This window comes from Erpetoichthys calabaricus, chromosome 10 (genome assembly GCF_900747795.2).
Source record: "Erpetoichthys calabaricus chromosome 10, fErpCal1.3, whole genome shotgun sequence".
In the NCBI taxonomy this organism is placed as follows: Eukaryota; Metazoa; Chordata; class Cladistia; order Polypteriformes; family Polypteridae; genus Erpetoichthys; species Erpetoichthys calabaricus.
In genome coordinates, this window is record NC_041403.2 from 476,185 (window position 1) to 620,363 (window position 144,179).

The 144,179-nt window shown below is 47.6% G+C and overlaps 2 protein-coding genes across 2 annotated transcripts; both read left to right on the forward strand.

The window, feature by feature from the left end:
- Nucleotides 1–9,784: 9,784 nt before the first annotated feature.
- On the forward strand, nt 9,785–49,960 carry suco (SUN domain containing ossification factor). The gene is made up of 23 exons (XM_051932937.1): nt 9,785–9,879; nt 14,913–15,261; nt 15,335–15,492; nt 17,001–17,102; nt 17,184–17,289; nt 24,797–24,902; nt 24,986–25,110; nt 25,199–25,266; nt 25,381–25,488; nt 25,921–26,026; nt 26,175–26,195; nt 26,351–26,406; nt 34,130–34,212; nt 34,297–34,362; nt 34,512–34,592; nt 34,674–34,749; nt 34,845–35,867; nt 35,958–36,045; nt 36,120–36,224; nt 48,620–48,774; nt 48,855–48,943; nt 49,032–49,090; nt 49,182–49,960. Exons 1-23 carry the CDS (start codon nt 9,785–9,787, stop codon nt 49,611–49,613), a joined length of 3,657 nt encoding a protein of 1,218 aa, XP_051788897.1. The 3' UTR covers nt 49,614–49,960.
- A 3,859-nt stretch (nt 49,961–53,819) lies between these two features.
- On the forward strand, nt 53,820–55,709 carry faslg (Fas ligand (TNF superfamily, member 6)). The gene is made up of 4 exons (XM_028810566.2): nt 53,820–54,329; nt 54,474–54,531; nt 54,894–54,950; nt 55,037–55,709. The coding sequence occupies exons 1-4, from the start codon at nt 54,051–54,053 to the stop codon at nt 55,435–55,437; spliced, it is 795 nt and encodes a 264-aa protein (XP_028666399.2). The 5' UTR covers nt 53,820–54,050; the 3' UTR covers nt 55,438–55,709.
- Nucleotides 55,710–144,179: the final 88,470 nt, after the last annotated feature.

Genomic DNA, 144,179 nt, shown 5'->3' on the forward strand with positions numbered 1-144,179 from the left:
TTAAATAAAAAAAAAAAAAAAGGAAAAATGGATTAAAGATTAGCAGCACATAACAATCAGGGACCTCTGTGTACCCGGAGAGCAACGGCAGTGGGCCTGAGGGTGACTGGGAGTGCCAAGGCAGAGTTTTTATCTTTGTTATCCATCTGTCTATTATATAGCGCCTTTCACATGCATCTGTCTATTATATAGTGCCTTTCACATCTATCTATCTATCTATCTATCTATCTATCTATCATATAGTGCCTTTCATATCTATCTATCTATCTATCTATTATATAGCACCTTTCACATCCGTCTATTATATAATGCCTTTCACATACATCTATCTATCTATCTATCTATCTATCTATCTATCTATCTATCTATCTATCTATCTATCTATTATACAGCGACTTTCACTCTACAGGTATGTGTGCATTGACTGTATGTGTGATTCTTCACAGCATGGGTGGTGTGGCTATTGGGGGGGTCGTCAATCTCGTTTCTTTTAGAATCACATAATCACCCGGATTTGGTGACGTTGTTTGTTGTGTGCACACTCGAGAATTGAACTGTTTATATTTGTCACCTTTCACATTAGGAGGGTGGGAGGTTGAGATCAATCGGGCTCAGTTCATCACACTGGGAAATGCCCAAGACAATCCGACGGACCAACAAATGGCAGCATTAAAAATGGTGTTGGGAAACACTGAGGTGTGTCCTCATATTAACTGTAAGCACGCAGAGGACAGGAGAACTCCAAGTGTTCAAGACCATGTAAGATTGACGCTGTATGGCGCCTGACCCGACACAGATTGGATACGGGAGGCACGTGTAAAATAAAACAAATACTTTTATTTTCTTCGTCTGTGGGCTACACCTTCCTTGTACCCACAGACACAACACAGTGCCAAGCACAAGCACACCACTAACACATCACACTTTCTCTTCCTCCTTGGCACCACCACTCCTGATTGTGAATGTGAATTTCCCCTTGGGGATTAATAAAGTATCTATCTATCTATCTATCTATCTATCTATCTATCTATCTATCTATCTATCTATCTATCTATCTATCTATCTATCTATCATAAAGTGCCTTTCACATCCATCTATCTATCTGTGATATAGCGCCAGTCACATCTGTCTGTTTGTCTATGAAGGTGAACACAATGGCTTCCTTGCCGTTGCAGGACATGCCCTTTGACCTCAGTGATGCTCCTCCCTCTTCCCTCCACTGCAGCGCTGGTGTCTGTGATGTGGTGACTCCTGCTGCTGTTGGTCACCTGAGCGCCATGCCCTGCTCTACAGTGACGAAGGTGACATTAGACTTTTTGAAACACCGACTCCAGGCAGACCTGTGGACCCTTCCTTTCCAGAATGTTCTTCTTGGACCTTAGCCCATTGCTTCTCCCCCTTGTCATTTGCGTGTGCTTATTTTTTACTGCGTATTCTGTCAATATTTGATGTGTGGAGGTTGTAAGGACAGCAGAAGGACAACGAGCCCCAGTGCTGAAGGAGGAGACAATGGAAGTGCCAAGAAAAAGGCAAATAAACAGCAGGACCAAAGCCAGGCAGGGCTGAAATAGCCAGGGAAGCAAAAGAGAAAATGATGATCAGAGCTCCATGGAAATTCCAAAAGTCAAACGTGACACGTCTCAACTCCCCAAACGGATTCTACAGTCGCTAACACACGAGGGCGTTGAGAAAATATCCTGGCACTTGGACTCTGCTGTTGCTGTGCCACCATCTTAAATAGTGATGGCGTTATGACATCACCGCTCTCTATGTTAACCTTGTAGAGAAATAAGCAGGTCAGATCAAACAACAAAGGGCGGGGGTGCCAGCCGGCAGCTCCATTTAATGCGATGGATGAATAAAGAGAAAAGTAAAAAGCCCCGACAGGGTGAAACATGGCGTGCTGCTGTTCTAGACTGGAGACGCTCCTGTAGGAAAGCCCCCTTCTCCTCCACTCCAGCTTCTGAATGACAAGCGACTTCCGGTGGTCCCCAGATCTTTATAGTGCTGCACCAGAAGGGGCTTCAGGTGGATGTGGACGCCGAGTTACTTGTCCTCTGGTGAGTGAAAACGGAGATAAGGCTGAAGACTGCGTCTCCTGTCTGCTGCAGGTGGCATTGCCAGCCTTTTCAGAGCCTTAAGGGCGTATAAGCCTACTGTATCAGGTATGATGTGACCGGTGGCAGGGACAGCGACCATAAACGACATGGAAGCAGCCGTGCGAGGGCTCATCTTAAATGGAACTGAGCACACAAGAAGCCAAATCCTTCTGCCCCCCCAGGGCTTCATTTCTGTTTTTTTTTTTATAATGGGGCTTATATTTTTATATCTTTATTCTGGCAAGAATTAGAATGTCAGAAATATCACCAGAGCCTAGCCATTCTGAAAACCTGTGACCGACTCCAGATGGCACCTCTCAGCATGGCACAGCTCAGCTGGCGTGTTTTTAGTCGCCAGCCTGCCCGACTGGCACTGGACCAACAGAAACAGAAAGGCTTTGGCTTTGCCTCTCCTACTCACACGGCGTCCCCTCCGCTGGTGTGCTGTCCCTTGTTGGAGTCTCTGCCATGACGGTGACAGCAAATGGAGAGCCACAGAAGGCCAAAGCACAATTGTGAAGTTAGAGACCACCGGTGCCCTGCACCCCCAGGACCCAGCGCCATGTGCTTTGGCTTGGTGGGACTGAAGCCTAACGGAACACCTGCTAGTGCCCCCATTGGAGAGTTGGTGAAACACACACAGCGCAGTTGAGTCCCGGCCTCATTTTAGTATTTGTATGAAGACCACCGTCTATGACAGGCAGCAGGAGGGCAGTCGGCGGCCCTGTGACGCTCTTTGGGTCTCTCTTTGTGACGGTCCTGCAGCTCATTGATGTTAGTCCTCCTCCTCCTCCTCCTCGTGTTCATTACAGACAGCAGTCCTGTGCACTTTCACAAAGCCCCCCATCACGTGGGGCCTGCACAGCTAGATGGAGAAGCCCATTGTTTTTACGCATCCACCATTTTGCTCTGCTGTGTTTGTTTAGCTGGCATTTGATTGTTTCAGGGTGGCTGATTGTGTCCGCATTTCCACAAGCAGAGCCCTGGCATGTGAAGCAGTTCGGGATGGTGCAGATCACAAACTGAACCCCTTCAACAGGGGCACCACATGCAAAGGTCAAAGACCCCCATAGCTTCATGCCGGTGTCACACAGTCCATGTCCTTGCCCACTGGGGGCACACAATGCCACCTCAAAAGGCCCTCAGTCCACCCAGTCTCACTAATACAAACAATAAGAAGAAGACGAATTCTTTACATTTCTATACTGGGGAGCCACTTCAGCCACCACTACTGTGCAACGCCCACCTGATGATGTGACAGCAGCCATTATTGTGCCAGTCCTCTCACCACACATGCACTGTTAGGTGGTGACAGAGACAGCCATTTAGAGGCAGGGGGGTGATTAGGGGGAGCAGAGTGACCAGGCTGTGGTGGGTAATTTGGCCAGGACATTGGGGTACACCCGGCTCTTTACGAAAGCAGAGAGAGTCAGGACCTCAGTTTTACGTGTCATCTGAAGGATGTCACCATTTTTACAGCACGGTGTCCCCGTCGCCGCGCTGGGCCATAGGGATCCACGCACGGACCACAGGGTAAGTGCCCCCTTCCAGCGGCGACCCCAGCCTTTCCTAGGTGGTCTCCCATCCAAGTGCTGAGCTTCAGAGCACAATGGCCGAGGACTGACATGTCTGTCATGGCTTGATTTGATTGGTCAACAAGCCCCGAGGGACGTCATTTGTTTGGACTGTCAACTAAAGTGCCTTCAAAATGGCGACCAGCAGGTTTCACCTCTGAGCAGACAGTCAGGCGCTTTCAGTGTTTGAGATGTTTGTCTGCTGCATGTCTGCAGCCGGGCCACAGCCGAGGTGTGCTGAGACCTGTCAGGTGCCCAGGTGAGGCCATTGGACTTGTTAGTCAGATCAGCAGGTCAACGTCACCCTGGAGCCTCTCTAGGGGACAAGAATGACCCTAAAAAACATTCTCGAGCACCTTTCACATGTGTCTGTTACCAGTCATGGCACCATGATAGAGAGAGGAGTCAGAACTGGGAGATTATATAGCGCCTTTGGCATCTGTCACTGGAGAGGGCGACGTGCTGAATGTTGATTGGCACATGCAAGTAAGAATTTCATCATATTCTGGACACACAGCAGTAATAACTCTATGAATCTGCTATATAGTGCCTTTCACATCTTGCTATCAATCTATTGTTATGCACATGTGTCTTAGGGGACAATGAAACGAAAAGAAATCAAATGTCACTCACAGTACAATACGTAGTGAAAGGCTTAGTCACTGAACTCCAACACTGTGCATTAAAAAAGAAGAAAAGAAAAAGGCAATAAATAACAATAAACAGAATAATAACGATAACAACACACTACATTTCATTAAAATATTATTGTTAAGTGTCAGCAATCCTATCCATTACATTAGCATAATAAAATAAACGAGAGAGAAATCATCGACCACAGGATAGCACAGGAAGCTCTGAAGCCGTGTGTCCAGTCCTTCGGTGCAATCTGATTGGTCCGTCTGGCCATGCGAGGAGGAGGAGGAGGCACGCTGAGAGTCGTCTTTAAAGGCCGTGAAGGAGGCGAGCGGCGGTCTCTACGGGGGGTGCTCGGTGGACAGGCTGAGGTGCACGCAGGGTTAGAGATGTCAAATGTCTTCGGTTGGCTCTCTGTGACAGGTGACGGGGCTAACAGATAATTAAAGTTAATCTACAGGACGGTTTGCACCCCTGGCCTCTGAGGCTTAGAGTTGAGTACATTCAGAGAGTCATGGATAGCGAGGGTTAAATCACAAAAAGGCCTGCGCCTGTTTATTTTTTATTTTTCTTATCAAGCTGGAAACCACCAAGGTCAGGTATGTAAAGAGGGGGGCTGACAGGCAGAGCCCCCCCTCGTCTCCAGGTGGCGCTCGTGAGCTGAGGACCGGAGATAAGGGTGGCAGGGACTGGACGGGTTCAAGGAGGGGCAATGACGGATAAGACGAGTGGGTGGAGCTAATGAGAGTCAGGACAATGGGACGCTGGGAGTCAGAGAGGTGTGAACTCTAAATATCAGTAAGATGGCGCCATCGCTGGGCACGCACTGCATTTGAATTGTACGTCACACAGTAACGCTTCATTCTGCCCGCACACACCCTGGGGTCTCCTAGTGCCTTCTTTGAGCAGCGTGTTTCTGCCACATCAAAGGCTGATCTTGGTGCCAAGCGACACACGCAACACGACCCATGAACTGGGCAGTCAGGGCACAGCAGGACAGAAATTCAGCCTCACGTTCCCCTAACGCCTGGCACAGATGTGGCAGTGAACCTGACAGGCTATGTATGGCCGCACACCCAGCTGACATGAGTTAAATACAATGAGGATGTCACCACGACTCCAAGGTGCGGGCCATGATGGCTACATACACAGTAAAGGGCCCGCGCCCACCGTGCGCCTTGCCACATAGCTCATGTGACAAATACAGCCAAGTGATCACACCGCTGGGCTGGCACCAATGTGAGCCACGACCTCAGTGGCCACGAGTGAAGGCTTTGACATGGCAGGAAAGACCAGTCCACAATGGCCCAACGATCACGGCTGGCACTAAAACAGCCTTGGCGGAGTGACCGGGTGTGCTGTGTGCCACAAGAGGTGCCAGTCCCCCAGTGCACATTCACACCACAGACAGACTCGGATGAGTGGTGACGGTGACTTGCGTTACACTGACAGGCCGCTGACATTTCTACACCCTGACCGAGTCCTCACCGCCATTCGGCTCACGGACAGGGTGACGGCGGCCTGGGCTCCCCCTGAAACGCACTGCACAGGTTCACCATCTTGTGCCATCGTGGGCTCAGGTCAGCCATATTGCACTTACTTCTCTCCTCTTCTTTTCATTTGCCTGAACCCAACTGTGGCTCAGGCAGTGGTGGCAATCAGTGACGTTACATCGGACTTCATCTACGCAGTGACATTCGGCCCCCCGTCACGCACTCGCCCCAGCGTGCACTGCGCACACCACACGTGGCGGTGACAGAAGTGACAGTACAGGACAGCGATGTCCACCTGCATTCACTTCCCAATACGAATCGACAAGCAGCGTCAATTGAAATGCAGACGATTAAAAAAGCAGTGGCGACTAAGCCAAGATGGGGGGACGTTGTCTTCTGAAGCTCACGGAGATGCTGTTGTTCAGATTCAGAATGTGACAGAAGGACGCCAGCAGAGGACGACATTCCTTCAGGCCCCCTGTATGACAAGACAGCGCTGACTTTAGGCTTTGGGTGAATCAGCCTTACGTGGTCTTTATAGCAGAAGAGGGGGGCGCCGTTGGTGACGTCGGGTACCATGGAGCTGTGCAGCAGCCTCCTCCGCACCACAGGCCCCCCCGGACCTCCACTGTAGGTGCTTTCCTTTACAAACTCCAAACGTGGACAGACGCCATGCGGCTTCCTCACCTCCGCTACACAGGACCAGCGACGCTCTGACGCGCACAGCTTTTCATCACACTCCTCCTCTTGATGCTCCTTTCTGTTTCTCTTTTAATCGACGACCTGACAAAGACACACGTGCTATCAGCAGCTCCTGGACTTTGGGCTCCATTGGGCTCCATTGGAGCTTCTCTGCTCACCATTCGTATTCTCATCATGTTGGTGAACTTCAAATGTCTTTCATTTGGGGGCCAGAGGTCTGCGTGTTTATCTCGTAACGACTACAATATAAAAGAATTAACAACGCGGCCTCATGCCGCTCGGGACCCTGTCCTCAATTACGATAAAACCCACCTCTGTATGGCGTCTTCATGGACTGTGGGCGTGAGGACTTTCTGTGCTGTCACCCAATTTAAATGACTACAGCGGTGTGTGCAGGACAACGGCGGCTTTGCCAGTCGAGTACTAAGTTTGCTACGTGTGTGGACCACCGGGCGCGTACGGCCGCCCTAACCCGACACTGACAGGCAGACTCAAGTTCCAGCCCAGCACACGCATTTTATTTAAAGCTGAGGTGCGTTTTGTCTGCTGCCCACAACACAGTCCTTCCTTCAGCTGCCAAGTCCCAGTCCTTCCACCGCCACTCCACTCCACTGCACCCTCATAAGCTTCATCTTTCCTCCACCCACCCGACACTGGCACCCCGAATGGAGTGAGGTGGCTCCTTTTATGATGGAGTGTCCCAGGTGGCTCCTTCATCGGACCTGGCATCACTTCCAGGTGGGGTGAGAGCTCAATGAAAGGCTCTGCAGCTCCCCCTGGTGGCCCCATTAGAACCCTACACGACTGTGCCAAAACTCCAACTCCCAGCATACCCTGCGGGAATCCATGGTGCCACAGCCAGCCGGAGAGCTGCCCTCTAGCGTCCCGGGGCAGGTATTGCCCTTGCCGATGCTCTCTCCCCAGGTCCTTCCATACGGTTGGCAATCCCAATCGGGTATTGGCTGTGACCGCCCGTCACATGTGTAACGATGAAATCAGGGGTCTTCTTCTGTCAGTTTTCTCATTATAGAAGTTCCTAACTTATAGGATGCAGATGGACTGTGGACAGAAGCTCCTTCTCAGTCTCTCTGGTCATCAGGCCGTGCTGGCTGTGTCCCTGGCCGAGGCCACTGTTGGGATGGCCGGTTAGCTCGGCTCATTTTCTGTGCCCTGGTCCAGCACCGTTTGGTGTCACGGAAGTCTGAGAGGGCACATCTTACAAAGCGTTCAGTTCTTCCAAAGTAAGCAAGAGGTGGCGCCGCTGCTAACTAAGTCTCCCTTTCTGCCTGCAGTTTCTGAGGGGCAAAGTCCTGACCTCACTGGAAGTGGTCATTCATTGTGGAGCTCCTGCCCACCAGCAATCCACAAAGCCATCTGAATCATGGCTGAGGCCATTATATTTCGTTACTGACCTTTCCTTTGTTGACCTTTCAGGTGGCCCTTATCTATTATATAGTGCCTTTCATGCCTATCTCAAGCTATAGTGCTGGACAGCAGCAGCGACGTGTGCATGTTGATTAGAACATCAGAGTAAGAATGTCACTGCAGTCTGCACAAGTGACAGTAATGACCCCATAAACTTGCTATGTTGTGCTTTGCAAATCCATTTCCCTTAAACTACTTTAAATCCCTCTTCTTACACAGGTTGATAGGCCCGATGCTTGCTAGGTTTGGCTCCAGCTTCCCCACAACTCTGCTTGGGATAAGCAGGCCTGAAAACGGACGGACGGACGGACGGATGGATTCTCTTTGTCACATGTACAAAGCTAAGCCAAATTCTCACTTGCATGTGCCAATCAACATGACGTCAGTCTCCATTGCAGTGATTAGTAGGTGATAGACATGAAAGGCACTATATAACACAGAGGCAGACAGATGTGAAAGAGCTGTCTAACAGATTTGATGTCTTCAAGCTCCTCAGGTGCCCCTGGACGTCACCCCAAACCTTTTCATATTGATTGACAGATCTTAAATTTTAAAACAGATGACATTTAGGTCATCAACAAAATGCGGAGTAAAGTCCACTGAAGAATACGGTGGGTCAAAACTGACCTGAAGGACATGGCCATGTCTGAACAGAAATGCGACGTCGGGAAACTTTGTTTTGCATTTTGCAAAGTTAAGGCTGCTAAAAGTTTACTAAAAGCCTTCATAATTCTGAGCTGAAAAGATGACATTTGGGATTTTTCATTACGAGTTGTGAGTAATTCCCCCAATGCAGTGGAAAATCCATTAAAGTTAATGGTGTGTCAAAACTGACCAGAAGGACGTGGCGACGTATTTTTTTAAGAAGAAGTACGAATTATGGGATTTTTTAACTGTTCGTTAATTGGAAGCGATGTGGGAAAATCATGAAGTTTCATCCTAAACTGAGTGAATTTAAGGGGTTTTTGGTGATTTCTAACACATGACGTTGTACGAGTTAAAGCAAAAAGACTCAACGCAGCCTGTTAAATGGCCCGTTTGAATCCACCGTGAACTTTATGCCAATCGTCCCGTTCCTGCGGTCTTCGGTGATGCCAACGTGTTGATGCCTCCGAGAACTTAAAGAACATCTCTGCAGCTGTTCGCTAAACTAAGACATCCTTGCAAAAAGAAACTTTTAAGTCCTGTCACAATATTTGAATATTCACGGCGGACAAAAACTGACGCGCACCTCCAGCAGGAGCCTTGAAGTTGGCAAAACAACATGCAAGTACCGGCTGCAGTGCGTGGAAGGGGCGGGGCCATTTGGCCTCCGATTTGTGATTGGGGGAACAACGCCAAAGGGGCGGGGCGTCTAACGTCAGAAGTTCCAACTCAGCGCGAGAGTGTGGTGTTGTGACGTCAGTCGTTGCGTCAGGATGTCGAGCGGGGCAGCAGCAGCAGCAGGCGCTCCATAGAGCAGTGGCACCCCGCGGAGAAGAACCGAACCCGGAGCAGAAGACAGGAGGCGTGCGGTGCGCGACACGTATAAGTTGAGCTTGGGACCTGAAACCACTCGTTCGATAAGTGGTTCGAGAGGAGTGTAGCTCACAGCCCGCGAGGATGTTGACTTCCGTGAAGAGATGATGAAGGAGCAGCGCCTTCTGCTGCGCTCCCTCGTTCTCGTCGCCTGTGCTGGTGAGAACTGGCGCCCGCGCCCCCAGGGAGGGAGTGCTAGGCAGAGGGGCCGAGACCGAGAGAGTGTGCTTTACGGGCTACCCGGAGTCCTTCTGACACACGCGGGTCGACAGGCCCCGTGTGAGTGAGTGTGGCCGCCGTGTCGACGGCGGGCTGAACCGCCACATGTGTTGCGGAGATGCGGGGCGCTTGTGCGCACTACTTGGCCGCGCTTACCTGCTTATGTGTCGGGCGCGTCTATCGTGCGTCATCCCCTCACCCAGCTATTGCTAGGTGAGTCTGTGTGGGGTAGCCTGGTGTCGGGTCTCCCTGCAGGTGTGACTTCCACGGAGCTGTCACGTAGCGCCCAGGGCGGACTTCTCTTCAGCCGAAGGCCGGTCCATTCGCCGCAAGAGGACTCGGACTCGCCTGCCGCCTGTTTGGGGTGCGCAGTTGTAGGTAAAGAGGATGCGCCAGTGAGAGGCCAGTAAGAAGATAATAAGCACAGCTGGTAGAGCTGGGAGGATGGCAGAGTACTAGCCATTGCCTAAATGGTGGCCGACCCTGAGCATATGGCTCCCTCTTGTCTGTTTCCATAGAGTAGAAAGTGCTTTCTGGAACTGATTAGATCGATAAATGGAGATCTCGGCTCGGAAATGCACTACTGTACTTTAACTGGTTTTGTGTGTGCGTCTGTCTGTATATAATGTGTGTACAGTAGTGTTAAAGTGCTGTAGTTATTTGAAACAAGCAAATAGGCCAAGTCTTTCCCTCTAGGAATGTACTGTTTTTAAAATCATGGTTAGCATTATCGCGTTTGGAAATGAACTCCCATTAACCATTATAATGATGTGTCTTGCATGACAACCATTTTCTAAACCTGCTTTATTCTGAGTAGGGTCGTGGGGAAGCTGGAGCCATGGCCCAGCAAGCATAGAGCACAAGGCAGGCGGGCGATCCCAGGACAGGGCACACTCACACACAGGTGTGCACACCCACGCTGTTATTTAAATGTCACAGGTATGTCACCAGCGTCTTAGTTCTTAGACTTTCAGAGGTGGCAGTGGCTCAGACGTAGAAGTGGGACGAGTAATTGTGTTGGCACGTAGAAGTGGGACGAGTAATTGTGTTGGCACGGCTTGGTTGTGCCAGCCCAGTGCACCTGGCCTGGCTCTTGTGGGGGTGTCTGTGTGCACAGCTTCCGTTTGACTCATTTGGCATATTGTACTGTGAGAGATCGCAGCACAGCGCCCTGCCTTAAGCGGTTGATGGCCTTCTCTACTCCGATTCCCATCTAAAGGTTGCTGTAGATGTCATCCAGAAATTAGGGTTAAAAAAGGTGACCCGTTGGCTGCTGTGCTGAGGGTGTCATTCATTTTTACAGAAGTGCATCTTGTGCTGCTGCTGAGAATTCCAAGTGTGATCTCCATGTTTTACTGGAAAAATTCTTTTCCTATTTCTTGTTGAATGTCGTTGATGTAAACACCTGTTTGGTTCCAGACGTGTTGTGTTTTATTAAATGTAACTCCTTCAAGCAAGTTAAAGCTGTCTTGATCGTCTTATTAAATTGGAAAAGTAATATTTTTGACCTTCCTGTTCAGTTTGGCTAAGTTTCCTTCCCCTTTTTCTTAAATTAACCTTTTGAGTTTTTTTTTTCGTATTAAAAATTCACACAAGAATGTGGGCCAACATGCCCCGAGCACCAATAATGCAGCCTAAGGAGTGGTGGGGCCAAGAGCTTCACGTAACGGGCACTGAACACTCTGAATATGAGGTGTGGGCCATCATATGGGCATTGGTAGATTGGGGGGGGTACGAGTTCTGTTGTTTGGTTTGTAGAAGATCTTCAGCGTTGAACTTTAATATCAAACAATCTAATGAGCTTGGAGAGTCAGTTTCTCTCTATGGTGGGTTTCTATTTATCAGTTACATATTTTTGTAAAGAGACGTGTATGGTTTGAGATTCATTGGGCATTATGGGCAGGAATTGGCAGACCTGAAGCTCTGAACCAACAAGAGCACCCTCAGTTGTTTTAGGAGGCTGCTTTGTACTGTTTGGACCTGCTGAAGCTTCCCGGTTGAGTTTTCGTAAGATGACTTTAGGCTGCACACTGATAGATAGATAGATAGATAGATACTTTATTAATGCCATTTTCACACAGCAGTGATTGGAAAATTCTGGTTGTCGGTTTTTATTGTCCTTTCTTTTTTTAAAGGAAAACGTTTATTTCTGTTGCACATTTTCATACAAATGATGGAGCTCAGAGTGCTTTACATGATGAAGAAAGACAAAATAAATAAGAAAATAGAATTAGGGAAGACTAATTAACAGAGTAAAAAGTAAGGTCCGGTGGCCAGGGAGGACAGAAAAAACAAACTCCAGACGGCTGGCGAAAAAAAATAAAATCTGCAGGGGGTCCGAGGCCACAAGACCACCCGCCCAGCCCCCTCTCTAGGCATTCATAAATAAATGACCTCAATCAGTCCTCATGGCATTCAGGGTTCACATGAAAGAACTTGATGACTTGACTGTCATGTGGACGTCTGGCCTTTAATCCATCAATGGAGGTACGTTGAGCTGGCAGCAGCCTGTTAAGTAGCTGATGTTATCCTGATAAATAATTAAAGTCCAAATCGTCACACTGTAAGAATTCCAACCAACCACATGCTGCATCCACCGTAGCAGTTCGCAAGACAAAACAGTTTGTATCTGGATATGTGCCTTGATAAATTGCACCGTCACCCAACGTACGTCCACAGCTGGAGTGACACTCGGTTGCCTTTGCTTCATCGTACACATCGTGGAACAAGGTGTTGTTCGTGTGCCGGCGACCGTGCAGAGCGAGTACGTTCTGACTGTGTCTCCAAGATGAAATGGGACCCGTTTTGAGGTTTGCGTCCCAAGACGTGACGACACCTTGGTGATTCTTGTTGACTTTGAGGGGATCAGACTAGAAATGGTGGCGGATGATTTCCTCTCACGACTTTTCATTTTTCAATATTGTTGGCTTTTTAATGTGAACTTGTGCGGGGCGACTGAACGTTCAGGTCTGGAATTGACTGGACAGCAGGAAGTGTGAAGTATGCGTAAAAAAGACATATGAATTAGTCTGAAACATTGATAATAACTGCAAGTATTATGACATCTGTAACTGCTAGGCTACTTGTTTAAATAGAGGAAAATGAAAAGGTAGCACTCTCTGTAGTTTATGTAGCGTTGATTGTAGTTACGTTTTACTTACAAATTCAGCTTTTTAAAATTGTATTTTTTATAAAATGTAATCCGCTGATATTTTGTTATACGTCGGTCTGCATGTATGCCCAGACGTAGTTCACTCTTAGGTGATCTTTGGGTCAAATTAGCAGCCCCGTTAATGGAGTCCTCTCAGGATGAGACTTCATGAACCCAATTAACAAATAGTTAAAAAAAGAAAGAGACAAACGCAAACACACATCCCGATATTTGCTTATCTTCTTAAAAAGTTTGACGTCTTCTGGGTCAGTTTTGAGCCCCCATTTGGTTTCAGTGGATCTTCCCCTGCATTGTTGGTTTAAAACCTAAATGTCGTCTTTTCAGCCCATCAATATGAGTGAAGGTCTTTATTAAAGTGTCACCTGAAGTTCGCATGTCACCTTTTTGTGCAGCTGCCACACATTTTGATCACCGCCGTGTCCTTCAGGTCAGTTTTGACCCCCATTCTACTTGAGTGGCTGTTACCTTCCATTTCAGGTACTTTTTTATTTTTATAACCCATCCAAATCTTCCGAAAACCTCGGCTCATCAGCACCACAGGTTAGGGTGGTCTGTCAATACAGATTAGCTTTGGGTGACAAATCTGACATCCAGGGCACATAAAGGAGACTTGAGGGTCTTTCTGATTAGTTCTAAGGGCTGAAGTGCTTTGTCATTTCTAGGCTCATCATTGTCACCTGAGCAGACCCAATAAGTTGTTGTTCAGCTGCTGACGCCCTCACTGCTCGGCTCCCTCCATTCTCGGTTTCGTCAGACTGGTTTCGTTTGTTTCTGTGCAGGTGGCACAGCTCTCTTTGCCCACCCTGAATGAAGCCGAGTGCTGCACTGCGCAGGGCACTATAAAGTCGAGAGGCTGAGTGACAGCGGTGTCCGTTTGCAGTGCGTGGTTTTTTTTGGAGATGTGGCCATGTGCTCTTTGTCCCGCTCACGGGCGTCTTATTTTTAGCGCCTGTAGATTGTTTACTCGTGGACAGGTCGACTTGTTTTCCTCGTGATGCCAAGGACACATTCTGTCGGACTAATTGTGGGTCTGACTTTCCATTCTGTGTCCCTTTGAACTCCCAGGCTGACATTGTATGTGAGGCCCTGCCAGTGAAACTCTCTACCCAGCCTGTGTGGCATACATTATGCCTTGCCTGCCAGTCAGTGTGTTTCAGCCCTGTGCCCCCTGTCTCTTACCTAGTCTTTCAAGGAGTGGGAGTGCATGCAAACAGCCGGAGCATGTTCCAGTGTAATCCCCCTCGGCGGTCTCATTTGTCAAACCTGTTTTGCACCCTGCGTGTTGTGCGCTGCCTGGGCAGATGTGCACCTGGCGTGACGTGTTCACTGCCTTTGGACGGGCTGTGAGATCAGAGCGCTCGCTAGCATGAGTCACCAGTGTTGCTGCCTGGCTAATGCTGTGTTGGGGGTCAAAAGTCAACTCCAAGTGTAAACGCATTGGTAAGTGGCGTGAGCCGCTGGGTGTGCTGCCAGATTGGAGACTGGCAGCGGCCTTTCTAGGAACTTGTGATTTGAAGAATTCCAGATGACTTTGGCGTGTGCAGGGAAGTGGCAGTTCTGTGGTCAACGCAGCAGTAGAGTGTCACAACCCTGTGCAAGGCAGATGGACTTGCTAACTACACGGGGTTTGTTCGGCTAGATGTCTCATCAGCTTCTATGGCTTAATGGTGCCCGTTCCTTACAGGACATGCTGCTTCATCTGTAATGCCAGCATGGTGCGCTCTGTTGGCTGTACGTTCGACTTGTGTCTCTGTCAAGTAGATGCTGTCAGTTGACCCTCTCCAGAAGTAGCCATTTTCTTGGCCCTACTGAATATCTGTGAGCAGAGGGCCCGAGTGTGGAGGCTCCCATTTGGTTGAGGGGGTCACCTCAGTAGCTACCCCAGATTCTTCTTGGGCCATGAATGGTTTTCATTGTGTATGGGCAGATTGGGAACTGTTATGATACAGAAGGGCACGTGATGCAAAGCCACCTCCGCTACTGGAAGCAGTGGCCATTAGAATGGGCAGGGGCGAAAGTGTGATCAACTGTAGTACAAGGTCCACTGGAGACACTCCGAGGTACTGCTGAGTAGAAATTGGCACTGCCCATCCAGAGCCTATGCCAGTGGTTTGACGGCGCCTTCTTTTCTCAGGTATCCCTATCTGCATGTGTTCTGTACAGAGGATGGCACCACAGCTTCCGTGCATTTCACAAACGAGGCGGGTCCCCAGGCAAGGAAGGAGACAAGAAGAAGGTCAAGTACTGTCTTGGAGGGCAGAGTAGGGGTCCGTACTATTGAGACCTTCACTTTGGCTCATATTTCAGTTTTATTGTCTGCTTTGCCAGGAGGAAGAAGACCTGCATTCGTCGTATGCCGGTTGGCCCTGAAGACTGAGCGATCCCGTCAGGAGGAGAGCCTGCAGGACAAGAAACACAAACCGGTACGCCGTGCGCTTGTGTGACCCTGTCCATATGTGCCTTTGGGCTAATTCTGCATGTCTATCTGTCCTGCAGCTCCACAGCAAGGAGCCGCCTGCAGCCGAAGAGGTTGACGTGAGTCCGAGCTACGGACCTGAGCCAGAGACCATCGAAGGCCCAGAGCCTGATCCTGATCCTGCTGCTGCTGCTCCTGCCATTGAAAACTCCTCCAGCGTTTCTCCATTCACTACTAGGTGAGCATGAGGGGCATTCAGTGCCCTCCATAACGTCTGGGACAAGGACACCTTTACCTCTTTGCTGCACAGTTTAAAATTACAAATCAAACAATTGAGATGTGATTGAAGTGCACTTTACAGACTTTGATTTAAAGGGGTTTGTGTGCATTGTGGTCACTCCATATAAAATGACAACAGTCTTTCTACGCGGTCCTCCCATTTCAAGGGACACCGCAGTGGCAGGTCTATTAAAGCCATTGTCACATGTAGGACTTTGTCACATATCCCTCACATGAAGTGACTGCTTGAGGTTTGCAATTCGCAGACATTCTTCTCTAGTGATGCTCTGTCAAGCCCCTAATGCGGCCATCTTCAACTCCTGCATACTTCGGGGGGGCTTGTCCCCTTCAGTTTTCTCTTCAGCACATGGAAGGCCTGTGCCATTGAATGTTAATCAGGTGACTGGCTTTGCCATTCAAGAACTTTCCATTTTGTAGCTTTGATGAACTGGGTGGTCTTGGCAGTCTGTTTGGCTCATTGTCTTGTTGTGAGTTTGGAGGCATTGACTTGAACTCGAGCAGATCAGATGTTTCTACACACCTACAATTCATTGTGTCCCTGCCATCGACAGTCCCATCATCAGTGAAGAGAGATGTGCCAGGACCCGTGGCAGCAAGACATGGCCAAGCCATAACAGCCAGCAGCAAGTTCAACAGATGAGGTGGTCTGCTTCATCTCCACACTGTGCTCTTGCCATCACTCTGATCAGGTTCTTCTTTGTCTCGCCTGTCCTCGAGACATTTTCCCAGAATTCTTCAGGCTCTTTGAAGTCCTTTTTTCTGCCCAACCTGTTTTTGTGATTTGCGTTTTGCAGTGTGCCCTCCTCTGTATTTCTGTTCATCAAGCCTGACACACACACCCCTGCCCCCCTGAAGACTCTTTCTGGTCTGTCGGACAGGCGTTTTGGGTCTTTGTCTTTACCATGGTGAGGATTCTACTTCTGTCATCAGCAGTGCAGGTCATCCTTGGCCTACCAGTCTCTTTGGAATTGCTGAGCTCACCAGTGTGTTCTTTCAGACAGCTGAGTTCAGTCACCCTGAGGCTTCACTGATGTCTCATGGCTTTATTCTTGTCGTTTAGCCTCATAATGGCTTCTTTGACTTTCATGGCCACAGCTCTTGTTCACATTTTAAACAATGTCATCTCCTGACTCCAAAAGGTTGAAGCAAGCCGAGGTATCTTATGAAGCCATGAAACACCCCTGAGGACACCAGTTGTCCCAAACATTAGGGTGCTGTGAAATGGGGGACCATGTAGAGAAAGTGCCGTCGTTTCTACGTGGTGTGACCACAATGTGTGCAAATCCCCTTAAATGAAAGTCTGCTATGTGCACTTTAATCACTTTGGAATTGTGTGATTTGGGGAAATCAAGGAAAATGTCTGTCCCAGACATTATGGTGGGCCCTGTAGGAATTGTGGCTAGCAAAGTGGATGGGTACTGATATGAAAGCGTGTGTCGTCTTCAGCCCTACTGCTGCCGCACCTCCTGAACAACCTACGGCAGACTGTGAGACTGGCAGAACCCTTGCCCAGAGTGAGCCTCCCGCCTTCAGCACCCCATTGGACAGGTGAGTAGAGACATCTGCAGGTGACATCTCCGTCTCTGCCACCCCATGGCACTCTAGTCACTCTCCACTTTGTTCTCACAGCTTTTCAGGAGATCTTGTCGAAAACACCTCAAGTAGCCAAGGACTGGAGCCACAGCCTACACTTGAAGCTGATGACAAAGATCCTGGGATCAACATCACTGATCGGGTAATTGATAGTTTGATGTCTGCTTATCTTACTGTTTCTATGTTCAGCAGAGCATCAAGTGGAAGGGGCTATGTGAGGGTTAACTGCTGTGCAGCCGGATGGCCAGGGCACTGCAGAGGGCTGGTTTCACCTTGGTCATTGTGACCTTGGAGTTGGCCAGATGAGCAGGAGTTATGTAGGTCATTGTGACCTCATGATTGGTAGCCAGATAAGGGAGCTGAGTGCTCCCTGGGAAGAGGAGCTTTTGTGAAATCAGTGAAGGCTGGTGCTGCAGGCCTGACAGCTGGGGGTTTACTGTGAAGTTGGATGTTCAGGCCGCTCTGTGTAATGTAGTGAGAAGGTCTGCTCCCAAGGGCAGCTCCCCGTTGTTTTCTGTGCTAACAAAAGGCTTCATTCAGCCTGTGCCCTCTTGAGGAGTGTTTGCCACCATCAGCCAGGCAGATGTAAGCAGGAACATTCTGTTCAGTGACGTCTGCAAGGCCAGATGCTTCCTAAATCTGCCTCACTGCTGTCATCGTCTTCTTATCCTTCCATAGCACTCTTAATGGAGAGCATTCTCAGAGCACTCAGGTTCACAAGGGTAGGATAGCAGCAGTGAGGTGGACAACTTTGGGACATTTACAGGACACCACCATATTTCAAAGTTGTTTCTGTACGTTACAGTACAATATAGTTTATTTCTGTATAGCCCAAAATCACACAGGAAGTGCCGCAATGGGCTTTAACAGGCCCTGACTCTTGACAGCCCCCCAGCCTTGACTGTCTAAGAAGACAAGGAAAATCTCCCAAAAAAACCTTGTAGGGAAAAAATGGAAGAAACCTCAGGAAAGGCACTTCAGTGAGAGACCCCTTACCAGGAAGGTTGGGTGTGCAGAGGGTGTCAAAAAGAAGGGGGGTCAATATAATACAGTACATTACACAGAACAGAACAAATCCTCAATACAGTATAAAAATTTTAGAAGTACGGAGCAGAATGTAACAGTAGATGATATCCCATAATATGATTTGGATATGTTTTAGAGTCCTGGAGACCTCATCCATCAAGCTGCCCCCCCCCATTTGGCCATTCCACAGCTGAAACAGCGCTGGGCCAGCCAATCCAATGAAAGGACCCCTCTTTCCCACGATTCCTGCAATCCTCCATCAGGGATGGCTTTACCTGAGGCAGACAAACCAACTTGGCAGGTGGCCATAGCACCAAGTTCCACATTTGAGTACCTAGAAGATAAACAGAATAGGTGAGGGTTAGTATCCAGTTCTAACTATCATGTGACTTATGTTTTAGTGCTAATGACTAACAACAGAGATGCAGTCTGTACAGTTAATCAGCAGCTCTAGGCAGGGTGTGCTAAACTGAAGTCGTGAGACTTCAGCCGGTATTTGAAACCTGAGACCGAAGGGGCATCTCTTATAGTAGCAGGCAGACTGTTCCACAGTTTAGGGGACCTGTAACTAAAAGCTCAACCTCCCATTATTATTTTATTAATAACGTTGTAATAAACCAACAAATCTGTCAAAATCCACAATAGTTTTTTTACACAATTTTATTCAACTTGCCCTCTCTCTTTGTCTGGCTCAAATTTTGTAATCAATTTTTTACCCACTTTTTCTGAACCAATTTCCTCCAAACATTGCGTTCATGCTGATCTACGGTGATGATGCAATATTTCATCAGTTTTGACCCGGGATCCAATTCTTTCACTACCTCCAATTTAAAAACTTTGCTAAACAAAATCTGCCCAATCTTCCTCACCTCCCACCTACTTCTATTCTGGAAGAAATATTGAATCACTCTCGGACTCGGGCAGCATTTCTGTAACGTATAAAACCATTTTACAGTCCTCCCTTTCAAAGATCAGAGCACAGTGGGAAAAGGATGAACATCTCAGTTAAAGGAGTGGAAGGCAGCAACGCACAGAATTCACTCGAGCTCCATATGTGCAAAGCATACAATTATTCAACTTAAAATCATTTATTGAGCGCATCTCTCTCGTTTAACATTGTCTAGAATGTTTCCAGGCCATGATCCAATCTATGAACACTGCAATCGAGCTCCAGCCTCATTGGGCCACATGCACCAAATTAACATCATTCTGGACACAAATCTTTAAATGCCTTTCAGACAACCTTGGTGTCCCAGTCACACCTAATCCACTAACCGCTGTGCTTAGGGGGCTCACAGAGGGGCTTAAAGTAGAGAAGGACAAACAAACTGGAATGGCCTTTACTACACTATTGGCACGTAGGCTTATCTCGCTGAACTGGAAGAATCTTAACTCACCTCTTTAAAGACAGTGGGTAACTGATGCTGTTATATATGATTGGAAAAAATCAAATTCTCACTTAGACGGTCACTGCAGAACTTTATAAAAATGGGCAGGGTCTCATCAATAACATTTTAGAATAAACATTTAAATTGACTTAAAGGATTTTCTCCCCCTTTTTTTGGTCTACTTGTAAAGTTTTACTGTCTGTTGGCTCGCTCTCTTCCTCATGAACGGGGGGAGATGTGAACTTAGTTTTGTCAAGTTTGAGTCGCTTGTATGGAATGTTCAATAAAATATTAAAAACGAAAAAAAAAACGTTTTGACCCGGGATCGGTACGTTAAGTCAGATGTTAAATTTCTCATTTCTTTATATTGTACTTTTAACGATTACAAATGTGTTTTTAGCCAACACTCGCACAGTCATATGAAAAAGTTTGGAAACCCCTCTTAATTCTTTGGATTTTTGTTTGTCATTGGCTGGGCTTTCAAAGTAGCAACTTCCTTTTAATATCTGACATGCCTTATGGACACAGTAGGATTTCAGCAGTGACATTAAGTTTATTGGATTAACAGAAAATATGCATTATAACAAAATTAGACAGGTGCATAAATGTGGGCACCCCAACAGAAATATGACATCAATACTTAGTTGAGCCTCCTTTTGTCCTCTAGACGCTGTCCTCCTATAGCCTCTGATGAGTGTCTGATTCTGGATGGAGGTATTGTTCACCATTCTTCATACCAAATCTCTCCAGTTCAGTTCAATTTGGTGGACAGCCTGCTTCAAATCATCCCATAGATTTTTGATGATATTCAAGTCAGGGGACTGTGACGGCCATTCCAGAACATTGTACTTCTCCCTCTGCATGAATGCCTTTGTAGGATTTTGAACTGTGTTATGGGTCATTGTCTTGTTGGAATATCCAACTCCTGCGTAACTTCAACTTTGTGACTGATGCTTGGAACATTATCCTGAAGAATTGATTGATATTGGGTTGAATTCATCTGATCCTCGACTTTAACAAGGGCCCCAGTCCCTGAACTAGCCACACAGCCCCACAGCATGATGGACCCTCCAACAAATTTGACAGTAGGTAACAGGTGTTCTTCTTGGAATGCGGTGTTCTTCTTTCCGCCATGTAAAGTGCTTTTTGTTATGACCCAATAACTTAATTTGTGTCTCATCAGTCCAAAGCACTTTGTTCCAAAATGAATCTGCCTTGTCTAAATGAGCATTGGCATACAACAAGTGGCTCTGTTTGTGGCGTGAGTGCAGAAAGAGCTTCTTGTTCATCACCCCTGCCATACAGATGTTTGTTGTACAAATTGCGCTGAATTGTAGAACAATGTACAGATACTCAATCTGCAGCAAGATGTTTCTTGCAGATCTTTGGAGGTGATCTGTGGGGTTGTCTGTAACCATTCTCACAATCCTGTGCATAGTTAGGTCCATAAATATTTGGACAGAGGCAACTTTTTTTCTCATTTTGGTTCTGTACTTTACCACAAAGAATTTTAAATGAAACAACTCCGATGCAGTTGAAGTGCAGACTTTCAGCTTTTAATTCAGTGAGGTGAACAAAACGATTACATAAAAATGTGAGGCAACTAAAGCATTTTGTGAACACAATCCTTTCATTTCAGGGGCTCAAAAGTAATTGGACAATTGACTCAAAGGCTATTTCATGGGCAGGTGTGGGCAAGTCCGTCGTTATGTCCTTATCAATTAAGCAGATAAAAGGCCTGGAGTTGATTTGAGGTGTGGTGCTTGCATGTGGAAGATTTTGCTGTGAACAGACAACATGCGGTCAAAGGAGCTGTCTATGCAGGTGACAGAAGCCATCCTTAAGCTGTGAGAACAGAAAAAACCCATCGGAGAAATTACTACAATATTACGAGTGGCAAAATCTACAGTTTGGTACATCCTGAGAAAGAAAGCAAGCACTGGTGAACTCAGCAACACTAAAAGACCTGGATGTCCACGGAAGATAACAGTGGTTGATGATCACAGAATCATTTCCATGGTGAAGAGAAACCCCTTCACAACAGCCAACCAAGTGAACAACACTCTCCAGGGGGTAGGCGGGCGTATCGATATCCAAGTCTACCATAAAGAGAAGACTGCATGAAAGTAAATCCAGAGGGTGCACTGCAAGGTGCAAGTCACTCATAAGCCTCAAGAATAGAAAGGCTAGATTGGACTTTGCTAAAGAACATCTAAAAAAGCCAGCACAGTTCTGGAAAAACATTCTTTGGACAGATGAAACCAAGATCAACCTCTACCAGAATGATGGCAAGGAAAAAAGTATGGAGAAGGTGTGGAACAGCTCATTATCCAAAGCATAGCACATCATCTGTAAAACATGGTGGAGGGAGGCAGTGTGATGGCTGCCAGTGGCACTGGGACACTAGTGTTTATTGATGATGTGACACAGGACAGAAGCAGCCGAATGAATTCTGAGGTGTTCAGAGACATACTGTCTGCTCAAATCCAGCTAAATACAGCAGTCACATTGATTCATGATACAGATGGACAATGACCCAAAACATACAGCCAAAGCAACCCAGGAGTTTATTAAAGGAAAGAAGTGGAAAATTCTAGAATGACCAAGTCAGTCACCTGATCTTAACCCAACTGAGTAGGCATTTCACTTGTTGAAGACTAAACTTCAGACAGAAAGGCCCACAAACAAACAGCAACTGAAAGTAAAGGCCTGGCAGAGCATTAAAAAGGAGGAAACCCAACATCTGGTGATGTCCAGGAGTTCAAGACTTCAGGCTGTCATTGCCAGCAAAGGGTTTTCAACCAAGTATTAGAAATGAACATTTGATTTCCAGTTATTTAATTTGTCCAATTACTTTTGAGCCCCTGAAATGAAGACGGGATTGTGTTCACAAAATGCTTTAGTTGCCTCACATTTTTATGTAATCGTTTTGTTCACCCCACTGAATTAAAGCTGAAAGTCTGCACTTCAACTGCATCGGAGTTGTTTCATTTACAATTCATTGTGGTAATGTACAGAACCAAAATGAGAAAAAAGTGGTCTCTGTCCAAATATTTATGGACCTAACTGTATGCCGCTCCTCTATTTGTATTGGCCTGCTGGGTTTAACAGTAACTGTGCCTGTGGCCTTCCATCTCCCGATTCCATTCCTTACAGTTACAGAAACTGACAGTTTAAACCACTGAGATAGCTTTTTGTGGCCTTCCCCTAAACCAGGAGACAACAATCTTTGTTTTCAGATCTTTGGAGAGTTGCTTGAGGATAGTCAAAGGGAAGGAAGCCCAACTTGTAATTGACCACCTTATATCCCTTTATATCTCATGATGGGACACACCTGTCTATGAAGTTCAAGGCGCAACGAGCTCATCCAACCAATCAGCATTGAGCAGTGACAGGCATTCAAATCAGCACAATGACAAGGGGACCCACATTTGTGCACAGCCAGTTTTTCACATTTGATTTAATTTCATACAACTAAATACTGCGTCACTAAAAATCTTCACTCAGAAAACACCGCAGTACTCCTAGGAAATGAAAGACAGACCACTGTTATCTTTATTGTTGAAAGGAGAGTCAATTATTATGCAGGCTGAGAGGGGGTCCCAAACTTTTTCATATGACTGTATATGAAAAGTTAGCGGTGCTGGTCAAGTAGTTAGTGTTTTGGACTTTTGATCAAAGGTTCAAGACCAAGGTAGACAAATTAATTTTAAAAATCCCTTTGATTCATTGATACTGAAGTCAAATTACTTCAATATAAGAATTAAGCAGCATTGGTCAAGTGGTTAGCATGTTGGACATTCAATCAAATGGCCGAAGGTTCGAGACCAGTGTTTTTAGTTTCACCAGTTTTATATCATTTAAATGTCGTCTTCTTCCTAGTGTTCTTCCCACGTGATTGCAGGGTCCACTTGTCTGCAACATCTCCACCATTTGGCGTGATCCAGGACGTCCTCCGGGGCAACACCAGCGATTTTTTTTCATGTCCTCCTTGATCCGGTCCATCCATTTTTTTTCCGTCTCCCTTGCCTTGGCGGCATTTATATATAAATTTGGCAAAATACTCTTTTCAGTGATTTGGCAATAACTGGCTCAGTGGATGAAGTGTTGGGCTTTTCTAAGAAAGGCTGGAGGTTCGAGTCTTCAACAGTACTTGACACGTGTGAGGTTTCGCCGTGGTTAGGAGTTTCTGAAATGGCTGTGAACGAATGTTGAGTTTCACTTTTAAGATCATTGGTTCGATTCCACTCTGTCACTAATGTCATTTCTGTCTAATCAACTTCCCACCAAAGCCAATGTTTCTGTAAAGTGCCAAGGACTGTGTGGCGTTGGGGTGACTAAAATTATATAAAAGAAAAGATTAAGTGACATAATTTCATTCAGAAATGCACAAACAAGTAAAAACTACATTTTCTTCTACTTAGATTTTGTTGGTCATATGTGATTAAAAATAAAATCATGGGGTGCCCATGAAAGAATTAATTCACCTAAAAATGCATAGATTCCTTAAATGATTTCCAAAAATAGTAACGGTTAGAATTTAAACATTCCTCCAATTCTAAGCATTACCCTTTCATCAGGTTATACGTCAGGTGTCATTTTCTTTCCATAGTTGAGCTGGTTAGCGAATCTGCCAAATATGGCAGTTGTGTGGCACCTGAAGAGTCTGCGAGCGCTGCTGTTGACCACCAAACTCGTGTTTTTATTTAAATTGGCAGCATTTTGATGGTGTAGGCTGCTGGCCAACTGAGAACCTGTGGGGTGCCCCTTACAGTAGAAGTCAGGGCATCCCACAGTTTGGGGACCCTGGTGCTAAAGACCTGACCACTGGCGGGAGTTTTATGTGTCCTTGGAAGTTTTAGAAGACCACCATCATTCTATTGTCACTTAGGCTCTGGGGGGTACACATTAGTTACACAATGCAGAACTCAATTCATGCTTTATAGATTTTGCGTGGAGGCCCAGTGGTCTGTGCTGCTGTGCCAGCCTGTCATTGTCTGCTCAGGAGTCTCTGTCTGTCCGTCTGTCCGTTCCTCCCTCGTTATTTCTCTTTGTATGTGCTCAGAGCTGCGTGTCAGGTTAATTGATGACCCTCATGGACCTGTACGAGTCGGTGTGAGCTTGGATGTGTGCATAAGCTTGTGGCATTGAAGTTACAGAGAATGTAACTGAAACTTCTGGTCTAGTCCTGGTCCTCGCCCCCACATTATGCCGCCTTCACTTCTGTTTTTGCAGGACGGATACCCTGGGAACAGGAAGGACATCAGTCCCACACCCCCAGGAGACATTCCTACCTTTGACGAATGGAAAAAGCAGGTCATGGAAGATGAGAAGGAGAAAAGTAAGAAATGTGTATATGGGTGAGGAGGGCCGTCTTCAAAATGAAATCATTGGGTACTTAGGGTTGCACCTCTCATCTTCTAGGCCAGTCCTTGCACCCCTCTTCTAACGGAGGGACCCACCCTGTCAAGAAGGTCCAGAAAAACTTTAGTAACTATGCCTCTGTGGAGTGTGGAGCCAAAATCTTAGCAGCCAACATAGAGGCCAAGGTAAGGGCATAACCTCCCCTTGTATGCACCCCTGCTTCTTCACCTGGAATGGGGCCCCCCCTCATTGTCCCTCTCTTTGCTCTGCCAGAGCACTTCTGCCATCCTCATGGAAAATATGGACCTGTACATGCTGAACCCCTGCAGCGCTAAGATCTGGTGAGCATCAGTAACCCTGTCAAGGTGTTGTGCCACTCGTGTGGTTTCCTTTGAAGTGGCCTTGATGGTTTTTGGGAGTGCCCACTCTAACTGTGCTGTCTGCTCTTCCCACAGGTTTGTCATTGAGCTGTGTGAACCCATTCAGGTGAAGCAACTTGACGTTGCTAACTTTGAACTTTTCTCTTCCACTCCAAAGGACTTTGTGGTTGCCATCAGTGACAGGTTAGCTTTGTAATGTGTGCCTCCTCGTTGAGTAATTTCTTGCTTTTCCCTCATTGGACAATTAGCATTTATATGCTTTTTCATACTTCTTTGGTGGCCATTGAGCTCCAGACTGGGTAAACCTGTTTCTCGCCATTTCCAAATAAACGCCATGGAGAATGTGACGGGTTATCGCCAGTGACTAGAGCTCTCACTCCCATGTTTGCTGCCGCTCATTCTTGGCGCAGGCAGTGCTGGCTAGCTAGTGTTTACAGTGGCCATGTGCCAACATGGAGTGGGATGGTTGACAGCTTGAGTATTTGTTGACTTCTGTAGCTCTCCAGATGATACTGCGTTATCCATAATGTGGCCTCGTTTGCCACCTTGTAGATCAGTGTGTCTTTTTGTTTGCATTGTATGACCTGACCGCCTTTCTCCTTTCTCCATGGGCAGATACCCTACAAGCAAGTGGATTAAACTGGGAACTTTCCATGCCCGTGAGGAGAGGACAGTGCAGAGCTTTCCCCTGGACGAGCAGCTCTATGCCAAATACGTCAAAGTAATGACTGCGCCTTCTGCTCCTCCTTTTGTTTGAGTCTGCCCCTGCCCCTCTTAACAGTTGCTTGTAGAAGTAGCACTAGCTTGGCATGGAGCTGCCCTTTACTCACTTTCTCTCGTTTTTTCTCTCCTCTCCTGCCTAACGTCAGATGTTCATCAAGTACATAAAGGTCAGCACTCTCTCTGTCCCCTCTGTTTCTGTCGTGGGTGTTTGCCTCTCTTGAGTGACTGCCATTTGTGCTGCCAAGTGACTGGCTGTCTGGCCTGTGGCTCTCCACTTGGCCACAGCTTTTCCCCTTGTAGGTAACACTCTTCTCTTCTGCAGGTAGAGCTGGTCTCCCATTTCGGATCTGAGCACTTCTGCCCTCTGAGTCTCATCAGGTGAGTGGGGACTTGTTCACGTGTGCTGCCCTTGGGATCCATTGGGCACGGTATTATTTAGAATGCATTGGAGCGATGTCCTCAATTCTAAAATAGTCTTTTATGAACTGAGGCTGGGAGAATGCCCAAGATGGGCACTAGCAGAGGTATTTGCTGTAGTGTCGTGGCAAATTATTCAGATGTAGCTGTCATTGGCCTGTTCTGGTGGCCCAGATGTTTTCTACAGAAATGTCCACACGTGAAAGCAGCTAGATAGGCGTGGTTGGAGGTGAAACACAAAAGAGGTGTAAGTGGAGTTTCTATGTTGACATGTCACCATAAAGATGAGAGCAGAGTAAATGAGCCGTCATATTGGCAGGGAAATGTAACAAAACCAGCAGCACCACTGGAGGCTCCTCTTAGCTAGCTTTGAGATTTGAGGTTAAGTGTGATTACCATTTGTGATCTCTTACCTCCAAATGCTGTGCGATGATGCCTGTGTTTTAAAAGTACCCCGTTTACGGTGAACTGCCCACACTGTCGACACCTTTCTACGTTTTGAGGTCTCCTTACTCTCTGTGGTGACCCTTAGTGTGTTGGCCATGAAGCTGTGTAGGATGCTGATCAGGAGACTGGGGGCTGAGAAACACTCGCTTTTTGTAGGGTGCATGTATAAGGAGCCAACTCTTACACAACAGCCTGAATTTATAAAACATGAACTTGGAAACTTGGCTTAACGTTGTGAATGGTTGAAATTTGCAGTAAGTCCCAGACAGACTGTTTTGGTGTTGGCATTTTACCAACTGCAGGTGCCAGGTCGATGAAGTAAACTGAGATTTGTTGTTTCATTGAGGATTTCAGCGGTGTGTCGGTCACAATCCCATGTCCTTGAAGTAGTTGACATGTTCTCTCAGTACAGCTCTCGTCAATGTTGAACGCATTCTCGTAATGTTATTTGCTTTTAGTGTTGTGGCCCATTCTACTTTGTCTATAAAAAGGTTGTGCCGTGTGTTGTACGACATAATCGGCAATGGCAGTGCTTGCTGTTTTGGAGAATATCGTCAATGGCAGGTTACGCAAGGAGAGAAGTTTCAGGGCTCGTGATGATGACTGGCTGTCAGGCTAATTTAAACATCCCTGTCCTCTTGGAGTTGTGTGCTGAATTGGAGGCCTGCATTGTGGAGACCATCATGCAGAAATCATGTGATCCCCGTCCCGTTAAGACTTCTGTTAATAACAATGGGATATTTCACTGCAGGCGCATTTCAGTGTGAAGTAGCAGACTGGTCAGGAATCTCCGAGTCACCCTGAGCCACGCCACGCCATATGTGTGGGATAGTATAATTAAGTTGATGTCCTGATACCTCCAGTTTCCTTATGGTCGGGGTGAGCAAGCCAAGACAAAAAGGTGATTTGCTGCCATTGCTGATTTTCTTAATGTGATGTTGTGCTAAATGCACCATTGCAGAATAAATTGGTGTTTGTAAACAGAAGGCACTTTTATTTGGTGAATGTACAATTAATCTGGGATGCTCAGATGTGCCTGGCTAATGTTGTGATTATTTTATTAAGTAGTAGCGTGGGAAGCAAGGTAGGAGTTTGGCATTTAGGCTTGGGGGGGGCAGACAAACCATAGTTGCATATTTTAGAGTCTCAAGTGTACTTGTACATATTTACATCACACCCCTGTGTAAAACATGGTACATATTTAATGCTGTAAAATTAGAACATGAAGGAAGTCTCATTTAAAAATTTGAAATTACATGGAAGTACATAAATAGCATCAGGAAATGTTGCTTTTTTAAGTGTTTCTACATATTTTAATTGTGGTAACATATGCACATTCTTGTTTTAGCTAGTTAGAAAATGTTGGCATAGTGTAACATTTCAGTGGGACCTTTTTAAAAATTTGTCTCGTTTTCTGATGGGGATTTGCTCAGACTGCCGCAGAGTGGTTTGGACAGGCTGGCGTTTGTCACTCGGGATTATTACTGCCGATCTGTTTGCCATTGGAAGTGGCTATCGGGGAAAGTACTGAAAATAAAATATACAAATTGATGTCATCTTTCTCAAGCTAAATCTGAAACACTACACTGATCTGTGATTGAAGTCATGGAGTGTCCATCGGTCTTGAGGATAGGCGACGTGTGAGAGCGAGTGGCTCTACGTAATATGGATTGCAGTATTTGTTCATCTGTCCCTCTTGTAAACCCAACTGTCCAAGGCAGGGGGCTACTGAAGTCAACAGGCACATGCTGGAGCAGCCCCTGAACACACACACACACACACACACACGGCTTACCATCACCCAAATCGCCTAACCTCTTTGAACTGTAGGAGGAAACAGGTGCGCACCCACACAGACCCACATGCAAACTCTGTGCAGGGCAAGCCCCCTGGACTCCAGCGCTACCACTACATCAACATGCGCCTTGGGAATTTTTAACATATTTACATTGACTGGTTTTAAAAAATATTGAGGAAAAAATACCCTTTATGTGAGATTTGTTTTAGGAACATCATGCAGCTGTTGAGGGTACCAGGCCCCTTGCTCACCTCTGCTAATGTTGGTAACACCTCAAGGTCACGTTCACGAAGATTTTGTTTTCTGTGGTTTGTAGTAAAGACGTCCCTCAGGAATATGGCCATATTTACTGTATATGGTGATTGGATCATGAATATTCAAAACAGGCATTTTTGTTTAGTCATACGTGGTTACTGGCAAGAGTTGATGAGGATTGGCTAAAAGTGTGCACAATATGCGTAGTTTTAAGTTGATCAGAGATTTTTAAAAGGAGCCCACCCTGACGAGAAGAAACAGGCTGACAAATGCTAACAATGACCTGCATTACACAGACTGGCTTACCACTCCTGTGAGTCTTAATGTTTCTAAACTCAAAGAAAGTTCTTACCGCCTTCCACTCACAAACAAGATGGCACCCTGCACCGTGTCACCTGTGTTCCTGAGATCTCCTGACAGCCACATTCACAAATAGCTTCCTGTCAAATGCTCACGGACAGGTACGTCTTTTTGTAGCCATATTGCACTTGCAAAACACACTTTACTCTTCATCTTCATGTGCACCATTTTTGCACAAGTGTTAAGAGTTCAGAAGTAGCTTAGGCTGTGTTAACAGTCACTATTTATTAGGATATTCCACATCATCATCTAAGCAATGACAATCGGCCGTCCATCATGCACTCGGTCAAATGTACACTTTGCTTTACCATTTCCACTATATGTGACAATAAATCTGCAGTTCACAGCCTTCTGTTTTTGAAAGTGCACAGGCCATTGCCCACCTCCATGTCACCATTAACTTGGTGATACAAATCAGTTGGGGCAGATGTCCTGTATAACAAGTCAGTGCCTTTGATGCCAAGATTTTTCTCCAATTTTTTTGCTTTGAATGAAGCAACTTTAAATCACTAATAGTGGTATTCAGTAATGTACAAAAAGTGATGTCCTGGACTGTGGAGTTACAGTATGTGTCAGTCTCTTCCACACCGGAGATTACTTAGACTTCCAGGCTTGGACAGATGAAACGTAATGTATGCTGTCCAGGGGCCTCATGTACAAATAGTGTGTACACCGTTTCCATGCTCACATCATGGTGTAGAAAAACCAAACTGGGTGTAATCCACGCACATTCTCATGCCAGCACCCCCCAGTTTTCGGCTCTGTTTTGCAAACTGGTGTTACCCAGCATCAAATCAGGTACTGCTGTTCCTGTGTGATTTCCCTTTATTTTTTAGATTCACATCCATACATACACTGAAATTAACCGCATATCGATATTAGTTTAAGGCATCTGATTATAATCAACCTGTAACAATATACTGGACGCCGGAATGGCCAAACTATTCCAAATACCATCGCCGCTTTAGTGTTGTTACTCCAAGTGGTGCAGTGAGAGTATTTTATCACATTGTATCCGAGTGTGGAATCACAGCTCTACAGCAGCTGATCGAAAAGAGGATTATCAGGATACAGCATCAAGCACACGCTGCCTATTTGAACTGCTTCCATACAGTATGGCAAACGCTTCTGAGCCTTTCCTGTATGGACCTTGCCGTTCACAAACATTTTACAATCATCTTACAATGCTGTGATTGCAGCCATTCCTCAACCCTCCATGAATGGTTCACACGTTTACTAATCAGTGGACAATTTGCATATCACTGATCAACTGGCCCTTTGTCAATGGTGCTAGTCTCTGTGATTAAGCAAAGGTACTGTTTATAAGGTTGGGGAAGCCTGCAGTCAATTGAGACTGAGGAAGAGACTTGGATAAGTCTTGAAATATTTCTGCCACTTAAAAACTTTGTGCAGATGAACAGAATCAAATTTCTAGGATTTTGTTAGTACTGTTATCATTTTATAGGAAAACAAGTTTATGGAGGATTTGCATATTGAATCTCATTGTACCATACAATAACAAATAAAGGAATTCAGTTCAATAGAAGAGAGTGCCTCGTATTTACAGAGTCCAAGTTGATTTCAATTTCCAGGCGTTATCTTCTTGGAGTACTTGATATCATTTTTAAGATGAAATGCAGTAAAGTATATACAGTCATGGTCGAAATTATCGGCACCCCTGGAATTTTCCCAGAAAATGCACCATTTCTCCCAGAAAATTGTTGCAATTACAAATGTTTTTGTATATACACGTTTATTTCCTTTATGTGCATTGGAACAACACAAAAAAAGAGAAAAAAAAGCCAAATCTGACATCATGTCACACAGAACTTATTGGCACCTTTTCAAAATTGTGTGTAAATCGTTTTATTTCAAGCATATGATGCTCGTTTGAACTCACCTGTGCCAAGAAACCGGTGCTGGCAATATAGCAATCACACCTGAAGACAGTTAAAATGGAGAGAAGTTGACTCAACCTTTCTGTTGTGTGTCCGAGTGTGCCACACTAAACATGGAGAACAGAAAGAAGAGCAGAGAATTGTCTGAGGACTTGAGAACAAAAATTGTGGAAAAATATCAACAATCTCAAGGCTACAAGTCCATCTCCAGAGATCTTCATGTTCCTATGTCCACTGTGCACAACATAATCAAGAAGTTCACAACACATAGCACTGTAGCTAATCTCCCTGGACGTGGACGGAAGAGAAAAATTGATAAAAGACTGCAACAAAGGACAGTCCGAATGGTGGATAAACATCCCCAATCAACTTCAAAACATATTCAAGCTGTTCTTCAGACTCAGGGTGCAACAGTGTCGGCTCAAACTATCTGTCGACATTTTGATCAAAATGAAATGCTATGGCAGGAGAGCCAGGAGGACCCCAATGCTGACACAGAAACATAAAAAAGCCAGACTGGAGTGTGCCAAAATGTACTTGAGGAAGCCAGAATCCTTCTGGGCAAACGTCTTGTGGACAGATGAAACCAAGGTAGAGCTTTTTGGTAAAGCTTATCATTCTACTGTTTACAGAAAACGGAATGAGGCCTATGAAGAAAAGAACACAGTACCTCCAGTCAAACATGGTGGAGGTTCTAAGATGTTTTGGGGATTTTTAGCTGCCTGTGGCACTGGATGCCTTGACTGTGTGCAAGACAACATGAAATCTGAAGACTACCAGAAGATATTGGGGCACAATGTAGGGCCCAGTGTCAGAAAGCTGTGTCTGCGTCAGAGGTCATGGGTGTTCCAGCAGGACAATGACCCCAAACATACCTCTAAAAGCACCCAGAAATGGTTGAAGACAAAGTGCTGGAGAGTTCTGAAGTGGCCAGCAATGAGTCCAGATCTAAATCCGATTGAACACTTATGGAGAGATCTCAAAATTGCTGTTGGGAGAAGGCACCCTTCAAATCTGACAGACCTTGAGCAGTTTGCAACAGAAGAGTGGTCGGAAATTCCAGTTGAGAGGTGTAACAAGCTTGTAGATGGTTATAGGAAGCGCTTGATTTCAGTTATTTTTTCCAAAGGGCATACAACCAAATATTAAGTAGAGGGTGCCAATAATTTTGTCCAGCCCGGTTTTTGAGTTTTGTGTGAAATGATGTCAGATTTGGCTTTTTTTCTGTTTTTTTGTGTTGTTCCAATGCACATAAAGGAAATAAACGTGTGGATACCAAAACATTTGTAATTGCAACAATTTTATGGGAGAAATGGTGCGTTTACTGGGAAAATTCCAGGGGTGCCGAAAAATTCGGCCATAATTGTATATTACATTATACAGATGTTTAACTTCATTTAAACAATGTATACTTTTAATAATTAAATGTCTGGACACGGTGGCAACAGTGGTAACGATGAGCTGGCTGGTTCAGAGATTGTTCCTGCCTTGCGCTGTATGCTTGCTGGGACTGACGCGACCCTGGATGGTTAGATGGATAGAATAATTAAACATGTGCTACGAAGATATTTGTGTTCCTTAAAAGTTTTGAAGAATTGAAGCTTACAGATGGTTTTACATTTATTACTGAGCTGATTGTATGACAATTTGGTTACTTGGAGAAAGAAAAGGAAGGACATGAATTGGAGGTTAGTACGTTTGAGAGAGACGGTGCTGCTGCAGTAAATTATTTTATTGAGGGTCGCACACAGTGCAGCAAGCATCTTGCCGGTGGCAGGAACAATCACTGGATGATGAGCCAGCTCGTCACTATCACTACGCCACTGTGGCCCTATGTTTAATACATGCTTTAATTGATATATGAATACTGAAATGATATCAGGTATACATCTCAGTATTTAAATTATTCAGAGAGCTGTAATATCATAAATGTAATGGATTCTGTGTCCTGTTGGCATAAAAGGAAAGCCCATTTAAGAATCACGTAGTGATTCACACACAGAGAGCACGTAGAAGATCACATACAATACAAAGCATTTAACGTGCTACTTTAGTTACGATGGGATTTGAGAAACTAGTAAATTAGAACATCATAAACTTTGTTTAATTTAGTGACCAAATAAACTACGTGATTAAAGTTGACATTTCGAGCTTTTTCCCCACTGTGTCCCTATTTTTTTGTCTTAACTCTCTACCCTAATAAGCTTCCATATGGCGCTCAGACTGTGGTCTACGACTCTCCTTTTCACGGCGACTTTGATATCTGACCACTTTTTTTTTTTTTTTATTTCGGGCACTATGCGACTTTCTGAACTTGAACTTTCGAGTTTCTCCACCACTCTGTGTCTTATATCACTGTTTAAACCAACAAACTGTACGTTTTTTCGTACCTCCACTTGGTAGTCACTGAAATTCTTCTATTTTCCCCCCGTGCATTTGCCATGGCCTTTTTACAGAACGCTGAACTCAAGGGTCTATTTATATTGATTTGATTATTCAAAGAGGTGTAATTTTGGGAGGAGTCAGGGTGGGGTGGCAGGCGGATACACGTGTGTTACTTTTCACGCTGACCGGGATTTATGGAGGCAGCACTTTTAACATCACGTAGTTCTGGGTTGTGTTTCCTCTGATTGGGAGTGTCGCCACTTGTGTATAGGCAGAGGTCCGGATTCTTTAGAGTTTTCAGTTGAAATTCTGTCAAAGACTCCATTAACTGACAGTAGGGTGACATGGGGTGTGGCCGCTTGCATTGGGTGAGTAGTTTAAACACAAGATGAGGATAAGCAAAGGTCTTGTATGTGATGTAATTGGCACAGTGGATGAGACGGAGCAGACTCGCCACTTGTAGTGCCGCTAGGCCCCCTCGCCTTCACTCTAGTCCAGCTCTAGTAATGGAAGTTACTCTGTCCCTGCTTGTCACTCCTAGGGTGTTCGGCACAAGTATGGTAGAAGAATATGAAGAGTCTCAGTACTCGCTGGAGCGTCCGGAATATCTGGATGAGGATTATGGTAGGTTGGCGTCAGGAAAGCACAGGCCCAGCTAATGCACAGCACACGATTTGTTCTCATGCCTGTTCTTTATTTTTTTTGTAGACTTCCCCCCAGGATATGTGCCCCAAGAAGATAAGGACTCCAAGAATCTCCTGGGCTCTGCCACAAGTAAGTGAGCGGGCTGGCTGTGGGCAGAACTCAGGTACACAGGGCTCTTGTAGGCACACACAGATGGCTCTTTGTTGCCATCTCCCTGGAGAGCCCGTTCAGCGGGTTGTATGAAGGCTGCCATTCATCTGACTGTGTTGGTCTTGCAGATGCCATCATGAACATGATGAACATAGCAGTAAAAATGCTGGGGGCGAAGTCGGAGCTGGAAGAGGTCAACCAGACAGAAGGTAGCATTTGCTGCATATGGGCTGAAGAGCACTAAAATGCTACCTGTTTCCTCTCACTGTATTCCATTTGCTCCGTTTTAGCTAACCTGTCCAGTCAAGTTGCAGAGGTGCTGGAACCAGAGATGACTACACCACCTGTGTCTCTGTCAACCTTATGGTTAGTGGAGTGTCTGCATGTAGAGTCTGAAGCCATGGTGTTGATGCTGGCACCTCTTGTCCTGCAGTTATTTACTCAGCTTTCTCTCCCACTAGGCCTGATTTGCCCGAATCTTCTGTGCCGATTATTCCTGAGGAAGTGGAGGTGCCTACCCAGGAGACTCCAGCACCCATTGTTCTGCTGATTGAGGGGGGTGAAGACGAGGAGCCCAGTGAGTCCACGGTCATCCTAGTGAATGAAGGAGATGAGGAAGAGGAGATTCAAGACTGGCACACTCTGGAGAGCAAAACCTACTGCAGCGAAGCAGCCACCATCTCTTGCGTGGCTAGTTTTCCCGAGTTTGTGCAGAGCCAATGCTCCATCTCCAGAGCCATCAAGAGGAAAGAGCAGCCCCTCCTGAGCAAGGTGCCTGTCAGCCTTAGTGTGGCCGAGACTGTGGAGCAAGCCAGCAGCCAGTTCAGGCCAGAGGCCACCAGCGAGTGGAGACCAGCCACGCCGAGCATGGAACTGCTGCAGCCCCTTGAGTTGGGAAATGCAGAGGTGTCAAATGGGATGGCGGCTTGGCCCCCAGAGCTTGAGCCTAGCCAGTCTCCGTTGCCGCACACCAGTACCATGTCCTCTGTTGCCTCTGCACAGGTGACACCTTTGGACAAAATTCCGGATTTGTCTGTGGGTGAAGAGCATGACTTGGACACAAGTCCTGCCCCACCAACAGTAGAGGACCAGAGTACCCTGGCTGTGAGCAGCCCTGAGGACAGTCCCAAGGAGATCTTGGAAAATCTGCCCAGTGAGGAGGAGAAGCAGCCCAGTGCCAGCCTCGTTGAGCCTGCCTCCTCTGCAGGACCGGTGTCTGAGATGTCGGTGGAAGTCCCGATGGAGGTAGAGGATGCTGATGACTATATTCTCACGGGGTCCTCCAGCAATGGCCTGCTTCACAGAACTGCCACTGACTTCTATGCGGAGTTGCAGAACTCCACTGACCTGAGTGGCGCCAATGGGAATCAGATGCACGGCTCCAACCAGAAGGAGTCTGTCTTCATGAGGCTCAACAACCGCATCAAAGCCCTCGAGATGAACATGTCACTGAGCAGCCGCTACCTGGAGGAGCTTAGCCAGAGGTTTGATGGGGGGGGTACTGAACACGTGTGTAGGGGGGTGGCCGAGTCTGCGTGTGTCTGCAATGCCTTACTTCTGCTTTCATATCCCAGGTATCGCAAGCAAATGGAGGAAATGCAGAGAGCCTTCAATAAGACCATCATCAAGCTCCAGAACACCTCCATGCTCGCCGAGGAGCAGGTCAGTTGGCGGTCCAGCTTCTGTGGTCTTCATTTATAACAGGCTGGGCCTAACTTGTCTGTCTGTCTTGTCAGGACCAGCGACAGACTGAGTCCATTCAGACACTCCAGAGCCAGTTGCACAACCTGACCAACCTGATGCTCAACTTGTCTGCCACTGTGGCCCAGCTGCAGGGAGAGGTAGGTCCAGCTGTCCCTGATGAGGGTCAGGCTTCATCAGTAAGGGTAATCCAGTAGGTTGATGCTGGAGGACATCTGTGACTGTAGCGGTATAGGGCGCCTCCCAACACAGCACCAACGTGCAAGGAATCAGCCCTACATTTGTTGTATATAGCGCCTTTGTAGTCTTGTGCTGTAATATTACAGGAAGATTTGAAGCTGTCGTGGAAAGTTCAGTGCCTGAAGTTAGTGATCAGCCAGCCCTCCATCCTGTTTGTTCACTTCAGGACTTTTATAGCGCCTTTCTCAGATTGCACATTTGGCAGGCATGTACTGTTTTAAACATCTTTTAAAAGTGCAGAATTATTCTCAGTCCAGTTCAGGGTCATAGGAGTCCTGTGGCCGTCCCAGCAGTGTTGAGGTACAAGGCAGAGAGGCGTCGCACACACACACACACACACACACACATACTCTGACAGGGAGCCATTATGGAATTGCGGAGTGGTTAGCGCCATGACCTCATAGGTCCAGAATCCTGGTCTCAAATGCTGCTGCACCCAGTTGTGAGGGTGGAGTGTGCAACTTCTCCCCGTGTCTGCATGGCACTTTCTTCAGGTAATCCACAAAGGTGTGAAAATATTCGGATGCTGCTGATCAACCTGTGTGTTCATTGCAAATGACATACCTAGAAGTTGGGGGCCTGAGTGGACAGTCGGCCTTTGGGGACTTTCAGAACTAAACTGTGTCATTTTGGAGAAATTAGGAGAAAGGATTGGTGAGCTTGTTGGGCTGAATGGCATGTTCTTGTCAAAATTGTTGTTGTGATCTTAAAAGATTGAAAATGTCAGCTGATGTTAAACTGAATTGCAACTTGAAGTCTGCTCTTTGCTGAGCCACGGGTTCATATTTGGTTGAGTCCACTTTTGCCAAGTCTTTTGGGTACGGTTTGCCAAGCTCTGTGTTTTTATCACATTCCTATTGGGAGACTTAACCTCATTGAGTTATCTAGGATGGGGCGCAGTTTTAAAACTTGTGCCACAGAATCAGTGAACCCAATTGAAGTAATGGGTTCCCTTCAGTAAATCAAAAGTTCACAAACACCTGAATCAAACCTGGGGAAAAAGTAATAAGGCCCCCCCCCCCCCGATTTAAGTAGCAACAATGGCAGTCAAGCGCTTCCAGTAGCAGGAGGGTCGGTCTTTGGCATTTTGGCCCACTGTTTACTTACAGAATTGTTTTAATTCACAAATACCTTTGCATGGCACTTGTGCATATTCAGTTCAATTCAAATAATTTTATTTTTGTCTTGTGCTCCTCAGTAAGTGAAGGCTCAGAGCACCGTGACAACTTCATAGGTGAAAAAAGAAAAACAACTTTATATACACAGAGAAACAAAAATGTAAGGCGACAGACAGTGCAGTTCCAAGGTGATCAGCTAAATGAAATTAAATTACAGGGCAGACTGGTGGCTGTGAGGCTACGGATCTGCGCTGGCATCTGGAAGGGCGCTGGTCCAAATCCCATTACTGCCAGGCGGGATCACACTCCGTTGGGCAAGCTGAAAATTGCTCCATGGGCACCGTACAGTGGCTCACCTGCACTCTGACCCCCAAAAGTCATGCAAGAACATATATCAGAAATTTAAAAAAAAAAAGATAAACAGAATCAACAAAACCAGAATGTGCAGTGGGATCTGTGGCCACGTAGACCAGTGTCTGGCCTGGTCAGAGTCCTGGAGGCCTCGGCCAACTAGCCGCCCACCCCCTCCTGGACAGTCTACTTGTTAACACAGCTCAGTCCTTGGCCTCCATGCCTAACAGGAAGCTGGTCTTGCAGGTGACAACAAAATTTGAACCTTAACAAAGCGGCCTGATGAACCCAAATCAGAATATTTTAATATCGGTCAATTGAACAAAATGACTAGTTTAGTGCAATCAAAAAGTGAACAGATTAGATAAGCTTTATTAATCCCATGGGGAAGCTCAAATAATCATCCTCAGTTAAATTCCCATGATTCCTGTTTACTGTGTCCACACCAGTGCATCCAGAGATTGTAAAGTCACCGTCGGCTCGGCTCGGAGAGTTTGTCAGATAAGAAGCTGGCGAGAGCGAGAAGCAAATGTGATAGGTGACAACAGGCAGTTCATGGTGAACGGCAGAGGAGGAGGTTTGTGAAGCTGACTTTTAATGGGAGCCCGCTAGAGCTACTTATTTTGACTTTTAATTCCACAACAACTTGGGACACTTCGACATCACTGTTAATGGCCTGTTCTTATCGCGATCGCTCCAACAGTCTAACCGAGTCAATCGTTAGCAGTGCATTCAGTGCCGACAGCTCTGGTCATCTCGTGGCATTCATCACGTGATATTTGGCTGTGCCCGGGTCTTCTTCGATACTCCAGTTAAATCAGCGGTGTCCGACTCGGATCCTGGAGGGCTGCAGTGGTTGAGGGTTTTCTTTCAGCCCCCTATTTCTTCATCTTTAATCCATTAATGTTGCTAATGGAAGAACAGACATCATCTGCCATGATTTCAATTGACTTGCTTTTTTATTCCTTTATGGTGACTGTTGGCGTCTCTGCTGCTCCACTCTGGAATCTCCTTGTTGTGTTTGGCAGAACTCTTCATTGTTTTTGTTTTTTTCCCCTTAACCAGCAGCCAAAGAATAATTCAGTTTTTAATTTGGCTCAGTTTAGTTGTGTACTGCGCCCTTAGCTGAGTTCAGGCTTGGAGCAGAACACTGTGACAATTTCGCAGGTAAATGCAGTTACATATTTTGTGACACATCATGTCACTGAGTCCTGCCATAAACGGCAGGTGTGCTTGGATTTACTGCTTTAGATTTCATTGAAGGAGGGCATGGCAAGGTGGGCATTGCTCTGTGGAGAATGGCAGTTACTTGTGCGGTTATTGACAGCTGCTCCGTGTTTAGAGAGCCCCTGACTGCTGTACAGGGAGTGCCATCATTGCTGATTGAAGGAGGTCAGAAGAGAAGATGGTAGACGTAATGTAATGGTGGGCACACACACGATGGTGAAGAGAGGCAAGCAGGCAGGAGTGAGTCGGGGTGCTCGTAAGGATGGAAGTTCAGAAAGTGAGGGAGCTCCTTGAAGTTTGAGTGCCGTCCCAAAGGGGCTGTCACACTTGTGGTGGTCTTTCAACTCAAGGAGCAGGGAGAGTCTGGGGGGCCGTGTTCCATGTCGAGAGTTTAGCTGAAGGCAGCCAGGACCTGCAGATTTTTCATGAGCCAACTTGTTGTTTTTTTTTTTTTATTACCCCCTCAGGTTGTGCTTGTTGCTTTTTCCCAGGAACCCACTGGGTTTCATAGGTGGTCTTGTCTGATGGTCAGGACTTGATGAAGTATGTGAGCAGTTTTGTGGAGGGTGGTCTTCTGCCCCTGGGCAGCACTTGCTTTAACTGGCAGCTCATTGAGATATTTTTGGAGTCATGGTGAGCAGTTCAAGTGTTCCAATGAGCGATTTGTGTTGAACATGTATGAAATCTCAATCTCGAGGTCTTTGTATTCATTGCGTTTTCTGCATCTTCAGCTGTGACGTCGACACCTCAACACGGTCATTGCAGATGATTTGAACCTCGCCTCCTGCTTCTGTCGTGAAGAATGATGCCTGGTCAGCTGGCTTTAAGGTTCTGATCGGAGTTGACCAAGATGTTGTACTTAGCAGTGGTCTTCTCCATCTTCACCTTGTCAGACCAGTGATCAGGCACTGGGAGGCCTGGCTCATGGGGCATTGACCAATGTGCAGGCAGCCAGCTTTCTGGTTGCGTCTGTCTGACTGTATTCTTCTGGTGACATCTCTCAATTGTATTAAAGTTTTCCGTTGTGTCTGTGTTATTCAGCCTTGACCACTCCCCTCCACACCGCCTATCCAATCATAACTCGTACTGCGCACATGCTCTCTCTGTCCCAGCCCGTGACACTCTCAGTGCTGCTTTACTTGGCCTTCCACGCAGTCAGTTTTAATGGCAAGGCAGAAAAGCAAATGATCTATTCAAGAAGGTCGAAGTTTAGATTGTGACAGAGAAAGAGCTGATAATGAACGTCAAAAAAAAGAGAAAATGCACAAAAAAGAGGTGCGTATATTAAAATTCAAGAGCAGCAAGAAAATATCCTGAACAAGATGCAGACAAACGCAAAAAAGCAACGTTTCTAGAATGTAAGTTAGAGGATAAAGTAATTCATAATATTGCATTCATTTAATTTCATTTTTTATTTACGCTTTATTTCATTTGACTACTTTTTATTATTCATTGGTATTTAAAACAGACAGCTGTAGTGACACACACAAGTTATTATCTATAATAATGAAGGACCAAAGCCCACCTGTATGCCAACTCTTTAAATACAATCATTTTTATCTAACAGAGCGACACCCCGATGCCCTTTGAGCTGTGAGATAGCTGGCACCCAGTGCCCGTCTCCGGGGATTGACGAGCAGCCCGCTAATAGTTGTTGATATTATTGTGGCTGTTTTGTTAAGAAAAATGAAACTCCACAGATCTTTTATTTTGAAAAACCAGGACATTACATTAATCAAACTACACCATCAAATATTTTCAAATGATTCCATAAATATGATACAATGGTTACTAGCATGAGACGGTCAATCACAGGCTCGCCAGGCTTATTCTAAACTAACATTAATGAGCTCTTGTCATGTTTTCAACAAAGGTTTTGTACTCCTCCTGTAAGATAGAATTTGATTTTTCTAATTTGAGAAAGTGGCCTGGCATGTGTCCAGTTAAGCAGGATGAGTCTGTGTGTGCGAGAGTAGTGCGATGTGTGATTTTACAGTCGGCTTACCCCTCTGCACTTCAGCGCCGTTAATGGATTAGTGTTTGAGACACATGTCAAGATGTTTTTGTCCATAATGACGTTCATTTTGTCCTTTCCCAGAACATGCGGCCTTGTGAAGCAGAGCTCGCAGGTTGGCTCTTGCCCATACCGGGGTACGCTTTAAACGAGATAAATGTGATTGATGAAGGACCTTTCCTTGAATTATGCAATGCTTGGCACATGTAGAGCTGAAGTGTATCAATGTATGGCCGAGTTGCACTCCTTTTCTGAGATGCTGACCAAAGGTCTCTGTCCCACCATTTCCTAGAGTCTTCATCAAGGCTAACCAGTAGATACAGATGTGGAAAGCTGGGTAGGTCTCTTTTAACAACACTTTGTGTTAATCCAGAAGGACACTTTCGAAGTGACACTGTTCATAAGGTGCCAGTACATCATCTGTATAAAGATCTTCATCCTTAGTGTTGTCTAAGTTACTCTCAAAAGTCCAGCACGTCTGAGAAGTTTGAAACACATGATCTTGTGTATAGGAGCAGCAGATGAGAGCTTCTCTACCTTGACGTCTCCTGCGTTGGTTTCATATTTGGAGCAGGTGGTCGATTGGATTGATGAGAGCACAGAGCAGGGCATCCACTGAAGATTTAGAGAAGGCTTAGCACTCCATTGCAGGCCAGGCTGGTGTGAATTTGTGAGTTTCTGCTCATTTCTAACATTTTATTGTGCGTGTATTTGATGCATCTTAGTAAAAATGGAAGTTAGGCAGTGCCATGCCACCTTATGCTTTCCATTTTTGTAGAGTTACAGTTGGTGCGAATTACAGGTAAATGTAATTGAGTCCAGTTTCTTAAAAGAATGATCTGTTGATGCTTACTGGGATACCCTGGGATAAATACCGCAGCTTAGGGAGGGATACTGATTTTGACAGGGGAGATGAAGGATGGACCGTTAGTGAACATCTTGTTTTGATTTTATACAACGTACTTTTTCAATTATATTGAAATAATGATAATTCATTACATTCACTGTATATAAGGCACTCAAAGCGCTTCACACAGTGAGTGGGGATCCACTTCAGCCACCAGTAATGTGCAGCATCCACCTGGATGAAGCAACAGCAGCCATTTTGTGGCAGGACATTTCACCGCATGTTAGCTGCTTGGTGGTGAAGGGGTGAGAGAGAGCCAATCAGAGACAGGGGGTGATTAGGGGGCCGTGGTGGACAATTTAGCCAGGACATTGCAATACATTCTACTCTTTATGATGGATGCCCAAGGATCTCTAATGACCACAGAGAGTGAGGGCTGAAGGACGAGGCTGGGGCAGTGGGATCCACATTCGGACCACAGGGTAGGCGCCCCCTGCTGGCTTCACCAACAGCAATCCAAGCTTTTCCTGGTTGGTCTCCCATCAAAGTACCGGCTGGGCCTGAACAGGCTTAGCTTCAGGTGGACGACCTGCTCTCATGCATGTGGTGTGGCAGCATTGAACGAGATCTTTAGATTTACTTGTGATGTTTATCCGCACATATTTAAACTGTTTTGATATTGTGAACAAGCAGCTAACCCCCTGAATATGATGTGCCAGAGAGATCACTGGGAAGATTCATTTTGAAACTCGATCTTGCACGTCTACAGCTAATGATGGAGGTGATTGTGTGTCTGATATGCAGAGCACCGTATCGTCTGGATGTGCTGACATTTTTATCTGTGGTTTCTTCCGCTGATGAATAACCAGTGGTTCAGTGGCTAACACAAAAAGCATTGGTGACAGAGGGCACCCTAGTCGAGTATCTCGTTCTCATCTGAAGTGTTCATGTGGACTGAGGCTTCTGGACTGTGTGAAGTAGCTTACTCCACAAGTCCAGCTTTTGATATGTGTTAATCCTGGTGGTATTCCAAGAAGCATGAATATTCCCTAAAAAATGAAAACTTAAAAACACTTCCAGGTAACCGTGCAGTATTGTCCTTTATCACATTTTTCCAAACCTCCACCCTGTTGTAGCGAGTTCCTCTTAAGTTGGATGAGGAGCCCGGCACACACACACATCTCCTACGCTTAGGAAAAATAGTTCTATTAGGAACGGAACCAGACAGCACCCTAGCCCCAATTTGATCCCCTCAGCTGGAGCTGTCCTTTATGAATTTATAAGGGGAAATAACCACTGCAACCGTTATTTAAACAAACAAAATATATATAAATCAATCAAAACAATAAACACCCTTTAACCCTAATCCTTATCAAATCTGTAACAACTACACAAACCCTAATTAATATGCCCACCCCCTTAAACTCTTCTATAACATACTCCCCAGAAAAAGAAAAGAAAGAAAGAAGGCAAGGAAATGAAACGGACATATCCTCTATTTACAGACAGCACAAATATCTTCACAGTACATACCCCTATATATACACATACATCTATATACAAATATAAGTTAGACACCCCAACACGTTCCCCAGTCCCTTTTATATTAACTTTGTTTTAAGTTTATAGTCCACACGGCCTGGGAAATCTGCAATTAAATCCAGTGATCCAGTCAGATTTGATCCACTGACTCGTATCTGTATGTAAAAGAAGCGATCTCACCGGCCCGGCTTTGATTCTTTTGTTGAAAGTTGAATGTCCGTCTCACCCGGGTGTCTCGGCGTTAACGTCCATCCATGGCAGACGCCCGCATCACAAATGCAAAGTAAAGCCGTGCGCTCCAAAGATCCTTTCAGATTAGCCAGCACTCCTTTTCTGTGCGCCCAGCCGTTATTATTACGGAGCCTTTACCGATTGCTTCTTTTCTGATCACCTTCCCAGCTCCTTCTTTAAACAATCTTTCTTCTCCCCTTTTAAAATACGCGCCTCCCTGCCTTTTAAAGTCAGTTCTCCTTCCGTCACACCAAAGCGCGTCTTGTGCAAGGACCCACAGGTGCGGTTTGGCCCCCCGCTCCCCTTAAAGTGATGTCACTCAGTTGTTCCCTTGGACATAAACTCTAAAGGGAGCAAGCAGCAGAAACAGTTAAAAGGACACAAAATATGTGACAACCGTTACACTGTGCCACATCAAACGTCGGGCCCCTCAAACACATCCATCCGTTTGGATGCCTTACTTAAAAATGATTCTAATTTATCTTGTAGCCTGGGAATTTTTTTTTTTTTGGCCACCCCATTGTCTATGGTGAGTCTGCTGGGTGAGGACGCAATGCGGTTTACTCACCCAGCGCATGGCCTTCTCATTCACAGTCTTGCTTTCATGCCAGCTGCCCATGTTGTGTGGCGGTCTTGATCTTGGTGACCGATGGCCTCTGATGGTCATTGTTGGTGTGTCGTCTGGTCCACTCTGGAGTCCCCTTGTTGTGTCGTAACAGACCGGTGCCCATTTCTGGGCAGGCCAATTCATTGGGTGATTTGTAAGCCAGCAGTCCTGTAAAGGATATCTTTTATTTATTTATTTATTTTACTCGTTTCTCCTAATCCGTGCTTTATCACTTTACCTGTGTCATCTTTTTAAAGGTTGTTTAGTCACATTTGCCGTGTGACCCAGTTTTGCCCAGATGCGTCTTTTGTGGTTGTGGCTGCACACTTCAGTTTTTGTTCCTCCGACTCTCAGCTTGACTTTTCTACATGTTTTTTTTTTTTTTTTTTTTTTTATTTTATTTTATTTCTGAGATCTCAGTCAGCAGATCTGATCTGAGGAGCCTTGCAAGTAAGAATTTCCTTCTACCGCGACAGTCAAATTGTGACGAGAGCAGGCCATTCAGCCCTGTTCTTCACCTCATTTCCCTGAAATGACATCTCGTCGAGTCTGAGGGTCCCTGAAGTCCCCCTTTCCACCACACTGCTTGGTCACCCCCCCCAAGTCTCTGTGGTTCTCTGTGTGCGCAGATTGAAATTTGTATGAAATTAACCTTAAAATAATTAGTTTCCAGCTGTGTGCCCCGTGTCCTTCTCATTTTCAAGTCGCCGTCTTGATCCTCAGGGCTGATTCATTCCCTTCATCATTTTAACCTCCTTAGCTTTGCATGTTGTTCCAAAAAAACACACAAAAAAACATTGGCATGAAAAATGATATTTTTATTAGATCTCAAAAGTATAATAAAGATCCAAATAGTAATATGAAATGATACACCAATGATAGCTGTAAGCTGCTGGTAAGTAAGGCAGATCACCCGTAAGTCAGACACGGGCCATAAGAAATCTCTCAGACCAGAAAGGTTCGTTTTCAAAGGTTTAGTGAAAATTCAAGCCAACAGTCCACACAAGAATAGAGAAAAGTTAAAACACACGTAGAATAAAAGGCAAAAAAGAAAGGAAAAATGTTTCTAGTCGTGAAACTTCAGTTGTTTCTGTACTTAAGGGTGAATTACTTCACTGTGCTTGGAAACGTACGGCTCTGCACTTACAACTGGGCACGTCGAGGCGCGGCTTGAAACCGTGTGCCCTCCGTGCCTTACTGGCACTCACTGATGGAGCCTAACCTGTAATCAGAGGGACACGAAGTAGTTGGAATGTAGCGACTCGGTTCAGCTTGTGGGGGAGACCACCCAGGGTCTATCACTCATACACAGGCAAACGTTTAAGAGAACTTGAGAGAAATGGCTCTTACAGTAACAGATACAATAATACGAGTTGTTCTTCTTTGGGCTGCTCCCGTTAGGGGTTGCCACAGTGGATCATCTTTTTCCGTATCTCCCTGTCCTCTGCATCTTAACACCCAAACGAGTTGTTTGTGTGGTAACTCAAGTACGGTGAGACACAGTCCAGCGTCACAGCTGGCACAACAATCGCTGGTTTGTTTTCAGATTTTCTTTCCAGTGTTACCAGTTTTTGAACGGCCGAGTTCAACCGAGTCAGTAAACTGCGTAAGCAGCACACATCGAAGTAAGTCATTGAAAAGTCAACGGATTATTAGGACACTCACTGTCGTCATTTCATTAGCGTTGCTCGTTTTCTTTCATTTTAGTTCACAATGTGACTCTTTTAATGCCAGCGCCGTTTATTTCCAGGTGCCTCTTTGTCCTGACTGACAAGTGACAAACCCATCATGCAAAGACCATCTGCATTTACATTTATTTTGTCCAAAGTGACTTACAAATGAGGTAAACGCGATTGAGTAACGTGAGGTGAGGCCTGTTTGTGTAGCAGGACAAGTGAAACGAGGGTCTGACTAATAATTTACAATCGATAAAACAATTCATCTTGACAAATTAACCAACAATATAAAACATAACGGAGCAAGTTGTTGTTAGTCGTCCACACAGAAAATGGCCTTTAGGAGGCACACGTTAATACGGAATGTCCGAGGCCAGGAGTTCCAGGTGGCCTTTTGTGTGGATGTGGCGTTTGATGAGCACCGAGCTCAGTGCATTGATAAACGTCTGGCCACCAGTCTGCTATTCGGGCCGAAATGCTTAAGTGACAGAAAGTGACCTGTTAGAGGGGGACAGGGAGGAGCATTCAAGGCAACAGACGGGACGCTCAGGCAGAATCAGGGAGAGTGACGGTGACAGTGTGAAGGTGCCATCGGACACCGCGGCTGTTTAAGGTGGGTGGCAGTGAGGCGTCTTTAAACCAGGCGTCTCCAGGTGATTATTAGGCTGTTAGTGTGCACTTTGTTGTTTAATGACACAGGATAATGTAATTATATAAAAAATAATCAAATCTCGGGCCGCGCTCACTGCCTCGGCGTTTATGGAGGGGCTTTTGTTATGTCTTGTAAGTTTGAATGTGGTGGTGATAAAGATCTCGGGCAGCCCACCGTCAGATCGACAACAAATGATTATGAAATCGAGAGAAGAGGCCTTGTGATGTGAAGAGCCGCCACGGCCATTAGTGTGCTGTCCCCTTGTCAAGTCTGAAATGAAACCTGCAGTCACTTGGTGTCCGCCAGCTATGGTTTGGGCCAAAACCAAATGGTGACGTTGTCATTCAGAATATTTACGCGACTTTTGGTTTTATTCCCCTCCCTTTTTGTGTATTTTGTCACCTGCTATTGTGTACAGCTCTTTTGACCTTGTCCTGCTTGTCGGGGGTCCTCAGTCAGTCCAGTTGGTCTTCTCTGGACTCTCCCAGGTGGTTTGTTGTCTTTTTCCGTATCGTTTTTATTTGGGGGCGCTGTTTGTTTGTTTTTTCTTTGTTTTTTGTTTGTTTGTTTGGACTGTCCTTTTCCATCGGAGGCTTTGGCGTGACAATGACTATGTGCGGTACTCCAGGGGAGGCCCACCCATGACTTGTATAGTTTAATAAATCCTCGGTTAGAGCTCGAGACAGGAGGGTCCCCAGCGCCAGCTCCCTTCCTACCTTCAGACACCTCTTGATCTCTGATCACTTAAAGCTTTGACTCCTTCAGCTCGGACCCTTCACTCGTTCGATGGCTCATTGAAAAGCCCCCTCATTTCCTCGAGTTCACTGCACACACCCAGCTGTGGATCGCTCTTAAGACCCCGTCATATCAGAACAGTCTGGACGAGATCAGGCCGTTCAGCCCACCAAAGCCCACCAGTCCTGTCCACTTGGCTCCTCCAAAATGACATCGTTGAGTTTTGAAAGTCCCGGAAGTCCCTCTTGGTCACTTATTCCATGTCTGTTCTTCTGTGTCTCGGCCATTCTGGAGATTTCCAGTCATGACTGCATTTACATAATGGTAGTAGTCAGTGGCGCCGACTGGTGACGGCCAGCTGTGAAACGACTTTGATTTTGACTTGGAAGTCGGAGGGGCGTCTGTCTGTCTGTCTGTGTGAGCCGACAACCAATGAGCATTCAGTCAGGCAGCACGTGATTGGCTGTCAGATAAAGGGGCTTCCTCACAACACTTTGGACATGTGAAGCTGCTGGAAGGTTGTCCTTGTCACCCCCTGTGACAGAGTCGTGTAATCTGACATCCTCTGGTGACAAGCTCAGCAAGTCCAGCTGTCACGTATGACGTCCCCTCAGAGTAGAAGTTGTGTAACGTGCCGCCGTTGGCTTTTGTCAAATACTCCACTCCACGTGCCATTAAACTGATGTTCTGCGTTTAGGGACATTCACAGTTTAGGGGAAAGACGGCTTTGGCTTCAGTCTGGTCTGGTCTGGTCTGGTCTGGACTGGTCTTACCACGCCCACCATGGCCAGATGGAGACGAAGTGGTGCCTAAAAGATAAGATGGCCAACTGGGGGTCTGTGCCTCAGATGGGAAGGGCAGCAGCAGTGAAGGTGATGGGATGGGACGATCCGTCCAGTGACCCTGAGGGTGTGGGTGGTCTTTTGGCTTTGAACCCTCACAGGTTTGTCTCGCTGGCCGAGTTTATCCAGTGTGGCTGTCAGAGGTGAGGTGTGAGTAGTTGACAGTAAATTTCGTTCTCCTTCACCCTGATTGGCCTCCTCCATTTGTATTTGTTTGCCTTGCCTGTTCAGTTCTAGAATGTTCTGTTCCTGCTTTATCCATTTTCAGGTTTTCCTTCTTTGTCTCTCTCTATGTGTTTATCCTCTTTCTTTGGTGCTGCCATTCTTTCTCTTGAGCTCCCTCTTTGTATGCCAGTGGGCTGTGGTGCTGGAGGTGCTCAATGTGCCCTTTCTTTATATAGCGCCTTCAGTGTCTGGCACTGTGCCTGAGCCCCTGTTTGTGTCCCCTCACAGGTGTCGGACACCCGTGGCTATCTGGTGGCCACCCTGCTCCTCGCTCTGTGCCTCGGTCTGCTGCTTTGCCTCCAGTGCTGCCGGAATTGTCCCGTGGGTCACGAGAAGTCTGGGTCCATCATCCCCAAAAGTAATCACTACCCAAGCCCCAAGAGGTAGGTGCAAGTGCCAGCCATCCTGGACCCCGTAAAGTGCTGTGACGTGCCGCTTTGACCCGCTTGTGCCCTCTCTGCAGGTGTTTCTCTTCCTACGATGACATGAGCCTCCGCCGCAGGACGTCCTACCCCCTGGTCAAATCGAGAAGTGTAGAAATGGCGAGTGAAGGTAGTGTATGGTGTGTCAGGGTTGCCCCCCCCGCAGGCTGCTCGTGCCCCCCTTGTAACACCCCCTCCCTCTCTGTCTCTCCCTCTAGTGGGTCCTGACGACCTCTTCATCGTGGAGCCGTTGAGGTTTTCGCCAGAAACCAAGAAGGTACGGTGGTCTCCAGCAGGTGGCGGCATTGCTCCTCTGCTCGCTCATTTCGGCCTCTCACGTCTTTTTCTTTTTCTTCTTCTCTACTTAGAAGAAGCGTTGCAAAGGCAAAGGTGACAAAGTAGAAACACTCAAGCCATGCATTTCGGCCCTGCCAGCTGCCAACGGAGGGCACAAGTGCAACGGCCTGCTTGCCCACTCGCAGACGACGTTCTTGCCCTCAGGAGAGATGTGCACTTCTTCTTACAAGGGACCCCCGTCGGAGGGCAGCTCGGAGGGCTCCTCTCATTCGGACGAGTCCTACTTCTGTGGCATCGCCACTTGCACGCGCCTGTGCAACGGACAGCTGCCCGCTCGGGCCAAAGTGGACAAAAGGACCTCCTTCAAAGCGCGGCGCTCCAAAGCCCCCAGCCAGGGCAAGTTCATTGGTGACCTGGTGCAGGCCAAAGGAGAGTCCATCGTCAGTCTGCAGGAGATTGGCGTGGGCACGTTTGGCGTCACGGCACTGTCTGGGCACGTCTGAGGTGCCCGCTCGGATGAGTATTGGGGACCACATGGTGGCTTGTCTGAAGGAAGCCACGCCAGTGGTGGGCACAAGTCGTTTTTTTTTTTTTTTTTTTTTGTTCTTTTATGTCCTCATTGGGTTCAAGGACCAAGTGGGGGTATCACCGGGCCGAGGAGGTGCCCCCCCCCCCCCACGATAGCAGGCTTGTCGGCTGGGTGTAATTTATCTTGGGTATCTGTGTGTGCGCGTGCGTGTGTGCTGTGTGTGTGTGTGCGCGTGCGTGTGACTCGAGTGAGACGTTAGCGTTCAGGTGTGTAGCGCCGTTAGAAACTGTGAATTTCTCAATAAAACACTACGGGATTTGCCGTGCGGCCCCCTCGCCTGTCGTCTGTGTCCTCCACGTCGCAGACCCCCTGAGACAGCAGCGCTGCGGTTTGCTCATCTCGGCTGCCGCCTGCCAGGGCGCTGCGCCAGCTGCCCGCTTCACGAGAGGGTGACGAGCCGCCACAGCGTGTGATGTGGGCCCGGTGAGACCTCGGGCGTGCAGCCGGAAGCTGGGGGGGGGCTCCCTGCACAAGTTAAGTTTCCAGCTGAGCTTCGCACTCGGCTGACTCATCCGACCCCCCCGTTGTTTTTCCAGCCAAGCGCCCTGCTGCCGTTCCTCGATACCCACCGCGGGCGGAAAAGCTGATCGAGCGCGAGCTCCGCGCGGCGGCCTTCCAGGATTTGACGGGCGGCCTCGAGTGGACTGCTGGTGGGCAAACCTGGGCTCACAATCGCCCTGGTGCTGGGTTCAAGTGTGGTCGTAGTTCTGGGGCTCAGTCACGTGACCCTGCCTGGTCCCCAACGGGCATCTCTTTAGGAGTCGTGTCCACACACCCGGGTTCTCTGCAGCTCATTCAGTCTTTGGCACATCTGGTGGTCGTGACCTGTCCAGTCGAGTGGTCCTGCAGGATCAGCTGCACAGACTGAACCTATCAAGTGGTCTTTCTGCTGTCCAGGATGGTGGTGACCTTACTGACTCTCCCAGAAAGGCGCTATATGCCATGCCAGGGCCTGCTGTTGTCTGGCTCCTCAGGACTTCACACACCAGGACATCTGCCTGCTTTCTAATTGCTGTCCATCATCTGCCTCCTCACAATCTAAAATGCCTAACCCAGTGCCAACTGCCAATCTGTGCTTTGTCCCACTCGGCTGTGCCTGTTGGTCGGGTCCCTTCTAACTTCGGCCCCTCTCGGAAAGTGGGATTTGGGACCCACATAGTCCTGCAGGACCTTGGGCTTGATGTTTTGATGGTGAAGCAGGCCACCCAGTTGAGCTACACAGGACTTTAGTTCTTAAAACTGAAAGGCGCTATATAGCCCTGGACCGTCCTGTGGCCGCCTTGTTAAGCTGGACTTGTTTGAAAACTGTGCCAGCCTCAGCCTGGCACTCCTGCCCACTGTCAGAAATGGCTGTTGATGTTTGGTCACTTGGTCCACACCGTGGGAGCTGGTGAGTCATGAGTAGATGTTGGCACCACAGGGGGCACTATCTCTGTCATTCCTAGCCCAGCCCGGAAATCAAGATTTGGCCATTTTCATGAAGTGACCTGTCCACTTGAGTGATCCTACAGCGTCTCAGGTTCAATGCTGGCAGATGGGGACTCTGGCCACCCAGTTGATGTGACACACGAGGTGACCCAAACGGCCCTACGCACCATTAGCTTTGGATCTAAAACTATGAGCTTGTGGAAGGAGAAGCGGATACTTCTGGAAAGGCGCCATATTACAGGGCAGGCACTGCAGCTGAATTATGAAGCAGTGCCAGTCTTGGGGCAGAACTCAAATGGCTTTAAGTGCCCAAGTAGGAGCCAACCTCAGAACTCCCTTCCTACTTTTGGCTTGATGCCCATAAAGCGTCTTTGCGTTTGAGGTGTTCATCCCAAATCAACAGGCCTGCCTGCTGCCCATCACGAGGGAGACTAGCAGGGGCAGGGGGGCAGCCAGTACCACCTTCAGATTAATCCTCGTCCTGCAGGTACATGTGACCAGAAGGCCACTTGGCGCGGTCGCCCGCTTTGCTCCACAGGACCTCACCGCACGAGAGAAGTAAAGCGCCATTTGTGTGTGTGCAGTGGAAAGGGCAGATGGGCGAGATAACAGGATGAATCAGAGGTGCCACTGCCTGTGCCCATTGTGGGGGAGGGGTGGGCGACTGTGTGATAATGGCACTTTTGACAACGCCAGCACAAGATGGACAAGGAGATAAGGGGGCGCCTACCTCTGTGGGAAAGCAAAGGACACATCAGGGAGCTTTGGGAGCTGGCATTTTAGAAGTGGCAAGATGGCAACTCAAATGTTAAAAGAGAGAAAGGGGCCTGCTAGCAGCAAGGGGCATGTCAGCTCCCAGAGGCTGGCAGGCAGGGCACTCATATGGCACTCATATGGCACATCACTCTAGGGGAGTGTCGCCTCAGTCATGACAATGGCAGGGATGGAGGGCATTAAACACAAAAGTTATGGGCATGAGAAAAGAGTGCCAAGGGGAAGAGGGGCAAAGAGTCACACAAATGGTGATGTGGAGGTCCAAAGGCTGCATGTGGGGTGGCACCTAGAGAGTGTGAGGCCCTAATATGACAATTATATAGTATCTTTCATAATACCCACCCATGAAGAATGGCAGCATCAGATGGCATGACCTCTTAAGCCCCCTTAGGGACCTCCAAATCATTCCACCCCACTTGACTTGTACGCCTGTTGTCCACAGTCAAAGCTGTCATGGTCAGCCCACCATAACATGAGGTCAGAAAGCATCAGTTTACCCAGTTAAGTTCACTGTGGGCTTCGGGCTCCTAACTGCCCATGGGACAGTGGCATGTTACCCAGCGGGCACTCACCTGTTGTCTTCTGCCACACTAAGCTTGGCTCGCCCTGGCACTGTCAGAGTCCAAGGCCCCGAGTTCACAGCCAGTCTCCCCATGAGAAGATGTGACAGGGACAGGACCCCGAGAGTTCTTACTGGGGTCAACTGTGGCAGAGCTCCTCAGAGGGGTCCGATGCGGTTTGCCGCCCTTTCTCTGCAGATTGCATTTTGCCCCGGTGGCACAGTACCCAGGGCTGGTGCTTCAGCCATTTCTGGGACTTGAGTTCACCTCTGGCTCAGCCAGCACCTGCTGTTTGCCACATTCCATAGAAGTGCCCGTTAGCTTAATTGGTGCCACATTTATGCATGATTGTGGTGGCACAGCAGTTAGTGCTGTTACCTCACACCTCTGCCATCTGGATTCACGTTTATCGATGTATTTATCTATTTGGTTGATCTGGTGATCTGCCACTCATCCTTATTTTACAAGCTGGTACACAGGCAGGTGAAGTCACTTACTCAGGGTCACACACTGGTGCCAGGAGTGGGATTTGGCGCCCAAAGCCTTACCCGTGTGCCACACTGCCTACCAAGTGTTCATTATTAACAATAGAACCCAAATTCAGCCATAAGTGACGACCCCCATGTGGCATGTCACGTCCTTTTGGTGGCCTCTTCTGGACTCTCCTTGAGTGACTGAGCCTCCTCTTTCTGGATGTCCTGAAGACCCCCGTGATGTGTTCTGCAAAGGCACTTTTTTGTTTTTTTATTTGTCGTGTCCCCCCCTTCCATTTCGCTGGCGCTTCCTGACCCCGCGTGGCCCCCTAACCGAGGTCACGTGGAGGTCCCCACCGTGCGTCATATCCTCGACCCCCAGCAGCAGCCCCTCCAACACCTTGGCTTCCCGCGCGCGGCCTGAAACTGCGCGACTCTTTCTTGTAAGCCGCCAGCGATGACGAATTTCGAAGCCGGTCGGTTGTCTTCGGTCGGAGGAAATGCTGATGTCGCAGAGCCGCGGTCGTGGCGGAGTGGGGTGGAGGGTATTGTCACCACCCGAGGCTCAGCGGCTTTTCCCTCCCCGAAAGCGACCACTGCCGTTCACATTCGGTGCTCGTGCTGTTATATAGCGCCTTGTAAGAGACCAGCGGGCGGGCGCACAAAGCCGCCTCAGACGGCCTTAGTGAAACACACACCCCTTAAAGGAAAGGACAGAACGGGGGGGTCGTCTAGTCGCACCAAAGTGTGCCGCTGCGCGTGACTGTGAGCCCCCTGAGAGCTGCATGGGCCGTACCGGCGTGTGGGCGCGCAGCGCGTGGATTTGCGCTTGTGTGCGCGTGCCGGGCACTGGACCGATGTGCGTGTGTGTGAGTGCGCGCGCGCTCTCCGCTTTGAACCCTCGTGAGCGCGCGCTCTCTTATGGTTTTGCCCCGCACTGCTTACAAAGGGTGCTTGAGAAACTAGTTACAGCTGGTAAGGGCGAGCCGTCCAATCAGAAGGTGCGAGGTCAGGTGGGTGGAGCCTGTGACCTGCAAGATCAGCGATGCCTGCCGAGCTCGCAGTCAGTCAGTCACCTGAGGTCGCGAGAGGGGCAGCAACATCACAGAGCAGCAAATGGCAGACCCCCCGAGGAGACCCCCCAGGAGGACACAACCCATTCCAGCTTACAGCTACCCACAGGTGTTCCTCGTGGACCAAGGGCTCCCTGCACAATCGTCGCTGGACCGTGGCCCCATACCCACATGGTCAGTGCTGCCACCCCCCGTGAAGCACCACAAGAGAAGCGGCTGCTCGGGATGGTGGCCTCTGCTGGCCCTCATCCAGATCGTCACGCTGCTCGCATTGGGCGCCGGTGCCTACTACATCTACTGGCTGCGCCACGAGCTGCTTGAGGTGAGTACCGAGGAGCCGGACCCTGGGGTGGTCATGCGTGCCGTGCCACTGGCGCTGTGACGGCCCTCACCTGTCAGCACAGATGTGGTTTGAGACCATCGGAAACAGGATGTGTGCTCAGAACGCGCCCCTTTGTACTTGCAGATGAGAAGCACCGCCGCCGCCACCGCCGAGGAGACGCCTGTGCAGTACAAGCACATCGGTGAGTGACAGCGTCCTGTGGGCCACCCAGCCCTGTCGGCCACGCATCTGCTGACCCTCACCTGGTGGTCTGCTTCGGCCTGCTGACCCCAAGCTGAGGCTGCCCGTCTGCCGTCTCATCTCTTTCTGCCTGCTGACCCCGGGATTGTCCGGTGCTTCCTGTCCTTGCGGACCCCAAGCTTGACCCCTCTGCCTTTACCTTAGTGCTTCCTTTTAACACGCCTTCAAGCTCAGATTTTCTCTCTGGCGCCCTCCTGTCTTGCTGCCTACTGGTGCCCTCCTGCTGCCCGCTGGCCCCATGTCTAGCTCTTCTTTTGCTCTGGATTGACCGTCCACTGACCCTCACACCCCAACTTCCCACAGGACTTCCAGAGCCCACCACAGAGAAAACCGAGAAGAGCAAGACGGCCCATCTGACAGGTGAGTGTGGGTGACTGTGCGGGGTCTCCAGCTGTGGTGGTCATTCCTGGCACCGAGGTGTGTGACGCGCTCCCTCTCTCTTGCAGTGAAGAACATCACGGTGGGCTCACGAATGCTAGTCTGGGAGAGCGCGGCCCGAGGGGCCTTCACCGAGGGGGTCGAGTACCGGGACCACAGCCTGGTCATCAACGAGACGGCCCACTACTTCGTCTACTCCAGCGTCTTCTTCCGCAGCCAGGGCTGCCCCGTGCCCAATCTGGTGGTGCACTCGGTTTACCGGAAGACCCTGCGCTCCGTCGAGCCCCGGCTGCTCCTGCAGTCCCGCAAGCTGAGTCAGTGCGTCGGGGGCAGCAGGTGGTACGGCAACAGCTACCTGGGGGCCGCCGTCAAGCTGGACCGGATGGACAGGGTCTACGTGCACGTGTCGGACCCCGCGCTGGTCAGCCTGGAGCCCGCCACCACCTACTTTGGACTGTACAAGGTGTAGAAGACGAGGGCTCACTGGCACCGGGTCGGGTGCTGGCACAACGGGCATCAAGCTGGCTCTTGAGGCCGGGGTAGGGGTGGGGGGCTGCCGCAGTGACCCCTGCCCCACCAATATGTGTAGCGGGTTCAAGTGTGCAATAAGTGTTATTTATAGAGGTCTATTTAAATAAAGTCCTGCTGGTGATGGCATCGGGGCTCTTGGGCATGTTCTGTGACCGCCGGCGAGTGCACTCCGGTCTCACTCCGCGTGCGCGTCTTAGCGTCATGTCCTCACCCCCCACCCCCCCGCTGTCTCTCTTTTGGGGCGTGGGGGTCTCACACCATGTCATCTCACTCCACGGCGCCATAACCGGATGGCACTCTGCTGCCTCTCTTTGGTGGCACAACATGCCCTCTCCCGCCCTCTCTTTATGGTCCTAGTCTCTCGCTGGCTCCCTTGGGGTCACACTCTGCTGTCAGTGTCACTCCATTCGTGTCACATTCATTAGGCTGCCACACTTTGAGGCCTCACCATTCTTGCCCCGCTGCCTTTCTTCGGGGTCACATCCCACTCTTAATGACGCCAGACCCTCGCTGCCACCGAGTCACTTTACTGTCACACCCCGTTTTGCTGCCTCTCCGTCTCACTCGTCAGGTCACTTTGTGTCTTACTGAGTGTCTCCTTCTACCATCCCCTCACCGTACCCCCCCCACCTCACTTTGGGGTCTTAACCTGCGCTGTCCCCCCCTCACTCCATATCCTCACTTTTGTCTTTCTGCCTCACCCCACTAAATTTGCAAATGGCCACTCAGCCTGTCCTCCTGGAGGTGGTAAACGGCACCCCCTGCAGAGACCCTGGCCAGGCTGGCAGTGCCCGTTTTCTCCAGGTAATTGGACAACCTGCCTCGGCACTCTGTTGCTAGGCAAAGCATTGGCACCTGAGGGTGGCCATCTGAAATATTTAGAGAGCTTTGATCCACTGAGAACATCCAGTCAGGGGTTATGACTGCAGGTCACCAAATCAAATGACACATGACACAAACAGACTGCAGAAATCAACTGGCATCTAAAGCCAATGGGACGGAGTCTGAGCTCCAGGTCACGCCCCGTAGGCCTGAGGCCTCCCTTCAATGAATTCTCTTAGCCACACCCCTAGGGACAAGCACTGGCCAGGGGTCCCGAGGGGTGTGTCCCCTTCACAGTAGCCCCGCCCTTTGCTGTGATGCGCCAGCAGCCCCTCCAGTGCACACCATTGGTGGACCACCGGCTGAGTTGCTGGCTGGAATGAGAGCTTGACTTGACTCCGCCCCCTGAAGCCCCTCAGAATGAGGCCACGCCTCCGCCCTCCAAGCTCCTCCCTGTGTCACGCACAGACGGTGAGAGGCTGAGTGAGCGCTTGTGCCGTGGACTGCGTGGTCTCAGACCCCCAGGCAGACTGCTCACAGTTTCCGCCATCTCCCCCACACACACACAGATGTTATGCTGATATCTGCCAGGTGGGGGCGGCTGTGGCTTGGCGCACTCCCACTCTCTGCACAGCTGTGCTCAGCGGCGCGGGTGCCTTCTGACCTTCGCTCTTTGTGGTTGGCTGCCTGCCTGCGAGGGCTGACATTCTTCAATCTGCACTTTAGATGCTCTTATCTTACCCATACAGAGGGGTTAATGTGCCCACCATAGAGTCTGCCAGGACAGAAGGGCAACAGAGGTGTGCCTGGGCCTCAGAGCCCATGGGGGGCACACAGACACACATGAAGGCATCGGCCTACACACCTCCACGCATTCAGATTTGCCAAGGTGAGCCCACTTACATCTGGCATTTCACCATCAGGGGTCACCACAGTCCTTAAAGGAGCTACAAATGGGGTGAGAATGCCCATCATAATCCATCCATCCATCCATTGTCTCCCGCTTATCCGAGGTCGGGTCGCGGGGGCAGCAGCTTCAGCAGAGATGCCCAGACTTCCCTCTCCCCGGCCACTTCTTCTAGCTCTTCTGGGAGAATCCCGAGGTGTTCCCAGGCCAGCCGGGAGACATAGTCCCTCCAGCGTGTCCTGGGTCTTCCCCGGGGCCTCCTCCCGGTTGGACGTGCCCAGAACACCTCACCAGGGAGGCGTCCAGGAGGCATCCTGATCAGATGCCCGAGCCACCTCATCTGACTCCTCTCGATGCGGAGGAGCAGCGGCTCTACTCTGAGCTTCTCACCCTATCTTTAAGGGAGAGCCCAGACACCCTGCGGAGGAAACTCATTTCAGCCGCTTGTATTCGCGATCTCGTTCTTTTGGTCACAACCCATAGCTCATGACCATATGTGAGGGTAGGAACATAGATCGACTGGTAAATTGAGAGCTTCGCCTTGCAGCTCAGCTCCTTTTTCACCACGACAGACCGATGCAGAGCCCTCATCACTGTGGACGCCGCACCGATCCGCCTGTCGATCTCACGCTCCATTCTTCCCTCACTCGTGAACAAGACCCCAAGATACTTGAACTCCTCCACTTGGGGCAGGATCTCGCTACCAACCCTGAGAGGGCACTCCACCCTTTTCCGGCTGAGGACCATGGTCTCGGATTTGGAGGTGCTGATTCTCATCCCAGCCCCTTCACACTCAGCTGTGAACCGATCCAGAGAGAGCTGAAGATCACGGCCTGATGAAGCAAACAGGACAACATCATCTGCAAAAAGCAGTGACCCAATCCTGAGTCCACCAAACCGGACCCCCTCAACACCCTGGCTGCGCCTAGAAATTCTGTCCATAAAAGTTATGAACAGAATCGGTGACAAAGGGCAGCCCTGGCGGAGTCCAACTCTCACTGGAAACGGGTTCGACTTACTGCCGGCAATGCGGACCAAGCTCTGACACCGACCGTACAGGGACTGAACAGCCCTTATCAGGGGGTCCGGTACCCCATACTCTCGGAGTACCCCCCACAGGATTCCCCGAGGGACACGGTCGAATGCCTTTTCCAAGTTCACAAAACACATGTAGACTGGTTGGGCAAACTCCCATGCACCCTCCAGGACCCTGCTAATGGGTACAGAGCTGGTCCACTGTTCCGCGACCAGGACGAAAACCACACTGTTCCTCCTGAATCCGAGGTTCGACTATCTGATGGACCCGCCTCTCCAGGACCCCTGAATAGACTTTTCCAGGGAGGCTGAGGAGTGTGATCCCTCTGTAGTTGGAACACACCCTCCGATCCCCCTTTTTAAAGAGGGGGACCACCACCCCGGTCTGCCAATCCAGAAGCACTGTCCCTGATGTCCATGCGATGTTACAGAGTCGTGTCAACCAAGACAGTCCTACAACATTCAGAGCCTTGAGGAACTCCGGGCGTATCTCATCCGCCCCTGGGGCCCTGCCACCAAGGAGTTTTTTGACCACCTCGGTGACCTCAGTCCCAGAGATGGGGAAGCCCACCTCTGAGTCCCCAGGCTCTGCTTCCTCATTGGAAGGCATGTTAGTGGGATTGAGGAGGTCTTCGAAGTACTCCCCCCACCGACCCACAACGTCCCGAGTCGAGGTCAGCAGCGCACCATCCCCACCATATACAGTGTTGACACTGCACTGCTTCCCCTTCCTGAGACGCCGGATGGTGGACCAGAATCTCCTCGAAGCCGTCTGAAAGTCATTCTCCATGGCCTCCCCAAACTCCTCCCACGCCCGAGTTTTTGCCTCAGCAACCACCAAAGCCGCATTCCGCTTGGCCTGCCGGTACCTATCAGCTGCCTCCAGAGTCCCACAGGACAAAAGGGTCCTGTAGGACTCCTTCTTCAGCTTGACGGCATCCTTCACCGCCGGTGTCCACCAACGGGTTCGGGGATTGCCGCCACGACAGGCAATGACCACCTTACGGCCACAGCTCTGGTCAGCAACCTCAACAATAGAGGCACGGAACATGGCCCATTCGGACTCAATGTCCCCCACCTCCCTCGGGATGTGGTAGAAGTTCTGCCGGAGGTGGGAGTTGAAGCTACTTCTGACAGGGGGCTCTGCCAGACGTTCCCAGCAGAACCTCACAACACGTTTGGGCCTACCACGCCTGACCGGCATCCTCCCCCACCATCGAAGCCAACTCACCACCAGGTGGTGATCAGTTGACAGCTCCGCCCCTCTCTTCACCCGAGTGTCCAAGACGACACGACCACAAAGTCGATCATCGAACTGAGGCCTAGGGTGTCCTGGTGCCCAGTGCACATATGAACACCCCTATGCTTGAACATGGTGTTCGTTATGGACAATCCGTGACGAGCACAGAAGTCCAATAACAAAACACCACTCGGGTTCAGATCAGGGGGGCCATTCCTCCCAATCACGCCCTTCCAGGTCTCACTGTCATTGCCCACGTGAGCATTGAAGTCTCCCAGCAGAACGAGGGAGTCCCCAGAAGGTATGCCCTCTAGCACCCCCTCCAGGGACTCCAAAAAGGGTGGGTACTCCGAACTGCTGTTCGGTGCATACGCACAAACAACAGTTAGGACCCGTCCCCCCACCCGAAGGCAGAGGGAGGCTACCCTCTCGTCCACCGGGGTAAACCCCAATGTACAGGCTCCAAGTTGGGGGGCAATAAGTATACCCACACCTGCTCGGCGCCTCTCACCGGGGGCAACTCCAGAGTGGTACAGAGTCCAGCCCCTCTCAAGGAGTTTGGTTCCAGAGTCCAAGCTGTGCGTCGAGGTGAGTCCGACTATATCTAGCCAGAACCTCTCAACTTCGCACACTAGCTCAGGCTCCTTCCCCTTCAGAGAGGTGACATTCCACGTCCCAAGAGCCAGCTTCTGTAGCCGAGGATCGGACCGCCAAGGTCCCCGCCTTCGGCCACCACCCAACTCACACTGCACCCGACCTCCTTGGCCCCTCCCATAGGTGGTGAGCCCATGGGAAGGGGGACCCACGTTGCCTCTTCGGGCTGTGCCCGGCCGAGCCCCATGGGTGCAGGCCCGGCCACCAGGCGCTCGCCATCGAGCCCCACCTCCAGGCCTGGCTCCAGAGTGGGGCCCCGGTGACCCGCGTCCGGGCAAGGGAAAACGCAGTCCAAAACTGTTTTTCTTCATAGGAGGTTTTGTTTAACCGCTCTTTGTCTCATCCCTCACCTAGGACCAGTTTGCCTTGGGTGGCCCTACCAGGGGCATAAAGCCCCGGACAACAGAGCTCCTAGGATCACTGGGACACGCAAACCCCTCCACCACGGTAAGGTGACGGTTAATTCAATGTCAAAATTAGGATGTGCACGATGGGGGTCTCATTTGAGTGTTTACTGTTGGCGTGGTCCCTGTGTGGTTAGCATGCCCACCTGGCCTTCTATATCTGATATCGTGCCTTTACTGAGCAGATGTCATAAGTAACTCTCGGTGATGTGGCACCTGTCACCTTTATCAGTCTATGTCTATGTCTCCTGTGTCGATGACATGGCGCCTGTCACAGCTTTAACAAGGCGACTTACAATATCTCACTTTCAACTCCTTTCAGTCCTTTCTGATTTTCTAATTGAAGCTCTGGCTGGCGAAGTGACCCGCTCAGGGTCACCCAGTGGGCTCAGTATTGGAACTTCAGCCCACAGCCTGCAGGTCCCAAGTGCAGAACGTTAAGCACAATGTCACACGGTGTCCCATGTCCCTTTCACATCGCGCTCCCTATTGTTCTATGCATGGGAGGCTCAGGCAGTCCGACTAACGGGTCGCGCCAGGCTGCCACGTCTAACTGACTGACTTATACTGCGCTCTGCTGGCTGATTGGCTGTGCTCATGAACTGGGGGCGTGTCATGTCTATGCCCCGCCCCTGTGGAGGCTGTCAGTCATTGTCAACATGCAGATTGAGAGTTAAGTCCCGCCCCTCTTGTGACCACACAGGTGACGTCCTGTGACCGCGGTTTATAAATAGTCCATATGTTGGGCGTCGCTGGACAGGACAGACTCGGGTTCAAGTGCGAGCCTTGGCTAACGGAAAGCCACCGTGACAGGGAAGGCGCACTGAGGGGACATTCCTGTTTGGTGTCCTATGGTGGGCTTTGAGCAGCGGTCTGGTTTGTCCCGGCGCTCATTCCTTCCTCTGTGACTTTTACTTGACCCCTGATGTGACTCAGGAGGGATGTCCCCGGACCCTCAGCACACTGACTCGTCACGGCCATTGTCATATTGTTGCCGTGTAACGCTGATGTGTGTCGGTGTCATCGTCGTTTTTGTGCAGGCTGAAGAATTTGAATTGTCTCCAGGAGTGAAGATGAAGATGAATTGTGAGACCACCAAGTGGCAGACATCTGGCTGGCATGGAGATAATTTAAAGATAAAATCAGACTGGCTGAAGGAGACCAGGGCTCTGTGACGGTGACATTGCTGCTTTACTATTTAATGTAAGAAATGCCCCTCTAACTGCAGTGAAGTACAGTAGCCCCCCATCCCATGTTGTACCCCCCTCAGCTTGCCACGTGGCATCCTAGCAGGACACCTCACTGCCAAGTTCCTTCCTTCTGGTCAAACAGACGGACAGCGTCATCGTCACCTCAGCGGACCACCATGACAGCCCCAGGTGATGAGGAGGCTGTGAGATGTTTGCTTCATTTTTTCTTTTCTTCTTCACAGTCCCTCTCGCTGCCAGGTGTGCCAGTAGGGGAGGCGCAGCCAATGTCACAGCCACCCTCTCCGGTGCCACACGTCAGGTCACCACTTTATAAAAATCCCTTTCAAGCCGCTGCCTTCAGCTGCCCTGTCTGCTCCTCTGGGCCACGTTGGCAGTGCCCAGTGGCACCCGCGGTGTCCTCAATGAAGCTGTCAACCCACCTGTGTGCTGGTCACGTCAGAGCACATGAGGACATCGTCCACTGAGTCGGCTCTCCTTCTGACATGCTGGACCCCCACTGGGTGGGTGGGCGCTTTACACCTTCAGGTCCCCCAGTATCTGAGGCGCGTGTGCCTTACCATCGAGTGTCAGAAGTCAGTGGGCATCTGTGGAGTCACAAATTGATGACAATGAGATGAGCACCAGGAGTGAAGGTCACAGTGACAAGAAGAAGAAGATGAAGATGAAGAAGAAGAACATGGGAAGCTCAACCTGCAGAAAGATGCCAGCTGGGCATGAAGATCAAGGGTGCCAGGGCTAGGGGGTCAGCTTGAACCTGAGTGGGTCCAAGAACACAACTGGGTGAAACAAAGGATGACTCCCCAGTTTGGCTTTTATTATTGGGTGTCACTGGAAAGTAATGGTGACCATCTGCCATTGAGAGGTGGGAAAGGCGCCATATAACAAGTTACTAGAGAGACATGAATGGCACTACATGATAGACAGACAGACATGAAAGACGAGTGCCACCACCTTCAGTCCCTCGTGTCCCCTCTCCTGTAAAGAGCGCCCCTGTGACCACACCGTTCCTTTTCTATTAGTCACTTTGTCTGGTCCAGGTGTCCCTTTATGTCCCCATAGCTATTCCAGTGGACTGTCACTCTCAGGCCTGTGACTGTGTCCACTCTCCCAGCTGTCCCTGCCCTCCCAAGTCTCACATGTCCCCATCGTCACTTTGGTCACTTGTGCGCCACAGCCTCCCTGACCGGCTGGATTTGGTTTTACAGTTTTGGTCACCACCACCTACCGATGGCCTTCTTCTTCTTCTAGCATAACTTTAAAGTGATGTCTGGACAGGTGGGAATTCCAAACTGTAGGGTGTCATGCCACACAGCATCAGGCCATACCCAGGTGACAGGGGGCCATGCTGACTGGAGACCTCCGTTGTGGTGCTTCTTTTGTTGTAATGGTGGCCTGTGACCTTTTTTCTCCAACCCCAGAAGCTGTCACCTTTGGTGGCACCTGGGCTGGATGAGTCACATGAGCATGTGACCTGCCTGGACAACTTGTGGCTTCATCACCGCCTGATTGTTCTTGATACCCACCTATGCCCATCAAAGCTCACAGTTCAGGATTGCGTGCCGCCCACCCTTGAGGTCCTGACTGATGTCACTTTGTTGTGGACCCTCCTGGCATGTGCATACAACATGACAGACAGCTCTGCCTCATCTTCTAACTGTACCCATCAGGCTGTGGATGGTCCTTGCAAATACAAGGCACTGGGGACAACATGGGGACAAACCTGAGCAGGGGACAGGAAGCAACTGGCACAAAAGTGAGCCTTGGGGTCTCACATTTGTCTTCTTTATTCTGTTCCAGAGTGACCCAGTATGAGAATGAGTACCAAGGTGACACTCCATCCTTTTTCCTCTTCATGGTGTCTAGGGGTCTGCTAATCAGCCCATTGGTGGACGTTTTTTGCTAACCTCCCCATTCCAGCCTGGCACAAGTGAGCAATGCCAGTGTCACCGACCTGATGGTGGGAAGAAAGAGTCCAGCAGTGCCGAGATGAATGAGTACGATGAGAGGGCAGTGGGCAGCACAGGGCAGCGGCCATCAGCTGGAGGTGCCCCGGTGGTGCTGTGCCCGTTGTGGGTCTCTAAGCTGTTGAAACCTGAAGCCACCTCATCGGTCTTTTCTGGCTCCCCAATCACATGTCATCTGCACAGTGGGCAGGGAGGGAGGGGCAGGGTTACAGCCATGGACATGCCCACTATGGACCACTTACGAGGAGGCAGACCACACTGAGTTGTCACCCACAGTCAGCTCTTCAAGAATTTCCTGCATGCGCTGAAGTCACCAAACGCACCACACAGAGAGACACACTTCGAGGAGGACACTGTGACCGGCTTTCCTCATTCTAGTGTCCCCAGAAGCCACGGCAGGGCATTGACTACAGACACACTGGGGACCCTCCACAAAGCTGGAGCCCAGCAGGTAATGTGTGTCACCCGTGTCATTGCGGTGTCCATACCACTGTGACCTCAGGAAGTGATGTAATGGGGCACGAAGATCCAGCACTGGATGCCCAAACACTGGCATCTGCACCCACCACACTTCATGAAGCAGAGCCCATTGTGTCACTCCTGCCTGCCACAGCAAAGACAACAATGTGTCCTCTGCCACCGCTGGCCACACGAGTGTCCCCAAGGCTACACATCTTAGTACCAGACGCCCACCTTCTGTAAGTATAATCAAACATCAAGTCCGTGTCTCGAAGCCCCTTGAGTGCGTCTTTGTTACTCAATGCCATTTGCCATCTGCACGGCCCCCCGCCTGGTCTTGTGGACAAGAAAGCAAAGTGGGAAACTGAAGTTCACACCGGACTTCCTGCGCTGTCTCAAATGTCTGCTCCGACCAAAGGTGACATTCAGCCTTGTGCCCAATTTCCGTCTTAGCGATGACAATGACACATTTTTTTTAGCCCCCCTTCAGTTCTGCAGCTTCCTGGCATTTAGTGGGCACTTCGCTGCTGAGCCGAGTTCTTGTTTGTTAAATACGTGTTTGCTGCTGTTGAGGTTTACTGAGCGTCTCATCAAGATGGAGTCATCAGCGCGCACACACACACAAATACACACACACTCACACACACACGTAAACATACACACACACTTACACGCACACACAGACACACACGCACTTACACGCACACACAGACACACAAACACACACACGTAAACACACATGTACACACACAGTCACACACACACACGCACATACACACACGCACAGACACACACACATGTAAACACACGCGCACACACACAAACACACGCACATACACACACGTAAACACAACATGTACACACACACACACACGTAAACACACACGCACACACATGCACATACACATACAGACACACACACACAAACACACACAGAAACACATGCACACACGTAAACCCACACACGTAAACACACACACACACACACACGCACACACACAGAAACACATGCACACATGTAAACACAACATGTACACACACACACACGCACATATACACGCGCACATACACACACACACACACACACGTAAACACACACGCACACACATGCACATACACATACAGACACACACACACAAACACACACAGAAACACATGCACACACGCACACACACACAGAAACACATGCACACACGCGCACACATACACACACACAGAAACACATGCACACACGTAAACACAACATGTACACACACACGCGCACACATGCACATACACACACAGACACACACACACGCACTAGCGAGCCCACCAGCAGGAACAGTGGTCTTCATGCCCAAGGCTGCCAGCTCAGTTGACACCTCTGGCCAGCACTGATGGAGTCACTTCATCTGTCTGGGCTGTCACTGTAACAAACACAATTGACACAAGTGACATGGGGGGACATTTCACAGTAGATAAAAGACCCGAGCGTCCTGAGGAGGACAGATGTGACAAAGTGGGGACATTCAACCAACTGATCAGACAATGGAGGGCAGCAAAGACCTGATGTATGCATGTGTGACCCTAAATTATATAGCGCCATTCCCATTTAGCTACCCGTCACTTATATGGTGCCTTTCACTTCCATGTCACTGATGTCGTTTCTTTCATGTCTGTCACATTGTCCCTCTTCTCTTATAGTTTCGTTTATATAGTGCCTTATCTGTCTCGGTATCTGTCATTTATATTGTACCTTTTATCTATCATAGAGTGCCTTTCACCTCAATCTGTCCAGCTAAGGTAGTTCTGCTTACCAGTCATGGTGCCATGCTTCATGTCCCTTGGCACCCGCCAGTCTTCTGTATGCCAGCCAGTAATGACTGAATAAGCACATTATGTAGCTCCTTTCACATCTTCCTGTCATTTCTGTCTCTCACTAATCCTGGCATCACAGGGTGACAATGTGTTGGTCGGCACATGCCAGTCCCAACTGCCCTGTCCCCTGCCCACGCTCCTCTAAAGGGAGTCATTTGGGAGGCAGTGATGGACACCCTGTGAGGAGATGTCTGTCTGTTGAGCCCACTGAGTTCTGCCATCTCCTGTTCTTTTCATGCCAGATACCATCCCTAAATGGGCACCAATTGAGCAGGAGAATTAAAGAAGAAAATAAAGAGCAAAGTTGAAGAAGAGAAGGGAGGACATGTTGGCAGGTTTGGGACCCCAGTGGCATACGGCCGGTGCTCCCTTTGCCCATTTCTGTTTCCTTTTGTTCTTTTTTTGTCACTTTATGCGCAGAACAATGAATTGCGGGAAGCAGATGCCCGTGAGAGCCTGGATTCTGCAGACAACTGGAGTTCACCATTTCACTGCCATTGCTGCAGAAGGCCATCCTGATGTCCTGTGCCATCCCTCAGGTTCAATGCCATTCACCAGCAGCATTCATGAGCATGGCAAACAGGGTGGAAGGAGCATACTGAGCCAGGGCACATCACTTCCTACAGTGCCAGTCCAGTGAGAACCATCAGCTGGGCACTTTACAAGGACAGCAGACAAAGCAGTGTGTGACAATGTGGCCATGAGGCGCTCTGACCAGGGCAGTGGATGGCGCCTCCAGTTGTCTCATTTTAAGTTCAGAGCTGATGGCACAATGGGGTGCCAGAGCTGTCATGGCACTCAAATGTCACTGGCCTGGCATTTCTCAAAAGTTAAGAGTGGAATTAAAAGTAGAAGAGGCCAAAAACACACAGACATTGCTGCTCTACATGCCTGTATGACTGGCACATGCCACCCAAGTTCAGTCCTACTTGTTGATAACAACCTGAATGCCATCTGTCGGTGGTCTTTAGGGTGCTCTCTGCTGGATATTGTGGTTATTACGCTCCTGATGTGATTAGAGGTGCAATTTACAAATGATTTGTGCCAAGAAAGACAGAAGTGGACCGCCTGAATGGTCACATGCCAGTGGCACTCACTCCCGTGGCGATGAGGTGCTTTGGCAGACTGCTGCTGGCATATTAGACTGAATAGTCTGCACCACCATCAGTTGGCACACCGTCACAGCAGAGGATAACACGTGCCTTGAGCTTAAGTGACCCGTAAAGACCAAGGTGGCATCAGGGACCCTCACGTCGACGGCAGCTTGTTGGTGCATCACAACTCACACCTGCCCTGACTCACGAGGTCTACGTCAGTGAAATCTGTGACGTTGGACGTCGTGGGCACAATGACACGACACTGACATGAAGGGCACTGGGCCAGCTGAGCCTGACTTTGGGACTTTGGGCTCGGTGGGCTGCACTGCATTCCTGTCACTAACAGCCATTAACATCAAGCTGTTGGTCACCTTCCACTAAATGGAGGGCACCAAAGGGACAGCAGGGAGCAAATTGTGTGGAAACATCAAAGAAGAGGGGACACAGTGGGACAAGCAGAGCAGACGGAGTGACAGCCACGGGACGCAGACCTGGTTTAACGCTGCCACCTGCTGGACAGGCCACAGAGCTGCATGTCACTTCAGGATGACTGAAACACAGCAGACGGGCACACCGGGCAAACGCAAAGCCAGGGTGGCATGACGAAGCTGTGCCAGTCCCGTTTGGTTATTTTGGGGTCTTTTTGCTTTTTTGGATTTTGCTTTGTGGCCTTCAGTTTGTGTATTCAGGAGTTTATTTAACTTAATACACAAAATGAACGGAGTGGCCACGATGTCCCTTCATCCTTTGGGGCAAATTGAGGACCCCGGTGGAGACGGCGAGTAGAGGACCAGACAGTAGGGGGTGGCGGGCTCATGGTGGGCCGTCAGTGTCAGGAGTTCAAGGACGAGTGACAAACGGGACAGAAGTGCCATCAAAAGTGCGAAAGTGAAACATTCAGAGAACATCAGAACATCGAAACTTTAAATGAGAAGAAATACAAAAAAATAAAATAAAAAAGGAAAAGAACGCGACTGGCATGTGGGGCTAAAAAAAGAAACGAAAAGTGAAATGAAGAACAAAGAAAAACACAAAAGATCAAAAAAACCACAAACCTGAAAGAAGGGCAAACACAAAAAGGGGGGCCTGAAGAGCACAGCGATGGCAGCGGGTGACGTAGAGAGGGGCGCTCGTCATCGAGAGTGTGACCAGACACCTAAGGGCCACTCACATCTGTCACTCTGGCTGCTTTGAACACACACACACACACACACACACACACACGTATGTGTGACACGCCAAGAGGTGGTCTGACACACAAATGGGACTCGCTAAAGGGGGCCGCCAGAACAATCTGAGGAGCGCCATGCTGGGAACCACATGTGGGAATGAAAGAAGAGCAGCAAAGTGCAGCCCAGCGGTCAAGCAGACTGTGGTCAAGTGTGGGACGAAGGCCTAAACCATAAAAACACGATTGTGCCAACCTGTCCAACATGGCACTGGACAAGAGACAGCAATCTGGGCGAGAGCAGACCATCCTGACCACCAAAGCTCGCCAGTCCTGTCCACTTAACTCCTCTAAAATGACACCAAGTCGAGTCTGGAAAGACCCTGAAGTCCTCCTGTCCACCACACGACTCGGTCACTTACTCCATGACTCTCCTTCCTGATGTTTGTGTGACATTCACCCTTCATAAGTGTCCAGCTGTGTCCCCGTGAAGTCATTTTAAAGTCACCATCTGATCCACTGGACTAACTCCTCTTCATCATTTTAAACATTTTAGTCAGGTCTCCTCTTCCTCTCTGTGAAGGCTCAGCTCTTTTACTCTTCATCACTCATCCCCTGTAGCCCCCCCTAATCAGCCCAGTCGCTCTTCTCTGGACCTTCTCTTGTGCTGCTATGTCCTTATGGAGACCCAAACGTCACACAGGACTCCAGATGAGGCCTCACCAGTGTGTTATAAAGCCTCCTGGGACTTGTAGTCCACACGTCAAGGCGCTATATAACCTGACATTCTGTGAGTCACCTTCATGGTTTCTGAACACTGTCTGCCAGTCAAGTCCACTATGACTCCTAAATCCTTCTCAGAAGGTGGACTCTCGATTTTCAGACCTCAGATTTTTACTTCCTATGTGTCATTCTTTATATTTACTGACATTAAATTTCATCGTCCACAAATCTGCCCAAGCCTGCAAGTCCCTCAGTGATAATTCAATGAATTCTTGATTATCTGCTAATCCTCCTATCTTGGTATCATCTGTGAACTTCACCAGCTTGTTCCTTCTATTCCTATCTAAATCATTTATAAATATTAAAAATAGCAGCGGCCCCACTACTGCCCCCTGCTGGACACCACTCTTAACGTCACCCAGTTCTGATGAGGTTCCTCGCAGCATCACCCTCTGCTGTGTCTGAGCCAATTCTGCACCCATCTAAGAACATCACCCTGAACTGCCAGTTCTTTTAGTTTGATGCCCACCTCTCAGGTGGCACCTCATCAAATGCTCTCTCAAAGTCCAGATCAATAACATCATCTGCTCCACTCTGGTGGTCTCCTTTTGTTGCCTCCTCATAGAATTCCAGTCTCCCTCTTCTGAGCCCACGCTGACTGTCCTGTCCTTGCCAGGACGTTGCTCCATCTTCTCCTTAATTATTCCTTCCATTCATTTTCCTGTGATGCCCGTTAAGCTGACTGGCATGTAGTTGCTCTGATCGGCCCTGTCACCCTTTTATTTTTTTTTTCCATTTTCCAGTCCTTGAGAGTCTCCTCCGTGCTCAGTGACTTCCTATAATCGGTGTCCAGGGTTTCTATCTGCACTTGAGGACCTCCTTAAGAACGTGAGGGTCCGTGTTATCTGGTCCTGGTGATTTGTTTGATTTCAGCCTATTTAATCTGAGCAGCTCTTATACAATTACAATACAATAGCATGGAGTTCTTGTGTAGCCCAAAATCACCCAAGGAGGGTCACAGTGGGCTTTAACAGGTCCTGCCTCTTGCCAGCCTGTGGTGTTGCGGGTCCACAGCTCCCGTTTAAAGGGCCACCCTTAAAATAAATAATCGCCGAACTCGCGGCTTAGCGAGGGGGTGTGGCGGTGTGTGGCCGAGGAGTTCGTGATGTGGCCGTTTCTCGGTCCGCACCTGTAATCGTTCCCAGGGGCTGCTGATTGCCACGATTGCCACGTCCTCTTCATAAATAGAAGTGTGAGGCGGCTAAGGAGGAAAAAAAGAAAGGAAAAGAGAAGAAAAAGAGCCGGAGGTTACAGGAGAGCAGAAAGCAGGAGGAAAAAGAGGAGAGGAGAGAGAGAGAAGGAGAGAAAGAAGAGGTGAAAAAGGAAAGTAAAAGAAAAGAAAGATGGAGGATGCGGAGTGAGGAAGAAAGCAGGAAGCAGTGTGGAGAGAGCGGGCGGGCGGGCGGGCAGCTGGAAGGTGAGCCTCCAAGAAGGGTGTTTGGCCGAAGGAAGCGGTCACTCCACCTGATTGATGAAGGAGCTGGAGTGACCAGAAGAAGAATGGCTGGCCACGTAAGGCAGAGAAGGCAGCGGGAGTCGGGAGGCTTGGGCGGTGAAGTCCTTGACGTGGGCATCCTGGTCATTCGGGAAGCCAAGTCTCAGTGTGGAGGGTACGCGACTGAAGGCCTCCAGACCAGATGAGCAGAGAGAAGGTCAGCTGCTGTAGACGAGCGACTCTCCTGCTGCAGGGCCCAGATGGGAGAAGGTAAAGACGACGGCGGGCTTTTGTGTTTTTAAACGACTGCGTTGTTTTAACCTCGTTTTAAAGGATTGTCTTTTGTTCTGTCGTGTTTTTAACTTCCACTTCAGCACTTGTTATACCTCACTGCCAAGCTCATCGGTAACATCGACGGTGTCGGGTTCAAGGGCTCCCGGACGGACGATGGGAGCATGCAGCGAACCCGCATTGTCATACAGCCCCCCAGCCCTGACTCTCTAAGAAGACAAAGAAAAAACTCCAAAAAACAAAATGGAAGACACCTCGGGACAGGCAGTTCACAGAGAGACCCCCGTCCAGGTAGGTTGGGCGTGCAGTGGGTGTCAAAGAGAACACAACACACAGAACAGAAGGCAAGTCAGCCTCCATACGACAGAAATATTACAAGTACAGAGCAGAGTTCAACAGTAGACGACATCCCATAATATGATATGGAGTCCTGGAGACCTCGGCCATCAAGCTGCCTCCCCCTATTGGTCATTCCACAGCCGAGTCAGCACTAATCCAATGACAGGACCTCTCTACCTGATGATTCCTGTGATCCTCCATCAGTGATGACTTTACTTTAGGCAGGCAGGTGGGCAGTGGGCACCAAGTTGCACATTTGAGTACCGAGATGAGAAACAGAACAGGTGAGGGTTAGTGACACATTAGAACTGCCATGTTACTGATGTTTTAGTGCTAATGACAGTCTGCACAGCTAATCAGCAGCTCTAGTCAGGGTGTGCTAAACTGAAGTGGTGAGTCTTCAGCTGGGATTTGAGACCTGAGACCGAAGGGGCATCTCTTATAGTGGCAAGCAGACCACTCCACAGTTTAGGTGGTCCTGTAACTAAAAGCTCGACCTCTCACTGTTATTTTATTAATCCTTGGAATCTTAAACAGACCGGCATCTTGAGATCTTAATGTGCGCTCAGGTTTGTAAGTCATGATAAGTTCAGACCAGTAAGCCGGACCTCCGCCATTTAAGGCTTTATATGTTAAAAGGAGGATTTTGAAATCTGCCCTAAACTTAACCGCGAGTCAGTGTGAGGATTTAAGAACTGGAGTTATGTGTTCGTATTTTCTAGTTCGTGTAGTTATTCTTGCAGCCACATTTTGGATGAACTGGTGGCTTATAAAGACCAGTATGAACATCCAGTGAACACCACATTGCAGTCGTCCATCCTGCTGTTCTCCCTCGGCTCCTCCTTAGTAGACCCTGTTACTCCTCTGAGGTTATCCTCTTCCTCACATGTAAAGACCTCATTAAAATGTGTTTCCCTCTCGGTATCTTTTAATTATTCTTTACTATTCCTGACTGATCTTTTCCTATTAAGAATCTCTTAGGGTGGTCTTTTGCCTTCTTTGCTATTTTCCACTCCCGCTGTCTCTTAGCCCCCCTGATATCCTCCTTAATGGTTGCCCTCATCTTCTCATGTGCTTTACGATTCCCTTTGGACTCCTTACTCTAAGATGTCTTATTCGTCTCTTTTGTTCTTTTTTAACTCTTTATTAACCCTTTCAGGTTTTTTTTTAATTTCCTGTCCGGTTTGACACTTCTAAACCTGCCCCCCCCCCGCTCGCCCGCTCCTCGACTCTCCACACTTCACAGCTTATCACAGTCCATCCTCTTTAGACTTTGCCACATCTGCTTTAAAGTTTCTCAACTTCACACTTTTAGTCTTTGCGTCTGCTAACTGTAGGACATTTGGGTCACGTGACCCTCGTGGTCCCATCACCTCCACACCCTAACTCTACGCTGATTACTCTGAAATGCTAAACCCTGATGAGCTCATTTAATTGATCTTTCGAGGAGAAACTCGACTTTTTCTAACGTGATGCTCCAGGCTGTTGAATTGTAACAAAGCCGAGGAGGTCCTGCGGGTGGCGGGGGTCTTCAGGCCTACCTCACACTTACAGGACGTAAGCTAGGAAATGGAGAGATGTGACTAGGAGGCCATCATGTGCTGCTGGTTTACAAGTGTGCCATGATGGCACCGAGAGGTTGTGACGGTGTGGGGTACTAAAAGAAAGAGGTGACCCTGCAGAGTAAAAGCAGGACTGAGTGATGAGGAGGGCAAACTGCCATCGTGCAGGAAAAACACCAAAAGAGCAAAACCTTCAGGTGCCATGAGTGGACGCACAGCTGAAGACCCTGGCAGCTCGTAATGTCCCGAGTGTATCCATTTATCCCTTCCCAGTTTAAGGTCCTGGCCCTGGTGACGGCCGCTGGCCTTAATGGACAAGAGGAGCAAATTCAAAGCTTTTATTGTGCATTCAGTGGCTTTGCTAGTTTCAGACATTTTCAGGAGGTCCGCTGTTCCCAACAAGTCCTTACACTGCCCGTTAGTCCCTCTCAGCTCTTCATCTCAATGCCTTCCAGACCCAAATACTCAACTCCATTCTTGTACCCACGCTGCCCCAGCAGTACCACACACCTCTTATTCCAGTTTACTGTCACAGAGAGTCTTTTTGGAAGCCACCTAAGACTGTCACATCTGTGTTGTTCCCAGGGATCACCATGACATCATCTTTGGAGGCACTGGACATCCAGGGACAGATGGATCTCCTGCCATCTTCCTTAGCTTTATCAGCAGGGGCTCCATGGCCAGGAAGCACAACATCAGAGAAAGAGAACCACCCTGCCTAACCCCCCAGGACCCTTTAATGGCCATCAGCAGTCCGCTCTGAACGCCATTCTAGAGTACCCTCACCATTTTAGTGACATTAGAAGAGAAAGCAAAGCCACCAACTGCTGTCCATAAATGATGAAGAAGCCCCTCTTCATCAAAGGCTAGAAGGCCAAATGCTCAAAATTCCAAAAACTCCTCACAGAATTCAACTGACAGGCCATCTGTTCCTGGAGACTTTCCATGATTTTGGACCTTTGTGATGTTCCTCTTCTTTCTGCTTAAAAGCTAAAAATCCCCTTTCCCGAAACCTCCTATGAGTCCTCCACGGCTCTCTCATGGATTTGGTTTCTTCCTCCTAACTCCTAAGCTGATGAAGATCATCATCTGACTTTAGCCTCATTTCATTTCCAGGCTCATATTCAGTCCCTGCTTGAAAACGACATCTCGCCAAAGCCACCAACTGTGCCAGTGCAGCATTTGGGCATTGCGTGAACTTCACGTCTTCTCAAGCTCTGCTGTCCCTTCCTCTTTTACACACTTGGTGACATTCCAGCTGTGCGGTTCACAAATGGCAAGTGTGTCAGAGAAGAGAACTCCTTGATCCGTTTTTGTCTATTGAGTCCCAAAATATAAAAAGACATTTTATAAAAGTGAGAGTTAAGACCCACTGACCGTGTGGCTTTGGACCAGAAGTCCTGAGGCGGGCAGGCGGGGGGTTTAAAATCCCACTATGGGGCAGGTCACTTCACCTGCCTCTGCTCCAACTGTAAAAACTGAAAGAAAGGACACCAAGTGTCAGTTTGGACAAAGGTGTCAGCCAAATAAGTCCAATTAGTCAGAGACCCCGACACCAACATCCACCGATGGCATTTTGACGTCATTTGGGCTGAAGGGAGCAGAAGAGGAAACGAACATCAGGACCAGGCGCGTTAGGCAGCAGTGAGCTGGGCTTTAGGTGGGCACATCACGGTTGACTACTACGGAGGGGCTTGGTGAGGAAGAAACAGCAGCAGTGAGGGGCAGGTGAGAAGGCTTTTGATAAAAGGGGCCGCGTGAAGTGACAGATCAACGTGTTGTGCTGAGATGAGGGGGAATGAAACAGAAGTGGGTGATTTTAAATGAGATGTCCAGCAGGGGTCATCAGATAAGAACAGAAATGAGGAGCAGTGACCAAGGAGATGGAATGGCAGAGAAGGAAGGACTTGGACGCAACACAGGTTTGGGTGGACATTTGAGGTCAGTAAAAGTCGAGGGTTACATGAAGGAAGGAATTAGTCAGGTTGGAGACACAATGGGAGCAGTCATGGTGGGCTCATCACTAACAACATCCAAACAGTCCAGAGAGGCTTAAAGGAGGTTAAGTTATATAGCGCCCTGACACGTGATACATGAGACAGAAGAGGTGACATGTGAGCTGTCTGACACATTGCAGTGCCGCGTTGTGCTCCTTGGATTGCAAAGTCCAGAAGACAACAAGGAAGTGTGACCTTGTGAGAAGGACTGAGGGGGACAACGTGGAGGAGCTGAACCTTCAGGGTGAGGCCAGGGTGCCATGAGCTCGAGATGATCGAGATGGAGGGGTGATGGGAACAGGACCAGCTTAGTGGCACTGTGGGGTCCCTCAGAGCAGACCAGGACTGAGACAAAGTGCTGCTCAGTGGGTTTCATGGGGTCAGAGATGGGGAGTATGGTGGGCATTGTTACCAAATGAGTTGCACTGGCATCACACAGACTGTTATGGACACGAAAAGTCATTCAAACAAAATGTAAAGTGACGCTGAATCAACAAGAGGAGAAGCCACGCGACGTATGGACGTATTTATAGCGACATAATATATGAGCGACATAAGACAGGAAAACGAGGATCAGGTGATAAACAGCAAACGGCGCATCCAATCAACATAAAGACTCCTTACAAATACACGTTACATACCCTCATGTCACAGGCCTGAGCGACGCTGGGGTGCGTAGAGGCAAGACAACAAAATGAAACGGACAATGGAACTCATCCAGAGGGGCTCAGCGACACCCCAACAGGTGTCCTCCACACACTCCAGGGGCCTCCTGTATAAACGGTGCGTATGCACAGAAATGCTGCGTAAGAACGTTTGTACGTTCAAATCACGATGTATAAAACCTACACTTGGCGTAAAGACACGCACATTTCCACGCATTTCTGTGCGTATGCACATTTCAGCTTTTGTGCTTACGTCATGTTATAGTGTGAGTTCTACGCACGCCGTTATATAGGAGGCCCCAGGTGTTCTCCTTCATGGCCAGTGAGTTACCAGACTTCCAGAATCACAGATGGAATTGGCCGATGTTAAGAGTGGTGACCAGCAGGGGGCACATTTAATAAATATAAATGATTTAGATAGGAACAAGCTGGTGAAGTTGGCAGATGATACCAAGATAGGTGGATTAGCAGATCATTTGGAATCTGTTATATCATCACAGAGGGACTTGGACAGCAGACAGGCTTGGGCAGATTTGTGGCAGATGACATTTAATGTCAGTGAATGTAAAGAATTACACATAGGAAGTAAAAATGTGAGGTTTGAATACACAATGGGGGTCAGAAAATCGAGAGTCCACCTTATGAGAAGGATTAGGAGTCATAGTGGACTCAACTGGCAGACATGTTCAGAAACCATTAAGAAGGCTAACAGACTGTCAGGTTATATAGCGCCTTGATGTGTGGAGTACAAGTCACAGGAGGTTCTACTTTATAACACACTGGTGAGGCCTCATCTGGAGTCCTGGGTGTGCAGTTTTGGTCTCCAGGCTACAAAAAGGCATAGCAGCACAAGAGAAGGTCCAGAGAAGAGCGACTGGGCTGATTATGGGGGGCTACAGGGGATGAGTGATGAAGATTAGAGGAGCTGAGCCTTTACAGAGATGAAGGGCATTAGTCCAGTGGATCGAGACTGTTATTTTAAAATGAGTTCATCGAGAACATGGGGACACAGTTGGAAACTTGGCACAAACAGGAAGTTTTTCTTGACACAAAGAACGATAAACACTTGGAATAAGTGACCAAGTCGTGTGGTGGGCAGTAAGACTTTAGGGACTTTCAAAACTCGACTTGATGTTTTATTGGAAGAAATAAGTGGAGAGGACTGGCGAGCTTTGTTGGGCTGAATGGTCGGCTCTCGTCTAGAGTGTCCTAATGTTCTAATGGGGGACAGCCACCAGTATGAGTGACCAAAAAAAAAAAAAAGATGTTAAGGGACTAAGGAAGACAAAGAAACAGATCACTTGAATGAAATTATAATTAGAGCTGCAGTTCTAAACATAAGTAAATATGTAGAAGAGAACAAATATAAAACATATATATAAGTTGATATAAGTTGAGACATACTGTACTTTATGTGTCACATAACACGACCTGCCTCGTTAGTCTTCATCAGCGTCACTTCGCTTTCAAAACGAATCACAAACGAGCAGCCACGGTGAGCACGACAAACGGACGACGACACGAACACCCGGCGTCAGCTGGCACTTACAAATTTCATTCACAAAGGTGGCACCCCAGGCTGTCCAATAATATCCACTGGCAGAGCCGCAGCATCAGACGTCACCGCAGTTACAGACCCGGAAGTGACGTCTCCGTCGTCGCAGGACTGACTTCGTAAAATGACTTTCGGAAAGTCTCGGCAAGTAACGTCGGGTCAAAGACTCGTTCAGAAATGAAGCGATAAAAACGAGAAGATCAAACCAAATAATACTCGTCATTGTGAAGTTCAGAGGGTCTCTGCCATCACGTCGTGTCACACATCAAACTAAACAACTCTGTGAAATATTAATATTAACATTTACGTTGTGTCCGGGTCTGTGGGAACATTTAACATGTCGGCAAAATGAAAATCATCAAGATCTGTGTTAAGTGAAATAGATTTTAGTTTACATTCATAAAACAAAAAATATAATAAAGTTACAGTGTTTACACCACGTTAGAGTTTAATAAAACGTTCATAATGAAAGTGATTACGTTTTTTCAAATGTACTATGCATGTGTGTAATATTGTTCTAAACTAATTTAGAATAAACATTTTAGCGAATCTAATATTTTTAAACATGTATGTGAAGAAAACGGCAATCCATATTCTACACTGAATTATGCTAGATATTAATTGCCAATTTATTTATGTAGCACCCTGCCCAAAATTCAAAAAGAACAACAGGACCGACATACAAATAATATCCTCACTAAATAAAGATAAACACAGGATAAGCAAAACATTCAAATCGAATAAAAGACAACAATGCAGACTAAAATACAACATCTAGTATTAAAAACACCTTAAACAAATAACATAAATTGTGATAAAAATGCAAACCCAGAGTACCTGGACAGACAGAGGGGCCGAATGTCAGGTCAGTTTAATGTCCTCAGGGGAGTCAGCTGAGGTGATTAATGGCGGGAGGTCAGTCCACAGTCAGGGCGCTATATACAGCTGAAGGCCCTGCTGTCACCCACAGAGTGCCAGTTAGTGAGGGCGCAGAATCCTACTTATAATTTTTTCTTCAATCGGTATTTTCAGGGGCAATGCGGGACTCGGGATTTGTTACTTGAACTCGGGACAGCCTGGCAACCCTGGCGTGACTCAGAGTGCAAACGACGACCAACAGTCGCAGCTGCCACGCTGCTGAGTCCGATGCCACACTCGCCATTTACTTTTCTACTTCTTCATGTTTTCTCTCTCGTTTCCCTTTTTCAAGTCAAAGCAGAACTGGAGTGGCGCAGCTCCCCGGTCGCGTCCTGGTCGTTTTAAAGCCCACCCCAAATTCTCCTTTTGCCCAATCCCATTGCAGGAGCAGAAGACAGGCCGTCACTTGACCAATCACAGCACAGATACGCTCACGGTGGGTGTGCCTGGCGTGTTCACCCGGCGCTTCTCAAACAGCCGTTCGCTTCTTTTTGCCTTTTCTTGTAGTGAGAAGTCCAGCAAAATGCCCGCTTTGATTGGCTAACTAAAAAGAGTACAATATGCCAGCTTTCGAGGCCCCTTCGTCAGGCAAGATGCCATGGCATTTCTTGTACTAGTTAATGAAAAATAAACTAACGGCCCTCAAACCCAGAAGGGCTACATGTTCATAGATGGCATGTGGGGTCAGGAGGGGGACGCTGCCGCTTTCCGTCAAAATTTGCACTTCTTACACTTGTTTCGCTTTTTCATTGTGTATCATTGGCCTTCTTTTAGTCTTGATCTAGGATTTCACTCTGGTTTATTGTCTTTTATTCTATTTTATGCCTTTGCATATTCTGTATCTTTCTGTTTGAATGTCCCATCCAGGAAGCGCTGTTTTTTCATGAGGGTGGCACGGTGGCGCAGTGGGTAGCGCTGCTGCCTCGCAATTAGGAGACCCGTCTGGGTTCGCTTCCTGAGTCCTTCCTGCGTGGAGTTTGCATGTTTTCCCCGTGTCTGCATGGGTTTCCTCCCGCAGTCCAAAGACATGCAGGTTAGGTGCATTGGTGATCATAAATTGTCTTTGGTGTGCTTGGTGTGTGCCCTGTGGTGGGCTGGCACCCTGCCCGGGGTTTGTTTCTGCCTTGTGCCCTATGCTGGCTGGGATTGGCACTGGCAGACCCCCGTGACCCTATAGTTAGGATATAGTGGGTTGGATAACTGACTGACTGTTTCTTCATAACACTCTGGGAAGTGCCTTGAACATAGGAAAGGCGCTATATTATTATTATTATTATTCACATAACTGAACAGAATAAAATACAAATGTAAATGTTTGAGAACTGAACGTCTTCTTCCACTCGGAGGGCTAATGCCAATGTAGTGCCCGGACTGGTAGGAGCTTCGGGCTCAGATGAACTAACCAGTGCCAGTTGGGAGTCATGAGAGGGGCGCGAGGGACTTTTCAGTCAATAAGTCACCGTTTTTGGCTACTTGGTGACAATCAGAGGGTCCTTCGTCGTCAGTTTCTCAGACCGTTCATTCCCAACACTCTCACACGTCCAGGGTGTCCGAGTAACGTCTGTGTGTCTCTCACAACAAGCCTCAGGTCTCCTCCGTCCAAAGAGAAGACAAGTGACGAGACCCTGAAAAGACCACTCATCTGATTTCAGCGGATGCGACTTTCCTGCCAAGGGCCTGGGACGCTCCGAGCCTTGAGGTGACCCACATTGTTTAAAGTAAATTCTAAAGACGAAGTGTAAAAGAAACTGATAAATGTGATCAATGAAACATCGATAAACAAGTAACACGTGACACAAAGCCCCCCGCCCTTAGATCAACTCATTAACTAAACAAACAAACAAAGAAGCCCACCAGGCGGTCCCAGAGCAGCGTGCAGGTGACGGTGACAAATGAAATGTCCCCACTAAACTGCACGCAGAGGACAGAGACCCCCAAACCAGGCGAGACCAGGCAGCCAAACCAGAATGAAGTGCCACCCGCCAGGGTGTGTGGGTAACTGAAGTCTGAGAGGTGGGCTTGCTGCCACCGTCAGGGCCATCTAATGACCAGCGCAGGAGACGATGACGAATCTTCACAGCTTCCTCCTTTTAATTGTGGCGCCTCATCTTCTCTCTCCCAGCAAGAGCAGTCAGGTGGCACAGTGACACCAGACCACTACAGGACCACCTCATCAACGGGCACCGCACAAAAGACAAGGCTTTGGGGGCAGTCGGTGACCCAGGAGGGACACCACTGGATGTGTAAGAGACACGCTTTACAAGATGAGTCAGGGGGTCCACAGCTTGTCACCTGCAAAACGAAAATGGACACAATGGCTTGACAAGCCCTCCAGTGTTCAGTGGCATCTCCACTGGCTGCTCCAGGTGGGCCTGTGTGACATCGACTTGACTACTGGTGTGTCATCGTGGTCCCTCTTCAAGGAAGTCTCCACAGGTTTGAAGCTACCTGGTGATCCGAGATGTTCCTGTCCTGCCAAGTCCCACAGGATGACCGGGAGACATCCCCATGAGCTGTGGGGCAGCAGTGTGCAGGCCACCATTGCTGAGGTCCCCAGAGTGAGTAGTGTGGGGTGTTAATAAGCTAGTATAGCGCCTTTCATGGACATTTTCACAATTAAACACAGTCAGTCTGCAAAGAACTGCCATGCAGGCCATTTGTGGTCAAGGAGGAGCACGGAGGACATGCAGCGTCCACTCCAGAGCGCTGGTAGAAGACTCAGAGTGTTAAACTGATAAATGAGGACACACACTCACTGGCCACTTTATTAGGGACACCCTTCTAGTCTCTGGTTGGACCCCCGTTTGCCTTCAGAGCTGCCGTAATTCTACAAGGTGCTGGAAACATTCCTAGGGATTGTGGTCCACATTGACATGATGGCATCACACAGTTGCTGCAGAACATCCATGACGTGAATCTCCTGCTCCACTGGATTGAGATCTGCTGGCTGTGGAGGCCATTGTGACCAGTGAACTCATCGTCGTGTTCAAGAGACCAGTTTAGATGATTTAGAGAGCTTTGTGACATGGCGGGTTATCCTGCTGGAAGGAGCCGTCAGACGATGGGGACACTGCGGTCATAAAGAGATGGACATGGTCAGTGACACCACTCAGGTGGGCTGTGGCATTTAAACGACAACTCCGTTGGTACTAAAGAGTTCAAAGTGTGCCAAGGAAACATCCACAGCAGTACATCACCACCAGCACCAGCCTGCAGGATGGACCCCTGCGTTCATGTTGTTGACCTCACCATCCAAATGTCACAGCTGAAACCGAGACTCGTCAGAGCAGGTGACGTTTCTCCAATCTTCTTTAATCCATTTTTTAGTGTGAATTGTTGCCTCCATGGCCGTTTCTTAGCTGACAGGACTGTCACCCACTGTGGTCTCATGCTGCTGTAGCCCCCCGTCCACTTCAAGGTTCGACGAGCGGTGTGTTGAGAGCTGCTCTTCTGCACACCTCACTTGTAACGAGTGCTTATTTGAGTCCCTGTCACCTTTCTACCAGCTCAGACCAGTCTGGCCATTTTCCTCTGCCCTTTGGCATCAACAAGGCATTTTTGCCCAGAGACCCGCCGCCCGCTGATATTTTCCCTTTTTCGGACCACTCTCTGTAAACCCCCCAGTACTTCAGCAGTTTCTGAACTACTCAGAGCAGCCCGTCTGGCACCAACAACTATGCCAGGCTCAAAGTCACTTCAGTCCCCTTTCTCCCCCATTGTGACACTCGGCCGGTCATCTTGGCGATGTCTACACACTGAAATGCTGCCCTGTGATTGGCTGAACAAGCAGGTGTACCTAATAAAGTGGCTGGTGAGTGTGTGTGTGTGTGTGTGAGTGGTTGGGCTGCATGGTATGCTGGCACTGGAAGAGTACGGAAACACCCAAAATTTAAAAGAGTCTCGTGGCACCATTTTCAGTCCCAAGAGTAAAGGTTTAGCTCTCCATTCAAAGGCCATCTCCCCTACACTGGGGGTGACATCACGAAACCACAGGCTTCACCGCCATCGAGACTTCACAGGGGCACGTGCCAACGCCTAACTGGCTTCAGACCTGTTATGGTGCTGAGGTCCGAGAGCGGGTATTGATACCCACGTCTGAATTTTAGTACCAACCCAACTCTAATAAATAAAAGGCAGCGTTAAAGAATTAGGCACTTACTCGAAAACGCCACTAGATGTCACTGTTCTTCCCAGCAGAGTCGGTACTGGCTTTATATTTTATATGAATTAAAATGCTTTTGTATTGAATTTTAAACTGGCACAAAATAAGTGTGGCATAGTGACAAATAGTCGAGCAAGTCGCTTTAACTGTAGCGTGATCAAACCGAGCCAAAGTTCAGTGCTGTAGTGGGCTGGCACCCTGCCCTGGGATTTATTCCTGCATTGGCTGGGATTGGCTCCAGCAGCCCCCCGTGACCCTGTGTTAGGATAGAGCGGGTTGGATACTGGATGGATGGATGGAAGTTCAGTGCCCCACGCGTGTTTCAGGCGTTGAGTGCCATTGAACTTTGGCTCCTCGAGTCCTCGTCTCATACGCAGTCACGTGAGGTACGCCCTGGCACGACCCTCCTCTTGCAGTGCCCTCGTTACCCAGTAGAGGGAGCGCCAATGCCGCCGGCCCCTTCGAGTCCCATCGCAGATTTCCATTTCTGTTTATTTGCTCAGCGGACGCTTTTATGCAAAGCGACTTACAAAGCCGAGGCGTCGCATTTGACCCTTGGCTCGGCGTTCCGTTCGCTCGTTTTTCACTTTCTGGTTTGTTACTTCAGGGACACGACGAGTGCGAATGCCACGCCACCTTAAAGTCGCACACGACGTCAAAAAAAGGGGCTCGGGGTCCCCTGGTGTAGTGGGCACTGCTGGTCGTCAATCCTCGCCGAGCTCGCTACACCAGCGGGACTCTTCAGAAGGACCGCAGAGCGGAGTCATCTGTGTCATCCACGACAAGGTTCCAGAAAGGACCTTTTTGTTTCTTCAGACCAGTAACAGGTTCCATAAGTAACCCCAATTACATGATACCGGGCTTGTCACTCACTGGTGGGCTGGTGAATCTCAAAGACCCCTCACAGCAGGCCACGTCAGGTGTTCTTGATCTAAGGTGTCCTACTCGTAGCCCGCCTTACTGCACATTACAAAGCCCGGGACCAGTTTAACCTGCAAAGCTCTCCCCCCAGAATGAACTGGAACGGCGAGGAGGCCTTTTAAGGGGGTATGCGGACCTGGGGAGGCCATAAAGCCTCATCCACGCACTCGTCATTCATTATAGAAAGGCGCTTTAAAAACACGAAGCGCGAGTCTCCTGCCACCAGGCGGCGATCTTGGACTGTTGTCGCACAGAGTGACATTCTGCGTCAGCCTGCTGTCCTTTCAACGCCTCTCTTCATTTTAAATGACAACAGACAGGATGCCACTGACCCGCAGACAGTCACTCGGACGTTAGTGGCTTCATTTATGGAAAAAGAACACAAAATAAAAAGCGCCGATTCCATGACTAAGAAATGTCACTCCACCTCCGCTGTTAGCAAGAAGTTAGAGCCCATCATCGGTCACAGGGGACCACTGTTTACAGCTCCGAACGTGAGGTCCTCCGACCACCTGCCATGAGACCATCATCACTTCCTTCGGAAATAATGAGGCAGCCCCGGAGGGGTCCAACCTGCTCAGATTTCGGTTCCTCAGTCGAGGAGATCTTATCGATGGGACGAGCTGACTGCGAGCCCCCGGACTGTTTCCATGAGAGTGACTTACTGGCACACACCACGATGATGGCCGCTGCCCACGACCACCCAGCTGAAAGACCGGCCCTTACCTGCTGCTGGACAGGAGGACAAACCGACTGGCTGACCGCGTCTTTGAAGCTTGTCAGCATTTTGGGGGGAAAAAGTGTGGCGTATGACCCGCAGACCACCCGAGTCCTGCTTGTTGACCTCCGCTGACCGCTGGACCACCATATCCATCGGAGCCCATCGCATGTCGCTCGTGATGTTAGGCAGCCATACCTGAACCTGCGGAAGATCTGGATGGACAGTGCGAAGCAATCAATCAATCAGTTAATAAAACAGTCAATCGATCGGGCAGTCGGACAGTCAGCCAATCAATCGATCGGGCAGTCGGACAGTCAGCCAATCAATCGATCGGGCAGTCGGACAGTCAGCGCAGACGGACACTTCACAGAGCGCGCCGGCACATGAGCGCGCACGAGCGCGACACTCGCTGACTCGAATGTTCGGAGAATTAACGGGAACAACCGGAGAGCCCAGCACGTGACTCGTGTACGACGGAATGTTTTAGGTTCCTTCTGTTTGTTTTATTGATTTATTTAGTTTGGTTTTATTGTAACTTATTTTTGTTTTGTGTATTTTTAATATTCGGTGAAGCCTCCTTTAGTTTGAGAAAGAAATATAAAAAAATAAAATAAGCATAATAAGGAAACGAATAATGTTATTATTGCAACTTTTATCATATCATCATCATCATTTCACAGCGCTATCCTCATTAATGAAGATTACAGCGTTTAATATTAATTAACTACTTAATAATTGATTGATTGATTGATAATCAAAGCAGATTAGATAACGTGTCCCTGTCGTGGGAGGTCCCGTGGTAGCCTCCGAGAACTTCGTACAGATGCCCGACCACCTGGCAGTCCCTCGATTGGCGTTTCACGATTTCTGTCACATTTTCGAATACCGTGGACCTGGCGGCGACTCTTCAATGTCCTTTCATGGAGACGATGGAGCCCCAGCTGAGAGGACAGTCACTGCGACAATTCAAAGGAAATAAAAAGAACGAAACCGAGTGAGACGAGTAAGGGACTCACCTCGAGGGGCGTTTGTTTCACCGTCCACCCAGTCCTCTCCTCCATTTTCTTAACCTGCGTTTCCAGGGCAGGCCGTCACTGGGAGGAAGGCAGGGACCACGACAGGGACAGCGACAGGTCGCCGGCGCCCGTGAAGATGGCGGACGAGGCGCCCCGCTTTGTGGCCAAATCCGAGAAAGGCGCCACATACATGTGATGATGGTGATGGTATTACATGTCACTTTGGTCAAACAGCCGCGGTGACCACTGACCAGCACGAGCTGAAGGCCGCTGTTTCCCAAACTCGGCACTGCGGCTGCTTCTGTTTTTATTTGGCCTCCTAAATTAAGTGACGTTCTGTTTCTCAAGTTCTGTGTTTAGGGAACAATAAAGAAATTAGAAAAGTAAGTTTGCTCAAATATATATATATATATTAAAATGTACAAATCAGTTCTATGTAAATAATGTATTTTTCTTTCTTTCTTTTTAGCAGTATTTTCATCTCGATTTTCTTTCTCCTTTTCCAGGTGTTCTAATTGTTGAATTATTTACTAATTAGTGGGGCTGACGATATTCAGTATCGGTACTCGCGGCCTTTGATTATTCGCCGTGCTGCCTGCGCTGCTCGTTCTTAATTATCATTAATAAGATACAACGAAGGGGGAAAACTGCACAGAGAAAAGGGAAAAGAGAGATAAGCATTGAAATCAAAGAGCAAAAGCAGAAATGTTTCTAAATGTCTTATCGATGTAAAGATCAGGCTGCTGGGCTTTTCTGAATGTCGAATAAAAGAAAAAAATCCCAGCTAATTAAATGAGCAGATTGTGGTCAGGTGATCAGGTCACTGATTAGGAATCAAAAACCTGCAGCCACAGGGGGTCCCCAGGGCCGAGTTTGGGTCTCGCTGACCTCATGGGTGAACAGCACGATGTGTGGCCTTGCTGGGGTTTTAATGGCATGGACTTGGCACGCCGTCCGCGACATACTGCGGACATACAGGCACAGGCGACATAGCGCCACCTTAGAAAAGCAAATCGAATGGTTAGAGTCACCTGTCAGGACCCCCAGCACTCACATGAACGGGGCTCAACCGTCAGGCCACCAGGCTGCAGGACAGCCACCCGTACTGACCACCGCTTGAGTGGCCCTGAGCTGTGCCTCTTCTACCGATCGCCTGTTGTTGTCTGCTTGGTGCACTGCCAGCAGGAAGACCCCCGTCGGACAGGGCACACGTGACAAGAAACTGAAACTTCGAGAGCAAAAGTGACCAGCAGAACATTCTGGACGGGGCCTCACGAGCGCTCTGTGGGCTCCTCACGGGACAGACGGCTGGCACTCGGGTAGCAAGTGTAGAAAACGGGGACGGGAACGACTGCTGGTGTGTGAGTGTGTGTGTGCTGCTTCATGCCGGCTCGCTGGAGACTCACACACTCTGTACATACAGCACAGGGCTCTCCTGGGGGGCTGCAGGTTTCATTCCCCCAGTTAGTCACCTGCAGTTTTACCTTCGTTTTCATGGACTTGCTGTTTGAGTGTCAGACCCCTAAATGCGCAGCCAAACAATAACGAGATACACAAACAGCCGACAGGTGACCAGCTGACCAAAGTCCATGACGGGACAGCCAAAGATGAGGAAAGTGACGTCGATCTGCTCAGGTCCACAACACTTTAGAAAAATGAAGACCCACAGCTGTGGAAACGTCTGCTGCGGCAGAATGAGACCACCAGTGAGCCGTGGGATTAAAAGAACGGAACGAGAATTGGCTTCTGCTTGACACACTGGTTTGGCTGGCCATGCGGCGGCTCACCGACTTCACATCTCAATCTGCCATTTAAGGAACAAAGAAGCGAATCTTAAAAAAATGCCATTAAATTGGGGGGCGAGAAACGGGAGACACGAGAAACCGAAGAACAAAATGACAGGCACGAGAGAACACTGCAGCCCCCCAGGGTCAGAGCGGGCCCCCTGATGTATGCTGAAATACACACACACACACTCGCGTTCAAAAGTGGAGGCTCGTGTGTTTCGTTTTGGCCGTTTTTGAACTTTAGGACCGCCGGGAACAGAAGAGGTGACACTCGGTGACAAAGGCTTCTCTAACCAACAATTCTAACTCGAACACGTGACAAGTCGGGGAGAAGCTAAAAATGGGGCTTTGCGGTCCTGCGTGAATAAAAACGACAAATCAGAAATCAGAAGTGAGAAACACCAGGAAGGTCAGTCGGCCAGTCAGCCATCGCCCAAGCCGCTGTATCCTACCACAGGGGCACGGGGGGCTGCTGGAGCCAACAGGGCACAAGGCAGGAAGAAACCCGGGCAGGGCGCCAGTTAACATCAGTTTGTTTTAATATATTTTAGTAATAAATCAAATTTCTGTCACAAACACAAACATTCTGATGATACCAACGTTTTTGAAATCTACGATATATGTGAGTGTATATTTACAGTATCCTGATATCGGACAGAAGTTTATTAGATAGAAATTATACAAACACACACATCCGTAAGACGGACTTCACATTTCCTACCTCCGCTTAATAACATTTTACCATCTGTTCTTTCTTTCTTTCTTTCTTTCTTTCTTTCTTTCTTTCTTTCTTTCTTTCTTTCTTTCTTTCTTTCTTTCTCCTTCATTCCTCACAGAGCCGCACTCAGATATGAATGTCGTCCACCCACCATCAGAGTTTTTTTTTTTTTTGCTAACCTGCCCGCCTCTTGTTTCATTCTCAGACTGGCATGTCTGCCATCTCGCTGTGCCCCTGCCACGCGTATCTTCGGGGTTCTTCCTGACAGGCGCTGTATGCCGGGCTGCCTGGGCCTCTCAACGCGCTCTTTACTGTAAGTGACGCGGCTCTGCTGTCTCCTCCGTCAGGTGACATGTCGGAATTGTTTTTCCTGATTGAACTGGTGACAGGAGTGTCACTTCTTAAGATTCAAGTACTTTTGTAAGTGCAGACGTAAGGCGCTATATACCGTACGTAGTCGGCACCTTTGCGGTGCGAGTGCTGTTTTTGGGTTACTCGACGGCTGCGCTGAAAGTCTCACCGGCCCATGCAGCTTCTCAGAAATGTGACATGAAAACCCAAATTAAATAAACAGCGCGACGCCTGATGCGACGTTAGGAAAAAGGAGCCATGACGTCAGTGCGGCTCACCTCACCTCAACTTGTCCTCATCAAAAATGACATTCCGATTGCAGGGGCTGCCGCCAGGGGGGAGACGCCATCAAACTGGCGGCAGCTATAGGTGGCTGTCATATTGTAGTATTTGTCACCTAGGACTGGGCTTTCTGCTTTGCACCCAGTGCTGTCAGAACAACCCGCGCAGGACCTGATAAGGGTCTGAAAATGAACGGGGGAAGGAATGGCGCTATACTTAAAAGATGAGTGTGTGAGACGAGTCATGAAGGCTTTGGACCTCCAGCCCCGAGGATAAGGGTTCAAATCCCGCTACTGGCACTGAGTGACCCTGAGCACGTCACATGGCCTGTCAGTGCTCCAAGTGGAACAAAAAAAAGCAATGTCACCAATTATATGTCAAAGTCACCTGAGATAAAAGGCGCCAGGCGAATAAAAAGAAATCATAAGCTCGAAGCTTCACCGACCAGGCTGTGCGAGAACAGAAAGGCTGTCGCCATGAAGCCCCCGTCCTGCTCCTTTGTAATTCATTTATTCTCATTTAACGCCCTTCTGAGAGCACATGCAGGCCCACTGACGGTAAGCGTTCATAGGAACGGTGGGGTGGCACCGTCACTGCGCTGCCGCCTTGTGACAAGGAGATCAGGGGTCACATCCCAGGATTTCCCTGCGTGGAGTCTGCATGTTCTCCTCGTGCCCCTATATGTGCCATATCCCCACAGGTGCTCCGGTGGACTGGCGATGCCAGCTTGGCTCCTGACGTGTGTGTGTGTGTTCATCCAGTGATAGACTGGCGTCCTGTTCAGGTGTTGTCCCTGCTTTGCACCCAATGACTGCTGGGTAGGCTCCAGCTTCCCCGCGACCCTGTCCTGAATAAGCGGGTTTGGAAGATGGATGGATGGATGGATGGTGGAGCAAAAACATCTCGAAATGTGTTGTGTACACTTTGTGCGCAGAGCCGCGGCAGGCCATTCGTGGCTTCTCTTTTAATGGAAAAGCGAAATGGCGTCTGCCCCGTCAAGTCGGCCGCTTTGCCAGCACACAATACATTAATAATAATAATAATATTAATAATAATGTCGTGAGAGACACACATACGTTACTCGGACACCCTGGACTTGTTACGAGTGTTTGGATGGAACGGTCTGAGAAACTGACGACAGCGGACAAATACGGTGACTCGTTGACTGAAAAGTCCCTCGCGCCCCTCTCACGACTCCCGACTGGCACTGGTTAGTTCATCTGAGCCCGAAGCTCCTACCAGTCCGGGCACTACATTGGCATCTGCGTCCATCCCATCAGCCCTCCGAGTGGAAGAAGACCTCATTTCTCATTTACATTTGTATTTTATTCTGAATAATAATACTGTAATAATAATATAGCGCCTTTCCCATGCTCAAGGCACTTCACAGAGTCTCATGAAGAAACGGTCAGTCAGTCAGTCATTATCCAACCCACTATTATCCTAACACAGGGTCACGGGGGTCTGCTGGAGCCAATCCCAGCCAGCACAGGACGCAAGGGAGGAACAAACCACGGGCAGGGCGCCAGCCCACCGCAGGGCACACACACACACCAAGCACACACCAAGCACACACCAGGGAATATTTAAAATCGCCAAGGCACCAAACCTGCATGTCTTTGGACTGCGGGAGGAAACCCACGTAGACACGAGGAGAACATGCAAACTCCACGCAGGGAGGACTCGGGACGCGAACCCAGGCGGGTCTCCTAACTGCGAGGCAGCAGCGCTACCCACTGCGCCACCGTGCCGCCCTCATGAAAACAACAGCGCTTCCTGAATAGGACATTCAAACAGAAAGATACAGAAAATGTAAAGGCATTAAATAGAATAAAAGACAATAAACCAGAGTGAAATCCTGGATCAAGACTAAAAGAAGGCCGAAGCTCAACGACTCGATGCAGTCGGCGGTCAGCCGCACGGCGCCTTCTCATTTGCGCTCACTGCATTGTGGGTAAGGCGCTATATGGTGTCGCTGATTTCTGTTTGTCTTTTGCACACATACACTTTACTGTTTGTTTCTCTCGGTTTGCGTCTCCTTTCTCTCAGCCGCTGCTTTTAAATGGCCCTGACGTGTGGTGATGGTGTCGTCTGTGAGGGGCGCTATATGCATATCCATTAGGTGACCGGTTGACAAAGACGAAAAGCCACACCAACTGTCGTGTCATTTACTCAGCTCGGGCAAAAAGATAAAAAGAACAAAGCGCTGGCAACTCCTGCGCAGTCAAAAGCAGAATTTCCCGGTATTTGTGGATTGACACCCATGGAAAGTGAGAAGAGCTGCGCCGGCTCGGGGGCGTCCCAGGACTGCCAGGGTAAACACCAGGTCTGCGGCTCGAGGCCATTCGGTACCGGACACTCCCAAATGTGCCGGTGCTTCCTTGGCACTTTACTGGGTTGTGCGCCCACTGCATTCTGGGACGGGCTCTGGGGGTCCGCACTTAGACCCTGTCGTGCGCATGACAGGTCAAGAAAACCGGAGCTTAGCCTGCTACCGTAGTCACCCATGCAGAGTCCTGTGAAACTCACAAAGCCACTGGGCTGTTGTCACCTGTTCTTGGTCATCTATGGAGCCTGTCATGGATCTAAAGAAGCAAAGACTCTTTGTGTTCCGATCATGTGGAGGATTCTTGAGGGAACCCAAAACGGCATCGCTCAGGTGCGCCGCTCTACCGGGCCTGTCGAGGAGATCACAGCTGATTGGCTGACGTGGCTGTCGCGCCTGTCACGTGACCTCCGCCGCAGCAGCACCCAGCCGGGCGACCGGCCACTCGCGTGTCTCCTGTGGGTGACCTCCCGAACCCAGCACGGACCTTCTCGCGGGGCTTTCCCTGCCTGCTATCAGGGCATCAGCGCAATGGCAGGGTAGGCGAGCTCCCAGAGCCCTGAGCAGGGCCTGACTAATAAGCAGAGTCCGCTGCGCTTGATCCTTGGATGGGACTTTCCCAGCGCGGAGCCCCCTGTTGACCAGGCGCTGCTTCCCAGAACCCGAACCGCAGGCCACATCACAGGCGCTCGGCGTCCCCATTTCTATTTGTGGACAGGTCGCTCAATCCCGCCGGCTGTGGGGGACGCGGTGTGAGTCAGAGGCGCCTTACGCGGAGATCGGAGGGGCGAGGTGGCGATGGCGCGGGCTGCTCCTGATGCTCCTGACCCGTCACGGCTGGGGGGCGCTAGGGAGGCCGGCCAAAGGCCTGCACGGAAAGGCGGAGCAGCAGGAGGCGAAGAACGACAAGGCGCGGGATCGGAGCTCAAGTCTGGGCAGTGATGGACAGGACGTCGGGCCCCCGCAGGACCCCCGCCATCACACACCCGTGTGACCAGTTAAGTGTCATCCCTTCACCAGACCTTTGTGGTATGCCGGGAAAACGGTGAGGACGGGAGAGTCCACAAAGATGGAGACCACCGGCGGGAGCTGGGCATGGCGTCACGTGACACATTTATTAGCCAACCCAATGAGTTCTCCTGGCGCTCAGGGTAGATAGATAGATAGACTGAAAGGCACTATATGATAGATAGATAGATAGAGTGAAAGGCACTATATGATAGATAGATAGAGTGAAAGGCACTATATGATAGATAGATAGATAGATAGAGTGAAAGGCACTATATAATAGATAGATAGATAGATAGATAGATAGAGTGAAAGGCACTATATGATAAATAGATAGATAGAGTGAAAGGCACTATATGATAGATAGATAGATAGAGTGAAAGGCACTATATGATAGATAGATAGATAGATAGATAGATAGATAGATAGATAGATAGAGTGAAAGGCACTATATGATAGATAGATAGATAGATAGATAGATAGATAGATAGATAGATAGATAGATAGATAGAGTGAAAGGCACTATATGATAAATAGATAGATAGAGTGAAAGGCACTATATGATAGATAGATAGATAGATAGATAGATAGATAGATAGATAGATAGATAGATAGAGTGAAAGGCACTATATGATAGATAGATAGATAGATAGATAGATAGAGTGAAAGGCACTATATGATAGATAGATAGATAGATAGATAGATAGATAGATAGATAGAGTGAAAGGCACTATATGATAGATAGATAGATAGAGTGAAAGGCACTATATGATAGATAGATAGAGTGAAAGGCACTATATGATAGATAGATAGATAGATAGAGTGAAAGGCACTATATAATAGATAGATAGATAGATAGATAGATAGAGTGAAAGGCACTATATGATAAATAGATAGATAGAGTGAAAGGCACTATATGATAGATAGATAGATAGAGTGAAAGGCACTATATGATAGATAGATAGATAGATAGATAGATAGATAGATAGATAGATAGATAGATAGAGTGAAAGGCACTATATGATAGATAGATAGATAGATAGATAGATAGATAGATAGATAGATAGAGTGAAAGGCACTATATGATAAATAGATAGATAGAGTGAAAGGCACTATATGATAGATAGATAGATAGATAGATAGATAGATAGATAGATAGATAGATAGATAGAGTGAAAGGCACTATATGATAGATAGATAGATAGATAGATAGAGTGAAAGGCACTATATGATAGATAGATAGATAGATAGATAGATAGATAGATAGATAGATAGATAGAGTGAAAGGCACTATATGATAGATAGATAGATAGAGTGAAAGGCACTATATGATAGATAGATAGATAGATAGATAGATAGATAGATAGATAGAGTGAAAGGCACTATATGATAAATAGATAGAGTGAAAGGCACTATATGATAGATAGATAGATAGATAGATAGATAGATAGAGTGAAAGGCACTATATGATAGATAGATAGATAGATAGAGTGAAAGGCACTATATGATAGATAGATAGATACTTTATTAAATCCCAAGGGTAATAACGACAGACTCTCTCACTGACCTGGTCACGCAGGGTTTTGATACATTTTGAACCTTCTCACTGGCCTCCTCTCTGGTGGTCACCTTCTCCAGTTGCTTCCTAATATCTCCTCAGTCCTGGTCACCTCTCATAGTCTCTGCCCTATGCCACCTCTGTGCCCCCTTGTCCTCCATTACCCAGCTGCCTGGCACACTCAGATTTGAGGCACCTCCTCTACTCAGTGTCACAGGTCAGAATGACTCAGGCATCTGCTGGGACTATTGCCAGTGTAATGGGTTGCATACAGCGGGCATCTCTCTGGTTGACACATTGCACCCATTGTCCTGCTCTGATCTTCACCCCTTGTCCTTGCCTTTTGGCCATCCATCATCCTGCCCATCTTCTTGCTCTGTGGGATGCCTTGATTGCTCTGACTTTTTTGAAGGCACATTAGTCTTGCCTGCCCATCTTGCCCAGTTTCACCCCCTAACCTCACTGTGTCTCCCCTTGTCAGACCACCCTGTGCCAGCCTGCATCCTTGACTCCTCCCTTCCTGCCCCTCTTTGCTCGTTTCTCCTGAGGGCGCTCATCCCATGTCTCGGTGTGTCATGTCTCAAGTGTGGTTGTCACTGCTGCTCCTCCTCTTCCAGCTCTAGGGAGCCATTTCTATGAAGGTTGCAGGTTCTCACTGAGCTTTTTCTCTGCTTTCCTCCATGCATTAAGGGTCCTGTGGTGACATCTAGTCAGGCCAGTATGAGCGTGTCTGGACCTGGACTGTCCCCATCAAGACTGGCCCACAGGTGACTTCTTATTGGACATATGGGTGACACCCCTCCCACCCATGTTTTCAGATGGTCCTCTTGTGTGCCAGCTGCTCTTCTGCGCCTGTCCTTCCTGTGAGTTTCATGACGGGCTCCTCCTGTCTGTCTGCTCAAACACCACTGGTGTTCCCACTTCAACCAATCCAATGTCCTTCAGGTCTGCACTGGCTTGTGCTTCACGGCTGCTGAATCCTGCCGACTACTCCAATTGAAGTTTTTCTTAAACCCCGTCAGTCACATTTTGGCGGTGGTGTCCCCCACCATGTGTGGTGTCGGGCCTGAGCATTTCATAGCGCCTTGTCTTCTCTGAAGCCTGAGATTACTTCCCACCCTGTCATGTGACGGGGGCACTGATTTGAAGTAAATGCTGAGCCCACCTGAGTGACTCCTAATCCTTGGGTGTCCTCTGAGTGTGCCACTAATTCATTGGTGTCTGGTTGGCTTCTATAATGACATGAAAGGCACTATATGGATAGGTGGTCTTTGAAGAGTTCAGGCAGTGACCACAGTGGTCAGCGGCTCTCGACAATACAAGGCTTTGGTCATCTGCAGGGCTTTTGCTGTCGTATCTCTCTTGGGGTCTGCTTGAACCACAGGGTTCACCTCACTGGGCAGTCTGGCCACCTTGAGGATCAGAGGGACGTTTGTGGCACTCTGATGAGTGAAAATGGCAAAGACGTCTCTGGTCCTAGTTGAGAAATCCAGCAGGGGGAGTAGAAGAAAGAAAGAAAGAAAGAAAGAAAGAAAGAAAGAAAGAAAGAAAGAAAGAAAGAAAGAAAGAAGACAAGAGAAGGACTCAAAAACCCAGCTGAGTCATTTCAGAGAAGCCTACAAGGCGCGAGAACACTGCAACCTCAGAGTGTAGGGGACGCTGGGTAATTTGTGACCTTCTCCAAGAGAAAGGCAGGTGACCTGGTTTGGCAAAGACACACGGCTGATGCCAGCGTCCACAGGGAGGCAGCACTGCACACCTCAGTCCACGTCCCACAGTGCCAGCCTCTCTGGCGCCCCCCAGCCTCTTTCTATTTCTATTTGCTCAATAGCCCCCTCAGGCAGCCTGCTTTTCTCATGGCCCCCGGAGCAGCAAGCTCTCTAGCGCCCCCTGGCATGAGCACTTCTTGCTCTTGTACTGTTAGAGCTGGCACTTTGGTGGCTCCCCAATTCCTAAAGCAGTTGGCTCTCTGCCTCACTCGTTGTGTCCTCCCTGCCAAAGTCCTCCTGATGTGGCATCAGCTGCCCCCTCTCTTACAATTAGACCCTCTGGGTGACTTTTGTTGTTGCCACATTTGAATTTATGAGTTGGTCAAAAAGGTAACCTGGAAAAGGTCAGAAAGGGGAGAAAGTCCAAAATGGGGCGTCAAGAAACACCCGACTGACCCCTCCTGCAGCAGTAAGTGAGGAGGTGACAAGGGACCGTGGTCACACTCTGGGGATGACAGATGGCTACTGGGCACCGTTAACCTGCCACCCTCGTCCACGTCTCAGCCAGGAGTTATGGTGCCACCAAGAGGACAGAGCCAGCTTCTTAAATGTGACACCAGTGTCCTGGTCTGCTAGTGGGAGGAGTCTGGTACACCCAGGGTGCTCCTCATCATTGCTGTGTGGTCCATCTCCTTGACCCGTGATGGAGGGTAAACTCAGCAGCCTTTCAGAGGACCTCATTATGACCTCGTTGGAGTCCATGAATTTCTGCCATGATGGGCACCAGGGATATCTTGGATGGCTTGTCTGATCCAGGGGCCAAAACTCAAGATAAAATGGGAAAACAATTCCAAGAAATGTCTGTGCCAGGGAGTCTGGGAAATCTGTGGTATTGGGGACAGACAGATGTGCAAGTGTGATGAGAGTGAGTCACATGCCAGGGTTACCCACGAGGACACCAGTGCAGGGCTGACTGGAGGGAGGTCTGTGTGGGCGTGATGTGCATATTCAGAATGAGAGTGCAGTCAGTGAAAGTGTCAGGCTGTAAATGCCACCGAGATGAGCCGTGTGACCTCGCCAGGGGAAGAAGCAGGGGCCTGCAGAACTGGCCCTGGACCACCCTTGGCATGGCAGGCAGAAAAGGGGCACCACTGGGCATCCCAACAGGATGCCTCAGCAGATCTCCATTTGTGATGGGCCAGTCACTTCAGCACTGAAGACACACAGCGGAACGAGTGAGGGGTCAGTGGCACCTTGGCATGGTTGCTTTCTTCATCTGATTGTTCCCCCAATGGCGCCCTGTACAGGTGGCCTTATGTCCACTTTTAGATGGCCAGACCTGCACTCTTCTGGACCAGCATCTGTCTCCAGGCAGGATGGCACTCACTCGTATCAGCTGGTCTCCAATTTGAAATGGCAGATGAGACTGGCATACCCAGAGAGGACCCCACAATGGGCAAGGTGTTAAAGTGCAGACCACACTTGGGCATTGGCTGACCTGGGAATTGAACCTGCATCTCTGCAACAGTCACCATGGCATGGCAGGACTGGTATTGTTTGCCATCATCACCCTCCAGTTTCTTGATTGTTTTATTTCTTATTTTTATGTTTTCTTTCTTTTCTTCTTTGATGTTCTTATTGTCTTCAGTTTTTTTTCTGCTATTTTTGCCTTCTTTTTAAGTGTCATTTCCTTCCTCTGCCTTCAAGCTGTGATGCCAGTCTGTGCTTGTGGTAGTGGAGGCTGACAAGCGGGCATGAGCTCCTTACCAGGACATCTCTGGTCCTATCAGTGGCTCCCTGGCTTAGGTGCCCATGGATTCCATGACCCTTGGACTGAGCAATTAGCATCCAAATCCATTACAACAGAGTGGCATGCTACAAATGGTGCCCATTTAAGGCATCTCCAGTATTCTCAGTAGAAGTTCTGTCAGCAGATGCCATCATATGAGAGCTGGGTGACATCAAGTGGGTCAGGGGCAGCTGATGCATCATCTGAATCTCTGAGCAGCACAAAGTGGGTAAGGAGCTGAAGAGGCGGGCATCACAGACACACGGACCACTTGACGCCCATCATGGCTCCTGGCTTTGGTGATGACAGGACACTTCAGAGGGTGCGTGCCGTTGAGACTCTCTGTGTGGCAAGGCTTCATGTGTGGGGTTTGTCACTGCAGCCTGGGAATTCCAGATGCAAAGCTGGCACAGCCTGACAGATGGTGAGGCTGCTGATGCAGGATGATCTCCTTGTGGGTCGTCCCTTGGACCACTTTGGTCATCTGATCTTCTCCTTTCTTCTGTTCCTTCCACACCTGTCACTGTCCCCATCTCCCAGTACATGGTGAGGTTCACTCGGTCCAAGCATGTCCTTATTGGTCTGTGCCCTCAGGACAGAGAAAGCCAAGAAGAAGATGGCATCTACAGTTACACACAACACACCAGCTAAGGGCAGGAGTCCATTTAGGCAGACATATCAGGTCCGCAGAGAATGCCATGTCCACCCTGGCACATCTTGCTAATACCAGAGGTGTGGTTGGCATGGAAACTCCTGGGGGGGTGTACACCTAGATCTTGAGAGAGCGAGCGACACACGCCCACATGCCTGGTCAGGGGTGGAGTCTACAAGATGTGCAGGGGAGGGGCACACAGTGCGGCTTACGATTTTCTTTTTTTTTTACTCTTTGTGGCCTCTTCCAGGGTTTGGGACACCAAGGACTCTGTTTGTCACACTTGATGTCTTCTACACGTGTCTAAGGGTGGTGACCTCTGCAGCAATGGGCAAGAAAAGATGGTGACCAGAAGATCAGACATCAGCGAGAGCCGAGCCTGGAGTCAGTAAGCACAAGTCCATCCTGCCTTTCACCAAAACTACATCTGCCCACCTAACTGCCATATAGTGGCCTTCACACGTATCTCTTATATAACGCCTTTCACGTCTGCGTCTCTATGTATCTGTTTGGTGCTGCCAGCTGAGAGCGCCACTTAGGTCTGTTAGATGAAGACGGGATGGCGATGGTGGTGCAGTTACTGACTCTAACTGGAGTGTGAGAAGAGCAAAGCAGTTCAGAGTGCTGGCCGAAGACACAGAGGTGTGTGGACAACTGGGCACAAGGCAAGGCATGACAGGTAGGGGATCACACCATTGACGGTGCCAGTGCCAAAGTACCAGTTGCCAGCCTTCATAGATATTTTGCCCATTTAATCCCAGAACATCTCAGGATGTTGGGGGGCATCTCCCTGGCACTCCCTGCAGCTGCTTTAGTATCCTACAGAACTTCCTTGGCTCCTCGTTGGCATCCCTAACCCCTTCAGCCACAGACAGACTGACACTTCCTTTTTCTGAATCCTCTGCAAGGTCCTTCATGGCCTTTTCTAGCTGGGATGTGGTCATCCCAGTGTCCTTCTGAAAACCCAAGGTAGCCGTGAGGGCCAACCTCCGCTGGGCAGCCTGCTACTGTCCAACCCTTCCCTCTGCACTCTGCTGCCAGCCTAGCATGCCACACTGTCTTCCCTTTGTAGGCTTTTTGGGAACTGCCAAGTCGACTAGCAGGACCAGCTTTTGGTTACTGACCACACCTTGGTGTCACGTGTCACTGAGCTGATGGTGATCACCGTAGGGTTTTACAGATCATCTGAGGGACTGTCACTGCACTGGGACACTGGGGTCCACACAAACCACAGGGTTAGTGCCCCCTACTGGCCTCACCAACACCTCTTTAAGCAGCAGCTCAAGCTTCTCCAGGATCGGTGGTCTCCAGCTCCAATCCTGGGGGCACCAGCGGCTGCAGATTTTCATCCAAATCCTATTATGGGATGTCATCTACTGTTGAGTTCTCTTCTGTGTATTGTGTTGTATTGACCCCCATTGTTTGACACCCACTGCACACCCACCCTACCTGGAAAGGGGTCTCACTTTGAACTGCCTGTCCTGAGGTTTCTTACATTTTGGGTGGGGTGGGGGGTTCTTGTCTTTTCTTAGAGAGACTGGGGGTCTGTCAGAAGGCAGGGCCTGTTAAAGCCTACTGGGGCTTTTTCGACTACACAATAATAAATAATATTGTATTGTATTGTATGGAGGGTGGCACGGTGGCGCAGTGGGTAGCGCTGCCGCCTCGCAGTTAGAAGTTCGCTTCCTGGATCCTCCCTGCGTGGAGTTTGCATGTTCTCCCCGTGTCTGCGTGGGTTTCCTCCCACAGTCCAAAGATATGCAGGTTAGGAGCATTGGCAATCCTAAATTGTCCCTGGTGTGTGGGTGTGTGTGTGCCCTGCGGTGGGCTGGCACCCTGCCCGGGGTTTGTTTCCTGCTTTGTGCCCTGTGTTGGCTGGGATTGGCTCCAGCAGACCCCCCGTGACCCTGCAGTTAGGATATAGCGGGTTGGGTAGTGGATGATTGTGTTGTATTGTATTGTATTGTATTGTATTGCATTGTATTGTGTTGCGTTGTATTGTATTGTATTGTATTGTGTATTGTATTGTATTGTATTGCATTGTATTGTGTTGCGTTGTATTGTATTGTATTGTATTGTGTATTGTATTGTATTGTATTGCATTGTATTGTGTTGCGTTGTATTGTATTGTATTGTATGCTGACCCTTTTTGTTAATTTGTGAGTCGTTTCTGCTGCTAATTCACTTCTTTTGCCTTCATTTTAATCGATTTGCAATTTTCAACTCGGACCCCTTAATCGTTTCTTTTTTTTTTCTTTTCTTAATCAGCAGCCAAAGGATAATGAGATATAAAATGAGCAGACACCTGAGTAGCTGACCAGAGTCCATCATGGAACATCTGACACAAAGGGAGGTGAAGGTCCCAGTGACGTCGATCTGCTCAGGTCCACAGGAAGTCCAGTTTTGAATTGTGAGACTGAGACTGAGACCACCGACAGGCCATGGGATTGAAGGAAGAATCGGCTTGTGGTTGGAGTTTGAGACCCCGACTTAGCTGGTCATCTGGTGGCTCAGCGACTTCACTTCTCACACTTCCTGTTTGTGGGCCATTGAAGGAAACAAAAAATAAAAAAAAACAACGCAGAGGGCCGCATGTTTAAAACACGGCAATTAAAAGGAAGTAACAGCAGAAAGGAATCAGCGATGAAGAAGGTGACAGGCAAACCTGAGGCCACTGCGGCCCCCCGGGACTGGAGATGGACTCTGGCCCGGCCCAACACACTTAGTGTCCTCCTATGGACCTCCTGTTCTGACGGGCGCTCCATTGTACAATCTGATGATTTTCAAACAGATAACGACTGCGATGAGAAGCGCCAGTGTGCAGAGGGCAAGGTGCCAGTCTCCGCCGAATGCTGCCTTGTGTTGACTTCACAGATACTCAAGTATCAAGTCAGACACACCTGACATCCTTAAATAACGAGAGTCTGTGAAGCTCGTTTGAAGTTTCGATCCACGGTGTGTAGTTTATGAACAGCCAGTCCTAATAAGAAATCAGAAATCTTCTCTCTCCATAAAAGCCAAATCCCACCGACTCGCTCGTCATGAAATCTCCTGATCCGTGAGGACTTGGGACCTGAAATTCGGAATGCAGGTTACCTTCCGCCCATAGGTGCTCACTGGGAAACGGTTTGAAAAGTTTCCTGGTCCAAGCACATTCTGTCTGTCTGTCTGCCCACTTTTCATGAGAGAACAACTTCACGGATTTAGATCTTTTTTTTTTTTTGTTTCCTATCATTTTCTTGAACATTCCGCTAATTTTGTGACTTCTCGGAGTTTGCTTGCAGGAGTGAGATATTCACGCTAATCAGAGACAGAGGCTGTGGGCCGAGGGGAGGGGTAAGTGTGACATCAGGAGTAGAGGGCTGGGCGGGGCCTCCTCACTGTCCTGTGTCACTACTCCGAGGGTGGAGCCACAGGGGACGGCTAGTTGGTGGCTCTCAGGCTATGGATCTGCGCTGGTATCCAGAAGGTTACTGGTTTGAATCCCCGTCACTGACAAAAGAGATTCTACTCTGCTGGGCCCTTCAGCAAGACTCTTAACCTGTAATTACTCCAGGGGTGCTGGCTGTACAATGGCTGACCCTGCGCTCTGACCCCAAGGGGTATGTGAAAAGTAATAAATTCTCAAAATGAGAAATTGTATAAGGTGAAATAAAGAATAAAAATAAATAAACAAACAAATCTGGACAAACAGGAACTACAAGCGGGACTCCCTGTGCTGGGCACATTCTGACTTATGGACAACAAATGTTGTGAGGTGCGGTCAGCCAGCCTGACTCGCCCTGGAGGTGCACTTGGGTCCATTCCCCTTTCGTTTTTCAGGTAACGTGACGTGTTCAGGGTCTCATAGTGGTGTCAGTAGTGGGATCTGAAGCCAGAACCTCAGAGTCTGAAGAGGTGGAGGAGAAGGAGAAAGACGAGTGAAGAGAGTCAGTAGCGGTGAAGGATCAGCCCTGGAAGCGATGAAGAGCACTGGGAATGGTGAGGGCAGAATAAACTATGGAGACGGGAAAAGGGAAGTGGGGGAGAATGAAAACAGCGTCGCAAAAGCAGATTGACTTCGTGTATTGTGCCGTTATATACAGCAGTCACACCTTCATACAGATTACAGAAACACGAGTGGCCACACAGGGTCAGTAATGGGATCGGAGCCCCCAAGTTCAGGTTTGAGGAGGAGGAAGACACATTTATGAATGATTGTGTAACAGTAAAAGAACAGCCATGGAGGAGGCGAACATCTCTGGGAGCAGCAAGAGTGGATCCAAAGCAGTGAAAAAGCAAATTAAAATACGGCAAAGGCTCCAAACTTGTGCTGTTCTGAAGTTTAAGAGTGTGAAAAAGATGAAGACCCTGGAGAGACAAAGGGACCACTAAAGAGGATTTAGAAAGTCTAGCAGGAGAAGATCAAACTTACCACAGAGTTCTTATGGAGGTTAGCGAGGGCAGACAGTAAACCCGGGGAGCGTACCACATCAGGGTAACACTAACGGGACTGCTGTGTCCACACTTGTGTTCAGTTTGTGGGCCACAGATGGTCCACGTGCTGAACGTGACGGCGCACAGGTGGAGCCATTCAAGCGTTGACGTCCTTTTGACTCTCCCTGTACTTGCTGATTGCTTCTTCTAAAATGACGTACCACAATTTCTCTCTCACAGGGCCCAAAATCACACAAGGATATGCCTCACTGGGCTTTAACAGGCCCCTCCCAGCCGTGACTCCTGTGGCCACCGGGGGGCGCACCACAGACGGACCCCAGGCCCAAATCTAGCAGCACACGCTTTTTATCTTCTGCTGTCGGACCCTTCATGTCTTTCCCCAGCACAGAACACAGAACAGCGCACTACAGCAGATTCTCCTCTTCTTCGGTCTGTCGTTCTCTTTTTTTTCTTTCATCTTCACTCCTCCTCCTCTTCCTCCAGCTATCTTCATCCCTCTTCCTCCCTCATACAGTTAGGTCCATAAATATTTGGACAGACACCACTTTTTTCTCATTTTGGTTCTGTACATTACCACAATGAATTTTAAATGAAACAACTCGGATGCAGTTGAAGTGCAGACTTTCAGCTTTAATTCAGTGGGGTGAACAAAACGATTACATAAAAATGTGAGGCCACTAAAGCATTTTGTGAACACAATCCCTTCATTTCAGAGGCTCAAAAGTAATTGGACAATTGACTCTTTGGCTATTTCATGGGCAAGTGTGTCAAGTCCGTCGTTATGTCCTTATCAGTTAAGAAGATAAAAGGCCTGGAGTTGATTTGAGGTGTGATGCTTGCATGTGGAAGATTTTGCTGTGAACAGACAACATGCGGTCAAAGGAGCTCTCCATGCAGGTGACAGAAGCCATCCTTAAGTTGCGAAAACAGAAAAAACCCATCGGAGAAATTACTGCAATATTACAAGTGGTAAAATCTACAGTTTGGTACATCCTGAGAAAGAAAGCAAGCACTGGTGAACTCAACAACACAAAAAGACCTGGACGTCCACAGAAGACAACAGTGGTGGATGATCGCAGAATCATTTCCATGGTGAAGAGAAACCCCTTCACAACAGCCAACCAAGTGAACAACACTCTCCAGGGGGTAGGCGGGCGTATCGATATCCAAGTCTACCATAAAGAGAAGACTGCATGAAAGTAAATCCAGAGGGTGCACTGCAAGGTGCAAGCCACTCATAAGCCTCAAGAATAGAAAGGTTAGACTAGACTTTGCTGAAGAACATCTAAAAAAGCCAGCACAGTTCTGAAAAAACATTCTTTGGACAGATGAAACCAAGATCAACCTCTACCAGAATGATGGCAAGAAAAAAGTATGGAGAAGGTGTGGAACAGCTCATTATCCAAAGCATAGCACATCATCTGTAAAACACAGTGGAGGGAGGCAGTGTGATGGCTGCCAGTGGCACTGGGACACTAGTGTTTATTGATGATGTGACACAGGACAGAAGCAGCCGAATGAATTCTGAGGTGTTCAGAGACATACTGTCTGCTCACATCCAGCTAAATACAGCAGTCACATTGATTCATGATACAGATGGACAATGACCCAAAACATACAGCCAAAGCAACCCAGGAGTTTATTAAAGTAAAGAAGTGGAAAATTCTTGAATGGCCAAGTCAGTCACCTGATCTTCACCCAACTGAGCAGGCACTTCACTTGTTGAAGACTAAACTTCAGACAGAAAGGCCCACAAACAAACAGCAACTGAAAGTAAAGGCCTGGCAGAGCATTCAAAAGGAGGAAACCCAACATCTGGTGATGTCCAGGAGTTCAAGACTTCAGGCTGTCATTGCCAGGAAAGGGTTTTCAACCAAGGATTAGAAATGAACATTTGATTTCCAGTTCTTTAATTTGTCCAATTACTTTTGAGCCCCTGAAATGAAGAAGGGATTGTGTTCACAAAATGCTTCAGTTGCCTCACATTTTTATGTAATCGTTTTGTTCACCCCACTGAATTAAAGCTGAAAGTCTGCACTTCAACGTCATCGGAGTTGTTTCATTTACAATTCATTGTGGTAATGTACAGAACTGAAATGAGAAAAAAGTTGTCTCTGTCCAGATATTTATGGACCTAACTGTGTGTAGTGAGGGGGTCCCTCTTTATGCTGCACCTGGAAGCCCCTCAGGTGGCCCATCTGGATGTACTGGCAGGTGTGGGCTCTGCAGCGCCCCCTGGTGGCCCCCACAGAACTAAACAGAGCTTGTGACGATGCGGGTTCTGCTCTCGAACCCAACACCGTCAGTAATGTCACCAGATGAGCTGGACAGTGAAGACATCAACGACAAAGTGAGGGGATGGTGCAAAATGTGCAGAGTGCTTTTATTTAACAGAAAACCAAAAGCCGTGTCCAAATAAATAGTGCAGTGCAGAAAGTCCAATAAATGAATAATCCATTAAAAACAAGCGGACAACAAAATCCAATAAATAAATCATCCAGTTAAAAGCGAGGTTAAAAACAAAGCCCGGTGCCTTCTTCCTGCTGGCGACTGCCCTGCTTGTCAGATTCCAGGCTCTGTGCCAGGGCAGTCGCCCCACCTACAGCTGACCTTCTCTGCCTTCTGCTGGTCTGTTCTCCTTTCCAGACCCTGGGCACCAGTGGGCTCCCCAATGACCAGGGTGCTCATGCTGGGGCTTTCTCTTCCCAAGTCCTAGACTCCCGCTGTCACTTCCGCTCACTCCTGCCCCAGGTGCCAGCCAAACGCCCTGCGAGGGCTCACTGCTCAGCACCAGCTTTCTCCTTCCTGCTGCCCTCTTCTCCTTTAACCTCCTTTCACTTTCTTTCTTCCCCCTTCCACCTCGCGCTTCTCCTATTTACCATGAGGACGTGGCTCAGGTGTGGCGATCAGCAGCTCCCGGCTTCAATTCCTCACCTGTGCACATAAGCCAGGACTGCCCGCATCACCAAGCACCTGAGAACCACTCTGGCCACACGACTGCACCCCCATTTGTATCTATTTAAAAACTGGGCTTTTCCATCGGAGCTGAGGACCCGCTATACCACAGGGCTGTGCCAAACTCCAACTCCCATGGAGCCCTGGGGGAACCAAGGTGCCACTGCAATCCAGGGGGTGCCATCTAGAGCTCTGGGGGAGGGAGGCAGCACCCTGTACACATCTGCTCTGCTGGTCCTTCATTTATGATGGCCCTCTAGCTGCGAAAAGGCCCCAGCCATATGTCACACTCCCTTCAAAGGCAACAGGAAAGTCCAAAGAAGAAATAATAATAATAGTAAGAAGGAGAAGTCCGATTAACACTTACCACAAATGACAGAATTCATTTACACACAAAGCCTCGGCCTGATGAGCACAACGCCCAACAACAGGAACCACAATCCTCAACACTTCCTCACAGCTCACATATGACGACACATAAAGCCACATCAACGTGTCACCTCCATAAGCCGCTCACAGATGCACAGCTGGCGCAAACCAAACAGCAACAGCGACCACGCCCAGAGGGTAAACATGAGGACGGGCAGGATGAGTAAAATGAATACAAAAAAAGGAGGGGAAATCTGGAGTGCAGCTGAGCTTAAGAATGACAAACACGACCAGCGACATGTCACCGAGGTGTCAAAAGGGCCAGCGGACACGTAGAGAAGTGGGCCGGTGGGCTGAGGTTTGTGTCTTGAAGCAGCGCTCAGCTTGGAGGGTCAAAGAGAAGAAATGACATTTGGATTGTCTGGAACGCCCCTTTGTGGGTTTTATTGTTTTACACTTAAAACTTTTTATTTTTTTAAAATATATTCCAATAAATCATTTATTTATTGTTCATCCTCACTGAGAATTGTGTGCTCCCCATTTCACTCTTTGAGGGCACATCAAGTCGGCCCCTCAGGCTTTGAAAACTGCCCCTAAAGTGTGCTGACTTGTCCACACGAGCGCCGGGGCCGAGGTGGTCGGCTCACTGAGACACAGCATCTCTTCTGACGGCTGATCGATCGATCGATTGATTAGTGCGTTGTCACTCTTTTCACATCGGTGCTTTATTAGAACAGACCTGATAAGAGAATTAATCAGACGATGGAAACTCAAAGTCACACACAGACATGCAGACACCCAGCTGAAGATACGGGTGAGGGCTCTGCCACGACTCTCGCCCTCTCAACATTAGCCTGGTCAATTAGAGGAGCAGCTCGAGTCTTGTGGGACCCCCAGACTCTCCCGGTCAGTTATTTCAATCAATCGCCAGCCGAGAGACCCTGTTTATTATAAATATCAAAAAAACAAAACGTGTAAAAGGAAGAGGAAAGACCTCGAGGACAAGACCCTCACTTCCCTTTAAACCTTTACATTGTGTTGGGTGCACCGGGCATCCAGAACCTCCCACCCTGTTCCTGCCCAATGACCCCCCCATCAAGACCCAAGTAATACAAATACAAATCAGTTAAGAGAACACAAACAAATCAACCAAATTACTCAAAAATAACAAACACACTTGTGTCAGGGCGCAGTTTGATTTCTTGATGGCGTCAAACCAATCATCTCTTACTGATATGGAATCTCCACAGCCCTTGTAATTTATAAAGTCAAATTCACAAAGTGCTGACACACAACCCGCCATTCATGCATTTTAAGCCGTTTACCACCCACCACCTGACTCACAAAGGTTGAGGAAAGACCCCTCAAGGCTACTGGACGGCTCTGCGGGCTGCTGCTTTTATTCCAACAGGTGGTGCTTCAGTGTACAGCAGAGTCCGAGTTAAATAAGATCTGTCAGTCCAGTTTTAATAGACCACTGATGACAAGTAACGTTGGGGGCGCAAATTAAGTGTTCAAAAGTCACCGTTTGTGCTGTGCTCCTGTGTCACCAACCCTGCACAAAACAAGAAAGTCATATCGGCACCAGGAGGCAATGAGAATCCATCAGGACAATCTGGAGGAGAAGAACAGGCCATCTGGCCCAAAACACTCACCAAACCTTAACTCCTACAAAATGACATCAGGGCGACTTGTACACAATACCATTTATTTTTGTAAAGCCCAAAATCACACAAGAAGTTGCACAATGGGCTTTAACAGACCCTGCCTCTTGACAGCCCCCCAGCCTCGACTCTCTAAGAAGACAAGGAAAGAAAACCCTTGTAGTAAAAAAAATGGAAGAAACCTCCGGAAAGGAAGTTCAGAGAGAGACCCCTGTCCAGGTAGGTTGGGCGTGCAGTGGGTGTCAAAAAGAAGGGGAATCAATACAATACACAGAACAGAACACAAGTCATCCTCAATTTAATATAATACTGCAATAGAAATATTGCAAGTACGGAGCAGAATTTAACAAGAGATGACATCCCATAATAGGATTTGGATTTGTTTAGAGTCCTGGAGACCTCAGCCATCAAGCTGCATCCCCCTATTGGCCGTATAACAGCTGAGTCAGCACTGGGTCAGCCAATCCGATGAAAGGACCCCTCTACCCGACGATTCCTGCGATCCTCCATCAGGAATGACTTTACTTTAGGCAGGCAGGTGGGCCGTGGCACCAAGTGGCACATTTGAGTACCGAGAAGAGAAACAGAACAGGTGAGGGTTAGTATCAAATTAGAACGATCATGTTAGTGATGTTTGAGTGCTAATGACTGACAACAGAGATGCAGTCTGTACAGTTAATCAGCAGCTCTAGTCAGGGTGTGCTAAACTGAAGTAGTGAGTCTTAAAAGCTGAGACCGAAGGGGCATCTCTTATAGTAGCAGGCAGACCACTTCACAGTTTAGGGGGTCCTGTAACTAAAAGCTCGACCCCCCACTGTTATTTTATTAATCCTTAGAATCCTAAGCAGACCGGCATCTTGAGATCTTACTGTGTGCTCTGGTTTGTAAGTCATGATAAGTTCAGATAAGTAAGCTGGACCTCGGCCATTTAATGCTTTATATGTTAAAAGGAGGATTTTGAAATCTGCCCTAAACTTAACCGGGAGCCAGTGTAAGGATTTAAGAACTGGAGTTATGTGTTCGTATTTTCATGTTCTTGTAATAATTCTTGCAGCAGCATTTTGGATTAACTGGAGGCTGAATAAAGAACAGTTTGAACATCCAGTGAACACCACATTGCAGTCGTCAATCCTACTAGAGATAAAAGCAGGAATTAATTTCTCAGATTCCTGTTTATTTAGGAAACGACTTAATTTCCCAACATTTTTAAGATGGAAGAAACCTGATGTGGACAACTTTGTAATGTGAGCTTTAAATGACCTGCTAGAGTCAAAGAGAACTCCTAGATGGGATTAATAAAGTATCTATCTATCTATCTAGATTGCGGGCTGATTCAGTAAAATTAATGGAGATTCCAACTGAGTTAAATGATAACAGAATATTGTTGTGATCAGCGTCATTCCCTCCAACAATTAACATCTCTGTTTTATCTGTGTTTAAAGACAAGTAGTTCTCATTCATCCACTCCTTTAATTCACTAACACAACTAATTAAAGACAACATCGGAGAAACTTCATCTGATTTAAATGAAAGGTATAACTGGGTGTCATCTGCATACGAGTGAACATTAACATGATGTGTCCTAATGAGAGATCCCAGTGGACGCCTGTAAAGTGACAACAGTAAAGGTCCCAGTACTGAGCCCTGCGGGACACCATATTGAACTTCTGTGTATAATGATGGAGTCCTGTCAGCACATTTCTGTACATATTGGAATCGATTTGATAAGTAAGAACTAAACCAAGTGAGCACGGGGCCTGTAAGCCCAACGTCATTTTCTAGCCTGTGCAGTAAAATCGAATGGTCGATGGTGTCAAACGCTGCACTTAAGCCTAACAACATCATTACAGTGGAGTTTCCTTCATCAGAGGATATCAGAATGTCGTTTACAACCCGTGTTAGTGCCGTTTCTGTACTATGACCAGTGTGGAAACCAGACTTATTTCTCAAATAAATTGTAATGCGTAAGGTGTGTCTGAAGCTGACTGGCGACTACTTTTTCTAGTATTTTAGAGAGAAAGGGTAAATTTGAAATAGGCCTATAATTATTTAGTGTCTGTGGGTCTAGGTCTGACTTTTTAAGTAATGGTTTAATGACTGACACTTTTAGGGCAGCAGGTACTGTGCCATGTAATAATGAACTACTTGTACAGTCCGGCTATCTGGCACACTACTTGGTCGCCTACTCCACGTGCCGTTGCTTCTCTGGGTGAACCACAGACGCCAGACAGCAGATGAATATCAAGAGCTCATTCCTCCGTACCGCAGCACTGCAGGCAAACCACTTAAACCAGTTTTAGGAGGTGCTCTGAAAGCGTGAAGGGTATAAAGAGCACGTCAATGGCACTCTGCAGCACAGGATCCCCGGCAGGAGCCTTGCAGGGCCGTTTTGGTTTGGTGGAAAAAGATCTCAAGGCAAAGTGCTTCAGTAATGGAGACATCAGGAGCCCAAGGCTTTTTCGCTGGGCTTTTCTCAGAAGTTACTTTGTGTGGTTCATCTTCATAGTGGGTCTCAGCCTGCATGAACTGCCACCTGCTCTGCACAGGATGCACACTGGGAAGTCACCTGCAATTAATGGCCTGTCACTGGAGTTTTTTAAAGCTCTCTGGACACTCCTGGGTGCCGAGATCTTAGCAGACATTCAGGAAAGTCTCTGTGCTCATGAACTTCTGTTGACCTCCGTTACTGAGAAAAAGAGGAGACCCGCGATAACTTGACAACTGGCACCCTATTAGACTTTTACGTTTGGACTGTGAAGTCAGTACAAGTAGAACATCTGAGGTGATCTAAAAGCAGTGCCGCCGCCGCCGCTCATATAGACCAAGGACAGCAAATGGAGTCTCATTCCGTCAAAAACAAGAGCTGATATTGTATGTCAGAGCATTATGGTGGGTGGTTGAGGTGGCACACCCCACCCTTGCTCTTAACAGGTCTTATAATACGTCGGTGAGTATTTGGGTGAGGATGGCACTGGCCATTATCTCCTCTGGAGCACTCAACTTCTGGCCTTCTGGTCTTCATTTGTGAAAGAGTGAGACCACTGCCATCGACTGATGTTCTTAGCCCTCGTTTTGATGGCCTTGGGTTTCTCTTCCTCAGCTGCTTCTTTTATTTTTGGGCCAGGAAGAACAAATGTGTGCTGGGAATGTCCTGCTGGGCCAGGCAGAGCTTGAGATTCTGAAGAACGTAAAGGAACTGAAAGAACGTCAACTGGCCTCCAACATGAAGCTCCTGTGGCTAAAGGAGTCGGGGACGAGCACGGCAGGGTTAGGGGGCTTGTGGAGGGTGGCACTACGCTCTGTCAAGGAGGTTATTTGGCCATAAACTGTACTGGGGGCCATGGGATTAACTGAGGAAAGTTAAAGCGATGAAGCAGACAGTGGAGACCTGAGTTGAGTGTTTTGAGGGTTTGATTTATGGCAAGGAGATCTGTACAACTCTTTAAAATAAATATAAATAAAACATTATCTATTTACCTTATAGTGCTTTTACATCTATCTATTATATTGTGCTTTTCTAATCTATGTATCTGTCTATTTGGTTATTAATACCTTTCTATCTAGCTATCCGTCTGCTGTATAGCGCCTTGCCCTTCTATTTCTCTATTATATAGTGCCTTTTATATCTATCTATATATCTGATGTTGCACCTTTCATGTCGTGTATTGATGTATTTTGATATCATGCCTTTATCTATCTGTCAGTTAGAGAATGACATTAAATCTCTCTCTCGGTCTACCTTATGGTCGCTTCCATGGCTAGCCATTGATGGAGGTATTTTTATATAGTGCCTTTCACTATCTACATATTATACAGTGACTTTCCTATCTATCTGCTGTATAGTGCCTTTCACATCTGTCTACACTTTCTTTATAGTGCCTTTCATCTTTATCTATTATATAGTGCCTTTTATATCATGTATCTATAAATCGTATGTAGTTCCTTGCGTGTCTGTCATTCTAGGTACTTTATAAAGCTCCTTCCACCATTTATTATGTGCTGCCTTTCATGTATTTTTCACCTATTATAGAATGGTATTTAAATCTCTACCTTACAGTTCCTTTCATGTCCATCTATTGATGTAGGTGTTTCTATATAGTGCCTTTCACCCTCTTTCTGTTATTTAGTACCTTTCACGTCTGTTTATTTTCTTTATAGTGCCTTTCCCATCCAGATATCTATCTGCTAGTGTAGTGCCTTTCACTTCTATCCATTTCATTAGTATTGCCTTTCCTATTGAGCTGTCTGTCATTTTATAGTGCCTTTCACATCGGTCTATCATCTATTTCTTTGTGTCTTTCCTATCCAGTTATCTCTTACATAAACCCTTTTTATCCTCCTATGTATTTTATTTGTAGTGCCTATCCATCCATCCTTTTTCCTAACACACATATCCAGGAGCAGCTGGAGCGTATGCCAGCAATCACAGAATGCAGGGCAGAAACAATCCTTGGCCAGGGCGCCAGTCCATCCCAGAGTGAACCCACCCACACACACACATCAGGGGCCAATGCCAATGCATCTGACCTGCATGTCTTTGGACTGTGAGATGAAAGTGACTTTCCAATATCTATGAAATTCCTCAAGGTGACAGACAACCCAAGCCATTTTCTTTTGAGCTGCTCTCACATCCTCACATGAATATTCCTCTTTTTCCGACACTCCCTGCTCTGATGGGTCCGATGTCCTCATGTCATTCTCGGCTTAGCGGACCCTCTGAATGCCCCAATAGGTGCTCCTGTGTATTCCCCTTTCTCTGTCCTGTCTATCTGCTGGTGTCATGGCAAATTCTTTCCTTACACGCTGGCCACAAATGCTTCAGTTTTGTGGCTTATTTTGAAATGTTTTTCCTATTTGTTCCTGACTCTTGTCATTAGTATTTTTTGCTTTTTATTAGTTCATATTTTGAAATAATAAAACAAAAGTGCCATCAGGATGAAGCCTCATCTCCGTTTTAGTGTTCGTTCTTGCAATAAACAGATGGCCGGTGACGTCGACTGGGACCAGCAGGGGGCGACACTCGGCTGAAGGAGGAGAGCAGAAGAAGGCGCACCGGGGGCTCGGCAGCAATATCAGTGTGGGCGAGTGGGCTGTCAGTGACGTCAGAATCCTTGTTGCAGTCCGAGTGTCGTTTAGGACAGGTGTCTGTGCCCGATGTGTCACCGCAAACCGACTCTGTGCTTTTGTTCAAAAGGACAGGCGGCGGGTGCACGGAATGGCCGTTGACAAATGACAAAAGAGAAGAAGCAGCAGAAAGGCGGGCGTACGTCACGGTGTGCTTTCTCGTTTTCACTCACTTTTAGAATAAATTGCGCTTTGTTTTTGGAACACCCTGGATTTCTCTGTTATTGTAAAGCACTCGGAGTTCCTGCCGTGTGTGACAGAAATCAAAGGTGTCGATGTCGTCGTCCTCGTCATTTTTGCTCTGCTTTCCTCCTCCGCGGCTTCTGACTTTTTGCACGCAGGAATGAAGCAGAAGGGCGGCGGGGAATTCCGCTGGAGGCCTGCCAGGCTGTGCCAGGGAGGAGCGCGGGGTGGGGCGAAGCGGCTGCCCTCGGGCCAAGTGGGGCTGCCCTCACGTGGCAGCGGCAGGGGGTGTCCCCATCGCTAGGCGCCCTCCTCTCGCGGTCCTTCTCACGTCACGCCTTTGGGACACTGGGGATACCGCAGGGGGGCGCGATATGACCCAGCATGCCACGCCGACGGCCCGGTCTTCCTCAGGAGCCACACTTTGCAGTTCCTGAATGTCTACTTTTACTTCCGATCTCTACAGCGTCATTTATTATTACTGCTCCCGCTTCTTTGTAGCAGTCTGAACCCCCGGCACCGGCGTACTCACCGTCGTCGGCCTGCATAGACACCCGCCGCCAACGCAGGCTGCTCAGTCCGGTTTACTAAAGTGGCCGTGAACTGAGGGGCTGCGCAGGGAGTCCGGCGTTCAGTTTGAGCAAAAAGCGGACGCCATCTCCTTCTTGTTGTTTGTTTTAGACTGGCCTACCCCTACTGCAAACCCTGAACTTAAGGTTCGTGGGGGTAAGGACGGGTCCACCAGGGTCCCTGATCTTAAAAAACTTACAGTAGGTGCCTGATCTTAAAAACAAATGGCGTCCACTTTCTGAACAACACCCACGACCTGTTTTTCGACGTGAATACATTCAAACTAAAAAAGGAAAATCAAAAATAAGTGAACGGTAAGAAGCCGCCGATCTAAAGGTCCGAGTGCCCCGCGGCCAGACTGCATCCGCCTTTCACTCGAACCTTCCGAGGGGACCCGCTCATCGTCCACCAATCAGCAAGCAGGTCGGTCCGCCTCTGCGTTCCCGCCGCTTCTTCATTTCGCGCCCGTCCTCACCAAAAAGGGTCCGTCTGGAAACAAACCCGGAAAATCGGAATGATGGATTGTAGGGTGCAGAGGGTGTCACCTTGAAGACACTGAAGAGGACATGCGACAGGAGAGGCTTGACAATGGCTGTCATCAGAATGGTCACCTCCTTTGAAGATGGCATCAAGAACACATGTCATCAGTGTGTGCCAGATGGCATGAGGGCACTCAGAGAATTTGTCCCGGTGTGCCATTCTTTTTACCACTGCTAGACACACCACTCTACACCAAGTGCCCTCTGAGTGTCATACTGTGGGGTGGGAGCAAATCTGCCCAGATCTCTGTGCCATTGGCATGAAGGTAGTTGGTATATTATTCCCAAAGTCTTTAGGGCAGCAGAAGGGAGCAACCAAAAATAAATTAAAATAAAGAAAAATGAATAAAGTGGTAGTGGGACCAAAGAGTGAAACACACTGGCAGAGATGCATTTTGTGGCTTATTGAAAGCCCATTAGGTTACGTATGTGGCACCAAGTCTCAACAGCGGGCATCTCCTTTACTTATCGCGATGCTTTGCAGTTTGTGATCTTCTGATGTTGTCAGGTGTTTGTTTGCTAGTCGGGCAGATGTTGTGATGCAGCGGGTATGGATTTGGACCGCAAACCCTGAGGTTGTGGGTTCAAATCCCATGCTTGACCCTGAGCAAGTCAGTTCACAAGCCTGTGCATAAACAGACGTTTCACCAAGTGTATCTGAAATATTATACGTCTCCTTGAATAAATAAGTAATAATATACTGTATGAAAGGCACTATAAAGATACATGAATTGAGCTTCTTACTCTGGGAGTGTCCCGGTGTTCTGTTTTTGTCACCCTGCCAAGTAGCCTGAGAAGTGTCCAGCTGCAGCCTCAAGCACGTCCATGCACCGCTGACCCCATTAGACACTGTCCAGACAGTCATGTGACGAGGAGCGGCACTGAGCTGCTCGCTGTGCGACTGTAGGGGGCGCTCCTGTGCACTTTTACTTAACCCTTCAGCAGAGACACGCAGTTTGGTGAGGCTGGGCGGGTACAGATGGCCAGTCTGAGGGTACAGGGAGTTTCTGGGCGCACACACTGACCTCCCAAACGCCCAGCCCTGGGGGGACAGGAAGGGTTCAGTAATTATAATATTAAAAATGCATTTTTCATAAAGCATATTTTCCATGTTCAAAGTGCCGTAGAAATATTCCAAACAACTCAAAAGGAACAGAAAACAGCAGGAATCCCCTCAGTCACCGGTCTGACGTTTGCTCGGGTGTCGTCCGTCTCGGCTGGACATCTTCACTTGAGCCACCGGATTCAGAATGCAGAGTGCAGCCATCTGTGCCAGGTGAGCTAACGGAGAACTGAGGTGGGATTCTGACTAGGAGGTCTCACTGAAGCTGTACATAAATAACAGGGAGCTGTGAAAGGCACTTACAATAGAAGAGCTGGGCGCCCTAAAGTAGATACAGAAATGAAATACAGGGAGAGTCAAAATGATGTTAACATTTGAATGGCGCAAACACAAAACACACTTGATGTGTGCGAGATGATTTACAGGAATGTCTCCACCTGTCCGCCATCACGTTCAACACGTGGACCGTAAGTGCCACATAAATGGTCCACAAAAATTGTATACAAGTGAATACATAGCAGCAGTACCATTGGTGTTAACATACTTTTGACTCATCCTGTATTTATATATCTATATATAACAGTTAGAGAGTGAGCTGGGAAAGGCACTATATAATACATACTGATATACATAGAGAGAGAGGAAGGGTGGTAGAGAGGGATACATGGAAAAGGCACTATATAATAGAGAATAAGTGAGAGAAACAGAAAAGGCACTACATTTTATATACGTGTTGTCACACACAACCACATGGCAGGCAGTCAATGAGCCAACTGAGGGTCAAACACTGGGTCAGGAGATGAGCACCAGAAGGAAAGACCAACTAAACCCCAACCAGCTTCTGCATCCCTCGCCAGACCACGCCCTCCTACTGACCTCACTTCGGCCTCTTCTCCAGTGGACCCTCCTCTTCCTCCCCACCACGGGGCAGTTAGTCCCAGTTTGGACACAGTCCTTTAAGACTACTCTGCGGTCTGACAATATACAGGGTGGTACCCCAAACCGTCTCTGACATTGTGTTTCTTTATGATAAACTACTATATACAGTATATATATACATACTATATACACATACATATACACATATATACATATACATAAATACACATCTCCTCTCTCTATATATAAAATCCTAACCTGAAAGGTGCAATGATTTTATGTGACGTATTTATGTCACTTTTTTGTCACACTTTAAATTGGGCTTATTTTAAAACCTACATATATATGTTTGGTATCATTCTTTTCAGAATTTATCAAACTTTAATGTGATGTTGTTAGATTTTCAGATTCTTGTTCCGTTTTTAAATTAAATGGAATATTAATTAAACTAAAAAATATCAAGAACTCACTTCCTGCGAGACGAGACTTTGTACCAAGATTTAACCAAACCAGGGGCCGGAAATAAAAGACAAAGAGTAGGACAGCTGCTGTACAGGCTTTTAAATGTTCGAAGTGCAGCGAGATGAAGATCACGTGGCATGGCAGCAGCAGCAGCAAACCAGCAGCTGATCGAGCAAAGAGGAGGTAAAAAAAAAGAAAAAAAGGTATTTGTTTCCCGTTGTGTCACCGTTTAAGGGGGGGTGGGTGGGTTTGGAGGAGTGACATGGTCACCTTGGGGTGCATTCAGCACCCCTCTTCACAGTGCGAGTGGCATAGATGCAAAGTGGCTGGTGCATAGCACAGGCTGGTGGGGTTGGCAAGCGAAGTGGGCGGGGGTGAACACCCTAGTATATATATATATATATATATATATATATATGTGTAGAAAGAGGTGGGCAATCCATCCACCCATCCATTATCCAACCCGCTCTATCCTAACTACAGGGTCACGGGGGTCTGCTGGAGCCAATCCCAGCCAACATAGGGTGCAAGGCAGGACACAAACCCCGGGCAGGGCCCAAGCCCACCGCAGGGCACACACACCAAGCACACACTGGGGACAATTTAGGATCGCCAGTGCACCTAACCTGCATGTCTTTGGACTGTGGGAGGAAACCCACGCAGACACGGCGAGAACGTGCAAACTCCACACAGAGAGGACTGTGGCGATGCGGCTCCATGCTCCCATCGGCTGTTAGGGAGCCCTTGAAGCCTACACCGTCGATAGTTATAACCGAGATGAGCTAGACAGTGAGGCAACAACACAGCAAGGGGATGATGAAAATGTGCAAAAGTGCTTTTATTAAAATCAGCAAAATCAAAAGTGTTCAAATAAATAGTGCAGTCAAACCAATAAATAAATAATCCATTAAAAGACGCTGTGGTTAAAATGTTGCTGGAAGCAGTCCTTTAAAACAATTAAGCCTGGTGCTTCTTTTACATTAGCGTCTCACCTGCTTCTCCTGTTAGGGCCCTGCAGCAGGCGAGACGCTTTCTCTGCAGCTGTCCGTCTTTCTCATACGCAGGTCTGGAGGTGTCCCGATCCCGGCTTCGGTCGCGCTCTCATCACAGGCCTGAGACTTGTGACAATGCAGGACGCTCATGACAAGAACTTCTCCTCCAAGCCTCCCGACTCCCACTGCCGTCCCGGCCTTATGCAGACAGTCTCTCTTCTTCATTGGTCACTCCTGCTACATGCTCACTCAGTGGGAGTGACCATTATTACAAATCCGGGGTGTTGGCCTAACACCCAGGCTTCCCTTCAGCTGCCAGTGAGCATTCACTCTCTCGCTCCTCTCCTGCTCCTCGCTCTCCAGCGACCTCCGTCTTTCGTTCACTTTCGTCCCTTTTTTTTTTTTCCTAGCCGACTCGCACTTATATTTATGCTGAGAGGACATAGCAGCTGCAGCACATTAGCAGCCCCAGGAACAATCACGGATGTGGGCAGCCCCTCACCTGTGCACTTAGGTGAGAAACGCCCACACCGCAGAGCGCCCTGAGACGCCACAGCCACCACCACCATGCCCCCTCGCTAAGCCACAAGCGCGGTGATTATCTATTTAAGAACTGGCCTTTGCAGAGAGAGCTGTGGACCCACAACACCACAAGGACCCAGGAAGCAAACCCAGATGGGTCTCCTTAGCGAGAGGCAGCAGCACTACCACTGCACCACCATGCCACCAAGGTGGGAAATACACTATATAATAGACAAATAGATAGAAAAGGCACTATATAAATAATAGATATATGGATGGGAAAGATAATATAGAATAGAAAGAGAGAGGTAGGAAAGACAGTGTGAAATAGGAAAGGCGCTATATAATAGGAAGTCAGGCCGAGCAGCTCAGGTTCCTGCAGAACTCCCAGGATGATGTGAGCAGCTGATACTTGGCGGCGCCACGCAGGCTGCGGCTGCACAGGCTCGTGATAAAAACACGTTCTTTATAGTGATTTAATGTCACTCAACATGGAAATTCAGACATATACTCGTCTAAACCTTCTGTCATTGGGTATGGAACAGGATAAAGGACTAGTGAATCCAAATACAGTACCATGGTTCTACTGAAAGAATTTGGACTGCTACGGAGGAGCGGTGAGGCCAGTCTAGCACCAATATTATCTACCAGTGCTATCCGCGCCTTGAGAACAAGACGGCGGCGGTGTATGTGTAAACAAAAGCGAGGTGTCCGCGGTGGGCTGAGCGTTAAGGCTAAAGCCAATCCATGCAGAACGCCACTACCATCGATCTTGATGGCAAATATCTGCTCACTGGACAATAAATTGGACTACATTCGGTTGGATTTAACATCGAAGCGGGAGATTAAGGATTGCTGTGCTTTTGTCTTTACGGAGTCCTGGCTCACCGACTCCACCACCGACACTGCTATTAGCCTGGAGGGGCTAACGATCCATCGGGCAGACAGGAGCAGCAGTCTCGGTGGCGGAGGTATCATCGTCTACATAAACAACAGATGGTGTGTTGACTCAAAAACAATCCACACATGTTGCTCTCCGGACACTGAGTTTCTGGTAGTTAAATGCCGGCCTTTTTATTTGCCACGGGAATTTTCCATTGTACTTATAGTAGCTGTTTATAGTCCCCCTGACGCTGACACCAAGGCAGCCATTGACACACTCTGCCACTGTATCAACGATTTGCAAACCACACATCCAGAGGGAGTAGTCATTGTTGCTGGGGATTTTAACCAGGCAAACATGAAGAGAGGTTTGCCCCATTTTTACCAACATGTGGACTTTGCAACTCGAGGAACCAATATATTGGATCATGTCTACACCAACATCAAAGGAGCATTCAGAGCATCCCCATGTCCCCATCCTGGCTCATCAGACCACATCTCTAATCCCAGCATATAGACCCGTGCTCATCAGATCAAAACCATCACTCAAACAGGTGAGAGTTTGGCCAGAAGAAGCCATGAATGCACTACAGGATTGTTTTGAGTGCACCGACTGGTCTGTGTTCAGTGAGGCAGCTACCACAGATCAAAGGATAGACGTAAGTGTGTGTCTGGCTACATAAATAAGTGCATGGAGGATGTCTGCGTCACCAAAAACATCATCCAGCCATCCATCCATTTTCCAACCCACTGAATCCAAACACAGGGGTCTGTTGAAGCCAATCCCAGCGCAGGAACCAATCCCGGGCAGGGTGCCAACCCACCGCAGGACACACAAACACACCCACACACCAAGCACACACTAGGGCCAATTTAGAATCGCCAATCCACCTAACCTGCATGTCTTTGGACCGTGGGAGGAAACCAGAGCACCCGGAGGAAACCCACGCAGACACGGGGAGAACATGCAAACTCCACACAGAAAGGACCCGGGAAGCGAACCCGGGTCCCCAGGTCTCCCAACTGTGCCACCGTGCCACCCAAAAACATCATTGTCAGGGCAAACGATAAACCGTGGGTGACTGCTGAGGTGCAAGTTTTGCTGAAAGTGAGAAACTCTGCTTTTAAATCTGGAGATATATCTGTCCTTAGAACAGCAAGAGCCAACCTAAATAAAGCTATCAGAAGAGCTAAAAGGGCTCATGGAAAGAAAATAGAGAGTCATTTTCAAGATCACAGGAACAGCAGAAGATTGTGGCAGGGGATTAAATCTGTTACAGATTACAAAACATGATAGCTTCAACTTCCTGAATGACCTAAATAAGTACTTTGGACGGTTTGAAGCATTGAATGATACATCACCAATGAAGGCCACCCCTCATCCTGACGAGAAGGCACTGTGTCTGGAACCAGATGAAGTTCTACGGACTTTGAGGAGAATTAATCCAAGGAAAGCTGCGGGACCAGACCAGATACCAGGTTGCGTACTCAAAGGATGTGCGGAGCAGTTGACACATGTCCTTACGGATATATTTAACATCTCTCTGTGTCAGGCTGTTGTGCCATCTTGCTTTAAAACCTCAGAAATCATCCTGGTTCTGAAAAAACCCATAGTCACAACCATGAATGACTATCGCCCTGTAGCCTTAACACCAATAAAGATGAAATGTTTCAAGAAGCTGATCAAGGACTACATTACTTCTGTCCTACCCTCCTCATTTGACCCACTCCAATTTGCCTACCGCTCCAACCGTGCCACAGAGGATGCCATATCTATTGCACTCCATTTTTCATTGGAACATCTGGAGAACAGAGACTCTATGGTCTGCATGCTGTTTGTTGATTTTAGTTTGGCTTTTAATACCATCATCCCTCAGAATCTGATCAGCAAACTGGGCCTGTTGGGACTGAGCATCCCTCTGCAAAACTGGATATTGGACTTTCTAATGGATAGGCCACAGTACGTACGGGTAGGAAAGAATAAATCAGATACCATCTCCTTGAGCACAGGTTCTCCACAGGGGTGTGTTCTAAGTCCCCTCCTCGTCACGCTCATGACCCACGATTGTTGTGCCAAGTTCAGCACAAACCAAATTATTAAGTATGCGGACGACACAACAGTGGTGGGTCTCATTCGAAGTGATGGGGAGGGGGATTACAGAGAGGAGGTGAAGTCATTTGTGGAATGGTGTGATAAAAACAATCTGATACTGAATGTCGAAAAAAACGAAAGAACTGGTGATCGACTTCAGGAAGAAACAGCTGATACACATCTCGGTCTACATTAAGAACACTGCTGTGGAAATTGTGCAGTCTACCAAGTTCCTGGGAGTCCTCACCTGGTCCCTGCATACCTCCTCCATCATCAAGAAAGCTCACCAGCGCTTGATCTTTCTGCGGAGGCTAAAGAGGACCCATCTCAGTAAGTCAGTCCTCATCACTTTTTACAGAGGGACCATAGAGAACGTGCTAACCAGCAGCGGCTCTCTGTGGCAGGACTGGAAAGCACTGAGGAAAATGGTGAGGGCTGCGGAGAGGACCTTTGGAGCCCCGTTGCCTAATAATGTACAAGACTTGGCACAACAACGCTGTCTGGCCAGAGCTGTGCGGATTTCTAGAGACCCCACTTATCCTGCCTCTGAACTCTTTTCTCTCATCCCCTCAAGTAGAAGGTACGGCAGCCTGAAATGTACAACTGCCAGGTTTAAAAATAGTTTTTTTCCTACTGCTGTTCGTCTTTTAAATGAAGCATTTTAGTATTTTATTGTAGGCATTTTTAATTCAGAATTTTATGTATTTTCAATTTAGACTTTTGTGCACTTTTAATTAGAAATTTTTATGCACCTCTAATCAGAATTTTTGTGCATCTTTAATCAGAATCTTTCTGCACTTTTAATTGAATGTAATTGATTTTAACTACTGTATGTGTTTTTATTAATGTCTTGTGCATCGTATTTTCGTTCTGCAGCACATCTTGGATGTTCTGCTGAATGACAAATAAAATTGAATTGGAATTGGAATTGGATGTGAGCGGTCAGCTGTCAGGTGTGTTGTCTCCAGTGCTGCTGTTAACTGGCCATGACAGAACTTGGTGAAGAAACTGCACTGACTTGACAAGAGTGAGCGTGATGTGCCGTCGGTTGCCATGTTGAGAGGGGACTTCCACACTTCATGTCTACAGGGAGTTAAGGTGAGATGTGACAAAGGCTCGGAGGGGCTTTTCCATTCCAGAGAGGCAGAGGAGACAGAAATAAGAAACTCTGATAATGTGATTTATGTGAGCTGAATAACAAAAGGGAGAAATCAAAAGATGAACACATGTCCAAAATAAATGTGGCTACACTGGCAATGCGTGCCTCGCCTTGAGCACACAGCACTTTGGTAACAGAGCAGGATGTCATAAGTTGATGTCCTCCTTGATGTCCTTTGACCAGTCGAGCTAAAGCAGTGAAAAGCTCAGTGGCTGCTCTGCCGTCCCCCATTTTCAGCCTGATTGTCAGCAGTTCATGACTGAATGGCGCGCTTTCTAAAAGTGTCAGTCATCAAAGCATGACTTAAAAAGTCAGCCCTGGACCCTCCTACACTTACTAATCACAGGCCCATTTCAAAGTCTAAAATACTTGAAACAATCAGCTTCAGTCTCATCTCACACATCATAATTTATTTGAGAAATTCCAGTCTGCCTTCTGCACTGGACACAGTACAGAAACGGCACCGACACGCATTATAAACGACATTCTGATCTCTCCGATGAAGGAAACGCCACTGAGATGATGCTGTTGGCCTTAAGTGCAGCGTTTGACACCACCGACCATTCGATTTTACTGACACTGGACTCACGGGCACCGCGCTCGGCTGGCTTTGTTCTTATTTATCAAATCGATTTCAGTGCGTACAGAAATGTGCTGACAGGTACACTCAGAAGTTCAATATGGTGTCCCGCGGGGTTCAGCACTCACACCCTTACTGTTTTCACTTCACGGGCTTCCACTGGGATCTCTTATTAGAAAACCGAATGTTCATCTCCACTCGCACGCAGACGGCACCACTTATACCTACTGTTAGATCATATGACGTTTGTCTGATGTCCTCCTTAATTAAACGTGTCAGTGAGTTAAGGGGGTGGATGGATGAGAAGAACTGAAAAAACAGAAAACGGGGGAAACGATGAGAGCAGCACAGCATTCTGTCGCCATCTGTTTTACTGACTCGGCGTGTCATTTAAGACACAACAACAACATTTATTTATAAAGCACATTCTCATACAGAAAAGTAGCTCAAAGTGCTTTACATAATGAAGAAAAAAAAAATAAAAGACAAAGTAAGAAATTAAAATAAGACAACATTAGTTAACACAGAATAAGAGTAAGGTCCGATGGCCAGAGGGGACAGAAAAAACAAAAAAAAACTCCAGAAAGCTGAAGAAAAAAATAAAATCTGCAGGGGTACCAAGGCCACGAGACCACCCAGTCCCCTCTGGGCATTCCACCTCACATAAATTAAATAGTCCTCTTTGTATTTAGGGTTCTCACGGAAGGACTTGATGATGATGGTCATGCAGACTTCTGGCTTTTAATCCATCACGCACTACTATCCATTACAAGTTTTTTTCCATCTTAAACATGTTGGAAAGCTAAGGCATTTTTAAAATATGCAAATACTGAGAAATAAATTCCTGCATGTCTTCCTAGTAGGACTGACTACTGCGATGCGGAGTTCACCGGCTGCTCAAATCGTTCTTTGTACGGCCTTCGGTTCATTCAAAATGTTGCTGCAAGAATCCTGACAAGAACAAGAAAGCTCACGCGCATAACCCCAGTCCTCAGGTCCTCACACTGGCACCCAGTTAAGTTTCAAAATCCTCCTTTCAACATAAAAAGCCTCCAAGGGCCGAGGCTCTGCTTACTTCTCTGAATTTACAAACCTGAGCGCACAGCAAGATCTCAAGATGCCGGACTGCTTAAGAAATAACAGCGTGAGGTTGAGCTTGGTGGACTGATTTGTCAGCTGGTATAAGAGGTGGCCCTTCAGTCCTGCACACCCTGACTAGAGCTGCTGACTAGCTGTGTGGACTGCGTGTCAGTTTTTTAGTCATTTGCACAGAATTATTAGTCATATGATATTATAAACTGCTACTTACCCTCCATTATTCTGTTTCTCTTCTCAGGATCTGAATATTCCACTTGATTCCATCTCTCCTGCCAATGGGTACTGTGGGCATTGGGATCACTGGATGGACAGATTCTCTCATCAGACATCCTGCAATACTGATGACGTCAGACACGGAATGTCCTCTGATGTCAGTTTCGATACGCCAATCATTGTTTTTGTCGGCGCTCGAAGGAATGGTGGACTTTGAATAAATCTTTATGAAAGCTTTTTGTGGAAAAAAGAACAAGACAGAGTTTGAAATGAAGATGGCAGTGAGTTTGTTGCAAGTTTTATTAATATTACATAACATCATACTTTACTGGTAGGGTACGAATGATAGCAGAGTGTATTAAAGATGTGAGTTGAATCGACTTTCAGGTGCGGTGGAATACAAAGCGCTGTAAGAAAGAATTAAACAACAAGCAGGTCTGTTTGTGTAGCGTGTTGTTACAGAGCTGTTTGGAAAACTCAGTTTGGAGTAGAAAATCCACAGATTCAGCTGTCGATTATTTTTTATAATAACTAATATTATATGTAACTAGCAAAATACCCACGCTTCGCAGCGGTGAAGTACTGCTTTAAAATTTTAAATAATAAACTGAGGGAAAATGTACCAATAATTATTTGTTAAGGATCTCTTTGTACACCACGTTGTCAGTTCGCCCCTCCAGTTGTAATCTGACCAAGCTGTGCGCTGAGCTTACTCTCGAGCATGCAACGTATAGTTGGCCATGTGAAAAGTAGTCCTGCCTCAAATCAATGCCAACCTTTTGTAGGGTCTGTCCCTGAGACTTATTAATTGTCATTGCGAAGCAGAGCCTTACTGGAAATTGGAGGTGTTTGAATTGAAATGGGAGATCAGAGGGTATAACGGGGATGCGAGGAATAAAAACTCTCTCCCCTGAGCCACCGCCAGTAAAAATAGTTGCCTGAATGAGGTTCTTTTGCAAGATGTGACCTGAAGTCTCGTGCCGTCACAAAGCTTCAGTGGCTGTAAGTTTCTCTAACATTATTGGTGCCCCAACCTTCAAAATTAGATTATGCTCAGGAGTGCCTGGAGGATTCAGAGTGTGGACCGAGCTGCAGGCTATGGACGTATATATGTACGTAAGTAGGATTCAGTTAGCGTTGGGAAGCCACCTATCAAATTTCCTGAAGATGGGGCCATAAATTAGAAAGTTTAACATGGCGGACATTGTCGAGCGTTATGACCGTGTAGAATTTCGAAATGAAACCTGCTTAACTTTATATATATATATATATATATATATATATATATATATATATATATATATCTGTACCCAGCCACGCGTTGCTGTGGCTCAGTCTGGTTAAATGGAAAAGAAAGAAAACAGAAAGCGCACGTTTCTAATATGTTTAATTTCACAATGCTTGTGGGTATACAATATTTTTTGTTGTTCCATTGTCTGTGCAGAATGTTAGACTGAATAATATTAAGTTCGTAGACGTCTTTGTTTTTGGCCGCAAGAATAGCTCGTTCACTCAGCCGATCGTGATTCTTATAATTGGTTTGAATATTGGGAAATACTTTTTCTACCAATTCTTCTTTTGACGTCACTAAATTACAGAAGTTATGAGGCAATGAAATTCGGCCTGAGGTCAGATCAACCGGCACCTTTCCGTTCCCAATTTCCAGATTTCTCCAACCCCGTTATTGACAGTTTGCATTATTTGATCGTAAATGCCTTTTTGCTGAAGCGTTAGCTTAGGAATATTTGATAGCACATACGACCAAAAATCACCCGTGTTGTAATTTTGTTCACGACGCAATTCTACATCAAACGAAGCAGCAGCAGATCGATTTGGTGATGGCATTCCCAATTGTTTGAGAACTTTGTTCGCCATTTCTAAGCACAGATCTTCAATCATTATCACCGCTTAGTTGTAGATGTCTGCTGAGAAATCCATGTTTATATTTGAATTTTACTTGCGTATTCGACAGAAAATATCTTCAGCCATGTGCGATTTATATTTCTCCCATAACTGTGTTGGAGATGAAGGAGAGCAGGCGGTCAATATGATTGCAAACAATGCACAAATTTGATTTGGATGTGACGTGTTGCACGCGTCATTAATGTACACATCCAGGGCTGGATTTTCCTATAGGCTAACTAGGCTTCAGCCTAGGGCCTCAAGATCAAGAGGGGCCTACATTCAAATTGTTAGCAAAATTTTATTATCTCTCATGTAATTTACAAACTTAAAAATGGAAGGTGAAAGGGCCTCATAAGTGGAATAGCCTAGGGCCTCTTTTCATATAAATCCGGCTCTGTATACATCCCAGTGTCGGTCATCTCCAATAAATTCAGAGCTTGACATGTACTTCGGAAAGTGGCATGTGTAACGCCGTTGACAATTCTCAATTGCTGGAAAGACGTTGGACCAGGCACATTTACCAACAGCATGTGAACAAAGAAGCGTTCATCTTGATTGGGATGCACGGTGTACAGTCTGCCTATCGTAGTTTCTTTGAATATGCCAGGTTGTCCGTCGACTCGCTCTCCTCGTTTGCATTGTTCAAATGATTTTCTACTCGCATTCCATGTGTAATACGTAGGCACTTCCAAATACAGCAGTGTTGTCGCAAACACGTCATTTTGACATAACGTAAAGAAAGCAGTTAACGTTGTAGCCGGTGGATTCAGGGCTATTTGTTGCACATTTGCACCTGTGAAATAAACGCGTTGTCCATTTTCTAGATGTACTGCTAAGTGAACAACATCTGGACTTCGTTCATGTATGGGAAATGAAAGAATTCGCCATACAGCTTCATTGCTGCTTATGTATCTTCCAGCCTAATACTGTGCGATTTCATCGATATGTATGACCGCATTCCTATCATTTCTTTCTGGTTGCACACCAAAAACTGCCATGTCGCTGCCTTTATTCACGTACTTACAAATGTATTTGATCGAAACATTGAAACAGAATCGTAAAATGTTTAGTGTGGCGTGTGTTGCTTTTACATCCAACAGATGGCGCTGTGTTTTTAAAAAAAGCATGTTTTTACCTGTCACAGGTGTGCCATCTATATAACATGTATATAAAAACACGCGCGTATCCGAATGCAACGTTGTGTCAAAATTTCAAAGCAATCGGTGAAGAACTTTCGGAGATTTAAGGTTTTGAACAAACGAACATTTACATTTTTATTTATATAGATGTGTGTGTGTGTATATATATATTAGTTTGGGCAGCCAAGCGCTTTTTTTCCAACCTAGAAGACGTCTCTTGAGATCCGTTTAATCGCCTCGTTGATTGCATGTCCTCCCAGGTAGTTTCAATCCCCATTTCCTACACCGAGTCATCTCCCCTTTTATGAGTGACTGTGTTAGTCGCCGTACTTCGTACAGGTCTTTGAACGCACTGAATACTTGTAACTGGTGTCGCCCGTCGACTACTTTCGACAGGGAATGGAAGCAATTGTCGAGTAACAAAAAATATTTGTAAGTGATTTCGCATTGAAGAAATAGTAAAAACTTGATCACTTGGGTCAATACCTAAGAAATACACACAGCAAATGCAATTGCGAATACACCAGAATCTGTATGCTGTGCTTGTTCATAAATTATAGGAGGTTCATCTTTTTTTTTTCTTTTCTTTATTTCGCCTTATACAATTTCTTGTATTAGGAATTTGGTAGTTTTCGCATACCCCTTGGGGTCAGAGCGCAGGGTCAGCCATTGTACAGCACTCCTGGAGCAATTACAGGTTAAGGGCCTTGCTCAAGGGCCCAGCAGAGCAGTAGCCTTTTTGGCAGTGACGGGGATTTGAACCGGCAACCTTTGGGATACCAGCGCAGCTCCTTAGCCTCAGAGCCACCACTCCACCCTACAAATCTTACAGTACTTTACGACCTGGAACTGATCTGATGTTCATACTAACCTGGCTTATGGCTCCGGGGCGATCACGCCTGAAATTTCTAAGCGTTACTGTTTATGGCTGTGTATTGGAACATTCAAATCCTGCTTCCTCCTCCTGCTGCTTGCTATCGCCGCTCACCTACACTACCACACCTGCCTGTCCTACCAGCTGCGTTGTGCTGTGCTGCTTCTACACTGCTATCAGCTAAGTATCACTCACTATTTTAGCGCTTTGAGTACTGAGAAACGCGCTATATAAATGTAATGAATTATTATTTTTACAAAAACTAAGTAGAAAGTAACACTAAACAGCAACACCGGCACAGCGCGTCTACTAAACAGTAAAGGAGAAAGGACTAACCGCGTCAGCTGCGGAGCTCAGCTCGGAGCGAAATGAAGTGAATGGGAGGGGAGATGATCACGTGACTCCAACAGCCGCCTTAACTCTCCGTCCCTCCACAAACACACAAACACAGCCACTCGGATCCCAACTCTCCTTTATAGATATAGATTGTCCGTTGTTGAGTATAACTGACCATAACTAAGTGTGATAGGGTCGTAATCAAATATCTGTGACCGTGATGAAGTTCTTATAATCGCCCTGCGCTGTGATTGTCGCATGTATCACATCTGTGCTAATTAATCAGAAGTGAAACTTAACAGTAACCTGACATTTCAGAAGACAGCGAAGAGACATGGAGACGACGTCAAGGGACTGGCCACTGAAAAGGGGATAAAGAACACAAATATATAAGACAAACACCGTTAATATACTGGATATGCTGATGTATCACGTACAGTAATGTGAATAGTCGAGCGTTTAATACACTTCAGTCACGTCAGATGATCTTATTCACACTTCTCTATTTATATTTACAGTACATTTTAACAAGGAGCTACAAAGAAAGGTCAAGGGTTACAGCAAATTCAATGACCTCCTGTCGAAGAAAGTTCAAATTAGACAATAATGGGGAATAGAACAGCCAGTTATTATTATTATTATTATTATTTGGTAAAGTTCATTCAATAAAAGTATAGTTTGTTTAAACTCGTAACACAATATTCAATGTTTCATGCTGACATCTCCTTCATTCTTCAAAAATTCTGCTTTAGAATTTTTTTTCAATTGAAATAAAGTGAAACGTTTGTTCTTGTGCATATTTGTCAGTTTGAAGAACTTTCTGTCGATTTTATATTCACCACCAGAGACACAGAAGTGTGTTCAGGTCCACAGAGGAGCCTCCACGTGTGTCTGCTTGTCACATTCTGTAGGTCTCATCAGCCAGTGACAGGGCCACCAAAGGACAGACTTGTAAACTCTGATCAGGTGACACTTTGAACACAACTGAGTGCAGCGAGATCTCCACCTTGACAACAAGATTTGATTTGATAGAATAGTAAATGGCGTACTTTTCCAGTTTTTGAAAAGCTTGCTTTAATTATCCATCCATCCATTATCCAACCCGCTATATCCTAACTACAGGGTCACAGGTTACTTTTATTAATTTTAGATTAATTCATTCATAACTGTTTATTAACACAGTTTTCTCTTTTAAAATATTTAGTAGAATATGACAAAGATCATAGTACAAATACTTTAATTGTTAAGAACATAAGTGTGGAGTTACGTTACCTACAATTGACTGGCAGCATATAATATCCTCTTTAATAAAACCCCTGTGTGTGTCCAGTGTCCGTGTGTGTGTGTCTCCTGGTGAAGTGCGCATGTGTGGGGTACGGCGTGACGCTTCAAAGGCCGCCTGACGCGTCACACAAGACACAGAGGGCGGGACCTATAAAATATCACGCGGCCAATCCAATCGGATTTCTGTAAATGAGGTAAGACTTAAAACAAAAGGCACAAATAATCCAATCGGGTACTGAGACGCGGAGACCAGCTTCCCCAAAGAGGTGGCATTAGTGTGTGTTGTTGTGCAAGTGTTCACTCTGAGGATGTCAGATTTGCGATTAACAAACTTGGCTTGGTAAAGTGTAAAGTGTTTTCCTAAATATATGAATATCAGAATTTGTCAGCTTACAGTTTTTCTGAATTTTGTTTTCTTCCTGCCAAGACAGCCGTCTTCAGTTTCCACACAAGAAGAAGGACATTCTGTGTACCTCAGGCAGTGCCTCCTAATTCTCAGTTTAAATGTTCTCTGATATTCACTTTATGTATTAGAACTTCACAAACAGACTTTGACCAACACAGCAGGTCTCCAGTGAGGCCTTCACTGACTTGTGTCTTTCTTCAGCTCTGCGTTGTGTCAAAGGTATTATGAGAACAGCGGTCTTAAACGTGGGGGTTTGTGTACTCGAACTGACTTATTAAATGGCTGCTGTTTCTGCTTCCAGTAATTCCAGACAAGATAAGGAACAGCAAGGACCTTCCTCTACCCGCTCCTCTTTTTCTACTGCTGCCTTTCTCTCATTTTCTAATTCACACACTCACACATTTCTCTAGGGCTTGATATTGGATACGCAATATAGATGATATATGATCTGCAGCTGGATGACAAACTGGACTGGACTGCCAATACTGATGCTCTGTGTAAGAAAGGACAGAGCCGACTATACTTCCTTAGAAGGCTGGCGTCCTTCAACATCTGCAATAAGATGCTGCAGATGTTCTATCAGACAGTTGTGGCGAGCGCCCTCTTCTACGCGGTGGTGTGCTGGGGAGGCAACATAAAGAGGAAAGACGCCTCACGCCTGGACAAACTGGTGAGGAAGGCAGGCTCTATTGTTGGCACGGAGCTGGACAGTTTGACATCTGTGGTAGAGTGACGGGCGCTGAGCAGACTCCTGTCAATTATGGAGAATCCACTGCATCCACTGAACAGGATCATCTCCAGACAGAGGAGCAGCTTCAGAGACAGACTGCTGTCACCGTCCTGCTCCACTGACAGACTGAGGAGATCATCCTCCACAACACTATGAGACTCTTCAGTTCCACCCGGGGGGGTAAACGTTAACATTATACAAAGTTATTGTCTGTGTGTATATCTGCATTGTTATCACTCTTTAATTTAATATTGTTCTTTATCAGTATGCTGCTGCTGGAGTTCATATCTATCTATCTATCTATCTATCTATCTATCTATCTATCTATCTATCTATCTATCTATCTATCTATCTATCTATCTATCTATCTATCTATCATATAGTGCCTTTCACTCTATCTATCTATCTATCTATCTATCTATCTATCTATCTATCTATCTATCTATCTATCTATCTATCTATCTATCATATAGTGCCTTTCACTCTATCTATCTATCTATCTATCTATCTATCTATCTATCTATCTATCTATCTATCTATCTATCTATCTATCTATCTATCTATCTATCATATAGTGCCTTTCTATCTATCTATCTATCTATCTATCTATCTATCTATCTATCTATCTATCTATCTATCTATCTATCTATCTATCTATCTATCTATCTATCTATTGTGTATCTTTACCCCACATGTGATCATGTAAAATAGATTTTGTGAAAGTATAAAGTGCTATGAGACAATTGAACTGCAGTACAGTAGAAAGTCAAATGTTTTCACTTATAAACACCCAAACTTTTATAGAAAATGCTTCTATTTCTGAAAATGTTGACTGAATTATCTCTGCCAGTACAATGAGTTAGGATCAGATTTACTTTATTGTTCTTATAATTTAGACAATGAATGGCTTCACAGGTCCCTTTTGTGGAGTGTCACTTTCTGAGTGTTTTCCTCGTTCTTCAAACATCAGTTTCATCGGTGACATGAGGTGACATTAACTGAATGTACAGGCCAGCATATTTATGGTTATGTGTAGCTGTTAGTAAATTGTAACGTATTAAAATTATTGAAGTGCTACATCATTGATTTGCAGAACTGGCTGATATTTAATAATCTGTACTGCTGTGTCTGTGTCACCATTGACACTGAGGTCGTCACAAAGGCCCAGCCTGTGAAGTGACTCTTACGGCTCACACACAGCACACGTCTTCAAGGTGACGATTCTCTTTGTCATTTTCATTATCAGTCACTCTAGAATGGCAAACTCTTTAAGTCACGTATAACCTTTCACATCAGCATTTCTATTATAATACGCTGAGGTGAGTGTTTCAGTATTTTTTAAAGTCTTCTTACTACACTGAGAACAATGAAACGACCTGTGATTTAAAATAATGAATTTGGCCTTCATGAGTGACTCCATTGTGGTCTTTGGACTCTCGTTGTCTTTCACTTCACGTTTAGCTTGTCTTCCAGCAGTGGATTACTAAACACAAATGTCTGCTTTTCTCACTTCACAGCACTTCATCCTCTTTAATTATGTCCACTGTTTCTGAATGTTCTCTAATTACACACGACGCTCCCTTCAAGGTGAACTGCTTTGGTTTCTTTTTTGTTTTTAACTCCACTTTGTGAATACAGCGAGTACAGCAGAGGTGAAAAGACGAGAAGTCAGTCGAGCTGAGCGTTCCTACGCCACGCTGTGCTCATATCGTTCAAACTGTAGTTTGAGTGAACGTGGCGTTAATGTGCTGATATTCCTAATTAAATACGTCACACTCTCGATTGTTTTTCTTTTTCACATAAAAGTCTTCATTCATCAAAAACATCCTGAGTGCTTGTGACCGACTTGTTGGGACAGAACTCTGGATATGGACAAGGATGAAGGAACAGACGAGTGGACAATCAGACCAAAGGGGAGACGCTGAAGATACTGGAGACGTCGTGTGCTCCTCGTTATTTACTTGTGACAGTGTAGAAAGAAAGCACAAAGTCAAGATGAAGGTTTGGGGTTTCCGGCCCCGTATAGTGAACAGTCACAGACGGTCACAATCGACATTCAATATTCGACCCCTACAGGGCATACTGAAGAGCTTCTTATAGTGTTTGGACCGGCCCCAATCAGAGGACTGCTGGGTAAGGAGGTGCAGAGTCTTCTGGGAATTGTGATGTCATCCGGGGAAAATTAGGGAGACGTCAGTATGGATGAATTGTCAGGGTGTCAGCGTTTCCTTCTGTCTAGGAAGATAAAGAAAAAGAAGTTTTGTGTCTCATCATTTCCTTTTTGGCCTTGGGTTTGGCGCTCGCTCTAGAGTCCTTCTGCGGCTCCCTAAGCGCTCGTGCGTGACAACAGCATGAAGGATGTACTCTCATATCATAATGAGATACGGCTAAAACAAAACGTCCCATCAGCCACTGCTGCTCTGCCAGTTAGGTTGTTAGGTTTTGTTTTCATTTTATTAACCTTCAAAACTTCCACTGTAAAGACAGGAGGAGACGGACTGGCAGTCTGACCTCGTTCAGGAGCTCCTTGTCTACTCAGAAGACCCGTATAGTGGATGGAGGACACGGGTGGGTGTCCTGACTGGGATTGTGTGCTTTAGTAATTTAAAATATATTCATATCTGAGCCTGGAACTTGTCTGTGTGGTTGTGTCCGGGGTCTGGGTGCTAAAATGCCCCCCTGCAGGTTGCACTCCCCTATGTGGTAGTTCTAACAAAGAGCTTTGTGTTTTGAGATGTCACTTTAACTTTCAAGACTCAGAATGTTGGCTGGCAAGTTCAAGATGGGAGTCAAATTAAAGACAAAATGAGTTGGGACAAAAATCTGCAGCCGGGACTGAATATGAGAAGCACTGTATGAAACACAAATCAGGATTATTAATACGTATACCATACCAGACCTCAGTATGTGCGTCTTGGGAACTGCATGTCTGACATTGTGGTCAGCAGCACAGGAGCGCCACAGGGGACTGGACTTTCTCCGGTCCTGTTCAGCCATCGGACTTCCAATACAACTCGGAGTCCTGCCACGTGCAAAAGTTCACTGATGACACTGCTATGGTGGGCTGCATCAGGAGTGGGCAGGAGGAGGAGTATAGGGACCTAATCAAGGACTTTGTTAAATGGTGCGACTCAAACCACCTACACCTGAACACCAGCAAAACCAAGGAGCTGGTGGTGGATTTTAGGAGGCCCAGACCCCTCATGGACCCCGTGATCACCAGAGGTGACTGTGTGGAGAGGGTGCAGACCTATAAATACCTGGGAGTGCAGATGGACGATAAATTGGACTGGACTGCCAATACTGATGCTCTGTGTAAGAAAGGACAGAGCCGGTTATACTACCTTAGAAGGCTGGCATCCTTCAACATCTGTAATAAGATGCTGCAGATGTTCTATCAGACAGTTGTGGTGAGCGCCCTCTTCTACACGGTGGTGTGCTGGGGAGGCAACATAAAGAAGAAGGACACCTCACGCCTGGACAAACTGGTGAGGAAGGCAGGCTCTATTGTAGGCATGGAGCTGGACAGTTTAACATCTGTGGCAGAGCGAAGGGCGCTGAGCAGACTCCTATCAATCATGGAGAATCCACTGCATCCACTGAACAGGATCATCTCCAGACAGAGGAGTAGCTTCAGCGACAGACTGCTGTCACCGTCCTGCTCCACTGACAGACTGAGAAGATCGTTCCTCCACCACACCATGTGACTCTTCAATTCCACCCGGGGGGGTAAACGTTAACATTTAACATTATATAAAGTTATTGTCTGTCTGTATACCTGCATTGTTATCACTCTTTAATTTAATATTGTTTTTTCTCTATCTATCTATCTATCTATCTATCTATCTATCTATCTATCTATCTATCTATCTATCTATCTATCTATCTATCTATCTATTTTCCTTAATAAATAAATGACCAAGTATAATATTTTTGTCTCATTTCTTTAACTGGTTTCTCTTTATCTACTTTTAGGACTTGAGTGAAAATCAGATGAAGTTTTAGGTCGTATTTATGCAGAAATCTAGAAAATTCTAAAGGGTTCACAAACTTTCAAGCACAACTGTATATTTATTTATGCTAATACATGAATGCACTAATTTTATCTTCCATACATGACATCATCTTCCTTCTGCTGTTTCGCTGACTCGCTATCCCAGCTGGCCCACCAGGACCACATTTTCTATATTAAGTCAGTGGTGTCGTTCCTCAGTTTCCTCGCCTTGAACACAGGAGCTCCTGTCCCCCCTTCTTCTGTCCGTGGGTAGTTTCTGTACGTCACCTTTGTCCTGTCCTCTTCTTCCTCTCTTAATGCTGGTAATTTTCATTTTTTTACTAGAAAATATGACTGATTTTTTTAGTTAACCATTTGCCTGACATATCTTATTTGCTTAACATTCTAATTTATGTTAAATCTAATGCTTCAGAAGCTGTTAATTCCTTTTATGGCTATTTATGCTAATATATAAATTTTGATCTTCCATAAGGGCGTTGCGAGAATTGCATCATTACGTGGAGTGCGCTGTCAGGGCGTGTCGTGATATGGAGAGCGTCAGAGGTGTGGCGGTCTGCAGCTCCACTCTGTTGTCTCAGACTCCATTACTGAATGACCAGCAGGGGGCCGAGGTCTCCAGGAGTCCAAAGTGTCCTAACTTGACTGTGGACCCCCAGAGGTTTCCCCCATTAGTGATGGACAGATGTTGTTGGCTTCCATTTTGGTGTCTCATGTGTTTTAGCAAATCGATTTCTTTTTGTGATTTGTAAAACCTGTGTTTGTGTTTCACTTGAGGATTTGTCACATCACTCTGTCCCTGCACTCAGTAGAGGCTGCTGTACAAAAGAAAGACCCCGTGGCACTCGGGGTCCCATTAGTGCTTCAGTAAATATGGAGAACGCTATGCGTATCTGGAGAAGACGATCCTCGTCCCTGCGCCCTCAGACTGTGGTGTGGCGCACTTCTGTAGCTCCTCCCTGCTTCACTCCCTCTTTCTTTAAGAGCTCCTCCCACTGACCCCAGTATTTTCCTGGTGACTGCTGGGAATCGAAGTCCTCCCAACAGGGGGCCACGTGTTCATAATATTTAACATCCAGTGCTTATGTGTCTGAGCCGGTGGGCTCCAGGTTCCCCGTGTCCCTCCTCAGGATACGTGGGTTTGAAAACAGATGGATGGACAGACGGACGGACGGATGATTTAGCAGCAGTAGGAATGACGGTCCAGAGGTTACACATTCACAGGTCGTTTTGAGATTTTCACTGATGAAGTCGTTGTGTTGTGATCTGCTAATTGATTGCTCTTTCCTGGCACGCTGAAGGCATTCCTGGGGTCTTTGGGGGGTTAAAGACGAGATTAAGAGAAGGCTCTGGGGGGCCCTGGAAAGTCCAGTCGGCTCTAACAGAAGTAAACATTTAAAAGGCTCAGAGAAGCCCCAGCTTGAGTGTCATTTTGTCTTTGATGCCATCGTCACCCCCGCCATCGTCACCGGTCAAACACAAACACCTGTGTGGCGCTCCGACGTATTTATATTTCCTACAAAAGACTCCGCCCTCTTTCTAGAAGTCTCCTGATGTGCTGGCTCAATGAACCGCTGCCACTCAAGATTTTAGCTCCGCCCCGCCCCGAGGGGTACTCACGGGCCGCTGCCTCCCAGTTGTGCCTACTCTGTGCCCAAGACCCATAGGGCATTGCCAGTTGTGCCACCTACATTTGATTTAGCAACATCAGGACCAGCAGGCAAAAACCACGACAAGTCAAGTGCATGTGTAGGCCCTGCAGGATTTCCGAAGCTTTAATGGCGGTTTGATGCCCACATCCTGCACCAATGCAAATCCCCGGGTGAAGCACCGTTTGCAGCTCCAGCACATCAACAGCCTCACCCTGGAAGTCTACGGTGAAGAAAAGCCACACGAAGCAGCCTGACAGCTGAAGGGCACATCGTCACATTTATGACTTTAATGAAGTCACCGTCGCCTGAAGCCACCGAGGGCCACCATGAATGCTGCCGCTGCTATCCGCAGGTTTTAAGGAGCACCAGCTGTTTTAGGGTCTTCTGTGTGGATGACGTGCCCTGCAGGCAGGTAAGTGAAAGGTCACCTGCAGTTTGTGTGGACAGGCTGGCACTGACCCGACGACAGCGGTCACCAGTGGCACCGAGTGATTTATTTTTTTTTCCCAGGTAGTAATTTTGGTTTTCAGGGTTTCTGGGGGTCCACAGGGCTAATTAATCCCCCCCCCCCCCCCACTTTGGTATAACAGTATCAGGACCTTGAGTGTCCTTTCTTTGTCTGGACTGCAGTGCCATTTGGCATGACTTCAGTTTTGCCACACCTTCATTTGAGCGCAGCATGACGGCCGTGAACAACGTGGGAAAGACACAGAAAAGTGGGCAGCCGAGGACCCCACTGGACCACCTGATGCCAAGGATGACCAGAGGTGGCAGGACGGTCGGGCACCTGGCCATGTAATCTTCAGAATCAGAGGGGCTTCATAGCTCAAACACCTCCAGACTGGCGTAGCACTGGGCATACCAGAGGACCTGGCAAAACAGCTGGCACAGAGCCAGTATTATGGGACGGAGCTGAAGCAGACACCTCGAGAAGCTTCAAGAAGGACCTGGAGGTGACTTGGGGACAGCTGAGCCCTTAGCTAAACCAACGAGTGACTACCAGGCTGCATGGCCTCCTCTCGTTTGTCACATTTCTTACGTACTGAGATGTGCTGAGTGTGGTGGGCACGCGATCAAAAGCACTGCTGATGCTTACCCGCCTACGGTGGTCCGTCAACAACACATTGACAGCGTCGTCTATGCAATCCTCCACGATGTGTGCGAATGTGGTACTGCTGCCACACGTTCTCACACGATGGGGACACTGCATGGGACATCAGAAGAGCCACAGCTCGTCTATCGAGGTGCTACGTCACTGCAGGGGATTTCTTTAGCTGATCTTTGGACCACCCTCATTATCGTCCAGGTCTCCATATACAAATGAGATGGTGGCAGCTGACTCCATGTGACTCCGCCGTCTGCTCTCGAGAGGGTCTCAGCATGGCAGACTTTCTCTCGCCACGTCATCGGTAGAATCCTCCGGAGGCAGCGAATATGAAAGGCCTCAGCAGGTTTTATGTGACGGCAGTGAAGAGCCCAAATCTCAGTAGCATCCAGCGGTCTGGTGGGCAAACAGGGGTCTTGGTGGGGATGTTCTCAAGCACTTCTTTGCCCACGTCGCTGGCAGACTGGAGTCATCGCTGGAGGTGCCCGTCGGCAGTTTGTTTCCAGCCTGAGATGATGAAGCCATGGAAGAAGCGATGGAGGGCTGCAGGCGTGAGGGATGAGTGGCAGCGTCAGCGGCTGATTGAAGTTCAGAGAACGTCGGGGAAGGAGCCTTGGATTTCATAGCAGAGGTTCGGGGGGTCACCGGCCAGTTGGCATCGGACATCATCGTCCACTTCAGTGAGGACTCAGTGAGGGTGACTGGCCTCGGGTCACAGGGAACGTCATTGACTGATGACGGCGGAGTAAAAGGGGGGTGACGAGCCGACGGGGGGACAGTCGTTTAGGTTTGGAATTTTATTAAAGAAAAGGAGGAGGAAGGTCTGCCATTCTGGACTGGAGGACCTGGGAGGTGAGCAAGAAGCAACTTCGAGGGTCTTAGGAGAGAACAAAGCCCATCGGTCATCATCTCCCGTGTGCCACCAGGAGGCACAAGCTATCGAGGTGCTGGCCATTTGCTGTCATAAATTAAAGGAGACCTCCATGAGCCTCATTACGTCATCTAATATGGGGGACAATCGGGCAAGGGGGCCGCGAGGTCAGGGGAGCAGACGTCTGAAAGGTTTGTGTCAGAAAATTAAAAGAGGAGGAACGCGGCCACTCTGTCACCTCATGACTCCAAGGGGCCCAGCGGGCACTGAAAGCCACCATCTCTGCTCTCACACTGGGTGGTCTTTGTGGCTGGACCGTCCTAGCATGCTGGTTGTGTCGGACCACCTCGTTCACACCTATGTGGAGTTAGTTAGTGAATTGACCCCCTAAACCCCCAATACATTGAGATGTAAAACCTTGAGAGCCCAGGCAGGAGCCCAACCTGGATGGGGTGCCAGTATCCTTAGGGCCCCCCGCCCGACCAATTTAGTTTTTGATAGGAGACACAGGGAGACCACCAGACTGCATAATGGGCCAGGAGATGAGCCCAGGGTCCTACAGCAGCCATGGCTACCATGCCACCCGCTGCCATACCCATTCTCAGACCCACTTAATGGAGCTGGCATGTTAGAGCGCCCCCTGGCTGTCACATATCACCGGGCTGCGTGGACAGCAGCATCTGTTGGCAGGCTGCTGGTTTTGGGCTCACTGGCAGAGCAGGAGTGTGCCAGCTGCAGGCTTTAACGTGTCTTTGCTCTGAAATTTGCATCTCACAGCTGGCAGCGCCTCACCGAGTGCCCCATAAATGAAGGGTCTTCTGGGCGTGGAGCGAGGCTGGAGTCTCTCAAACAGGATATTCAGATCGAGGACAAGCCGCACGACTGAAGTGTTTGCGGGCATCAAAGTGAAAGGGATTTCCACAGGCCTCAGATCAGGACCCCCATATCATGCGGGTAAAGCATCAGCTGTGGCCACATGGCACCTTCCTGTGGAGCACCTCACCCTCGGCCTGCCCAGCCCCACAGATTACTGTGCAAGGTGGTGGTGGCCACAGGGGTGGGCCCACATCGACCGAGCACCCTGCAGCCCCCCCAAAACCCAGTTCACCCCTCCAGGTGTCAGCCCTGTCCCTCTGTGCCCCTTAGCAGGATGGCATAAGGCTTGGTTTATCCTGGAGGTGGGATGCCTAACTGAATGCATCTCATCCCACATCAGCCCTCCACATGTCACAATGATATTAGGAATTAAAGAGCAGCACTGCCCAGGTTGGGCACAGCAAACACAGCCAACGCAAACTGACTGGCATCACTGTGGGGCTCATGAACGCCAAGTCTGAGTCCACGACTCCTGTGGTCTGCCATTGGGCTCACTGAACTCCACTCCAGCGCCAGGGCAGGCAACCAATGAAGAGGACAAAAAGCAGCTAATGATGGGCACTGGGCATTAGAAGACCAGTGGGGATGAGACTGGCATACAGAAATGGGCACTCAGAAAAGACAAGGAGGAAAAGCTGGAAATCGGACATCTTTAATGGGAAAGAAAAACATAACCAAGGAAATAAAGAAGAAGAAATCCCCCCCCGAAGAGGACGGGGGTCCAACTGTGGCTATGCTCGACTCTGGGGGCAGCCCTGGCTGGCACTGCAGTCTCTGATGCCATCACCCATTATAATAAAATGTTCCTCTCACCTCCACTGCAGTGAACTTCTTTCCTGGGATTTCTGAAGGCAGCCCCATGTGGAGCCCCCTGCTGGGGCGCTATATAACAACGCCATGGCACCCCCATCGGAGATGTCTGCGCCATTTCTGCTGAAGTGAGGGATGAGAGTTCAAGTGGGCGAGGACACAGTGCCCAGTGCTGGACTGGCAGCGCATGTGACCACTCTTCATCTGATGCCATGATGTCGCAGTTCGTTGGCTCCTTCCTTTGGGTCCATTTTGCTGCCCACTAAATGGGGAAATTCAGCTGAGATTGCAGCACAGGAGAGACGGGCAGAGTGGGCCAGGAGGTGCCAGTCTTGTGTCTTCTCGCCACTCGGCCGCCCATCTCTCCTTCCTGTGTGTCCATGCCCGCTTGCCCGGCTGGTGCTAGAACTCGATGACCCCAAAGAAGCTGTACTGGCGGTTGATCTTGAAGGGGCTGTTGAGCTCCACGATTAGCTGGTCGCCCCCCTTCAGTTCATGGCTGCTGGCGAGGAGGACTGAAGGGAAGCCTGTGATGTCTCTACTGCCCGGCCAGTCCCGGCGGTTTAGGGTCACGTTCTGACCGCCGAGGTTTTTGGTCAGGGACACGGAGAAGACGCTGGTGGATGTCCAGAGGCTCGTGTGCGGTCCGGTCACCTGGGCATAGACGAAGTAGTGGCCGTCCTTGGTCACCGTCAGCTTGCTCCCTGCCAGGCACACAAACAAACACAATTAGCCATGAAATGTGCAAACGGCCGCCACCTCTGCTGACCTGGGCCCGCCGTCCATGTCAGGGGGTCCGGGGGGCCGCTGTGCCACCTCATTTGTAGCCTGCAGCCCCTCGGAGGCCAAGACAAGCAGCCACCTGTGCTTCCTTGAAATATTTGACAAGAAAAAGGAGCGAAGCTGAGAAATGAAAACCAGCAGCGCTGGAAAAGTCAGGATGAGAGCTTGAAGGAGCCAATGAAGCACATGAATCGGCCTGAGGTGGCTGGTCAGCCGAGGACAAAGTGACGCAAAGCAAAGCAAGGAGTCTGAGAGCCCTGATCAAGGTGGGCACGAGGTGACCGCCATGCTGACTCAGCATGTTGGTCACTGGATGTGTCACAGTGTGTCCTCCAGCGGTCACGGGTTCAACCCGATCCACAGACCCAAGTGACGTCTCAGCCTGCTGCTTCTTCTTTCTTACTGTTTGTTTATGTATTTAGAGAATGCCAACTGTGTTTTTGTGCCAATTTTCAAATATAAAACTTGTATGGAAATGTGCCAATGTACATCTAAGTGACATGCATGAAAGGTGCTCAAGGCGCTATATAACAGTGATGGCCACTGGTGAGGCTACAGGTCACAAATATTAAACGTGTCACCTCGTCTCACTTATGGCATACATACGTCACTCCTTTGGGGGGCACACCCTGAAACCCACTGGTCCTTTAAGGGTCCTCGTAGCTCCACAGCAGAAATCTTTAATGTCGAGTCGCCGGGACACGAACGGCTTGAGAAGACCTGAAGTGGGCCAGGAACCCCCGGGGGTCTCACAGCTCTGCTGCGGAGACCTAGACTGCGTCCCGTGGGCCCCACACTTCCAAATGGAGCACAGCCAGGCGAAGTGACCCGCTCGGGGTCTCAACGTGACACTAGAGGGATTTGAACCCCCAACCTCAGTGTCTGAGATCCATGACGCCACTGTCCTTTTAGGCTCTTGATGGCTAAGCCCTTTGGCCCGTTTATCTTCAAACGCGTAACCGTCCATCATGTGCTGCTGAAACGGCCAACACCCGCCGCGCGTGCCAAACGTTTATAAAAACTTCCAGAAGTAAAAAGTCGGGTCTCTCGTGCGGCCATTTCTACACGGCGGCTGCGCAAACCGGCAGGCACGAAGGAGGAGCACGTGAGCCACAATTCAGGGCCGGAAGCCCCGCCCTTTCCTCGACGTCAGCAGCCCTAACCCAAGCGCGGACAAATCACAGCGCCGTGCGCCCCGGCTGAGGGCTAAGGGCGGGTCTTCCGTTATAAATGACTGGCAGCTTCTTCTTCAAAATGCAGGATTTGCGGCTTGAAATCTGACCAAAGATCTGCTGCTTCGGGCGCTGCCAGGTATGGCGGGTATAGCGGAGTGAGGCAGTGCGGTGTGGTGGTGAAGGCTTCGGACTTCACATCCTGAGGTTAGAAAAAAAAAAACCCAAAAAACCCAAAAACCTCAAAACTTCAAATACCTCAAAAAAAAAAAAACTCAAAGCCTGCCCGTCCTGCCCAGAATTAGGGAGGCAGAACCGCTAGTGGCATTTCTGGGGGATGGGAGATTTGGGGATTGGACTCAACCCATATTTTTTGAACCTCAAGACCTGAGGCTTTGTCCCGTTAGTGACAAAGTGTGACCCTGAGCCAGTCACATCACCTGCCTGCGCTCCAGTAGGAAATACAAAAGAAATGCGCCCAGTGGTATCTCAAATGGTGCCAGCCGCCTTGGATAAAAGAGTTAGCGAAGTGCAGGGATATTCGGCGTAAGTGTGACATTTGCCATGTAACTTTCATATTTTCTATTCTGGATAACAAGGAACACATTTTTTTTGGGGGGGGGGGGGTTGTTTTCATGTTTAACACCCTCTAAATATAAAGAAAAAAAATAGCAGAGCATCACTTGACAGATGGCACTGACTGTGACTCATATAGCGCCACCTGCCCCATTGGGCGACCACCTTACTCACCATTGTCGATTGTAGTGTGGCGGAGATGCTTCGAGATGGGACGATTATTATTATTAATTATTATTATTATTATCTGTGGTGTTTTATAGCATTTGAGGTACAGCTGCTTACATTCCAGTTGCAGCGCATGCAGATGAAGTGAGTCGCTCGGGGTCACATCGTGTCACCTCCTGCGGGTTTCAGGGTTCAGCCTTAAGCACTGCGCCACACTGCCAGTCACACTTGTCATAGTTTCGGCGCCGCCGAGAGTGGCAGCCTTTTCAGCAGCTCCGTGTATGACTGTATGTGTATGTGTACTTTTCTACTTTCATTTTTCTATTTTTATTTATTGATCACTCCTGTGAATTTCCCCTTGGGATTAATAAACTATCTATCTATCTAACAGTTGAAAATGACAAGGTCACCCAATAACGAGGACTACAGAACATGAAAGGCGCTATATATGACCCCCTTCTTTTTGACACCCACTGCATGCCCACCCTAAGGGATCTCTCTTTGCCTTTCCTGAGGTTTCTTCCATTTTTTCCTACAAGGGTTTTTTTGGAAGTTTTTCCTTATCTTCTTCGAGAGTCGAGGCTGGGGGGCTGTCAAGAGGCAGGGGCTGTTAAAGCCCATTGCGGCACTTCTTGTGTGATTTGGGCTACACAAAAATAAATTGTATTGTATTGTATATATGCGCACAGATTCACTCGCCACCCTGCGCCCCGCTACCTCCATCAGCCGCTCTTCTTATTATCGCTGAATATCTGAGAGTGAAGATAGATAGATAGATAGATAGATAGATAGATAGATAGATAGATAGATAGATAGATAGATAGATAGATAGATAAGGCGCTATATAATAGATAGATAGATAGATAGATAGATAGATAGATAGATAGATAGATAGATAGATAGATAGATAGATAGATAGATAAGGCGCTATATAATAGATAGATAGATAGATAGATAGATAGATAGATAGATAGATAGATAGATAGATAGATAGATAGATAGATAAGGCGCTATATAATAGATAGATAGATAGATAGATAGATAGATAGATAGATAGATAGATAGATAGATAGATAGATAGATAGATAGATAGATAAGGCGCTATATAATAGATAGATAGATAGATAGATAGATAGATAGATAGATAAGGCGCTATATAATAGATAGATAGATAGATAGATAGATAGATAGATAGATAGATAGATAGATAGATAGATAGATAGATAGATAAGGCGCTATATAATAGATAGATAGATAGATAGATAGATAGATAGATAGATAGATAGATAGATAGATAGATAGATAAGGCGCTATATAATAGATAGATAGATAGATAGGGTGCTATATAATTAATAGATAGATAGATAGATAGATAGATAGATAGATAGATAGATAGATAGATAGATAGATAGATAGATAGATAGGGCGCTATATAATTAATAGATAGATAGATAGATAGATAGATAGATAGATAGATAGATAGATAGATAGATAGATAGATAGGGCGCTATATAATTAATAGATAGATAGATAGATAGATAGATAGATAGATAGATAGATAGATAGATAGATAGATAGATAGATAGATAGATAGATAGATAGAAAGGCACTATATAATAGATAGATAGATAGATAGATAGATAGATAGATAGATAGATAGATAGATAGATAGATAGATAGATAGATAGATAGGGCGCTATATAATTAATAGATAGATAGATAGATAGATAGATAGATAGATAGATAGATAGATAGATAGATAGATAGATAGATAGAAAGGCACTATATAATAGATAGATAGATAGATAGATAGATAGATAGATAGATAGATAGATAGATAGATAGATAGATAAGGCGCTATATAATTAATAGATAGATAGATAGATAGATAGATAGATAGATAGATAGATAGATAGATAGATAGATAGATAGATAGATAGGGCGCTATATAATTAATAGATAGATAGATAGATAGATAGATAGATAGATAGATAGATAGATAGATAGATAGAAAGGCACTATATAATAGATAGATAGATAGATAGATAGATAGATAGATAGATAGATAGATAGATAGATAGATAGATAAGGCGCTATATAATTAATAGATAGATAGATAGATAGATAGATAGATAGATAGATAGATAGATAGATAGATAGATAGATAGATAGATAGAAAGGCACTATATAATAGATAGATAGATAGATAGATAGATAGATAGATAGATAGATAGATAGATAGATAGATAGATAGATAGATAAGGCGCTATATAATTAATAGATAGATAGATAGATAGATAGATAGATAGATAGATAGATAGATAGAAAGGCACTATATAATTAATAGATAGATAGATAGATAGATAGATAGATAGATAGATAGATAGATAGATAGATAGATAAGGCGCTATATAATTAATAGATAGATAGATAGATAGATAGATAGATAGATAGATAGATAGATAGATAGATAGATAGATAGATAGATAGAAAGGCACTATATAATTAATAGATAGATAGATAGATAGATAGATAGATAGATAGATAGATAGATAGATAGATAGATAGAAAGGCACTATATAATTAATAGATAGATAGATAGATAGATAGATAGATAGATAGATAGATAGATAGATAGATAGATAGATAGATAAGGCGCTATATAATTAATAGATAGATAGATAGATAGATAGATAGATAGATAGATAGATAGATAGATAGATAGATAGATAGATAGAAAGGCACTATATAATTAATAGATAGATAGATAGATAGATAGATAGATAGATAGATAGATAGATAGATAGATAGATAGATAGATAGATACTTTATTAA

What these genes read in the sequence shown, in the direction of transcription:
- suco (XM_051932937.1), top strand. Translation starts at nt 9,785, where the DNA reads ATGCGGGGCGCTTGTGCGCACTACTTGGCCGCGCTTACCTGCTTATGT. An exon ending in CCCTGCAGCGCTAAGATCTG is followed by an intron (nt 25,267 to 25,380) that starts GTGAGCATCAGT and finishes CTCTTCCCACAG; the next exon opens with GTTTGTCATTGAGCTGTGTG. An exon ending in GTGTCTCTGTCAACCTTATG is followed by an intron (nt 34,750 to 34,844) that starts GTTAGTGGAGTG and finishes CTCTCCCACTAG; the next exon opens with GCCTGATTTGCCCGAATCTT.
- faslg (XM_028810566.2), top strand. Translation starts at nt 54,051, where the DNA reads ATGGCAGACCCCCCGAGGAGACCCCCCAGGAGGACACAACCCATTCCA. An exon ending in TGTGCAGTACAAGCACATCG is followed by an intron (nt 54,532 to 54,893) that starts GTGAGTGACAGC and finishes AACTTCCCACAG; the next exon opens with GACTTCCAGAGCCCACCACA. An exon ending in CAAGACGGCCCATCTGACAG is followed by an intron (nt 54,951 to 55,036) that starts GTGAGTGTGGGT and finishes TCTCTCTTGCAG; the next exon opens with TGAAGAACATCACGGTGGGC.